General features: G+C 49.0%; 4 protein-coding genes across 4 annotated transcripts; 1 reads left to right on the forward strand and 3 right to left on the reverse strand.

Annotated features, from left to right (window-relative positions):
* Window positions 1–669: 669 nt before the first annotated feature.
* LOC136053683 (lethal(3)malignant brain tumor-like protein 4) lies at window positions 670–38661 on the reverse strand. The gene is made up of 20 exons (XM_065744559.1): window positions 38619–38661; window positions 27396–27504; window positions 27132–27303; window positions 25669–25726; window positions 24453–24538; window positions 23116–23220; window positions 22362–22497; window positions 21784–21875; window positions 20688–20839; window positions 19096–19172; window positions 17544–17629; window positions 14739–14849; window positions 13466–13580; window positions 13248–13347; window positions 12176–12355; window positions 11088–11219; window positions 10625–10683; window positions 8696–8862; window positions 4902–4964; window positions 670–1690 (listed from the first exon to the last, which is right to left on the reverse strand). Exons 2-20 carry the CDS (start codon window positions 27455–27457, stop codon window positions 1562–1564), a joined length of 2082 nt encoding a protein of 693 aa, XP_065600631.1. The 5' UTR covers window positions 27458–27504; window positions 38619–38661; the 3' UTR covers window positions 670–1561.
* A 2293-nt stretch (window positions 38662–40954) lies between these two features.
* Window positions 40955–51779, reverse strand: SRSF4 (serine and arginine rich splicing factor 4). The gene is made up of 6 exons (XM_065744518.1): window positions 51664–51779; window positions 46234–46376; window positions 45245–45357; window positions 43319–43533; window positions 42519–42602; window positions 40955–42362 (listed from the first exon to the last, which is right to left on the reverse strand). Exons 1-6 carry the CDS (start codon window positions 51768–51770, stop codon window positions 41597–41599), a joined length of 1428 nt encoding a protein of 475 aa, XP_065600590.1. The 5' UTR covers window positions 51771–51779; the 3' UTR covers window positions 40955–41596.
* Window positions 51780–53116: 1337 nt separating this feature from the next.
* On the reverse strand, window positions 53117–58963 carry MECR (mitochondrial trans-2-enoyl-CoA reductase). The gene is made up of 10 exons (XM_065744526.1): window positions 58813–58963; window positions 56589–56686; window positions 56386–56517; window positions 55474–55617; window positions 55299–55401; window positions 54533–54635; window positions 54191–54264; window positions 54006–54066; window positions 53487–53553; window positions 53117–53377 (listed from the first exon to the last, which is right to left on the reverse strand). Exons 1-10 carry the CDS (start codon window positions 58941–58943, stop codon window positions 53214–53216), a joined length of 1077 nt encoding a protein of 358 aa, XP_065600598.1. The 5' UTR covers window positions 58944–58963; the 3' UTR covers window positions 53117–53213.
* A 5854-nt stretch (window positions 58964–64817) lies between these two features.
* On the forward strand, window positions 64818–107894 carry PTPRU (protein tyrosine phosphatase receptor type U). Its single transcript, XM_065744472.1, has 30 exons — window positions 64818–64933; window positions 72611–72739; window positions 76782–77053; window positions 77226–77307; window positions 77722–77837; window positions 77933–78107; window positions 78545–78838; window positions 80849–81157; window positions 84172–84281; window positions 84525–84726; window positions 85110–85212; window positions 85307–85580; window positions 87065–87101; window positions 87967–88105; window positions 90861–91018; window positions 92619–92809; window positions 94007–94079; window positions 94310–94386; window positions 95782–95818; window positions 96013–96110; window positions 96197–96313; window positions 97059–97213; window positions 98310–98445; window positions 98753–98902; window positions 99016–99189; window positions 101144–101284; window positions 102978–103103; window positions 104462–104619; window positions 105459–105594; window positions 106791–107894. The coding sequence occupies exons 1-30, from the start codon at window positions 64861–64863 to the stop codon at window positions 106851–106853; spliced, it is 4305 nt and encodes a 1434-aa protein (XP_065600544.1). The 5' UTR covers window positions 64818–64860; the 3' UTR covers window positions 106854–107894.
* Window positions 107895–141357: the final 33463 nt, after the last annotated feature.

The raw sequence follows: 141357 nt of genomic DNA on the forward strand, positions 1-141357 counted from the left end.
CATCCCTGTTGCTGCATTAAAACACAAGACTCTCCTGCAGCTGCATGGCTGATACTCAACGTTTCAGCTACTAAATATCCCAGCACTCCTATGTCTTTGCTGTGGAAGGCTAAAAATCCTGTACGTTTTATACAAAAATAGAAGGTATGGAGAGAAGTTGCTCTCTATATGACTAATCCAGGACCGAATGCATTCAGCAGTGTGGATTCTGCTCTGTTTACAGTTTTAAGGGACTCAGTGCCTCGAGAAGGCCACAAGGACCTTCTCAGATGCTGGGAAGGACATGGAAAGATCAGGGACAGCTGCATGTTCATAGAAGCAGACTGAGAATTCCAGCACAGCAGAAAAACCAGTGCCTCCCTCTGCTTACGTAGCACAGACTGCCACCTGCACACACACACACAGAGCCACGAGCTTTGCTTCCTCCCTGACACAGATCAGCAATCTCCTTTGAAACAATTCTCAGCTTGCTTTGCTGCCTGGTCAGACTGATCCCCCTCCAGGCAAAGCTGCCCATGTGCTCTTCCTGCCTCAGCACCAGAGATGCTGAGGACCAGTGTCCACCTGGAGGCTGAATACACTACTGCAGTAAGTGTTGACAAGTTTCAGCTGTTTGAAAATAAATAGTTTCTAGGAACTTTTTGTGTGCACCTGTATGCATACGTTGTCAGCTGTGGGGTTTTCAGCCCCTACTCCTAGCATTTGGTTGGCTGTGAATGCAGCTTGGACAAACTCATCAAACTTCCAGGTGCTCCTGACTGTGCTATTTTGCCATAAGATGATCACAGTCCAGACAGAAGTTGCCCAAAAGCACTGGTGGGAGAAACACAGCTAGAATATTTGTGTCCTGTGGGAGATAACTACAGGAGAGATCTCTGCCTACCCAAAACCCATCCGAACGGGGCCTTACTCCAACTGCCTGGAAGCACGAATGAGAAAGGTTTGCTTGTCATCAGAAATGATGTAAGCCACCACTGATGGAAACCCTTTGCCCACAGTGTGCTTCAGTTGTGGTGGGAGCAGCCAGGGTTTAGAACTACCAATATCAGCAGGAGAAACTGGAACTTCAAAATCAACTTTGAAAATGTCAGCTCATGAACCACAGTGCTGAAGGATACAGATCAGTTGCTCTGAAGTGCACCCATTTTCTTAGCCTCTTCCACAGAGCTTTTACACATACATCTGTTAAACATGCTGGTGATAACTCAGTGTCTTTCAGGCACTCTCATGGGATGCAGCAGTCATTGTAACTGTCCTCTTGCTATTGCAGCTCCACCACTGTTACCCTGGATTCCCCTTATAACCGGAGGTTTCTTCTAGATCTCAAAGAGATTGATATATCAAAACCAAACTCAATTACAAAATATAATAACCTCTTCTTGGAAGTGAAGCTGCCCCATATTCCAGACTGTGGCAGGATTTTTATGTCCTAAAAATATTTTGTAATAAGTTCTACTTAAAATATATCCGAGTTGCAGCCTGCCTCTTGGGCACGTTGTAATGCTCTCAGAGAAGATCTGCTCCCTGTCAGTTCCTCCTGGGCTTGGCTGAAGAGCTCTTCTCACTCTTGCTCTGCAGACTTGAGCATGAGAATGGCATTGTAGACCTTCAGGGCAGGACCCAGCTTGATATTGAGTATTTTAACCAAGTCATTCTGGTTCAGGAGCAGGAAGGCCTCACCATCTATCTGCTAGAGATGTAAAACACAACAGGAGATAAAAATTACAACCAAGAAATAAGCAGGATTCTCACTCCTGGTTGCTCAGTTAAACAGTGTACTCAGGAATGAAAATACAGACACAGCCCTGAGGATGGAAGGCTTGTCCTTCTCTCTAGTTCTGGCACCCACACCAGCCCGCAGTTCCCAGGCACACTCCCCTTCCCAGGGGTCTTAGGCCTTCCCCAGAAGCCTGAGAAGTCAGAATGTGGGCAAAACTCACAGGGAGATGGTGATGATGAACCTTATCCATTAGACTTCCTATTCACTATAAGGATACTCACCCTAAAAAGCCAACAACTGCCAAAAATCCCACAGCCTAGTCACAATCTGTGGTCAAAAACTCGATCAGGAAATGCAAGCCTTCAGGAGGCAGCTATCCAAGAATTAATACATTACACTCATCTACAGCAATTAGAAGTATCCCATCGCCATTTCCTAGCGTGCTCATTCCACACTGTCATTGCACAGCTTCTCAGACCCCTGTTAAGCAATTCAAGGTGGAGGGCAAAGCTCTGCTGCTTCTTGGGTCAGCTTTGCAGATGGGAAGAAGTGGTCAGATGTGAACGTGTGGCTGCTCTCAGTTGGTCTCCATTAAAAGGAGCAGCAGCAGGCTGTTATGAAATAGTTTCTGACGGCTCTAAATGAGCCTGTTCACAAGGTAAAAAGAGATGGTGTGTTATATAAAACAGGGCACAATAAAGCCATGGAATCTGTCTGGATTTACACATATACTCTCCTAATCCATCAGCAAGGAGACATTCAATCAGATTCAAAGCTAGCAATCTCTAACTGTATTACCTTGTGAAACTAAGCGGAGCTCTGGATACCAGAGAGTAAAAATGTATTATTTTCAGAATAGGTCAAAAATGTATTTTTGTTCACAAGAGCATCCGCAGAGACAACGGAAATAATTAATATAAACCCCAAATGCTGCAGAGAAGGAGCCAAAGATTAATGGACACAGACAAACACTGCATGTCTCTCTAAGTTATTCCATTAAAGTGCATTTACAGAGACTGATGGCCTCTCCTCCTCTCACTTGATGCTCACCAGCACAGCGGACAATGCTAGACACTGCTGATCCAAAACAACTCTTCTGTCCCTGCACTCTTCCTAACTGGAATTCTTCTCAATGTCAACAACTGGTAGAAAAGGATGCACTTAATAAACTTGGACAAACATAGCACTAAAGGCACAGTGCTGGGAGCCAGGAGATTAGGGCTCCCCTCTCTAACCTCAAGGAGACTGCTAAGCAAGTTGATTAATTCCCAGTATGTACACTGGAAATGACAGCAAGGCTTCCAGTGCACAGTCAGCCTGATTTGCAAGCTGCCTACAGTCTATACTGCTGCATGGCCCACAGTAAAAATAGCCTGAAATAAATGGACTGCTGCTTAAATTAAATAAAAAGAGTTAAGAGAAGGAGAAAACTGCTGAAAAACAATCTTCTGTTTCAAAATGCTTCTGAATCCAATATTACCATTACATTTCTCTTTCATTGCATCTCCTCAAAGATGTTTATTTTCAACAGACCTTCCCTGAGCTGGTCCTCGAAATGAGCATGGTATCACTGCCTGTGGTTTGTTATTCATTTCTTTGCTCCGTCTTATTTGGATGGTTTTTAAAATTCTGGGCACAATTTGTTCTCTCCATTTGTAACGTAAGCAGGAACTTATCCTTCTCCCTCCCGCCAACAGGAGTCTGCAAGGGATTTATTTCTCCTGAACACAGAGCACTCAGAGGCCTGATTACAGCTAATGGACAACTCTGGTCAAGTCCAGCAGTGCTGTCGCTCACACCTGAATTTTGGCCAGAGCCAAACTGCTAGAAGAGTTTTCATTTTGTACTGACAGTTCAGCTCGAGCACAAACCTGAAAAACAATCCAAGCCTCTCTTGTTTGGCAGAGGGAACCACACTGTGAGACTGTGGAAGGTATTAAAATAGAACATGGCCATGCTGCTCTCTGAAGTAGAAAACAGCCACCGTGTTCAGGACCTGTTTCAGTTATTACTAGAAGAACCAAAACAAATGGAAAATGGTTGGATCCATTAGTGGGCTTACATCTCAATTACCAAGCCTTCACCTCTGAACTCACCTTCGCTAGAAATTGGGATGTATTTTTTATACCCAGCTATGCTGAAGGACTGGTTTGTTGGGAGAAATTTCCTCATTCCCACTGTATTCAATTAAATGGTATTCCACTCTTATTGCTAACGCTGCGCATCAATTCATTTTGCTTTTTATTTTGTGTGTATGTTTTAAAATAAGGGAAAGCAAAATACAGAGACATAAATCCCATAAAATGCACTCCAGCCTGATTCATCCTGAAAGGAAGCCAGCTCTGGGGAGCAGTCATCTATTACAAACCTGTCCTTTGCAGCCACTCCACTACGCAATGCTTCTCGGCACAGAGGGTGCACTAAGTGCCTTGCAGAATGCAGAGAAGGCCCAGCCCCTTCCCTCAAGCTCTTACAGTCAGAGCAGCAGAAGGGGAGGCATGCCTGTGTAAATTAATCACAGAACCTCCAAACTGTCCCTGCAACATAACTGGAAGCCAAAGTGCTCAAAAGAGCCTAAGTGTCATGGGATCAGTGAAAAGGAGCAGGGCGGCCACATCCTGCACTGCTGTGATTTCTGAGAAGCCACGGGGAACACACCACAAACAGGGAATAGAGCCCAGCACAGGGCACTGACAGGACACGTTGCAGGCAGGAGATGCTCTGACTCCCCAGCAATTGCTTGTACAAGAGAAGGTGCCCCACCTGCTCCCACCATGGTCCACAGCAGAAGCCAGGGATTCCTAAGAAGCCCTCTGACTGCCAGCCTGCCCAAGAGAAGCAGGCATATGTTCTTGTTAGAGGAAGCAGATGAGATCTGTGCTGCACCATTCCAACAGGACATCTTTATAGCGATGCCAAAAACACTAGACAATAGTCCAAGACAGGATGTTAAGCACTAGCTAAGTGATTGGATTGGGAGGGGAAATTTAAGGCAGCAGAATGCCATTAACCACGCTGGGATTCAGCTCAGTGCTGAAGCTGCTTCCTAAATGCCACAGGCTAGTGACAAAGCTGAGCATGTCTGTGCAGTCAGCACTAACTGCAGAGCAACTGGGGTACAAAACCACCCAGCTGCCACAGCCAGGCTCACAGCACAGGATTTGGGGCAGACCTGACTTACCTCTTCCCTGAACACAGCTGCTTGTTCTTTGCAACCAGGTAAACGCTGGACAAAGCTCACCACCTATAATTAGATTTACAAGAAGAGAAACAAGGATAATTAGAATGATGACCGTGTACAAAACATCTGCATGCAAGAATTTTTATAACTTTTATACCTAGAACTCTCCTGTTAATGAAGGTTGTATACAAGAAATATAACGGGTTGTTGTTACAAGCCTGCAAAGCTTATTCTGGTTACAAATAGTACTCTCCATATTGCTCCCTGACCACTTCTCTAAGAGCCCAGTTTATCCACTGCTTAAAATGGTTCTTATAAAACATCACTCTTATTAAAAACTGCATGAGGCCATACATTATTTTAAACCCATCCACAACTTTACTTCCTCTATGGTTTTGTCAGAAAATAAAATTAAAAAGAAGGATTTAGACAATTTCCCCACTATGACATCCCTTTCAGAGATGATATAAATCAACCAAGTGAGTACTCCTGGTTTGTTAACACACGGAAGGCAGAAAAGCAAGAAGAGAAAGAAGTTGTGGTTTTATTTAATCCGTGGCGGATGCAGAGGATCCACAGAACCAACATGATTAGACGAGTTGAAGTTAATTTTACATTTCATATTAGGGAAAACCTTTCTAAGCAGGAAATCTGTTAACATTTGGAATAATCTCCTCTGAGACATGCAAGCAAGCCTTGGATTACATTATATAACACTACATAGTGCAAGCAGCAATCCCGAATGCAGTGGAGGATGACTTAATATGTATTGTCTTCTCCATCTGCAGCTTCACTGGTTCACAGAAGATTTGTATATTGAGGCATAATCAGATCAAACATTTCATGCTAATTGGATGCTCCCTTGCAGGAATAGCTCTGTTTCATGAGGCATATTCACTTGAGTTATTACAGATGTGACATTTCTTCCATGAACACAAACAAGCAAACAGTTTGGGAGGAGGTCACTGTCAAAGATGAGCTTCCCTTTAAATCACAATTGTCAGGCTCCCTCTTAAATCACATCACTGTGTCTCCAGCTGATCTCAATCCTGTCCTGGCTTCTTCCAAGCACAGCAGGGAGCTGTCAGCCTGCCCCCAGCTGTGCTCTGCCCTGGTAGAGCTGCTTTTTGGTGAGCATCACTGACTCCTGTTGCTTCTGTTATGCAATCTGAGAGCAGAGCCTTTCTCTCCTCTCATGCTTCTCCATTACACTGTGCTATGAGGGAAAGCTCCATCTTAAAGAGAACCCCTAAAATTGAGAGCTCCATCACGCAGTGATTCCGAAGTAGAAGTGCAATCTCCTATTGCAAACAAATAAAATAATACTTTTCCTGTATGTCTTTATAATTAAAAGCTAAATGAAATACTTCTGCAAGGCTACTATCTTCCAGAACATAAATGGCAGTTGGACCCTTGAGGGCAAGGCAGTAAACGACCCTGAGGGCCTGTGGGCCGAGGTCTCAGGGGAAAGCTCTGAGCTTGCCTTACTCTTCCATCCTTCCCTGGACAACTGCTGCTGGCCACTGTCACAGATGGTGTGATGGCCTTTGATCTGCTCCAGAAGTCATTTGTATGTACACAGAAAGCACACTGCTCCACAGCAGTAGCCTTTTAAACAAACAGAGTCCTGGGGCTTGCCAGGAACTGAGAAGACAGAGGAAGGAGGAAGATGCAAGACAAGGATGCAGGAGAGATGGATCCTTGGGAAGGAGAGAGACTTGCATCCTGCAGAGCTGAGGGGGTCTGCCTGGCCCACGTTACTGCCCAAGAAATGATCCCAAAAAATGAAGAATTAAAGCAAGACTTTTTCCTTAATGTGGGTTTTATAAAATAAAAACAGTTATTCAGTCTGGAACCAACAGAGAATATACACTCCCCATTGCTCTTGCTTCAGATCAACGGAATGGGCTCCTTTGTGCAACAGAGTTTGAAGTACAACCCATAGGCAAATATTTGCCTTGTAAGAAGATATTAGAAGCCCTAATACCAACAGATCCTATCTAGTTTGGACCCACTAGAACACAGCAAGTCCTACTGCTTTCATCTTCCACAGCTCACAGCTACATTGCCCTGCACATAGTGACCCTGCAAGTGCTCAGAGAGAAGCCAAATTCATTCCCATGGGAATCTGCAAAGAACACCATTTGCAAAAACCAACCCACACTACAGAAATGCAAGGCAGAGTCCGTTGTGACTTTGGCCAGTCCACTGTGGTGCTGCAGCTGATCTTCTGAATGTGCCATTCACACTCCCTCTGGCAACCATCACTCCATTGGTTGTTTCAGGCAGCGTGCTGTATTCTGAGTTTTGAATCACCATATCCAGAGTGCCTCAATGCACTGTGGCTGCTACTTATATTCATCTGTTATCAAACTAATATCCCAGTTAAATTTACCCAGCTTTAAAGGTCAACTGTAAAGGACAAATTTTATTTGGCTTGTATCCTGACTCTGTTCTTCCATGAAATGACCTCCATGTTTTGACCAAAAGAAAGAAATTCTGATTGTTTTCATGTCAGAGGATTAGCTGCTTCTGTCTTTATTGATTTATTAAAAGACCTTTTGAAAAAGAAAACAATGGAAGCTTTTTCTAAAGAGGGATACAAATAGAAAATCTCTGATTTTTTTTCCTCCTCGATAAGCAATTTAATTTAAGCTCATTTTCATTAAAAAAAAAAAGGAATATTAGAAGGACCATTTTTCAAAACAGCCCTACTGTCTGCTCTATCCCCTTCCATTCACTTCCTCCTCCCAGAGAGGTGGTGGAGTCTCTTTCTCTGGAGACATTCAAGACCCACCTGGATGCCTGCCTGTGCAACCTGGACTAGGGGGCTGCTTTGGCAGGGGGTTGGACTCCATGATCTCTAGAGGTCCCCTCCAACCCCTACAGTTCTGTGACTCTGTGATTCCTGTTTGCTATGGCTCCTGCCCCCTGTGATCAGTCCCACCACACTCCAAGCAGTCCTCCAGCATGAAGAGCAAAGTCAAGATTGGTTTCTCTGATAAAGAGGCACTGAGGGAAGATACACTTTCTTTGAAGATCCTCTATGCATCATGAAGAACAGCACCTTTTTCCTGCTTTGCAGATTATCTCCTATCCTGCAAGCACAACATTACAGCACACTCTTCTTGAATTAAATGGCCTGTGATTAAGTGCCAGGATCCAAATTGTCATCACTTCCCAAGTGGAGATGCAAATATTATTTACGCCCAAGGCACCAAGTTTAAAAACAACTACTCAGCACACAGAAGACAGCAGTTTTTTCACATGCCACCTAATTACAGGAGACATCTCAAGAGCTGGGACTGCAGACTTATCCTCAGCCACACAGCTGCCTCTGCCAGAAATCAGGTCAGGCTGTGGGCAGTTTGTTCCAGGGAAACAGGCAGGGAGATGCAGGAGGAGTAGGCAAGCACAGTTCAGTTTGGGATTATCTGCAATATAAAAGTGAATCAGCAGCAAAGTCATGAGAGAAGGGGAGGGAGATCAGAGAGCAACAGAGTCTGATGTAAGAATGGTGCTTCAGGCCTGAGGGCTGAAAGATAAAGGGGTAAGTATACAAACACAGAGAACTGCATTCAGAGAAGTAAGGCATGGACACCAGAGGGTTAACAGAGATCCTTCCCCTTCCTTCATCAAGGGATTTGGGTACAGCTTTTAGCTGAGTCAGCTATGGCATATGCAAAGCAAACAAAAAAGTATTACCGAGGAAGAAAAAAAAAGATCTTTTCCAATTAGACTCCAGAAAAGGAGGGGGGGCTGGTACCCCTGCACCCAGGAAGCAGGGAACTCACCTCTTCCACTGTCCACTTGGTCACATGTTTGGCTGTGAGTCCTGAGACCTCCGGCAAGAGCCTGCAGTGCTGCTCCCAGCAGAGATGGAGGCGGTGGCTGGGGTTAGAGTCCAGGGCAGGCATGAAGATGGACTGATGGAGGGCCTGCTGGAGGTTGAAATTGAGGTCTGGAAAGAAAAGGAGACAAGTCAGAGCAAGCCTTCAAGAAGGAGAAATTACAGAGGAGAAGGAAGGGTCACAGTTTGGAGGGAAAAGCAAAGCAGGGCAAACAGCCAGCCAGCCACTGCTACTGCATGGCACAGTGTGCTCTCAGGGCATGCTCCCCCACCCTCCCAAGAGAGAGCAGCCAAAAAAAAGATAAGATTGCCAGGCTGGAGGTTTTAGTGTTAGCTTCTTCCCAGGAAAATGATGTCACGCTGCTAACACAGAAGATGCTTGCAGCGATTTATTGACAAGGTGGAGGAGTTCTGGTAACAGCATCTTCGGCTGGAAACTAATGGCACCACCCCAGCTGCTGGCAGCCTGTGAGGAGTGAGATGTGTGCAGCTGATGGTCTGGGCTCACTGCCTCCCCAGGAGACTCCCAGACCAGGAGTGCTGCACGTTACCTCCAGACATCAGTTCCCTCATGTGTCCAATGATGGAAGCTTTAAAAATCAAAGAGGGAAAAAAAAAGAAAAAGAGAGAAGAAATCACCCCTCCCTGATGAGATCACTTGAGTAGTGCAGAGTCATGGTCCTACAGGGATTTGCCCAGTTATACAACAGGAAGTGAAGCAGAGGATGGAAACAACATGGAAGGAACATGCACCTCTGGTTCACAACTGGCAACATCACACTAGAGGCAGAGGCAGGCCTGGCACATAGTTACTCCTCTGTCCCCAGCTGTGTCATTTTACCTTCACCTCCACCTCCCTACGTGACGTGGCATGTCACCAAACAGAGGTCTTTATTGCTAATAATGAGACCAACATGGGGGTTAAAAATGCACATACAAAGCCTGAGTAAGAGTGGCTCTTCAGATGGGATGGAAGCTCTGTGCAATCATCAAATTGCAGGTCAGTGGATTACTGCAGAATTTCCCCCTGCTGATTTCCATCACTCTGCTTAAGGTGAATGCGACAGGAAAGCAGACAGCGTTCCCTGCCAACTGCAACTGCAGCTCAGAGCTGGCAGACTTCTCCAGCTCCAACTGCAGAAGTCAGCACCAGGTAAAAATGAATTAAGAAAAAAAGCCAGGCACCTGTCCCAGTTTGTGCCTGCTTAGCTATTTTTGATTGGAGTCTATTACCATGTTAAATCCTCCTAAAAGCCTGGTCAGCTTGGTTCTCTGAAATGGCTTTTTATAGTAAATCTGAAAGTTAAGCATATGGTTTGCTAAAGTGATATCAGAAAGCTTCTCTTCAAACTTAACCTGTCAAGTACCAGAATGAAAAAGACATCATTTTTCCGTTTGGATTTTTATTTTCTTTTTCATTCTCAAGAGAACCTTCCAAAAGTCACCCCAGTGATTCTAATTATATTTCTGGATACCTACAGAAAGAAGTGGATGGAACTTAACAACTACCTGCTAGGTTTTGGTTGTGTCTCCCACGATAGCTATGTTGGCTCTGTCAGCAGAATGGTCATGGAGTGGGGAACAGCCTCCCCTGCCACTTCAGAAGATCAAGCAATGGTACAGGAGATGGTGAAAGCTCATCTTCTCAGTTAATAAATGCAAAACGTAGCAACATATGCAACCCTACACTTCTAAGCCATTTTACCCTTCTTCCTCATTTCAAAGGAAGAAAGACAGCCACCACCATCATCTCCAAGCATGCATTCTCTTGATCGTGGAACAAAAAACCTGTCAAGTTTTAAATGATCTTTGTGGGTCTGGTGTTTTGCACATACACACACACACACACACAAATAAACAAAAACTAACCAACCTTTCCCGTCGTTTTCCTGCTTCACCAGCAACTTTATGTAGGCATGTGAGCATCCAAGCCTGAAAGCATCAATTAAAAACATCTCAAATGATAACACAAACTGGTGCAACTGCTCCTCCATACAGACTGATTAATGGGGTATTTTAGGAACCAGAATATTCCACCTCTTAAAATTAGCAATAGAATTTCATTGTCTCTGGCTTCACTCCTCTTAACTAAGAACTGTGATATTAAATTCACACCTTTAACTCAGAATTAAGTTCACTGAGGGAAAGAAAGCCCCTAAAATTAGTGGGAGGAAAGGAGAAGACTTAACAAGTAATTCTAAAACCCTATGCTGTAAATCTCCAATCAAATCGGGTTGTTTTAAGCTCCTGGTTTACATCTGTATTTCAGATATCGCAGCAGCATCAAGAAACACAACTGTGAATCCACAAAAACACATCATAAAAATCATATTTACTTTTTGGGTTTGGCTTTGATGTTTCCAGAGGGTTTATCTTCTACCCAGTCTTTTGCTTCTTTGCTTTCAGACTGCTCCGACAGACTTTGAACACTGCTCTGACATGACTTTTCACTGTCTTGTGCAGATTTCCTGGAGGGACAGACAAATGACAGGAGCTAAGAGGACATTCTCAATTCGCTTTTCGCAGAAGAGAGCAAAACTGGCAGATTCTTTCAAATGAGAGTAACAACTACCACCTAGTGGTGAAAGCTTTCCTCTCCCCTACCACCGTTACTGGTGCAGCCTAGAGTGCTTTTTTACTCTTCAGCACAGACTGAGAGATGTTATGTGAAATCATCAGTCCCTGTGGACAGAGGCTCTGACCCCAGCAGCTACAAGAACCCCACTGAAACTGATTTAGGATTCATACACCCTGGATAACATTTAAGACAATGTACACGACTGAGTTTGTTGCCTTAATACACAAAAAAGGCCAAAAGCATCACTGGAGACTGCCCTGGTGAGACCTAATTCCTACAGCCTAAAAGTGACAATACTGAAAATATTTTGTGTCCAGATTTGTCCCACAACAGACTGACTGCATCCTGCAGTCCAGAAGCCAAAGCATAGTTTGCCTCAATGATACTCAGTTCCAAGATTTTTGTGTAAGAAAATAAAATATGTTTGCCAAGTGACACGGGTAGAGTCATTACACCTTCCAGTGTAACACAATTGGCACTGAAGCGGATTGCAGTTACAGTTTAATAATATGCAAAATAATCTTGCTTGACAGTTTTAGGACAGGAAATGAAGAAAAAGAACATATTTTAAACCGAAACAGCAAGAAAAAAAATTTATGGAGACAGAATGCAATTTCCTTAGTTGGAATGTGACCAGAGCAGCAGGATTAAGGAATCAAGAAACCTATTAAGGCACATGAGGGTATAAAAGTACATTGCTCTGTGTTAAGACTGTCTGGAGCATGGGTCAATATTACAGAAAGATGAACTCAATGCACTACTGATTCTGTGCCAATTCCTGTTTTTTTCAGCCTTGTAAAACATCATTGCCCCACAATACTTGTCCAGGAAATGGGCTCAGCTCACCTGGACTGTGGAGAGTCCTCCTGAGAAGATTTTCCTGCTCTGAGCAGAACCTGGGCAGGGGTCTCCAGCCTCCTGGCTTTCTGAAGGCTGCTGCCAGGGGAAGGCCTTTCCCCACCCAGGCGGTCCTGTAACACGTTTTCTTTGTTGAGGTTCACATCAGAATACGGGCAGCCAACTAACCTGTGTTAAGAAAAAAAAAAGAGAGAGAGGTTATGATGCATGTTTCTATGTTCCTAAGTCATAGTCTTAGCAGCCTCAGGCAGATGCACCCATTAACAAGGCCAGAAAAAGCAAAGCCAAAAACTCATCCAGATGGAGACATCATTACCCAGTTTTAGGTATGGGAAAGCAGAGGATCAGAGGATCTATCAAAGCAGAGGACCAAGAAACCAAATTCACGTTTCTACAGAGTCATCCTAGAGAATAAGAAGAGATCTTCCTGTGTCGCCTGCTTGTCTGAACAACATTTCATGAAGTGATAACAGCCTGCAACTATCATTCTGAACAGTCCAAAGCTCTTGATCACATCACATACCACTAGATCCTCAGACCTTCCATCTAAGGTTGTTTTCTTGCTCTGTGGTTTTATCAAGAAAATCTTTCCTTTTCCAAGAACATATGAAAATCAATGGTAAATCAGTCACCTGAAATCAAGGGACACAACCCTCTAACTCCAGTGTGGTGTTAGAAACCACAAAACACGAGCTCTCTCCTCACTCTTATGCTCTAATCATACACCAGCACTCTTTTCCTCTTTAGCTATTGCCTTGCAATATTCTTGGGCATATTATTTTACATAAGTAATTCCTTCAGCAATGCTGGAATGTAGAAATTGAAGTGAATTAATCTATGCTATGTTGTATTGCAGTTGGAACAAATATACTGCTATAAACTGAATTTATGGCAGAACAGCTCATTTAGACACAAGAGGGAGCTGCAATTACACTAATAGCTGCCTCCAGAACACTCTGTGATAATTTCAGTGCAGTGCAGGTGCTTGATGCTGCATTATTATTACAGACAGCATTCAGATGCTCCCAGACAGAACCCTCATAAGATCTCAGATACATACGTATAATGTGTTCCATATCGTGGCCCCCTGACATGACCAATACCATGACAGCCTGGAGTGGGACATGTCTGTCCCACTGCTCCCACAGGATCAACAGCACCTGGAGAATAATAAAAAGAATAAAAAAGGTAAACAGCTTTGTAAAAAGCTTCCTACCTCTGAAGAGCTGCACTTTGGGAAAATTATTCATGACAACAATATGCTATCATCTTCATTACCTAGAGGGACTTGCAAAGCGTGTCCAGTTTTTGCACACCAGCCTACAGGATGAACATCAGGGCTGTCTGCATCGACCCAAAAATCGTAATTACAGTCCCAGCCATCAAAATGTATCTAAAAGAAGCACAGTCTCAGTGAGAAGTACAGTTAAGGATGTGACTCAGCTTTTACTTCAACTTCCCTCTTTATTTCACCTTGCTCAGTCTGGAGCTGATTCACTCAATCTTCCAAGTCAAGCACAACCACCCTTTGTGCTCACTTTGTTCTCTGACCCCTCCATCTATCTTTTACAGAACCACCACATTCTGCTGACACAGTCAAACCACATGGTCTGCAAGAAAGCACAGACCATGGCGTGCTCCAGGGCGCTCCAAGTCTAAATATATACAAACATAACTGTTTCTTTTTAATTGTCTCGTTTTCTACAAATCCCCAAACACCACAAACTTGGCAAGTTTTGTAGTGAACAAACTAGAATTTTCTGCTGGCTGAAAGGACGAGGAATAGCTGGTTTGGATCCAGGTCAGGCAAACAGAGAATAAAGATCACTGCCATTTAAAGGCAATAAGGCTGTTAATAAGGCAAAGTTTCAAACAGAAGTGTGAACTATGTATCTTGCCTCCAGACACTGTCAAAACTTGAGTTTTGCTTACAACCACAGCCATGAGATTGAGGACCAAATGAGCAAGGGAAAGCAAACACCCCCCCTGCCCATGTAAGCATCCTGTAGGAAGGACATCTGTGGCCAAGAAGCCCACATCAGTGCAGCTTACACCTCAGCCAACTGACACCAAATTTCTCAGAAACAAAAGCATCACTGATTCTCCTGGCAGTATATTAATATGAAAACAACCAATTATAATGCACCTATGGAACAAATTTATATTGGTGAATGAAAGCACCTCCTACACGGGCCAGAATTTAACTTCCTTTTGGTGTTTCCTTAAGTGTGGTCAGGAAAAAAAAAATTTAGGTAGCTTCCCACCAGTAGAACATCACTGCTTCACTCATACAGATCACAGATGGAAAACCATTCTGTCAAATCTTGTTTCAAAACAGTTACAGTAAAACAGTAACTAACAATACCAGGCAATTCCATTAGATTTCAATAGGACAAACAACAGAAATCATTTCCAGCTAGGCACGCCTGTAGCCTAGACTGTCTGTAAAGCATTTGTTTGCTGCTCCTCACAACAAATGTGTTTTCTTTCTGTGCTGACAATCACTGTGTTCCTCAGCACAAGGGCTCTGTACTTCAAAGCAAGGTCATACCTTAATACGATGGTCATCTTTGTCAGTTATGGTTGCCACTCTTATCAAGATGGGATTTCTTTTGTCTACAGCCTCCAACTTCATGTTAACTTGGAATCCATGAGCAGGACGCTGTAAGACAAGATTGTAAGCAGAATGCTAAGAAGTCAAGGCAGCTGCAACTAGAAACCTTCTCTGAATAAAATGTACTTAGTTTTTCATCTACCATTCAAGCACTTTTGCAGCTTCTGACCCCATCTCATCTGGCAGACTATTCCAGAGGATTAAGTCAGAGTTTTCTAAGAAAATGTTGTCCCTTTGTCAGCAGCCCAAAACTACTCCAGGAGAAACAGGAGCATTCCAGCGCAGAGCAGCATCTCAGTCAGTGCAAGAGGACACAAACTCCACTGACAAACAGACTGAACAGTCTGACAGGAAAGCTGCTCAACACAGCAGAGATTCCCTCTCGTCTGCCAAGGACACCAGCCAGCCTGCTGCTGTCCAACACCTGAAGCACACTGCTGTGGGACATCTCCATTACGCAGCCTGACATCCTTACCACCACCACGTTTGGTGCATGTGCTAAGAAACACACTTGGTTTCACCTCACTGCAATGCAGATTTTTTTCCTGTGACACTGAGATTTTGTCCTGCTTGTAGTGCAGCATTTAGGGGCACTCCTTTTTCTTCCCTCTCCAAACCTCGAGGTTCAATTTGGTCTTCTGAACTGGATGCAAGCTTCTATCCACAGTCTTTCAGCCAGGTGGTAGAGCAGAAGGCAGACAGTCTACACTACTTTTAGTTTTAAGAGATTCTTACTGAGACAGCCAACGCTGTCTGAGTTTCTTGAGGACAGAGTTTGAGCTCTAGGGAACAAAATGCTGCCCAGAAGATGGGTGGGGCTATCTGAGCCTTGCTGAAGGGCTGTGACCTTTTTGCATTGGCTTCTGAACGTTAATAAACTGACAGATCAAGACAATGAGTTGAAATAGTGGTGCTGACAATGGTTGTCTCCTCCTGTGTTTTTGGATGGATGAGAAGGCAGAAACCCAGGCACAAATTTGCTGCTTGTGCTATATTAGCTCTTGAAAACTGTTAAAACCTAATTCAGTGAGAAATGCTAGTTCTGGCTCTCAACTCGTATTTTTATATACTGATTTCCTGTAATTGCTAGCTGGAAAAATAGTAATAATAATAATAATAAAATCAATAACTCTGCCATGTATTTGCACTTCAGATCAACCAAGCCAGAAAAATAACAAGATTCAATCTTGGAAGAGTTCTATTAACTGTTGCTACAAGTGTCATCTTTTATTCTTTTTCTGTTTCAATTTCAAAAAACAGACTTGGATGTTAATTTACACTCCTGAGTTTTCATGGGAGTCAGACTACCATTCTCTCACAGCCAGGCATCTGAAGCAATGGCTTCAGAAACAAGGGCTGCAGAAATTGATATAAAACATGAAGAGTCAGACAAGGCAGCTGCATTCCCCCCTTGGGAAGATGCTCCATTTCAGAAGAATCCAGAATAGGAAGTATCCACATGAAAAAGACCCCACATACTGTGCAAAAGCCTTATGATCTTCAGGTGACATTTCTCAACACTCTCTGCATTTTGGGAATCTGAAGAAACAGTGCTGGAATGACAGATTACTGAGGACTTAACACTGGCAGTTCTAAGGAGGTTGCACTTTTTCCATTGCCATAAAGAGTTTTCTTATCTTTCCAAAATATTTGTCTCTACAACACTAGTTGTATTGTTCCTGTTGAGTGCTGGCTGCTGCATTCCTTCTCTCGTATTCTGTAGGCTCCTGTTTTCCAGCACTGCTGTGACTTCACAAACACAACTCAGATAAAGAGTGAGCCTACACTGGGGATAACAGACTACTGACAAGCCTCACTCATCACGCTGCACGCTGCCTCCAAGGTGGTTCACATGCTGTGCTCCATGACTGAGATGCAGTCTGCCCAACTCTGGCAAACCTAAATCCAAGGGATGCTCTGGAGATCAACTACACTGCAGGCAACTCCAGCTGTGGCCCTACAGTTCTCTCAAGAGGCAAAAGAGCCTCTCCACATGACACCCACCTTGCAGCCTACAGTAGCTTCAAATGAATGCCCGCTCAAATGCAGCAATTACTAACTTTCTTTGGCCAGATTTTTACCTCCCTTATCTGGAGCCACCTTGATTGCTTTTTCTTCCTCAGTCTCAAAGAGCTTGCCAACACAATATAAGGGAGGGAAGGAGGTATTAAGCTCCAAGTCTGACTTTATCAAAAGGAATCAAGGGAAATGTCACAATGGCACAGAAACGTTCTTAAACACAGTGCAAGATTTAGTGAGGTGAATCAGCAGCACAGAAGATGCTGCTAAGGAGAAAAAAAAACCAGCACCACCAAAACTCTGGAGTTTACTTAAGAAGTTATTTTAAAACCTTTTGTTTTGCTTCTGCTCACTGTGAGCTTCCAGATAAACGCATTGTAAGAAAACGAAGCTCATATTCCTATGGTTGAGAGAACTATCTTCAGATTTAGCCTGCAGGATGGTCTCCTTCCACCTAGGAGTTTGGCAGAGATGCTCTGTCACCTGGTGGTATGCTTACTCCTGCAGAGGGCACAGATGGCTCCTTCCTAGGAGCACCAAGATTTTGTTTTGTTTTACCAGCACAGACAATTTTAACCTCAGACTCAAAGTAAAAAACACACTTTCATCGTCTTGGTACAGTCATGGTGAACTATCTCAAAAGAAAGCATCTAGAAAGAAAGGGAAGATAGTTTATGTTTCCCCTGCTCTCCTGACCTAGGAAAATCAAAGAGATTCACCAACCAGCTTGAATGCTCTTGCTGGGGCTGCCTGTGAGTTGGTTTCTACCAAATATTTCTCCCACGAGAAGGCTTTGGGGTCCTTGTATCCTGAAAAACATGGAGAATTAACATTTAATAAGAAAACCCCACAGTTATTGTTACAAACAACAGAAAAACCTCTATGTAACATATGGCTATAATGTTAATTGGGCACTTAAAAATGGATGGCAGTGGAAAGTGATCTGTTTATTCATACACGCTACTTAAAGCGCACACAACAGCACTGCAAGTTTCCTGAGCTCCTACACAAAATAACCCCAATCTGAAAAACCTGAAGAGTTTTTTTTTTTTTTCTTCTGTACAGCTCAATCCATTCTTATTCTGCTGAGAAAGCTGGCAATTAAGAGCTAGTCAAAGGATTCTGTGATCTGCAGTGGCATCACTAAATTAATATTCTATTTTATTAACTATTCTATGTGTGAGAGCCTGCCCATTTGTAGAAATCTCATGTCTCCTTCAACCTATTCATCCATACCTGAGTAGAATTAGCAGTCTGGACATAAAAGGCTCCATCACCATTACCAGCCTACCTGGGTACCTACAATGCTGTGCTTCTCCAACACAGCAGGGGTGTCACTCTTCACCAGAAACTCCTACACTACATTTAAGAAAGTGCTTTACTTTTTTTTTTTCTTCCCATTTCAGCATTTTTTTAGCCTCAATATTGTTCCCTTTAGGCAGGAGGGCACAATCACTAATTGCATAGGACAGTCTGCAAATTGCTGCACATAAATCTTTTAGCAAAGAAATGAGAATTGACTGCAGATTCTCTGAGGGGCACAGGCAATTGTGACATGAGTAGTGGAGCTGCATGCCACAGCCCTGTTGCACATTCCAGAAGCAGGAACAGATGTGGTGCTGCTGAAGAGTCTATAACCCCTTTAGCATCTGCAGTAAAAGGCACAAAGGCTAATTCTTCCACAGCAAAGCCAGCTTGAAGTGGTACATACTCCACTAGACTTGATATGCTGTAAGTAATTACAGAATTTCTTGCTCCAAAGCTGTCAATCTAGCTAACAGCAGACATGATTTTTTAATTACTATTATTTTTTTTTAAGACAAATGAGAACTTGCATAGCCCTGAAAACAACACTGATTTTCCTGCAGGTTCAGTCCTTTTTCATTTGCCCACATTCTCTTCATGTACTGAATTTAAACAAAGCAGAAAGAGATGTGGCTTCAGTTGCTCCTTCATTTTCAGAAGTTCCATCTCATCATCTATAAAATCATGATACTGATTCCTCTTTTTTTTTCCTAGCTCACTGTAGAGGAAATTCTGAAAATAGCTCTAATTTCTTTCCCTCTGAAATCAAATTCAATTGCAAATTACCAAACCTTGTTCCTTTGCTTGAAAGAGCTGTAAAACAAACGACAGTGGCAAAAAAGTATGAACAATAACATTGTTCAATCAGTAAAGAAAAGAGTCAATCTGTAACTGCAAACATATAATTATGTGGAAGGTAAAGCCTGCAGGTTTTTTGGCTGAGGGAGGAAATGTCTCACTTTCAACATACCAGGTGGTGTTGTCAGTGGGGTTCCAGTTTCTTGGCAGTAGCCAACAGGACGAATATATGGGCTGCTAGATTCACACCTGAATCAAGGAAGAAAAGTTGGCACAAGTTAATTCTGAAGCAAAAGCAAAAGCAGAATTTCAAACGCTCGTCGATACGCCTTTGCAAGGGTAGCAGATGCTTTCAGTGGGTGTGATCATGGTGTAGAAGACAAGCACTGCCTTGTTAGAATTTACACACCTAAGTTATCAAGCTATTCAAGCTGCTCCAGATGTCCACTGCTTTAAAATACAGCAAACACAATAAAAAAGCCCCAACCCCCACATGGACCATACAAACCACAGTTCAGCCTGGACATAAATCATCCAAGCTGAAATACAAAGGAAGTAAGCAGGAGAAAAATCAAACACTAGTCCCCAACTGAAACACAATTACTGTGCAAGAAGGTGCAGTGACTTCTAATGTCCTGACAAGAACTGCACTGAGCCATTATTTCCAACTGAGACCTACTGGTGGTTTGCCTGCTTCCTAATTTTATTGCAAATATACTCTGAGACCCTGAAGGAGGGGATGGGTCAATTTGAGACAGCCCCTTTAGTCACATAGTGTGTTTTCAGCTAAATGCTGCTTTGAAGCTTTGTTTGCTAGTGTTTCCTATTAAAATCATCAAATTCCAAACAAAACATGGCATGGAAACCAAGTTTCACAGACTGAAATGGTAAATGAACTAAGATCTAATGCTCTGCAAATGGAAACAGCAGTGTTATAATGTTCTGGATGATATCTTTTTGGCAAAGAAAGAAAAAACAACAATTTGGCACCTACTCTGAAGAAGAACAAAAGAAAAACAAATAAAAGGAGATGGGGAAGGAAATACAGAACACCGAGTCAGTGCTATGTAGATAAGCACGTCTTGTGTTGCTTTCACAGGCAAACTGAAATAAAGTTTCTCCATTCATGCAGGCTGGAAATCATAGGCCAAAGAGGGAATGTTTCCTAGATTAATATTTTACCTGGCCTCAGCATTCAGGCCAAGGATCAAGATTCTCACATGAGGAACAACTGTAGAAGAGGTCAGGACTTAAAAGCTTAAATGCTGGCAATCACTTTTATTTTCAAAGTGCCTTATCTAAAACTCTGCTGAAGCAACTGGAAAGGTTTCTACTGATTTCAGTACACCTTCCAAATGTAAGTTTGCAGAGAGAGTTTGTAAGTCTGCCAACATCCATTACTGGTTCTAGAGGATGTCACCAATCAGAAGTGTTCGTTACCAGTGGAGCAGTTTACTCTTTATTTCTCCAGGGGATAACATGAACCTGACTCCCAGTCAACAGCTGCATTACCTTAACACTGCACTGGCAGGTCAAGCTATTCCCACTAACTCTGCACTGAACCAACTAAAGAGCCATCAAACAGCAGGAGAAACTACTATGACATTTTGTAAAAGCCCCAAATGTCATTCAGATATTTGAAAACTGATTCAAGATCATGACTTTAGTGACTTGATTTAAAATATGAGATATCACCCTTAGTGAAAGACTGAAATAAAGTGCAGTAATACTTGCAGACAAATAACAGAAATACAATCTCTGTACCAGTAGTCATAAGTCTCATCCCAGTTATCAAAATGAATTAGCAGGCGGTTATCCACAATGTCACTAATGGTTGCAACACACATCAGTGATGGATGCTTCTTGTCCACTGCCTCTAGTTTCATTCCCAGACGAAAACCAGATGGTGTGACAGGCTAAGGAACAGGACAGCAGGAAAGAGAAATCAGTCATATTCTAGCTTAGGCCATCTGAACTGCTGTTTGTAAACTTGTTAGTTGCAGGTTATAACCCCAAACCCCACAGACCAAAACCCAGGCCACTAGCAAGAGGTCTACAGATAAGACTTCCACGTGCTTTGGCAGTAATTGTTATACTTGTAAAAACGAGTTGTGCAGCCTGAATAACACAATCTGCAGGTACACAACACAAATTCAAAGGCTAAGATGCACAATTTTGTGCTGCTAGGTACTGGCTCAGACTTAGCCCTTAGAGCACTGCATGTCTTCTCTTATTGGTCAAAAAGTTGGAGAGTCTTCACAAGCAGAGCTGTATGGTCAGGCCCAGATGCCACTGCAGTCAGTGCTCCGTCCACCAGGAGTGCTGAATGCACAGGATTGTGGCCGTTGTGTCATTTAAGTAAATGGGAAACCATGTCATACAGAAACTGAGGCTAACAACCAAAAAGAAAACAGCAGTGGATGAAGGATGAAAAATACTCGAGATCCAAAGCCTCATAATGAATCCCAGGGTGCACATGAGCGTGCTGCTGGAAACCAGAAATTATTTTGGAAATGATTAAATTAGACAAAAGTGACACAAATATCTTGACTGTAGGGACACTGCAAAACAGACTGTTGTAATATATTTAACAAATGATAGAGTAAATCTTTTTCACCAGTACTAAGGAAGAAGGGAAATACAAATTCTCTGTCTGGAAAGCCAGTGACTCAGGGAAGGAAGAAAAATTGTACTAGTTTCCCATCTTACAAATAAATCACAGCAGGAAACAGCTTGCATCTGACTGCTCCGCTGTCGTACCTCTGACATGAGCATATTAAAAACATGTAAATATTCTGGTCAAAATTTATTTTCAAACAGATCTGATGCTAAGCATCTTGTATTCAATATAAGCACTTACAGTGCTGAGGGTCTTAAAAAGGCTTTTTGGAGCTGCCTGGGCTTTGCAATTCTTCAAGTAGGAAGTCCAATTAAATTCTCCCTCCTTGAAACCTAGAAAGAAAGATAAAAAGATGGTTTTACACAGCCCCGTTACATTCAGATTGTTTTTTCAGAAATGGAAATTACCTATGAAGAATATGAACTCTGCACGATGACTACTTTTTTACAATCTTCAGGGGTTATGCATTTCAGCTAAAACATCCCTCTCTCTTTCAGTACAATGTCCAATCATTAATCTCAACCTTCAAATGATTCTAGGAAATTGAATGTAGGAAGAATATTCTGAACTCTAAAGAAACTTCTTGCTTTTCATGCTCATCTGAGAGTTTCTAATCTGAGTAACACCATCAATCTTTGGGAACACCAAAACGAAGTTGTTTTGTCCTTTTGTGATTCACTGTCTTAATTGCACTATTTCTGTTTATCTAGTTTGAGCTCCACAATGAAATCATACTAAAATTGAAACATACATAGCCAGGACAGCTAGCTCTCAGTAGAATTTATGCTTCCTTGTACACTGCTGCATTATGTTCATACCTTTTGGAGGGAGTAGTTTGTGACTTGTTTTTTCACACCAGCCAACAGGATGGATGTCTGAGGAATCAGCATTAACCCAGAAGTCATAGCACTCTGGATAGCCATCAAAATGTAATCGCATTCTATATCCCTGTACCTGTGAGCAGGGAGGTTCTGATTATCACACACGGTCACACAGAACTTGAATACTCATAAAATGTTCCTCCCGTATTTGGATTTTTATATAAGAGATCTAGTTTTATTTTTCCTCATCTACATCTCCCACTTTCCATGCTCCTCCTTCCTTGCTTCAAACTGCTGACAATAAAACTGGTCAGTGCAACTGCAGTGCCCTCATATTCCACATGCTGTATATTCCTGTGCTGCAACATCTAGAATTCAAATGCAGCAGGAAAACATTTGAATCCACACCAGTTCAATGCAAACTTCATGGAATTGAAGAAGCATAAAAGCATTTCAGCTTGTTTATGTTTACTAAGTCCTAGGGCCTAAATGCACTGGGTTTTTTTCCACACCGATTCATTTCATGGAATGAAGAGGTGTGTTATCATTGTGAGTTACAGCTGCATAATGGGATAGTAGGATTTTATATATAGATTCTTAATCACTTAACACTCTCCCTTCAGCGTCTCTGAAATCCTTCTAATCGTTAATGAACTAAAATACCATTCCTAACTTTCTGCTTTTTATTTAAAAATAAAATACCATAAACGTAAACAGGATTTTTGGAATCAAAGATAGGAATAGCAAATACCTCTGCCACTGTAAGGACACAAAATCGAGAGGGGTGCTCAGGATCCAGCCCTTCTAATTTCATTCCAACTTTAAATCCATTTCGGCCTTGTGGGAATGACTGACACTGTGAGAGGGAGGAAAAAAAAAGGAAACTTCTTTTTAATTCCTAAAGAGAAAAAGCTATTGCACAGCAGTCATCAGATATATCTCAGGTTGTGAATTATCAGCTCCGAGTGGCAAATTCTATCCCTAAATGATTGCTGCTTTAACAGAGGAGCACAGGTACAGAGATCAATAACGGCATGTTCACCGTGTTTCAGGTTCACTTGTTATTCTAATTAATCTCTGAAAAACACTGAACCATGAGTCTGCTGCAATTAACTGTGAACAAATCTTCCAGCAGATGCAGAAATGAGCTCTATTCAAACACAAAAGATCCCCCTTCATAGCCCAGTGTAGGAGGGCTGGCAGAAACAAATAGATAGGAAAGCTAAAATCATTCTGCCTGTGTCAGCACGAGGTCAGCAGGACAAATTTTCCCAAAAGGTAAAACTTCTCATCTTCAAACAGTAGAAGGGATAAAGCATGTTTAACCTGGAGCCAGTTTACACAGCCATTCCAGAAAACATTTGTGGTTTTCATATACTTGCAAGCTTAATCCAAATTAAACATTCGGTGTGTAGTACCGGCCTCGGAATTTTAACCAGAATTGCAAATAGCTTCCTGCATCCAACAGGGCACCAAACTCCTCACCTCACTCTGCAGGCTGACAGCCCTTCCCTTCAAAGGATTCACTCAGAGTTGAGCATCTAATTTGGGCTGATGCCCTAGAGTGCAGAAACAGCTTCACCACACCTAAATTAATACCTAAATTGACTCAATTTCAGTGGGTCTTCCACCCTCCCTTGTAACAATCCCACTGAGGTAATCTCTAACATTCACAACTTGACTTATTATTCTCTACACAGGAAGGCTGGGAAGGCTGCTGTACAACCACAGATGAAACACTGGACATATGGAAGATATTAAACTGTTCCTCTCCAGGATTACTTAAGAGATTGCCTAACAGCTGATTTATTCAGAGCTACCCAAAGCAGACTGAAACAGCCATTGTTTATTTGTGAGTGGGACTCGATCCCTATTTTTTAAAGTGCTGCTTTTGGATGAGGCTCTCTGGGTGGATGTTTGTTTCCACAGTGCCTCAGGGCTGGAAACAACTGGGTTTTACTGCCTGCTTGCACCAAAACAGCTAATAAACGTAACTGCTGGTTTGAGGGTAGTCTCCAATTCTGCTACTACGGTGACTCTGTGAGATTGCCTGAATAAAACACAGCAAGATCTCAAAAAGCTACCAACCTCTCTGAACAGTTTGAGGGGAGCAGCTGGCATCCGTTCCTCTTCTAAGTAAGAAATCCAGTTCCACACCTTCTTGGCAGGAAGAACTGAATAAGCAAAAACAGAAACAAATGTTTTTCTCAGATGCTTCCCGTTCTGCCCTCTCTTCTCTTTCTCCTCCCATTTCTGCAAGTAATTTTTCAGAGCACCCTGGAGCATCTCTGGACTGCTCCCTGCTCTGGTGCACAATTACTCTTACAGGAGGCAGCTCTGAGTTCAGCTCAGCCACATGCACATCAGTGCTGTGCCCTGAGGAGGCAGTGTGACCCAACTTTTTGAGGAAACAAATCCCAGCAGCAGGACAACCCTGCTCATTTTTCATGAACCAAAATTGATGGCATCACAGCTCAAATAAGTTGTGGCCTCCGGATCGCTGGCAAGCTGCCCGTGGAGAGCTGCCACAGTAATACTCTCATAAAATACAAGAGTGTAAAATTGTGGAAAATAAATTCCTTCTCCTGATATTTTACAGAGAAATAAGGGATTATGTAGGAACTAAAGGACAGCACAAATGGGAATGTGTAACTGCATCTAGTATAAACCTACACCAAACCAAATAAAAATGCAAGTGAATCTGTGTTCACAGGATTTTTCTAATATATAGGTACATGAATATATGTATTGATAACCTGCTAGTACCACAGCACATCTACAAGAGAGGCAGCTGTCAGTACACAGATGATGAAGACAACCTGGTGTGTGCTTGGACTCGTTCTAGCAGGACCATGGTCACACACACAACATTCAGCTTTGAGTGCATACTAAAAATCTACCCCCACTAGCTAGCTCCTTTAAGGTATGTAACAATTTAACCCAAGGTCTATCATCCATCCCACCTTGTTTACAACTCGTGTGCTGTTGGGCATTTGCTGTCTGTGGTTATGAAGCTCTCTAAAGTCAATGGAGAAAAGATTCTTGTTGGCTTCAGCGAGCTTTGCATCCATCTGTCTCCTTCCAGATCCCAGATCCACACAGGTAAACCTCCTATATTCTTGCTAATAAGTTTCAGATGGCTGACTGTGGTAAGGGGGTGACGTACCTCAAAGCCACTCTGAATGTGAAATGAGCTCTACTGTCCTGTTCTCTTCTGTTTACTACTATTCATTTTATAACAGCTAGTAAAAAAATAGTAATAATCTATAAACATTAAAGAAAAGAGACTATGAGCTTAGCTCACCTTGTTTTATTGGTTTAGTGTTTCTGCGGCTTTTCATATTATTTGATTTATTCTTCTCCTAGACACAGATATGTTAAAAAAAAGTTTAGCAATATTGTTGTTTCCTCCCTCTTTGATCATCTCACAATGCATGTACAATAAGGATGTAACATGGATCTAACAGGAGCATTAACTAGCATTATTTCCCTTTGAATAATCCTGCAAGAACATTAGTAGGGTATGTTACAGATTTAACTTTGATCCTGTGGTATCCCAAAATGATTTACAGATTATTTCATACGGTACTGAAGTTCATTTAAATACAGCCACTGAAGAGCAGCAGAGGCCCACAGTCTCCACTAGGAAATAAAGGATCTGCTTTCTGCCATGTAGGATTTACTGCTCACATAAGGAACCTTTCTGCAATGCTCCATTTCCCTTCTGCTTTCTGAGGTTCTTATGTCCATCTGTGCCAGGGAATGGATAGGGGTAAAAACAACAAAGCACTTATGAAGCCCTGAAATTCAGAAGCAGAAGCTTCAAGTGATTACCGTTACAGATGAACACCCCCAAATAGGTTTCCTTGTGACACACTTGGAGCCAAACTGCCATTCATAGCTTTATGAAGTTTTCAAACCTGTGTGAATTCACCCAAGGTTTGTCAATCCTCAGAGAGAACCCCAAAGGGCAAAATGTGAAATGCAAAGCTGCCTCCCAAAATGCACCCCAGACCAAACAGCAGGGCCATTTCAAATGATGAAGAGGAGAAAAGGAAGAGACAGAAGTCAAGTACTTCTGCAAACATATGTACTTAAAAACCTCTCAGGCACATCACAGAGAAAGCTGAGCAATAAGGTAAGTTAAACTGTTCATGAGATCAGAAATTGCAGTTTGCATTACCAACAAGCACCTGCTCCAGTGGCTCTGCATTAGAAAAACAAGTGCAAGACACAAGTACAGATACGATGTTCAAGCCTGAGATCACATGCATGGCAGCAGAGTGCAGACTTGCACAAAGAAAGGCCCCTAAAAGGAGTATGCTGTTTAATGAAAGTTAAGATCAAATCAGAACTGAAGTACTGTTCATATGCCAATAACATCATTTTCTAGTGGTATAGTGAATGCACACACAAACGAACGATAGAAAGAAATCAAATTCTGCTGTTGGACACTAGTCCTCAGCATCATATAGCATTCCTCGACTGTAATTAGGCATAATGTTTCTGGGGGGGCACATATTTTAATTACTGTGAAATATGCTCAGTGCACAGGGCCGTATGGACAGCTACATTCTGTTACTGCCCTGGACTTCACATGAGCTGTTCACCAATAGTGACTCCTCACACTTCAGAGTTCACCCAGCCCGTCCTTGTGGGTATAAAACAACTTCCCGTGGCTCAGCTGTCACCATGCAGTGAGACCTAAGCCACACAATTGTCCATCTCTTCACACTACTTAAAGAAAAGACATGCAGCCTTATTTACCTCATCCTCATACGCATTTTCCTCATCATCCTCAGACTCCAAAAGCAATCTTCTCTTCCTTCTGAGCCGTTTCACACGTCTGTCAGCCTCATTTACCTGACAGCCAATGCTGGCATTAAGATTTCTACCATTCCCCCTGTTTCTGCAACCATCTGGAATTTCTTTGGTATCACTAAACATTCAAAATTGAAAACAAAATCACATTAAAAACTCGGCAGTATCCCAATGCTTCAGTACCTCTTTGGCAGAACAAGGTCCCCTTACCTGTCCCTGTGCTGCTGAGAGCCTGGTTGAGTACAGAACTTCCCATTCTCAAAGCAATCCATTTGCTTGCAAGCAGGGAAATCAGAACAGGGCACGATGTCTTTGGGCACTGTGGGATAAAAGAAAAAGAAAAGTATTAAAGTAAAATGTTAAAACAGTGCCTTCAAAATGCGTCCATGTAAGGAGTTCTGTCAGAGTCCTTTGCAAACTTTCAGTAAGTGAACTTCAGTATGCACTGAGAGGGGAGTAATTATTATCTGGTATACAGATAGTGTACCATCTCATTAAAGAAGAGTTACTTTTAGCTGTAACAGTTTAATTTTGGAGAAGCTTTGCCCAAAACCCAAGGAGTAACTCCAACCAATCACTTCACTTTCTGCTAAGATTTGGCTTCTCCATAATTAATTTATGTGGAATATTTCAACAAAACCCCACCACCAGGCATCTGCACCACCTCGATGCATGCTTTGCTCAAGCAATCCAACGTGCAAACCATACATGGGTGCTCCCATATACATCTCATTACTACTCTGCACTTCACTTGTGGCACCATTTCATCAAACCACTTCTGAATGCATCACTTAATACATCAAAAAATAAAAAGAAAACCCAAACACAACCCAGCACGCAATCCAGTCCAATTTGGTCACAGGAAGCAAGGGATGGACATATGGGAGGCTGCCCAGCTTAAATGAGTGGTCTGAATGAAAAGGCTGAGAGCCTGGCACAAACTATTCTGTTTTGTGCTGCTGGGTTCTGGAAGAACAAAGAAGAGGTCTGCAAAGAAGCATCTCAGATAGCTGTTATTCATTACATTGATGCACGTGTCTAGTTAAAACTCCAATTCTTCTAATTTAGATTGAGGCAGCCTTGGAAATGTCGAAACCATTGCAGATAACACTCTATCCATAAGCAAGAGTCAGGTGAGACTCAAGAACTGAGAAGTTCCTGCAAAGCTAACTGACACAGCAGGGCCTGGTGGCATTCAGGGACACAAACCCCAGTCAGCACAGCACTATGCCACCCACTCATGCTCCACACACGGGTGGAGGGATCACACTGGAAGCTCCCGCTGTCCCCAGGAGCAGACAGTGGAGGCACATCTGTGCTAGTGGATCAAACAGTGGAGTTTAACACAAATGCAGACCTAATTAACTGCAGTCATGACAAAGACATCACCCACATTAAGGACAAACATCGAGGCCAGTGACCATCTGCTGCCCTGGAAAGAAGGGGCTCCACCTTCTCAGCATCACCCAAGGATTTAGGCTTAAACTCCGTGGCAGTGGGATGTTTGACCACACTGATAATTCCAGCCCAGACCATTTCTATAACCACACTTACCTTCCACGCAGGAGAGCACAATGCAGGAGCCAGGTACTGTTATGTCTGTGCAGCAATTACATTCACTTTAAATACTTCTAATATATTCCAAACAGACAGTGACTCACTTCACATGCTGTGTCAGGGAGCACTGCGCTGCTGCAACACATTTCAGTTCAGCTTCTAGAAGCTTTTTCAGAAACTATATATTCTATCTCACAGCCTAAAGCTCACCTTCCAAATCAGTGCTAGAGGCAGCGGGAGCGTTGATAGCAGCAGGAGCAAAGCTGGCTGGACTGGCATTTATTGCTGAGGCTGAAGGAGTTTTTAAGGCTTCTGCTTTTTTTGCTTCTACTCCAGTAATGATTTCTAGCATTCCAAACTCATTTAAAATGTACTGCAGGTAACAGAAGAAAGCAGCAAATGAGCAGTAGAAAATGGGTTCAGAAAGGGAACAGGAATAGGATTCTGTGAGAAGCAACGAGGTCTGAGGCAAAAAGAAATGGCTGTACATACACACAACAGCACTAAAAATAACTAACAATCAACATGAGAAACACCAAATAACTTCCTCAGGATGCCAGCAACAGGCTCCCAAAGATCCCAGCAGGGCCGAAGGAAAGTCACATTAGTTCTACCTGCTTTGGATGTGTTCCCCCCTTTTAAAAGCCAGACTCAGGACAAAAGCACCAGGATAAACACCTGCAGAAAACAAACTGAACGCAAACCTCTGTTCACAGTCAGCAGAGCACAATCACACCGAGAGCAAATTCCCACAGGCAGCTGGTAAAAGAAAAGCCCTCGGAGCAACACAATGCAGTGAGCTGCAGGGGCCCTTCCCAGCCACAGTGGGCACTCCTGGGTGACATGAGCTTCCCACAGGAGCAGAGGGACATGGAGATATGCAGAGGCTTTGCTGCTGGACAACAGCAGGCACAAAGAGACAACGAGCAGCTCTTCTCCCTGCATGCACCCCAGAGAACTGGGATGTGCCCAGTCTAGAACAGGCAAACAGAGATGCAAAGCAAGAAAGCCCTACCAGGCACACTGTAAAGTGCTGAAATCACAGGGTAGCTGTGGAAAAGGAATGGTACGTGGAGGACTTCAGAGATTCCATACCAGTTAAGCTTAAAAAAAAATCCTGGCCTATGAAGGAATACTTAATTGGTCTGGATAAATTTACTGTGTGTGCCAAATAGTGTAAACGTGCATCTTTTATTAGTCCCCCATCTGCAAAGGCAACCAAGCATCAGAAGAAAACATTAAAAAAACTAGAATACCTCCTTTCTGATGAGCAAACAGCTCTAAGGATTAGTCAGTCCTTGACCTTCACTGCCTGCAACACAGAGCTACTGGACTCCAGAATGAAAGAGGCAAGTCAAAGGTGAGCTGCATTTGCAAGCTCTGCTCCAAAGCTTTTTCTCTCAGCCCCTTATTAGTTTGAAATCTTTTCTCAGCCATTCGTTCTTCACTCAAAAGTGACAAAGTTGGTCTGAAAGCATTCTGTCACCTCTGAAGCACAGCTCCTCGTTGCGTTGAGGGGCACCACTCTGCCTCTACCACCGCACGCTTCTTGGTCCCCTGCATCCCGCCTCCAGCACCCTATCAAAGCCTCAACCCAGATGTCCTTCCTCCCCCTGCCTCCTTTCTATTTGAAGTCTCTATTTCTTAGGGCTTCAAAGATGCTGGACTCGCTCCTACGAAGTGCACTTCTTCCTCTGCATTCTCTGAGAGACCGAGCATCGTTTTTATTTCAGCAAGAAATAACTCGTACCAGAGAAATGATCATTCTAAGATAAGAACTCAACGCTTGCTGCAGACTGGTTGGTTTAAGAGAAGAAACCTATCACCTGTCCCCACTGGCAGCACAGCACTGCATCTCAGCAGTTTGCTGCCATCACTGATGAGGACAGCTCAGCACCAGGAGCAGAAGGTGGGCGGAAGGAGCATCTCCAGAGCTCTCTATGTCATTAAGCAGCAGAGCTCCCAACTGGAGGTGGGGAAGGTTGCCAACATCATTTTGTATTAGATCAGTCTCTGGGTAGATACTCCTGCATACAAACCAACAGCTCTGACTCAGCCCAAGCCAGGGAGAACAGGGGGTTGCTATCTCTTCCTTCTCCAGAAGCAAAAGACTGCTACCAAAAAAAAATAAAAATACTGCCATTCTTAAGAGTCCCTGATCTGCTGCTGAAGATGGGCTGTCCCATGGAGCAGACCTCCACTTTGATCCCCAGACTCTTCAAGGCAATACTGTTCAGCCTTCAGGTCTGGAAATGCACAACTGAGCTTCTATCAGGACTGCATCCTCCTGTGCACGTACCATACTAACCTCAGTTAGAAATTGACATGAACCCTCCAGAAATAATCTGTTCTTCCTGAGAACTTTTAGAAAGGGAATTCAGGGAAAAATACTTCATTCTGCATGCCAGAACTGGAATACAGAAGGAAAATAAAGTGTTTCACATTTTTGCAGGGAAAAAAAAAAGTGTTTGGCATCTTAAGAATGAAGTAGCTTCCTGTGCAGGCAGTTATCACACTCTAGCTGAACATTTCTACTGCATTCACTGGCCATGGTGCTCAGTGCTCTCACCCTCATCTAACAAAGTAATACTGGATTACTCGTTTTCTTTAATCCAAGTAAGCAGCACGGTGCTTTGCTGGTCCTCTACTGGCAGCCCATAGATGGACTTCTCTGCATGACTGGAAATGGGAAGGAAGGGAGATGTCAGCCTTATCAGGAGGTGGTGGGCCTGATTCTGAATGCCTGATGACCAACATGATTTTTTCAGAGCTCTCAGGTCACTTCAATTCCAATTTATCACTAGAAATTGACTTTCCCCCCCCACCTCTTCCCCACTCCCCAGATTCAGATCTTGATGCCTTAAGGACACTTTTATGCATTCACTTTCAGGCACCAGAAGTGCAATCAAACTGAAATAACAGCTAAAGGTAATTTGGGAAACAGCCATGCCACCCTCTTCCCCCCTCTGCGACAGTACATCATGTTTGTGACCATCAGATCTTGGTTGTGATTTATACGAGAGCTGCACTAGAGTCACCATCGTGAGTATATCAGATGGAGGCAGCTGTAAAAAGCTGTCAAAAATAACCACTGGTGTGAAAAGAAACTCAAGGCCCAGCCCCATAAATATTCACTCATAAAAAAAAAAAGTCTTTCTCATTTTGGGCTGAATTAATGGGATTTCTTCAAACGAGCTGTATGGACACGACTGAGAATAAGGAAGATCATGCCCAGAATTCCCACAAGCAGAAACAATTATTTAAAATACTTCCTACCTTTAGAAATTAATTGAGCAACAAATTAGAAAAGGAAAGGGAATATGCTCAGGCTTTCAGAAGCATCACTAAAATGCTACCGCTCACCTGTAGTGCTGACTCAGCTGTCTGAAACAGTTCGCTCTGCACAACTTTTATTTGTGAGCTAGAGAATATAAGGTAAATATTGTTGCAGAGCCTAAGGCATGGTGGCCACTCATTTACTGTATCTTTGAATTCTTATAGGTTCATAGGTTCATAAGGTTGGAAAGGACCTACAAGATCATCTAGTCCAACCATCCTCCTATCACTATCCCTACCCAACTACTACTAAATCTTACTTGTATGTTGCTACAGGGTAAGGTACCAACGCCATCTTTCCAGTTTAAGGCACTCAGTAAATCGCAGTCCACTGCTGGGATCGTGACGGTGCCCTTTAGGACATTCTGTTCCATCTTCCTGCTGAGTCTTTGGGCTCTTTATTTCATTTTAAGAAAGAAAACTAGGATTTGGAACAACAAAAAATAATAAGCAAGGAATAAATCCTGCATTCTCCGGATTTAAAATGGCAGAATCATAAATACACAGGAGCAGGCATAACCTCATACACCACATCCACTGCGACACGTCTGTATGCCTGCGAAGCAGCAGCACCTGTTGCCAGGTTTCCTTGTGCTGCAACAAAACTTCGGATCTATGCTGCAAGTTCTATAACTGCCCAGCAAACAGTCCCAGCAAACCAACTCATGGGCTCTACCAGAACTAAAAGGCACAGTGCTGCATGAGCCCTCAGACCCCCATTACTCAACCATTACTGCAGCAGGCACCCAGCGAGCACTGACCACGCATTAACACCACGTCACTGCCCCTTCAACATACCCCGGGTACTTTCAATCTGCAAACGTCTCACCTAAAAACAACAGGAAACGTTCACAGCTTTCCCCTGAGCTGGCAGTGCTACCAACTTCTGCAGTGAGCAAAGCCACTGATGTCAATACAAAGCTGAGGGCACGAGCTCCTGTGGAAATGGGTCAAAACGAAGCATGGATGGGGCTCTCTGCTCTGCCTTTTGGATTCCAACATGTGAGCTGGACAGGTCTGTCCTCAGCTCTTAGATGAGTAATAAGGTCAGGCATCATCCAGGAATGATTTGCTCCATCTGCCTTTGGCAAATTCCTTCTCTCCTTAAGCACTGGAGTGCAGTGACAAGGCTGGGGCACTGGTGAACTGCTGTGTGCTTGCACTGGGGCAGGTGAACTTCACTCTTGACATGATGTCTTCCACATGCTAAACCATCTATCTACAGGCTGAGTGTGAATTTACTGCAGCCAAAGGCAAAACCTCAGACCTGACATGGGTAACTGATGATGTCTGAGCATTCCTGCAGCTCTAATTCAAACACAACAGCTCAGCATGACGATCTTATTTAGGTTGGAATCAGTACACATTCACACAGATTGCACATCTAGGAATCTCTGGACAGCACAGATTATTCCCTGTGGTAGCACTGTGTAGCACCCACAGGTGCTGTCCTTGGCAATGCAAACAGAGCCCAAAGCTCAGGCTGGGTGCTACCCAACCACTGCAGCCAGAGGCTCCCCAGGCACTGATATCTGATGTGGCCTTGTCCATCTAGAAACACTTATGACTCAGGCTTTGATGCCCATTTCAGCAAGGACAAAACCATCACTTCGTGCTGTGGTTCGTGCTCAGGCTCTAAAAATAAAGGAGCTGCAACACTAAGGCTGTCTGCAGGGCTCCCTCTGGGAAAGGGGGTTTGGAAAGCACTTGGACAGAGCGTGGGCAAACGTAATTAAAGCGCAGAAGTAATTAAACTCCTGTCAAGAAGTATAACACACGAAACAATCTTGTGCTATCTGGAGAAGACCCAGTAAGATAATGGGACTTTTCCATCTCCTGTGCTTTGTAAATCTATTAAAAGCCCTAAACAAAATGCAATGAAGAAATGACTGTTCTTATAGGACTCCCTACCAGTACAATCTACAATAAAACCAAGATAGCCCAATAAAAGGAAGCAAACTGTGCAATTAGAAAGACAGCAGAAACTAACTTGAAACATTCTGAAGAGCCACAGACGAGCACGAATGCTTCCGATTTGTCCCTATTTGTGATTGCTTTTCATTTTAAACATGATAAGACTCTGAAATTATATTAGAAGATATGGCAAAGCTAAGATGAGTCATTCAGTTCCAAGCTGGAGGTTCAGATGTATGAGATGAGAAATGACCGGCACAGAAAACGGATCGTAATTAATACACTGCCACCCAGACCTCTGTGCTGCATCTTCAGATCTGAAATCTGCAGGAAGAGGAAGCTTGAAATACTCCACTTTTGATCTCGTTTCTGCCCCTGAACCTCAGCACAGCCTTGGGAAACTGCTTCATCATTACTGGAGAAAACCAGCTTTAGCTTATAACATCCATCTTGCCTTCATTGGGAGGGAAAAGAAAGAAAAGAATACATGAAAAAAAGGCACAAACTCATACAAACAAATAAAAGCATGGAGGCTGAATGAGTGGATTGGGGTCCATTATATTTCCCTATACACCATCAGATTGAATGGGAAGAGAAATATTTCAACAAAAATTCCATTTCACATGCTGCCCAGCTCGACTGCCGATGACACGAGGGTTTCAGTGCCTTTATACAGGGCAAAATGTGAGGAACACAACGATGTAATAAACCCAAAGGCTGTAAATCAAGTGAAAAACAATCTCAGGTTCACAGCTCTTCTGGCTAAGCCTCCGTGTAGCAGGAGGTGAAATTCCATTCAAGGAGCAGCTGGTATCAGGGAAAGTATTTAAAACTGTGCTGTTCTGGGAATAACCAACGTACAAATCACCCTTCCTCCCTGAAACAGAATGGGAAGCCCAGCAAAGCTGGGCATTTCATCCAGTGTAATATATATGCACTCAAGCAAGCCAGGATTCAGAGCCCCATGCATCCCTCATCTCCTGTACAACAGCACAGTTATGTAACAGGCAGTACATTCTGACTGTCACTCATTCTTATGATATTAGTGCAGAACTGAATCGTAATTTAAACGGGAAAAAAAAAAACCTTAATGAGTTCTCACAAGGCACAGCTAATCCCGTTTCTGGAACAGCTTTCAAAACTTCTTGTTTCAGATAAAAATTGGTTGCCTGTCCCGGGCTATGACGGTGACTGATGATCTTTTACTTACCCATCAAAAAATATTACTCACCTCAGGCAAGTAATACTTTGCAAGGCTGAACTAAAACAATTACCAGAAGCCCAGCTTCACCTCCAGGAACCTCATCAGCGCAGGCACAGATTGAAATGAACTTTCAGAGCTTGCCACAGAACTGCACCAACGCATTTCCAAAGAGTTTGCAGCCACCAGCAAGCATTAAATGGCGTGAGTAAGACACAGCTGCTTTCAGTACCTGCTGTGTCAATGAAGAATCAAACCCAGGCTCACAGCATAGGTCTCAAACAAGGAGACTTCGTCTCAGCTCTGCCACAGGACTGCTAAGATAAACCACTTTGGTTTTGGGGGTTTCGCAGCCTTCATTTGCACAATACACTTCTTGCAAGGTCACTGCAACACATATTAATGTATGGATTATATCTACCTGCTATTGTGCTGGAAGACTAATAAACAGGCAGCAGGGCTCCATGACTTTAATCCATTTATAAGATCAGACTCCAATATCATGAGCTCACTCTAAACCAGGCAGCTGATCCTGGTATTAAGTCCAAAGCAGCATTGTCATTCATAAGCTGTTCTCTCTTGGTTTCTTGACACAGTTGTGTCAAAACAAATCCCAACACATACACACATGTATTTATTTCAGCTGACAAAAGAAAGCTGCTGCATGGACTGTGTGCTCACGGTGTGATGCACTCTGCACAGACCTTGCCCTGCACAGAAACCCATCCTGCACTCTCTTTCCATCCACGTGCCACCTCTCAGGCAGCACAGGAGCCCTTCTGCTGTCTTTCTTCTTGCAGAAGGTGAACACAGCACTCTGCTGTGCTGGAGAACCTATTCCCATGGAAGGACAAGGACACAAGGAAGGCCCCAAACCTCCTCTGTACCCAGGGAGCGGAGCAGGATATAAAATGCTTTCACCCATGGGCTCTGTTGGGAGATGGTGCCATGCTGGTCCCAAACTCCACACTGAAGAGAACCCACTGGAATGTGTGAAACCCATAATGAACTTAAGTGCCATACAGAAAACACACCATGGAAAAACTGCCATGAAACAGTGGCACAGGATATTCCCCATAAAATGTCCCAGTTTTTCCCATTTCTAAACCTGTGCTCATCTCTACACAAACAGATGCAAGACACAAACACTTCCCATTGCTCTTGACCAGAGATGCTCTCACTCAGAACGTAATGACCTGCAACGAAGTTGTAAGATTTGTGACTCAAGAGAAAGTCAATTTTGTGGTAACATAAAAAGTATAGTGCTGGGGGAAGAAATAAAGTGGTTCTTCTAATGGAAAACTGAAAGTTCAGTCGACACTTAAATGCTTAAGTAAAACACAAAGAATTAATTTTGCAATAAAACATGCTCTTAAAGTGGATGTAGTTAAACAAAACAAGGGGAGCACGCCATTACATTTTGTTGTCTTCCAACATTTTGATATCCACAATGATTGCACAGACCTCCAAACAGAAATCTTAAAGGGATGTCAAAGTTCTGCACTACTTGTTTTATCTGCTTCTGTTCTGAAGCCCCCACTATGACGTTATGCCTTACTTAATATCCACCTTATCCTTTCTGGAGGAAAAATTAAGGTTGATTATCTATAACTGGTGTTAATGCAACTAATATCAACCTCCAGTTACCTGTATCTCCTCCAAAGCAGTTTTTGATGTGTCATACTGACACAGGCAGCAGGGAAAGAATCAGGAGAACAATTCAGCATCACATGCCTTCTCTGCACTGAACAAATGGAGAACTTTGATACTGCGCTGCCTCTGCAGGAGGAAAGGCTGAGACAGAACAGAATCTTCTCAGGAAATCACCTGAATCTGAACACAAATACGTTTAGAGAACGAAATAATGAAACAAGAACCTAGAATTACTGCGTCAGAAAAAAGAAAAGCCACAGCTTGCAATCAGACATAGGTCATTTTGCACCCTCCCTTTTCCATGAGCAGCTTCAACAAGGATTCTGTTGACACTGGAACACACCAGTGTGCCCATCACGTTCCCAGTAAGTCGCTGTACCAAGAGAAGCATGCCTGCAGACCACACTAAACAGCTTCTGCATGGTGTCCCCACAGCAGTGGTTTCTCCTGGGCTGGAGATGACCTCCCACGGGCAGGCTTTTGCACTTCTCACCTCCAAAAACAACACAGTTCCTATGAATCATAGAGTCATTCAGGTTGAAAAAGACCTCTAGGATCACCACAGGGCAGAAAAGGGTAAAACCTAAGCTCTGGGGCTCATGGAGCCTCTGTAGTCTTCCATGGGGCCTCCATGGAGCCATCACTTTGTCATCACTGTATGGAAAAGGACAAGGGGCTCACACTGAGGCTGTGCCCCCAAATCCACAATCCCACAATGCAATGTATATATAAAGAAATGTAGAATTAGAAGCTCTGCAGGATGGCAGAAGAGAAATAAGGGCAAGCCAGACCTTCTCCTATAGATGAGAGGACAGAAATCCAAGTCAACCACTACAAAATGAAATTTGCAGGTGTTTTTTAGAACAAATCCTAGATGTTACTTCGAATACCACCAGCCTGAAGACTGATGCTTACTGCTGCCTTAAAATTCATACAAATAAAGGCGCAGAAGGCATGCCTGAGGCAAAAAAACACCCTCAGGCCTTCATGGCAAGAAAAGGTGCAGTCAACTTGAGACACCGCAGCGCTTCCCTCTGTTCAATGCCTCTTCTGATGCAGTACGGTGTGTACCAGAGGCAGCTCGTGCAATCCTGCATCAGAATCAGCATCAGAGCCCTTTATCCCTTAATCCCAATGGCAGACAAATGCAAGGTGGTGGGTTGTTTTTGGTTGTTGGTGTGTTTTTTACGCTTCTAAGCAGAATTTGATTGCATTACAGTAAACATGTTCTTATTAAAACCTAATCCAATCCCCTGCGGCGTTGAGCATCAATAAAACCCTTCTAATCTCAATCATCTGAGCACCAAACTTCACTCAGGTCGCGCCGTGCCAATCTTCACGCCTGGTTTCCAAAGTCCTGAGTTTATTGAGTTTATTTATCTATTTATCCAGCAGCAGCCTTCCCTCATCCCAATAATCCTCAGCATCACCGCTTCCCTTCGGGAGAACCCCGTTCCACAAAGCTCGGCGGCGTTACCTCGTCGCGCACAACCTCCGCCTCCATCCGCGCTCGCTGAAATCCCAAATCAGAGCGGGCTCGGAGCTGCGCACGCGCGCTCCCAGAGCTCCATGTGGCGCCGAGCAGCGGGCGTCGAGCAGCCGAGGGCCGCGCGTTGCGCTCCGCCGGGACCGCGGCGCCCACGGCCGCGGGAGGCGCCATGTTCCCGCACCCCCCGCCGCCCCGCACCGCCCGCGGCCCTCAGCACCACCACCACCACCACGGCCCGGCCCCCGCCGCAAGATGGCGGCCCCGCGGCCCAGCCGCCACTCACCGCCGCGCGGCCCGGCCCGAGCCGCCCTCCCCGCGCTTTTCTTTGCTCCGCAACTCGGGCCGCGATTAGCGAACCGGCGGCGGGTAGCGCGCATGCGTGGCGGCTCCGGGGCCCGCTCCGCTGGGGGCAGGGCGGCGGCGGAGCGGGCGGGGACGGGGCGGCTCCGGACGTCCGAAACGGGGATCTGTGGAGAGCCGCGGTGAGCGGTGCTGCCCGTGGGGGTTCGCGTCGCTCTGGTAAAGTCGTGTCTTGAATCCAGAAGTGGAGCGGTGTCCCCACGCGTCCCGTTGTACACGCGGGGCTCTGCGGCTCGCTGCGTGCTGCGGGAGTCGGTTATTTAACCAGATCGCGGTGGTGCGCGCCAAGAACTGCATGGGATTTCTCACTACGAAAAGGTGACACTTGGAAAGGTTAGGACACGAGTTAAATCGGCTGTTCGTAGGGGAAAGAAAGCACGAGAGCGTTTAATACGCGAGGAAGCAGAGAGCCATGGCATGCCTTCATCTGTGGGTTAAAACTGAGGAAATCATCCCTGGCTGAGCCTTCCCTGCTTCTCCTTACACCACAGCATTCCTGGGCTGCCCGACTCTCAAACAATTAATCAAAACCTGCTTCCTCTGCCTCTTAACTCACCTTCGACAATAAACACCTGCTTCAGAAACGTCAGGAACAAAAGCAGGGGATTCACAGCGATGATTACAACCAAAACCTGCACTAATACCCCACTGCAAGTACAGACATTCCCATGCAGAGCAGTCTTTACCTCCTGCATGGCCCAAACTACTCGCATACGCATCCTCAAACTAATTTCTGCCCTTTGTGGTTTGTAGGACGTCCTCTACTGGGCACAGTGTGGGTTAGAAGCGTTTCCACGCATTTCTACCCTCAAAACACCCACTCTCAGGTATCTGGGGAAGAAAGTGCTAAGCAGCCTTACTAAAAGCACCCAGCAGCATTGGCTGTCAGACAGCGAAAGCCAGAGTAACTTTCTACAACAATTGCCTCCGCTTAATAATTAGATTTTGTTAAGATTTCAGCTAATTATCCCCTATTATCATCACAGAATGGTTTGGGTGGGAAGGGACCTCAAGGACCATCATCATCGTGTTCATTTGCCAGCACTTGTTTTGTTCATATATATATATATATTTATAAGCAGCAGAAGAACTGCAAACATTACAAGTGCCTAAGATGTTCAAGCACTAACTGTAGGACTGAACATCTCCTACTTCAAAGGAAATTAAATATCACTTTCCGCAGAGCTTCCTCATGCTCCTGCTGTAATGTGACATTTGATATATCCTGAGCTGCTCACCGAGCCCTGAGCCCTCTCTCACATGCTACAGAAATATTGTCTTGAAAGCTGTTCTTGTGATCTATCACCCTTTCATCTTCTTAATGTGGTAGAGCACGTTTCAAATGATCAAATTATACCAAAAAAAAATCACTTGTTCCTATGAAGTTAACATTTAGTTGCAAGAACTGCCATCAGAAGCACGGTTAGCGGATTGAGATTAGTGACAGAGAAGTTTTTAATAAAGCTGTAACTAACCTTCCTTACAAGACTAAGGAAGGATTAATAAATTTTGCCTGTTCTTTTCCAGTGGCATTGCTTGCTGGCTCCAAAAGGCAGAGCAGAGTGCCAGGGATATCTGTTCTTAATTCAAAGCCAATGTAGGAGCTTGTAGGAAGTTCAGTTTTAATAATTTGCTAATGGTACGACTGTAAAATTGGAGCATTATTCAGGACCAGTTAGAGTGCTCTTGCTGGAAGCTGCAATCCTTCCTTCCCAAGTCCAGAGGGATGCTGAGGACACACCAGGGGAACAGCCCAACTATCAGTCCTCTCTCATCCTCTAGAGCTCCTCAACTATGTGGAAGAGGAAACAATTGAACTGATGATCCACAAAATAAAGCAAAAAGCAGAAAAGCACTTTTTCCACATCAACCATACTTATCTTCGGTGTTAGCTGTATAAAGAGCAAAATGTTTTGGTACAAACAATGATTTTGGTTGACTTGAGTCTAGCAAGTTAAGTGGCTGAAAAAATATCTTCTTTGTGTTGTGGAAGCTGAAGCACACTACATTTCATTTGTACAGACAATGGAAAACGGGCTTGTCATCTTCATTATTTTTTCTGGTTCATTTTCTTGTATTCTTCTTCTTACTGCAACATTACAGCTCTAAACAACACCATAAGTGCTTCTAGAGAAACAAGTTAAAATAACCTGATTGTATTCAAGTGCCATGACTACATATGAAGTGACTTTCCACGCTGGCACCAATTGATTTAAAACAGTGACAATCACAACACAACTTCAGGTAATCACCATCAAATGTCATCAAGCAAAAATAGTCTTTATTCAAATCTCATGGAAACAGGGATCACTGTACTTTGCAAGACGGGGAAAAAATAAATAAAAAAATTAATATAAAACAAGGATATTGTCACAATACCAGAATATGGAACTCTATTTTCCCACAGATTACTGCAAGTACCTCTTTATCCCCTGTTGACTGTGCTATTCACAACTTTGTAAGTCCAAAAATATGAAACAAAAGTAGTATGAAACTTAAGACTTAGCACTTCCACTAAATGGCATACATCAAAGGGCATCAATTCAAGGGCAAAGATGGTTGAAGCCATCATACCTACCTATCAGTCATCACTGCAATCTCATAAACCCACTAAGGAGCAGTGCTCACTCTCTGCAAGGCCCTTCCTGGAAAGCAGGGCCACTGACCTAGGAAGAACTGTATTCTAAGAGAACCTTTCCACAGAACAGTGAAGGAACTGAACAGCCTCGCACCAGAGAGCATTACAGGGAGTGAGTACTGCCATTAACAACGACAGACACACCATCAGGGCATTTAAAAATATACAGCATTGACATGTTTTCTACTTTAATCACTTGTGCTACAACTACCAAACACGTACAAAAGACTTCTCTGACCGTTCTGGGTATGGTTGCAGCAAGGTTAGGATCTGGAGCGAGACCTTGACCGCGATCGGGAGTGTGACCTAGAGGCAGACCTGGACCTAGACTTGGAGCGGGACCCAGGTTTTGAAACAGACTTTGACCTGGAACGGGAATCTGATTTGATGTTTGGTTTTGACTTGGAAATTGACCTAGACCTAGAGCGAGATGCCGCATGGGCAGCTGCATCCTCACCCTCACCTTTCGCCTCCTTTTTGTCAGACTCTGATTTTTGATGTTCTTTCTCTTTGGAGACTGACCTGGACTGCTCACGGCTGTCCTTCCTTTTCTTCTTGCTACTGGGCTTGCTGTCTCGCTTGCTACGCCTCTTGCTTTTCTCACTCTTGCTGCAGCTCCTGCTTCTACTTCTGCTGTCATCCCTGCTTCTCTTCCTACTTTTCCTTTTCTCCTTACTGTGGCTCCTGCTCCTACTCTCATTCCTGCTCTTGCTCCTACTTCTAGCTTTGCTAATGCTCTTTTCCCTGTCTTTGCTTCTACTCCTCAAGCTCTCCCTCGTCTCTCCCCTGTCCTTGCTTCCACTCCTGCTCCTGCTCTTTTCCTTGCTGCAGCTCCTGCTCTTTTCTTTCTCATCACTGTTATGGAGAGTGCCCTCGGATTTATCTTTACTTTTGTTCCGGGATTTCTCTGCACTCCTGCTGCGGCTCCTACTTTTATCCTCTTTACTTGGAGTCCTGCTTTTCTCTTTTTGGCCTCTGCTACGGCTCTTGCTTCGACTACGGCTCTTGCTTCTGGAACGGGACACAGACCTGAAAATGCAAAGGCAACAGACAATTCCACTTCAGTGCAGCTTGGATTCAGCCAGTGCTTAAATACCGGGCATAAGTTAGGAAGAACACTTTTCCCCACTTAAATGAGAAGCATTTAAGTGGGTGACCCCCATTTCTTCCACCACAAAGACATACCTGGATCTTGATCTGCTCTTGGAGCGACTGCTGCTGGCACTGCGGCTCCGGCTCTTATGAGAATGCCTGCTTCGAGAGCGAGACCTAGAACGAAATCAATCAGCTCAACATTAGCACGTGCCCATGGAGAGCTTCTGGACTCCTGCAGGTAAAAGCCCACAGCATTAAAGCACCTTTCAAGGTCCCCTGAACTTCTGAGAAACCTTGGAATCCTTATGCAGGAAGCACAACACACCAGTGTGTACTCAGCTAAAGGCTGCAACAGGTCCACTTCATTTTGCAGCTTATTGCCTGAATTTTATTACAGAATTTCCTATCCAGAAATGGAACGTGGCAATGTGTGCTGAAGCATTTCTTGTGATCATACAAAGCAGGCAGTACATCTCTACAAACAGGGAATGGGTGGGGGTTGCCAAATTGAGGGAGAACTGTTAGCCCTGGTGCCTACAGGAGAACACAGTGTTCAGAACTGACGTGTTAGAAGTACCTTCTGCTTCATTCTCTATGCCCAGCTCCACCTGCCACACAGCATTCCTCTGCAAGAAAGCAAGGACTACAGACTTCATGGAGTTGGGAAGAACAGAAGCATACTGCTGTGTGTATAGATAACTGATACACACATTCACTAAAGAAAATACTTCTGATATGAGATTTCCCTTGGTGAATTCCTGGTAACTAATACATTCTCAAAAACTTGATTTATTGCCAAATTGAAACACTTGCAAGGTGTTTTAGAACCTGCTGCATGTTCATATAATTGCAGTTAGATTCAGTCTAAGTGATGTCACCAGGAGACATACCTCGAATGGCTTCGGCTCCTGGAGTAAGAGCGGCGCCGTCTTGATCCAGGTCTGTCTTCCACTAATCTAATCTTTCTGCCATTTACTTCTGTCCCGTCCAGCTTTTCAAGGGCTCTTTTCATGTCAGAATAGGATTTGAACTCAATCACACCTTCATTTTTCCTTCCTTTGTGTGCATCTGCATATGTCACTTCCCCTGCCTGACGCATATAATCCTAGAGGAAGAGGACAGAATAACCATTGCCTCAAATCCAGAGTCGGGCTTCCAGGCTCTGCTCATCTCTCAGTGATGTTTGCACAGCCTCTTCTAGTCACACTGACATCAGCGAGGGTTTTAAACAAAGAGCATTTGCAGTACTAAAGCCAAAAGTTCCTGAGCAAGCCAAGAAGTAACACGCTACAGTCTCACAGAGTTTGTGTGATTAGAACTAAGGCAGCGTTGATAATTTGAGCCAAATAATTTAAGGTCTCCCATCTAGAGTCTAATGTCACTATGGTTGGGACTATGATAAATCACAGAAGTGTTTCAAGAAATAGATGCTTGTTCTCTAAATCCTGTTTTCAATGGGCAAAGGAATACCCTTAAAGGCTGAGTATGAGAAGGCCTCACACAGGCAAGAAGGCTATAAAGCAAGCAGACTTCCCTTTGTCCTCCACCTAGGTAGTACATCTCATTCTGCTGGAAGAAACCCCCACACAAATAAGAGCTCAAATCATTTTCCCACTTCATGCTACCTGGCTTCTCTGTTTCAATTCCTAAGATGGTCAGCCCTGCTCAGAGCAAGCTGTCACAGGGCCATCTCAGCCACTAGCTACTTCAGCTGCAATGGAAACAGCACACAGAAATTTGGTTCAGTCTGTTTTTGACCCAGCTACTCCCACCTTAATTACACTGAAATGAAAGCTATTCAGAGAAGCAATGCATCCAGTAGAGAATTAATCATGCCATGCTCTACTTACAAGTTTTAATACCAGAAGCAAAGACAAGCTATTGATGGTGTGAAGCATTAACAAAAGACATTTGAAGAATCTCAGTACGTACCTGAACTAGTGTTACACATTCAATTACAGACCAGTCTGTACTACGTCAAAGTTTGTTTAGAACAAATTTTACACATCCTTAAAAGAGAACCATAAAGAAAGCGTTCCTGTAAGAACAAGTGTTTTCAACCATTGCTGCTAAGTTCAATAAGGAAACACTGCCTTTCTGCACCTACTATTGGAATGCTGCTCCCTGTCCTGCCCCTCTAGTCCACTGTGCAGATAATCACCACACTCCACCTCCAGGGGACTCAGATGTTCTGCTGTCTACGAAGCGTTACCCAACATTTCCACTGCTGAGAATCACTTTCCATTCCTTCAGACTTTAAGAGAATGTTCACTTTTGGCAGAGATGACTTCTCACTCGGGAGCATCCACTCCCTGAAATGGCCTTTAAAACAGTTTTTCATGCTGTGGAAATTTTTAATAGGGATTGTGCAAGAACGATGGTATCTTTTCCAAGCAGCTCTCAGAAGCTGATGGTTAAAATCCAAACGGACAAGGGCAAACTCCTTTCTCTCTAGCAGCTCCTACCATGGGCCTGACTGAAGTGCTTCCACATGGCTTAATGATAAAAGTCATCTGTAAGTGATGGTTGTTCAGGGAAATGTTTTTCTCCCACCATCCGAGGACACAAAGCCTGCAAGTGCAACTCCCTATGTTGCATGCAACACTAATGACTTCGTATACACAAATACACATCAAGACTGACTTAATGTGTGTATTACTTCCATAATCTACTTGTATGCATATGAGCACACAGACTTATTAACAAGTAGGAGTTAAAAAAGACAGGTGTATGCGTTCTCTTCGATGAAACAGAAGCTAACTGTTTTACCCTTTGTGCTCTTTAATAGAGAAAGGGTAAAGAAAGGGTCCCCATACCTTAAGATCTTGCCAACTGCAGCGGCTTGACAAATTTTCCACAATCAATCTGTATTCTGTACGGGTAGGAGGACCGTACTTATCTCTTCCGCTTCTTCTATAACCATATCCACCTTTAGGAGGTGACAAGCAGACAGCAGTACTTCAACCAGGGAAATGGAGCACTCAGTCTACACCCCCCCAACAAAAACGCTCTGCCCCATCTGTTTTCAAATGCATTAAAAACTCACACACCCACAAGTCTAAAAATAATAAAACAAAAACCAATCCCCCTCGTATAAAACGTTACAAAGATAGAAAGCATTAAAAATTATTACAAGCACATAATTAAAGCTGTGCACAGAATTATAATTAAGTTAAAATTAACATGCAATTAAGTTATCTTTAAAACAGATTGAAAGAAGAAACCAAATTAAACCAGTTTACTAATGTTACTTACATTGCTTACAAGTTTTCTGAGTATTTGATATGAATAAAGATTTTCAGGCACCTATTTCAGATTAATCTCATCTGTCTCTAACCCTTGGGATCCTCACCACCCAGGTCTAATGGGAAAAGGTTGCAGTTGTCACATGGCTTCCTTTTTTGGTCAGCCAAGGGCCACAAGTTCAAAGAGCCACTCATGGAAAGGTAACCCAAGGTCAGCAAATGGAACAGGCAGTCATCTTAGCCTCAAAGGACTCTTAATTAAAACATTGAGGTCTTTGTTAAAGCTATGTCAAACATCACATTACAAATAAACCATTAAAATAGTTAAACAAAATGATAATAAAAAATAGTACAAGAAAGCATGTTTATTAATTTATCAATTAAAATAGTTTAATACAACAAGTTAAATATTCAGATCAACAGTTACATTTGCAGTTACAAAACACTATTCACAACTTCATATCATTTTCTTTTAAAGTTACTTAAAAAAAATAAAAAAAAACAAGCAAAAATATTTTATTTTAAATAAGTCACTGATACAAATGCATTGTAGTGCTTACTGCGTCCAGAACCATAACTGCTGTCACGACGTGGGCCTCTGGCATGCTCAACGATCACTCTTTCCCCACAAAGATCTTTACCATTTAGCTCATAAACAGCATCATCTGCATCTCGCAGGTCATCAAACTCAACAAAGCCATACCTAGAGAGACAAGGGGAGAAAATAAAGAGGAAAGAATCACTTAGAAATGAGCCCGAGGTCTCTGTACTTGAAATGGCTGAGTCCCAGAGCTGGTCTCTGCAAACCACACGAGGTACCTCTGCGTGCTGTCCTCCAGGTGAACACTGGCTGCATTTCTGCTGAGAAACCATGTTAATCTCCACACCTCACGTGGAAACCTATGCAAATGCACGTGGCCTGTACACTGTGCTTAAAAGGCCAAACAAAAAAGAAAACATGCAGTCAAGAAAGGAAAAGGGATTTTCTTTTGCTCTTAAATAGATTCATTTTACTCTTGGCTGTGGGCAGCAGTGGCCCATAAGGTGCTTTATGTCCACCAGATTTCTAACAGCCCAACACTTCAGAGAGCACCGTGAGACCAAACCTTGCTATGAGACTTGAGAAAATCCAGCAACAGAGAACAGAAATGAGCTCCTGGGGCAAACAGAGGCTGCCTGCAGCCAAGACAGTGCAAAGAGCAATAATAACAATAATTATTGTTATAATAATTATAGTGCAAAGCACTCAGGTGCAGGACCAAAGAATCACAGAATGAAGGTTGGAAAACATCTCTGAAATCATCTGTCCAACCATCCACCTACCACCAACACTGTCCCTATGTGCCACATCTACACAGTTCTTCAGCACCTCCACAGACAGCCACACCAGGCAGCTTGCTCCAGTGTCTGATCATTCAGAGACCACTCCTCTTGCCCTATCATCCTTGAGAATGGCACGACACATGTAGTTGTGTGGAGTAATTAAGTGAGTTGCATTAACCAGAATAGTGGAAGAGTAAAGCTCTCAGGCCCATGTAGCAGGCTGCAGGTCCCCAGCTCACCCTGCCAGCAGCGGGAGGTGGCAGGGCCCTCCCCAGGGATGTGGCCCTGCAGGAGGGTGACACTTGTTCACCTACAGCAGAAAGCTTCCAACAAAGCCTTCGTGTATGAAAGCATCCGTCGTGCTGGCCGTGCTTCTGGATCGGACCAAGTGTGCTTAGTTTCAACATGAACATTTTGGAATCAGTTTCCCACTACTGAAAAAATGCAGAGATGAGCTCACAAATCGCTGCTTGCCTGGAAAATTAAGGACAACATTTTCAGTTTAATCTTCAAAGGCACTGCAGACATGAGTGTGAACGTCAGGCTGCTGCAAGCACCCGATCCCCGCTGGTCAGGATCCCAGAGGACTGGTTTTAAAATCATTCCTTACAGCTGCTGCTCAGGGCACACTAAGGATTTGCTTCTGGTGGTAGAGCTAATTCATGGAAGCACTGAAAAAACTCAAGCCTGACAGTTCCTAAACACATGTTTAGGGAAAATAACATCGTGTAAAGTGCCCATTATACAAATGGGTCTGAGGACAGAAAGCATCACAGTGCTGCTGTCCAGAGATCAGAGCCTAGCTCTCCTTCACTGACTTCAGACCCAAACTCAGGCTGTTTCAAGAACCAGTAATAAAACCACTCAGGTAGGACCTTTCTTTTCCCTTCATCACCAAAAACAGAGCAATGAAGCTGATGTATTTAAGCACGGTGTCACCTGAGAAGCAATTACCCACAAGGTGAAGCACCTGCTCTGCACCAGCCACACACTTCCTAGACAATAAACTTGCAGACACAGATGAAGTTGGCAGACTGGAGGAACATCTGAGCTTGATGGGAGCACAGCACTGAGCTTGCTCCTGCTCACCTGCAGCACACCCAGGGCAGAACCTGGTACCATCACCATGCATTTGTGGTTTTTTTGTTGTCCATCCACCAAAACACCTCCAAGAAGGTCCCACAGAGAGGACTGGGACTGGCCAGACCTTGACTGGAAGCACTGCACTTCCTTCTCCTCACTTGCTCCAAAAGGAAAGACTTTGTACTCACCCTATGCTGTTCATCCTATCGCCAAGGAGTGCATAACACACAAGTAGTCCCTGAGTAAGATGGGTCAACAAAAAAGTAATAAAGTGACACTCCATACCACTCATAAATGAAAGTAATGCTGATCTACCCTTTAAATATGTATAATATTGCACTGTATGATCCAAACCCATGAATCAAACCTCTTCAGAAGCGTAGTTTTACACCACAGAAAGCCACGACTGCTGACACAGCCCTAACTACAGCAATCTGAACCTGCTGTTACACGACAGCAGTGAGAGTAAATCTTCTTTTATATGTCTACTATTACTTCATATGTGGCATAAAACTACTTATTAAAAATGCAATTTACTCCAGATAACGTGAAGCTACACTATTTTCTGCTCTACGATCTTAAAAATAGGAAAAAAAAAAGTGTCTTGAGAGGGAATTTAACAGCTTACAGTCAGTTCATGTGAAGTCCATGAGTCCTCCTGCTCAGGTGAAGCTACAGCCAGGAAAGGGAATATCAGGGTATTAGCAAAGAGAAACATCTTCAGTCTGCTTGAAACATAACACACATTTAAATGTGTTACTGAAATTAGAGTCTCAGAAAACATTTAAATTTCAATCTTTAACTATTTAAGCATCCCTTAAGATTTGGTCGTCGTTCTTTCAAATTGCTTCAGTAATGATGAACATCACCACCAACGGTCTCCTAACAAAACTGAAGATCTTTAAGCAACAGAAAATTAAAGTCTCATCTTATTCACCTCTATTAATATTAAGGAAGAGAAAAGAACAGTTCAGTGGCACTGTCACTCCTGTCACCCTGCTGTGCTGGGTACCACCACTTTGTGGCACCAACTTGATTCTCTAATACTGGCTGCTCTCACTGCAGCCAAATATTTTGCAGGGAATCCAAACCACTTATCTTTAGGCAACGAATGCTGTTTTTGAACTTGCAAGATGAAAGAATTGAAGCTTGAAGCTTTCAGCTTTGATCTCTGCTCCTCCATGTGTTGCAATTTACGTCCCTCCTCTCGCAGGGATTTCTCCAAGGCGAAGCCATGAACACCAGAAAGCTGCTCAGGGTGACACAGGGCAGGTAAGTACACAGACAGAATTATTTGTTAAAGCTAGCAAGATTGCAAATTGGTTTCACCACCAGCAAAAGCTTCCAGCTCTCAAGTTATTACTGCTAGCTTTTCTCATGTTTTCAGAAGATAAAAAAGCAGGCTGAAAAGTCCAATTTTCTGGTCACTTAATACACACATTACTGCCGTGCACAGCTCCAGAACAGCCCATGCAGTTCTGAGTAGGAAAAAATGTGACAACTATGAGCACACGACCAGAAACTTCAAACTGAAATGGAAGGACTGACGAGGAATAGATGTTTAATCTGTGGTCCTGCCCTCAGGTAAACACTGCTCAAAGACTTTGAATTGCAAGCTTATGTTACAGCCAGCAGCAACCGAGACCCAGCGAAGCCTTGAGGACTCTGCTGCATCACATTCCAGTCTCATCTTATTGCTGAAGCACTTCAGCTTAGCTGCTAAAATACTGACAAGCTGATCTCCTGCAGGCTGAGCACTGCCAACAGCCCACCAGTTTCCAGAAGAAACTGAAAGACTCTACAATAAAGTGAAACGCTGCGCAGTCATCTTTAATCATTTGCTAAGCACTACTAAAAATAAGTTGAAGAAAGGATCACTGGGCAAACAAAGCAAATGACAGAGTGCTCCAGCATGCTGAGCACGAGGCAAACCCAAGCAGAATGGCATCAAATCTGATAGCCTGAGTCAACAGTTGTCCAACTGGAATTCAAATGCAAGCCACCAGTAACCTGCAGAGAGCTTTAGGATAACGCCCTAAAAAAAGTTCATCCTAGAAACATATGCAGAGCTCAATCTAACTCACAGCTGAAGCAACCTACCACTGAATCAGCAGGCAGCATGGCTGGTGATCACTCAGTCACAGGATGCTTCCTGTATCCGTCCAGTTATCTGCAACTTCTGAACTCTGTCTCCCCCAAGTGAACTTTGGTGTCACGTTCAGGATCCTCACACTGCAGGTACAGGCTGTGCCTTCCCTGTCCCTCTGCAACCTGCTGCATGTGACACTCAGCTTGTCCCAAGCGATGCTTCCAGCTTTGGCCACCTGAGCTCAATGTAGCTCCCCACCGGAGCACTTCTGGATGCTCAGCTGGCACTGTAGAGCCACTCCTTGGAAGATAATTCTCAGTAAAGCAAGAGGACAGGCCCATTAGCTGCATCAGGCACATAATTTGTTAGATCTGTTAGTGAAGGATTTTTTTCTCCCCCACTGACATCTGCCTATAAAGTAGAAACATTTCCTTCAGAGGTTTCACAGAAGGACACGAAAACAAAATACCCCACGAGCTTCAACAATGCACAGCTGAACATCTGAGCAGACTTCAACACTACCTGGCTAAAACACCAACATGTGCACACCTGCTGGTTTTAATAATGGCTTTTATTTGTCTGTTTTATGTCTACCTCCCAGTCAAGCCAGTATAAAAACTTAGCAATCCTTTTGTGATGCTCTGGAACTAACTGCTACAAGAGATCCTTCTGCTCCATTTACAAATGGAAGTGACAATTGGCTCTCTTGGCTAATAGCAACAAATTCAATATTCCACTCAGTATTCCTGAACAAGACTTCAAGTTGGGCTCCTTGTAAAGATGCCAGCACTCGTGAGGCCGGCAGCGTCAAGAGAAAGGAAAAGTAGAGAGCAGCAATCCGTTTTCTCTTGGGAATCCACACTTGAACGTCTCAGATGGAGCAGGATCCACCCCTCCAGATGCAGCAAGGCATCGTTACTAGAGCAGCACACGCAAGGCACGTGACTGCAGAGGAGGTCGCCCACGGGCATCCCACCCGCGGGTGCCGGGGGGGGGTGGGGGTGCGGGCGCTCACCGCAGCCCTCAGCACCCACAAATGGAGAGCTGCCGCCGCCCCAGCTCAGCCCAGGGGAGCAGTTATACTCACCCCTCCTATAACGGGACTTCCCAGATCAGACTCGGCCGCTCAACCCTCCCTCCCCCTTAACCCACGGACAGCCGGGCATCCTCTCCCCCACGCACCCCCACCCTAACGCCCCACGGCCATACAGACCCTGACGCCAACCGCCCCATCCCCCCCCCCCCCCCCCCCCCGCCCTCAACGCATCCCAACGGCACCGGCCGTCCTGCCCCCATCCCGTTACCATGGAAACCCACGCACCTCAAACCCCCCACGGTGCCCCAGTCCCCCTAACTCCCCCCCAACCCCCACAGCAGCCGTCCGCCGTCACAGCGGGGCCCGGCCCCTCCTCTCAGGGCCGCCGCTCGCACAGAGGCCGGGCCGCGCTTCACCGACGGCCCGTACCGGGCCGGGCCTGGCCGAGCCTGAGCTCACCCGTTCTTGAGGTCCACCTCGAGGATCTTGCCGTAGCCCTTAAAGAAGCGCTCCACATCCCGCTCCCGCGCCTGATAGCTCAGGCGCCCGATGTACACCCGCGGCATCGCGCCCGGGGGAGGGGGGGCGGTGCTGCGTCGGTGTTGCGTCGGGGGCGGAGCCAAACGGCGGCACTACAACGTCACTACGCCGCGCGGCGATACGTTGCGTAGGCCACGCCCACCTCGGGGCTCTTAAAGGGGTCACGGCGCTGGTGGGCCCACTTGCCTTAAATCACGGGGTGGGGATGATAACCCCAATATCGGGGTCCCCCCTCCTCACTGCGGGGTTACACGTGCACCGCGGCGCAGCGTTCTAGCATTAATTAAATGTCACCGACCTCATTGCCGCATTTCTCTCTCTCCCTGCCAGAAGACCCCAAAAGCTGGATTTTTGCCCCCCAAAAATGTGAGTGGGACTGCAACTGTTATATGAGCTGTTGCTCAAAACGAAAAACCGGCTGCAAGGGCGGAGCTGCCCCCCCAGCACTCCCCATGAGCCCTCGCCCCAGGCTCCTGCTGAGCAGCCCCCCACCCTGAGCGCTCCATGCAGCTCATTTCAGGACCTTACAATGACATGGAAACGGCTCATGCCATGTCTGTGGGCTTGTCTCCTCCACTCCCATGGGCTCCCACCCACCCCTGGCTGTACCAGTGCTCCCACAGGGATTCTCTGCTGTCTTGTTGGGGTTGAACCCCACTGGAGCATGAGTTTCTGCCCCTTGGTCTGCTCTCGCTTTTCATGACATCTTATGTATGGCATAGGTGTGGGATTTGGGCTCTTGTGACTTCCCATTGCAACCATAGTGCATTCCTCTGTATCCTCAGTATCCCATAGGCGTGGAGCCTATCCCTGTCTCCCCTCTAGGAGCTGTGGGACTTCCCAGCTCTGAGCTGGAACTTTCCTTCCTGTAGGGAGGGTTTACAGGGGCTGCTGGAGCAACAGAATGCTTTGAGCACATAAACTTTTATTGGCAGCATCTTACAAAAATATATATATTAGACATTGATTTCCAAGAGATTTCCCTGCACGTTCCACAGTCAGAAGTTGTGGTGGTTCAGTAACAGCAGCAAAACTGAATTCAAGTCCAGGCATTGGAAAAATGACAGTGGTGGTGGTGAGCTGCTCAGGTGAGCTGAGAGGGCAGAACATGAGTGCTATACCCACGTTGTCCCTTGTGACTCCAGCCTGCGCGGGTGCCCCCCAATGACATCAGCACTGCATGTGCTAGATAGGGAAAAATTAACAACAACAACAAAAAAAGGAAAAAGTTATAATAATACTAATATTTTAAAAAGTGGTTTTGCAATTCAATCTGCTCCCTTCCCTTGAGATGGACAAGGGAAGAGCCCAGGCTTTCTGCTGCAACAAAGCTGAAAAGAGGCTGAGGTCTCCCTCCAGAAGCAAGCCCAGGCTCTGTTCAGTGCAGCCTCTGCAATCTTCCAGAGGCTTTTAATACCTGAAATTAAAAAAAAAGGAAAAAAAAAAAAGAAAAAAAAATTTGCAAGAAGTCAGAGCAGGAGGATCTGCTTGGAGGAGGTGAAGGGCTGCATAGAGGCTGCCAGGGCCTTCCTGAAGTCCTCCAGTGGGACTTCAGTGCAGGCAGGAGCACTGAGCTGTCCCCTCCGCACCATGCGGCACAGGGTGTCCACCATGTTGGCCATGCTCTGCTTGTCTGTGAGGGAAGAAAGCAGCCACTGTCACCAGACCTTCCTGCCACCCTGAACACTAACCTGACCTTAACCCAACTCTAATCCAACCTTAGCCCCAAGCCTGCAGCTCACCATGGTCCTTCTTCCACTGGGTCATCCAGAAGCCACGCAGCCTCACATCCCTGAAGATGAAGGCACTCTGCAGAAAGAGATTAGATCTGTGCCCTTCAACCCATTCCCAATTTCTTGCTAGTGTGAGGAGCTCTAATTTGGGACAAATCTGCTTTGACAGGTTCACTTTAATGAAACACCTTATGCTGCAGCACCGAGCTGCATCTCACTGCAATAAAACCCAGTTTTACCTCAAGGAGACACACACAGCCCCAACATGCAAGAACAGCTTGCACCAGGACAAGTTGGACACACAGCATTGGCGGGGTTGTTTTGACACAGGGATTTCAGTGCAGCCCAAATCCTTCATGAGCGCAACCGAGAGACCCACAGCAGAATGCAAAGCAGCTCATCCCATAACAAACCCAATCAGTTAAAAATAAAGAAATTTGGAGGCTCTGAATGTGACACCCAGACAGCAGAGTAGCAAAGGATGAGCCAGACTCCTGCAGATGTACTCAAGAGCATCCCTATACTCACCACTGGCACTGTCACAGGCTGCTTTGCCATTCCTCCATAGGTCACCATGGTCCCTTTGGGTCTGCAGGATGAACGGGGCCTTGGGTTGCTGATGGTCCCCAAGGGGCAGATCTCCCCTGTCACACCCCGACCCGCATGTCCTGAGCCTGGAACAGGCTCCCAGCCCACCCCTCAGCCCAGCTCACTGCAGGTGCCGCAGCATCTCCGTCGTGCTCCTCCCTCCGACACAGTTCAGGGCAAGCCGGGGCTTCGGGATGCTCTGCAGGAACAAGGAAGGGAGCCCTTCATCAGTCCTGTGCAGAGAGCTCCATTAAACCCATTGGTATTAATGCCTGGGTAAACATAGGAGGTGATTAGCGAGTGGCTTAGAGAACTGTATCTGCTCCTAAGGACTTACAGCCCGGATGTCATGCTGCCTGCCCAGTCTCACAATTGCTTATTGCCCATTTTCCTTTCTGCGACCCCTGCAGCTCCCCTCGAGGTACTGAGCTGTGGAGCAGACTCTGGATGGCTCCACACTGAGGTACCTTAAATATCTCCTTCATCTCCGGCTTCCTCAGTGCATCCTCTGTCACGACGTGATCAGCTCCTAAAGCCAGCAGCCGTTCCACCAGCTGCGGGAGGTCGGGTCTGGAGGGAGAGAGTCCTGGTGATGCAGAGAGCAGGGCATGCCCCTCTCCTCCTGCTGGGTAGGGACTGAGGGACAAGGCCAAGACCCACAGGGATCACCGATGCCAACCAGCACCATCCCAAACCCAAGCCCTGTGTCTCAGAGCCGTGTCCAAACACTCTGTGAGCTCTGGCAGCTCAGGGCTGTGCCCACTGCCCTTGGCAGTCTGTTCCATGCCCACCACCCTCTGGGGCAGAACTTTTCTCTGTTCCCTACCTGTCCCTCCACTGACAGAGCTCTGTGCTGTTCCGTGGGTCAACAAGGTGTATGACCTTGCCATAGAAAAAGATCAAGTTCAAGAAAAAAACCTTCCCCTTGTGAACCCATCCTGGCTGCGAACGATGCTGCACTACCTTCCAGATGTTTCTCAATAACTCTCAGAATAATCTCCATAATTTTGCCAGGCACCAAAGTGAGACTGACAGGCCTGTAATTACCTACAACAGCCCCAGTGATGCACAGACTACGCAAACGAACCACAAAAGACCGAAATAAAACAGAATCAGAAGCCCTAAAATTGAGCCTTCCCCATCTTCTCTGGGCTGAACATGCTCAGAGGAAACCTCCTGTCCCCACGCCGTGCCCAGTGCCTCCTTCCCCTTCTCCCACCCCCCAGCACTCACCTGCTCCTCACCACATTGATGGTCCTGATGCCCATGGCCTTGGCAATCTGGATGACAGCCTGCCCCACGCCGCTGTTGGCTGCATTCTGGATGACAGAGTCCCCTGGGGGAAAGCACAAGTTTGGCACAGCCACGGGGGCTGACCCCCCTTCCCTCCCCCTGACCACAGTCATACCTGGAGCCAGGCTCTCGAAGTCGGTCAGCATGCGCAGTGCTGTGCAGGGATTGATGCTGAGCGTGGCAGCACACAGCAGTGGGACATCACTGGGCACCCGCAGCAAGCTGTCCTCAGGGAGCACCACGTGTGTCCTCCACGTCCCTGGGCAGCAGGGAAAGGACAGTGCTGGGAGACCTTGCACTGCACCCTAACTCACGTTGCTGCAGCATCGCCTTGCAGCACGTGGGGTAGACATGGTACTGCAATAGTTTAATCCTTTTCCTGAATGGGTAGAGCCAGGATGTTTATGTAGGTAAAGAAAGAGAAAGCCAGTGGTGCCTGAAACAATCTGCAGGCTGGATGTATTTATATCTCATTTAACCTCTATCATCCATTTACATTTTTTTTTTCCTTTATGTTTAAAGAGATCACATTTGGATCTTAACTAGATGGCTTTCGGTCTCCCATTAAGTGAAAAAGCCTTTTAAGAAGAAATAGAGAAGGAACAAGCTGTTACACTAAACAGGAACTGACAGTTTTTCTGGCCATTGGCGTGTTGGAGTAGCACAAGAGGCATTTGTTGGAAAATAAATTCCCAAGCTTTCCCATCAGAGCACTATTAGGGAGGAAACTGTAATGAGACAGAACTGCCCTTGCACAGGTTAAACACTTTATCCTGTATCTTTACAGAGGCCATCACAGCTGTGACAAAACATGCTTGTTTCCTGAGAACAGATTGCTGCGATGCTCTGTAATAGTGCAGAAGGCCCATAAAGGGTTTGCACTACAGAAAAGTAAATTGTTTCTGAATTAAAGCTGAGCTCACGCTCACGGGCGAGCGCTCACAGCACTCAGCAGTGGGTGCTGGGTGTATGGGGGCTCTCCATCCCCAACCCGCCCAGACAGAGCACACCCAGGGTCCACACTCACCAAGCCCAGCATCAGCAGGGATGATGCAGTCACCAGGACTCAGTGCCACCACCCCAGGGCCGACCTCCAGCACGCGCCCAACACCTTCATTGCCTGCCACAGCTGGCAGTGGGGCCAGGAGAGCGTAGGTGCCTGCAGGGAGCAGGGTGAGAGCCATGCACAGAGCCAGGGTGGGCAATGAAGTACAGGCAGAAAGAAATTACCTTGGATCATGTTGATGTCAGCTGGGTTGATGGGCGCTGCCAGCATCTTAATGAGGACATCTGAGTGTCCCAGTGCAGGCAGCTCCAGCTCCTTCAGCCTGATGGGGACACAGTAATTGAGGAGAAATTCATTCCTGTCTTACCTCTGCAGCACATCAATTGTAAGCAAAGCAGCACTATTTGCCCATCTACATTGCTGTAGCCTGGTCACTTCCAGCAAGAAAAAAATCTCAATATCTAATAGGGCACCTGCACTGCTCCTCCAGCCTGCCCTCACCCCTGCTCACAGCATTGCCTCACATCACAGAAACACAGAATCATTAACACTGGAAAAGACCTCTAAGACCACCTAGCCCATCCCAATCATGCCCACTAACCAGGTTCCTCAGTGCCACACCTCCAAGTCTCTTTGACCACTTCCAGGGTCAGTGACTGTCACTTTCCTAAACAGCCCATTCCTATGTGTTCTCTCTCTTTCTGAGAAGAATTTTTCTTCATCAGCCACATGGACCCAAAAGCACATCCTGCCCAGAGGAGGCCTCTCAGCCACTTTGCCACCAAACTGCTTTTTAAATCCACCGAAAATTCCCTTACACCATGGCTGGGTGAGGCAGCATCCAAAATCATCCAAACAGAGCAAGACCATCTGGACCATCAAGTCAACCCAACCCACTGGGTGCCACCACCAAGCCATGCCCCTGCTTGCTAACATCCTCCCATCACCAAACCACTCAGCCCACTCCTGAGGAACTGCCATTCACTTTTTGGCTGCTTTGGGCCACGCACCTTCCATCAAAGAGGACACAGAGAGTGCAGGGCCGTGTCCCACTGCCTGCAGATGCACCAAGCAGTGGTCACACCACAACACACAGCATGGGGACAAGGGAGTGGCTTCCTGACCCACTGCAGGCCAGGGCAAAGCCATCTTGAGGGACCCACTTGCAAGATGAGGGCAATTTGAGCCACATTTAAGAAGTGAAGGAGGTGGCTGGACCCAGTGCTGCCAATTTTCAGAGCGGTTATTTGCCGCAATTATATGCTACTAAGAGTGTGTCATTAGGAACAAGGCAGAGAGTTTCCCCCTTCTCCCCTTTGAAACAGCCTGAGTGATGTGGAGACAACTCAAAAATCTGCCCCTGTCAAGGCTTTTACCACGCAGGGATCTACATTTTGCTTTGCAATTTTTGGCCAAGGCTACCAAAATCTGAGCACTCAAAGTTGTGCAAGAAGGCATTGTGCAAGGACGCTGCTGTGTCATTTGGGATGGGTTTGAGGGCTCATCCCACCCTGCCTGAGCTTTAGGGGAAGTTGGATCCATTTCCAAAGACCTGCAACAAGACACAGAGAGCTTCACCCATCACGAGGTGCTTGAGCAGCAGAGTGAGGTTGGCTGCTCCTGCCCCGTGTCCCCACTCTGTCCCAGCAAATCTCACTGCTGATAAGCAGTGTGGCACAATTAAATGGTCCAAAGAGAAATAATCATCTACCTTCCTGCCCCAAAGAAGGGTTTGGGATCTGAATGCACCCAGATCATGCTTTAGCACCTCCCATCTTTCTGTGCAACTTGAAACAGCTCAGTTGCATCTGCACATCCCCCCAGCATTTCCTCCTTTGAAAAAGAAAGCAGAAAAACTTCCCTATTAGGAGGCTTTTTGGCCATAATTTTAAGATAAATAAACCCGTATCGCTGTAGTGCTTTGGATGGATGCTGGAGGACACAATACTGCAGGAACCCCTAGCTGCAACCCCAGGAAAAATTCTCACTCCTGACCCTGCACACCCCTCAATCAAGGACAAAGTTGGGCACAGCAATGCAGGCTCCCCAGGAAACACTGAGCATCTGTGGAGCTGCTGCCCAGGGGGGTGAGCTACCCTGGGACCCCCACACTGTGCATCCCCAAAAAGCTCCACTACACCCCCCCCCACGCTTACCCCCACCCTATACCCATGGTCCTATACCCTATATCGATGCAGTGCCCCACCTTGTCCCTACACCTGCCCCTCCAATGCAATGCATCCCTTACACCTGCAGCCCCACAGAGCTGCATCCTCTTCAATGCATCCCCTGCCATACATCCCAGAACATCTGATACCCACTGCAGTGTACCCCCTATACCTGCACCCCTTGCAACACACCCCCTTGCAACGCACCTTCCCATTCCTGCACCCCCTTAATGCACCCCCTATATCTGCACCCCAAGCAGAGCCCCCTCGCTCTCCTTACTGCAGGACATCCGCCGGCTCCCCGTGTCGCTCATAGAGCAGCCCACGCGGGGGGGGCCCGGCCGCTGCAGAGAGCGCCCGCACGTGGGGACCCCGCGCCCCGCACAGCACCCGCGCTACCGCTCGGTGCATCCCGGCTCGGCTCGGCTCGGCTCGGCTCGGCTCGGCCCGGCTCAGCGCGGCCAACAGCAGCGTCACGAGAGCAGTCCCACCCCCACCGGATCGTCCCCGCCCTCGCGTGTCCTTAAGGCGGCCCCGCGCTGAGCCGTGCCGTGCCGTGCCGTGCCGTGCCGTGCCGTGCCAGGCCATGCCATGCCATGCCAGGCCATTCCCGACCCTGGCGACGTTCCAGGTCAGGCTGGACCAGGCACCGTGGTGGAGTTCACTGAAGGGAATTGGACCAGATTGCTTCAAACTGAAACGCTTCTATCACACTGATTCTATGCCATACCATGCTATGCCATGCCATGCTAGAACATCCCATGCCATGCCATGTCATACCATACTAGAACAAACCATACCATGCCATACTATGCCATACCATTCCATATCATAGCATAGCATACCATACCATACTGGAACATACCTTACCACACCGTGCCATACTATGCTATACCATGCCATGCCGTGCCATGCCATGCCATGCCATGCCATGCCAAGCCATTCCTTGACATGCTAAGTCACACCTTACAATGCCATGCCATACCATGGTGGAACATACCATACCTTACCATACCATGCCATACCGTTCCATATCAAAGCATACAATGCCATGCCATACCACACTGGAACATACCAGACCATGCCATGCCATGCCATGCCATAGCACCCTTTGACCCAAGCTGTCCACACACTAATGCATTTTGGCCCCATCAGCCCTTCCCCTTTTGCCTGCCCCTTCCCTGGCCCAGAACATGGTGCTCCTCCCATGCACGAGGAGCAGCAGAACACTCATTGCATGGTTACTTAAACAACAGACAACGCCTGAACCAGTGCTAAGAAATAAAAAAATCCTAATAGTAATTTAATCCAATGTTCGGTATAATTGTCTTGAAGGAGAGGTCTCATTTATTTTTCCAATTAAAGCTGATTACATTGCGGGGAAAAAAAAAAGGGAAGTGAAGATGCTTGTCACTGCAGAACTAACAGTGGCTTTTAAAAATAAATCCTTCTTGTAAAAATAATTTCCTCTTATAAAAAAAAAAAAAGAGACAAAAATCAAGGGCAGCTCAGCAGGAAAGCTGAAGTGAAAGGCCAGTGTCAACTGGCATCATGTTTCAAGGTTGTTTTAATAATGATAAAAAAGAAAAACAACATTTTGGTGTGTGAATTCCACAATAGGAGGAGGGTTTGAGAGGATGGGAAAGCCCTGGTGTTGAAAAAGAGCCACTCTGAAGCAGCTGACGGGGACATTTCTGCCTTGCTGCTACTCTGCGTGAGGTTTGGAGGGGAGAAGAGGGGTTCAGCTCTGCTGACTGCTGCTCAAGCACTGCAAAGCACTGACAGCACTTATGACACTGGTGCTTGTCATGGTGGCTGCAGAGACACGGAGTGGCCTGAGAGGGGCAAGGTGGCATCCAGGAGCCAAACCACAGCTACTGCATCCCATGGCCTCTCCATCATGGGAGCATGGGGTTGATGGGTCTTGTCCACCTGTGCATTTCCCACATCTGGTGGGACCCCGAGAACAGCTGTGCCCCAGAATTATGGATACAGTTAGGTTTAGGATGTGGGTGGGCCTGCACACCACAAGGCTTGGGTGCCCACGCTACATGGCAAAGGGTTAATAACTAATTACTGGAGCAAAATGAGACGCCTTTCCATAAGGTTCAAAACATATGCGTTTGCAAATCAGGGCTGGCAGACTATTTATGATTATTTTGTTAATGTTTCTCCTGTAACAAGCACCATTTCCTGGTGATTAATGGCTGCTTCATCTCCTGGAATTGCATTTTTATTTTTTTTCAGGGGAGGTGCTCAGAAATTTGCACGAGAAGGGTTTGGGAGTGGTGGAATGAGGATGGAGCTGAGGTGGTGGCACAGACAGAGCTCTGCCAGCAGCTGGAGTGATGCTCCCAGCTCCCCTTCACCTTTTCCTGCTTAAAACCAATGACCAAGGGTTTGTCTCATCCATCCATCAGGTGATCTGGGTCGGTCGCAGGTGTTCGTGGCTGGAAAGCAAAATGCAGGCTGGGTTTGGCTGTGCACACCTGGGGAGCACCTGGCCCGCAGCCCTGGGGCTGCTCATGAGAGCTCAGTGGCACCCGGGTGACATTTGCTGTGATTTTATGCCTGAAACATAAAGGGACACAGCCCCAGGGAACCATCTGCTAAGTAATTCCAGGCAGAGGAAGGCAAATGAGTTGATTGCCTTTTGATTAGACATACCTGAACCTGAAAACACAAAATACATTGAGCTTAAAGGCCCACTTTTATAACCCCTAGCTCAGCCCCGAATCCCTCATTTAACACCTCTGGCAGTGCTGGACCATCCCATAACCCCTGCTGAAATGCCCAATGCTCCACACAGCAGCAGCATCTGCCAGCACATGTCTGCCTAGGATTAATTTCTGTCCTCGTGCCAGTGGCTGAGTCTTGTGCCTCCAAAACAGCCCGCATTATTTTATTTTTTTTTCTATTCCCTTTGAATTGTTCCATTGTGAGACAATAATAATAAGAAAACAATAAGTAAAGGAACACAGAGCTCAGCAGCTGACTGAGGATTGATGGGTTCTGATCCTCTGCCAATGAGATGAAAAAGGAGGCTTCGTTGGAGCCATCAATATGGGAAGGAGCAGATGAAGGATCCGGCTGTGCTGTGGGCACTGTGGACCCAGAAAGTCACATGCAAACACTTTGCACGCACTCGTGCATGGGCGTGCACAGGTATCCCACGTTTCCACTCTGCCCCAAACCACAGCAGAGCCGGCACTTTCCCGATGCTGCATCAGTGTGAGCACGAGCAGTGATGTCTGGGGCGGGGATCGGTTGTTCCCGGGGCTCTGCCGGTGCCTCAGCTCAGCCCAGCTCAGCCCAAACGCTGCTGATGAGCTCTTTGTGTTGCAAACTGCCGAGCGCATCATCCTTTCTCTGTCCGACTTTGGAAGAGCACCAAAGCAGAGCAGCGAGGAGGACCAACACCGGGGGTGAAGCTGGAGCTCCCTGAAATCAAATCTAACGAGAGGAAACAAAGTGGAAAAGCAGTATCTTCCCCAAAGGAAGAGGAAATAAGGAATGCTGGACCCAGTGCTGCTCCCTCCTCTCCTCAGACCAGGCCTGGCAGCGCCCAGAGGTGGCAATGGGAAAGCTGAGCATGCAGAATCGCTCTTGTCACTCTGGATGCCATCAAGGTCCCAGAGCACACAGGCTGGTTCACTTTCCACCTTACTTTTTTTTAAGGAAAAAAGTCAGTGTTGGAGGAGACAGCGCTGAGTTTTGGGGCAGATCTGCTGGGTTATAGTGCCTTGATTCTTTCCTTATAAGATCCATTTTACTTCTGAAATTAGGGAGGGGCAAATCCATGCGCTTGGGATTGCAGCTGTGGCCCTATGTTAAGCCCCACCACCTGATGGGTGATGCTCTGCAATATTTTTTGAGCTCTTCCCAGTTCCCCACTGGGAAACCCCAGGGCAGAGGAGCTGAGCCTGAAGCAGCATGGAATAACTTGGTCTAACAGCACGTCACGCCGTGTAACAGCACGTAACATCCTGCAGCATCTTCACAGCTCTCTCCTCCAGGAGTTCTCACTCCTTCTTCGCCCCGCACAGGACCACGAGTGGCTCTGCTGGTGGCTCTGCTGGTTTATTTGGGCGAAGGCACGGAGTTATTTCATCCTTTCAGGCGATGATAACTCATCTAATAGCCCCATTACATCCGGCCCTGACCGCTGGGCGCGATGAGATCAGCTGTTTTGTCTGCTGAGAAAAGAGAAGGATTTGGGGCATTAGGAAGAGGCGGTGATTTGAGAAAATAGCGGGGACTTATTAGAGGTAAAGGGCTGGATGGTGGTGTAATAGGTAGAGATATAGAGAAAGAGAGAGGGAAGCAAAGGAGAGGGGGGTGAGGGAGAGTGGCGAGGAGGCGATAGATGGAAAAAAGCAGAAGGTAAAAATGTGGGGTGTGGGATGGCTGAGATCCCTCTGGGGCAGTGCAGTGCTGGGTCGTGTCCTCGCAGAAAAAAGGGGTAATGATTCTACAGCAAGAAGGGGCATTCTGAAATCAGCCAAAAAGGAGAGATTTGGGCATGGGAACACCACTCAGTGCAAGGCAGCTCCTGTAGACCACCCGGACCATGAGTGCTGGGGGGTGCCAACTCCCAGGAGGCTCAAAGGCCCCAAACCCCATCTTTTTGTCCCCAATCTGGAGGAACCCAGAGCTGCAGAGAGGACAGAGGCTGCTGTCGCTGAACACCCTGGAGCTGCAAACATTTATCCTTGGAATGGGAATGAGGGTTTCGGCAGAGACCATTTGCAATCACAGAGAGGCCTGCGTTTTTTCTGCAAATGACTGCACTTGAAGAGTGATTACTTCATTTTAGCTCGATTGCTCCTGCAGGCGCTGGGGGTTGATGGCAGTGGGAAATGGGGTGGGGATGGAAAGGGGCTGCGGTCCCAGGGACCAACCCCATGGCTTTGGGTGCAGCACACACTGCCATGCCTCCCTGGCCATGTGCTGCTCCGTGGCAGGAAAGCTCACCCACTACAGACAGCACCCAGTTTCTGCTCCTTCTCTTCCTCCACCCCACAGGGATGGAGGCCCCCGAATAGACCTGGATGAAGCTCGGTGATGAAGATTGGTGCATCCTGCTGTGGGCACAATCCTGCAGCTGGCACCAGGCTGGTGCCATGGTGAACCCACGGATGCACAGAGCCACGTGCCAGCTGCAGAGCTCAGCGGTGCAGGATGGGGTGAATGACAATAAAGCCGTGCTGGGGAGGGTGCAGTGCTCCCACCTGGATGGATTTCGCCCCCTAGGGATAAAACAAAGGGGCTCTTGGTGTAGCAGCAGCGCAGAGCATGCAGCAGGAGGGGCTGAGCTGGATAGCAAAACCAACCCCCTCTCGGCCTTTGAGAAAACATTTTCCTGCTGCGGAGGGTGCGAGCGAACAAGAGCCCTTTCATCCCCTGGTATTGCCATGTCCCTGTCGGCCTTGTGCAGATTTTTCCTCCTTTTGTGCCCTTCGGATGTTTTTTTTTCCCTTCCCTTGCTGCACCTCTCCATCCATCACTCATCCAGGGGGTGCCCTGTCTGACCCCAGGGATTGTCCCCCTCTGCTGTGCTCTTGTGAGCCCCCAGTCCAAGAAAGACAGGGAGCTGTTGGAGAGGGTCCAGAGGAGCAGCACGGAGATGCTCAGAGGGCTGGAGCATCTCCCCTATGAAGACAGGCTGAGGGAGCTGGGCTTGTGCAGCCTGGCTGTGGGGTGACCTCACTGCAGACTTCCAGGACCTAAAGGAGCCCATAAACGAGGGGAATCAGCTCTTGGAAAGGGCAGAGCACAGCAGGACGAGGGGAAATGGTTTGAAGTTGAGGGAGGGAAGATTCAGGTTGGATGTCAGGGGGAAATTCTTTACTATGACAGCAGTGAGGTGCTGAAACGGGCTGTGGGTGCCCCATCCCTGGAAGTGTTCACGGCCAAATCGGGGCCGTGGGAGACCTGATCTGGTATGCGATGGGGAAGGGGTTAGAGACTCATGATCCCCGAGGTCCCTTCCAACCCGCGCCGCTTTGTGCTCTCCCCTCGCTACACCCCCCCCCCCCAAACCCCGGCGCCCCAAACCGGAGGCGGGCCCGGCTTGCCTTCTCCCGCTACGGCCGCCAGGGGGCGCCCTTCCCCCGCCCTCTCCCCGCCCTCTCGCGGTGCCCGCGGCGGTGGAGGCGGCGGGGCCGGCGGCGGTGACGTCACGGCGGTGCGGGGCCGCCGCTATTTGAGGCGCGGGGCGGGCACGCGGGCCCCGCTGCGCCGGATCTGTGGGGCCCGCAGGAGGCGGCGGTGGCGGTGGTGTCGGTGGCCGCCTCCGGCCCCTCCGCCCCGCCGCCGCCTTCGCACCATGCGCAGCGCCCGGGCGCTGCTGCTCGCCCTCGCCCTGCGGGTGTACGCGTTGGACACCGAGACGTCCTCCGGTGAGCGGTGTGGGGGGGTCCGGTGCGTGGTTGCTCCTCGTCGGAGTTTGGGGTGCCGGGGAGGGCGGGGACGATGGGTTTGGGGTGGGGTATGGGGAAACTGAGGCATGGGGCGGTGGGGTGTGCGGGGTGGGGGGGGGGGTTCTCTCTCCGTTCCGGTGTTGTTTCGCTGCGGTGCGGGGCTGAGCCGCTCTGCGGGGAAACTGAGGCACGGGGCCGTGCACCCGGGATGGGGGCGGTTGCGGGAGCGGTGCCGGGGCTGTGCCCGCAGCTCCGGTGGGGTCCGTGCCCCCGCGGCATCGGGAGATGGGGGGGGGGACCCGCGTGGGAAGCGCTACGCTTCGGGTGAATTGGGGGGAGTTGTGTTATCCCCCCCATGCGGGGCCGGAGGTGCCGCCCCAACCAACTGCGGGGTCAGCCCCCGCTGCCCCTCCCGCCGGACCAGGGATGCCGCGGTCCCGCAACGCGCGGGGCTCTGTATACCTCCCACCCTCCGGGGCCGTTACTCCATCCATCCCAGCGTCTGCTCGGCTCTGGTTCACCCACCCGATGCCCGTGGGATGCTCCGCGATCCTCTCCGGAGCGCACGAACTTCGGGCGGATCGTTGGGACCTCACCGTGGCTGTGCTGTGGGGGGCTCCGGTTGGGGCATCGCCTCGGGGCGCTACCTGCTGCTCGGCTCCGTGGGATGTGGGGCTGCAGAGGGTGCCGAGCTGCTCCTCCCCGTCGCATCGCTGCATCCCCGAAGCTTTGGTGTGGAGGTGCTCCCCGGTGTGCACTGCTCGTGCCCCCCAGCCCTATTTGGGGGGGCTGTTCTGGTAGCACCCTGCGCATCCAGCAGCAGTAAAATATTTAGCTTTGAAGCATTCCTTTAGTAGAGGTTTCCACGCTCCCGGGGCTTCATGCTGGCCCCAGGACGGCGGCACTGGGGGGGGGGGAGGGAGGTTGGCCTCTCCACCGACCCCGCATTGTCTGTGCCGAGTGAATGGGAGCGGCCGCGTTCCCTTTGTCGGGTATTGGGGTCGGGGAGCGGAACAAATGCGACAGCGTCGCTCTGTAACGGCCGCATCCTCATCACGGGATGCTGGAGGAGCCCCGCGGGGCGATGGAGCTTTGCATCCCTGCTCTGGGTCGGGACCCCGGGGGCTGGCCTGGATTTGGGGCTGTGCTGCTGGCATCCCTGTCACTGGTGCTGAGCATGGGATGGGTTTATTTGTTGCCCCCCCCTCTGCGTTTTCTGCTGCGCTGAGAGGCATCTTTTCCTTGCTTGCTGTTCCATCTGCGTTTCTTTGCTTTTTGTGCCACCCTCTGTGCTGCTGAGCACCAGGATCGGCACCGGGGTGCTGGATCCTACAGCACCAGGACCCCTCTTAGGGTCCCTGCGTCCCAGGATGCTCCAGAAGCTTGTGTCCCAGTCCCTGGGATGCAGTACCCTCTTTTCATGCCCCGTTTTCGTCTCTCAGTTATTCCCCTCTCCCCAGCAGCACCGGGTCATGGAGGGCTTTGCTGCCCGTGGGGGTGAAGCAGAGCTGGGGGATGTCAGAGCTCCCGGCTGGATGCAGAGCTGTGCTCTGTGTCTGGTGGAGGCTGCGGTGCTGTTTTTCTCCCCCTCAATGCGTGTGCTTTGCTTTTGCTCCCTGTTCCGACGGCGGTGCTGCTCTCCCCACTTGTTTTCCTGGGCTGCGGGTTGTGCTGGACCTGCCCCGCCGTCCTGGTGAGTCACCTCCTGGCCCGTGCTGAGCATTTTTTCCCTTATCCAAACTAAGGCAAACCTTCCAGATCTCAGCTTCCTGGGGAGCATTGCCTACTCGCAGCCGGCAGGATCCAAGCCCTGGAAATCAGAGGCTCTGTCCCCTGCCTGGGCAGCAGCAGACCCTTCACTGTCAGCCAGTGAGGACAGCTTTTTTCCTCCGAATTGGGTGTTTTCCCCTGCTCAGCTCCAGGAGGGAGCTTGCTTTGCTCACAACCATTTTTCAGCACAGCTTGCGGAGCCCTGAGAACCACTCCCCCTGGGCTCTGCTCCCCCCGTCCTGCTGATGGCACCCCTTCAAGGTCCCCCCATCGTGTCTATTGGCAGTGAAGCTGCAAACACCAAGGGGTTAAGTGGCAGGAGCAGGTAAATCCCTTCCGCGTGCTTGGAGCAGGGCTGGGGAGCGCCTTATCGACACAGCCCTGCCATCTGCCTGCTTAAACCTCCATAAATAAGCTTTTTAATAATCTATTATTAACATGCACTATAATTGTCTTATTAGACGTGTCTGGGAACCTTTCGGTGCTGGCTGATTAAATGTCACATTCCCAACCCTCCTCCTCTCCTGAAGGCAGCCGGGGGCTTTGCTCTGCAGCTGTCCCTGAGCTCTGCTCCTGTCCCCATGGCATCGTCCCCTGGAGCATTTGCCCCACGCCGTGGCACTCGCCCGGTCCCAAAGCCGTAACACTGGGGAACCCGAGGCTTTTCCCTGCAGGATGAGAAGGATTCCCATCGCTTCCCCCACCCCGGGCTGATTGCCTCCTCCTTGGCAGCCTTCAAATAAACCCGTCCTGGAGACAGAGCGCTCTCTTTCCGCTGCAGATGGCCTCTTGGAGCTCTTCTCTGCTGCCGCCTGGCAGAGCTGCTGTCGGTTTCAGCTCTGGGATGCATCCGGGTGGGGGCCAGCGAGGTGCTGGGCCCTGGCACAGCTGCAGGGCGTGCTGGGGACAGGGCAGGAGGAGGAGGAGGAGGAGGGTGGGGGCTGGCAAGCACCGCAGGCCGTTCCCCACTGCTGCTCCCAGGGCAGCGGTGTTTGTGGAGCAGTTTCCTGGTGCACCCTCTGCGTGGATTCAAAGTCCGACGCTGCTGCGAAGCTCGGGGTTGGCCCCGTTCCCACGCACCGGGCTGAGGCTGGAGGCACTGCGCGTGGCTGCGTGTCCCTGAGCCGTGTCCCTGAGCCGTCCCCACCATCTGCCCGACCCCAAACCCGGGGAGCAGACGTCCCCTGCGCTTCGGGAGCTGTGCCATACGCGGCCACCGCCGCCAGAGGGAGCGGGGACACAGCGGCCGCCGCTGCAGCGATGTCCCCGTGCGTGGGGACCCGGAGCCCCGTGGGATGCGCGGTGCTGTGGATGGAGAGTGGAAATATTGCGGCCGGAGCCGCCGTTTTTTTTGTGATGTAGCTGAAAAGTGGCAGGGAATCGCCTGTCACTGCGTGGCTGCGGCAGTGTGCACATCACCCTTCAGTTTGGGAGACCCCCGTGTGTGCCAGCGAGCTCATCTGGTTGCCTGGACCCCTCCGAGTGCGTGAGCTCTGGTGTGCCATCATTATCTTAATGAGGGCTGTGGCTTGAGCTGCTGTTTGAACCCCTCGACAGCACGAGGGGACAGCAGTGACCTGATCGTGGTAACGAGGCTGCTGTCCCCACGGTGCTGCCTGTTTGACCGAGGCAGTGGCACAGAGCCCCTGGGCTGTCTGAGCCTCGTGTGCATCCCTGTGCCAGAGCCATTCACTGCAGTGATCCCAATTAGTACAGATGGGAGCACGCACTGCTCCAGCCCAGTACTCGGCCTGTCTGCATCCCATCGTTGCAGCTTGGGCGCTGTGGGGGTGATGGCAGCACAGAGATGAAGTGCCGTGACTCAGCTGCTTCCTGGTGAGGGGCCTTTGGGGGCTGCCTGGGGTCTTCCCATCGTGGCTGGATCCTGATGTGCTGAAGGAGATAGATCATGGCATGGTGGATGGATGGATTGCAGACAAACAGCATTTCCTTGTTTGGATGAACCTGGAAGTGCCCATGGGGCTGCACGGTTGGGGATGCTCTGTGGGGTACAGCTGCCAGTCTGGGGCTGGTGCCTCTGCTTGGACATAGGGTATCCCATATTCCTCACGGCCCTTTATGTGGCACTGGCAGAGCCTGGGGGAGTTTCTAGCCTGCTGGGAACCTCCAAAGACTTAGCTTGTCACAACGTGGGAAGCCTGAGTGCTGGTGCCTGGGGGACTCAGCACCAAATAGGAAACGTTGGCCACGTGCTGGGCTGATCAGCATCACTCACTGGGTGCGTCCCCATGACCCAGCCTTGATGAGCTCCCTTCGTGGCCCATCCTCTGCGTGGGAGAAGCTGCTGAGATGCAACAGATGGAGGAGAAAGGAGAAGAGTGAAGCCGTGCGATGGCCGGCATGCACCCGGCGCTGCTGTGGCTCATTTCTCCCTCTCATCTGCCTGTTTGCAGCAGGATTCTGTGTTCACACAGCAAAGGGTTTGGAGCAGAGCTGGGGCTCGGTGCGAGGCCTGCTTTCAGCAGAGGTGTTGTGATGTCCCTGCTGTGTCTGAGCAACTGGCTGCTGTGTATGTGGGAGCAGGGCAGTGCTGTGCACGCTGCCTGGCACAGCCCTCCCCTGCTCTGCGTGGCTCTCCCTGCACAGAGCAGGGAGCCATCCCCGTGGGCCCCCACTGGTGACAAGGGGCAGGAAAGGCTGCACCACCTTTTATTTTTTTTTGCCATTTTTGCCCCTAAAGAGCAGAAGGAGCCTGACTGTCAGCCCTGAGGCTTAATTGCACTGTGAGCAATCGATAACTGCACGACAGAGGGGGGTTTCCAAAAGCCCGCCTTTGTTTTTCTACCTGTGGTGCAGAAGAGGCAGCCCTGACTTTGTTAATTAAGTGATAGTTAATTATGCAAGTGCTCCTATCGCAGCTCAGCGGCCCACGACCTTCCACGTTATGTTTTCACTGCATTGCATTTCCCCTCCATCCCAATTTCCCACGGGACCTGGGTGTGCTGCAGCATCTCAGCTCCCCGGGGATGCTTTGGGTCCCAGCAGTGGGGGCTTTGCAGGTAGGAGCCACCAGGAGGGTTGATAGCAGCCCAGATGGATGACGTCTGCAGTTGCTGGTGGATGGATGTTGTTCTCCCAGCCCTGTGCCAGGCGCTGGGGTTATCAGGCGTAAGTGACTTATTATGCAAATCCTCTGTCTTAATATCTGGCTATTCTCTCCCTGGAATTGCATTGGCTAAACCCCATGCGTTATTGGAGCTGCTAATGTTTACGCATTAGCTTCTTTGGCTGATCTACAAGGCTTCGAGTTGCAAATTGACGTTCCTTACAGCTGAGCAAATTATTTTTCTATTAAACGCAATATTTCAAATGATTTGGGGAAGCAAAACAAACTACTGGCAGGAATCTTAATGTCGCTGCTTCCCATATCCTTCTGATCAGCTTTTATCAGGTCCAGGAGATGGGTACATTCTTTTTCTTTTTTTTTTTTAACATACCTTTCCGTTTTGCCAAAGTGGTTGATGAGGAGAAGCAGGGGTTGGGGTTATGGCAAGGTGTGATGTGTGTGGGGACCCCGTTGCCAGCGCTCCCATGGGGGGGAGGGTGGTTCCAGACCCACTTGCCTTGCAGTTAAGGGCAGAACTGAGAGCATCTCACCCACATGTATGTGGGAGAGGGGTCGGCTGATGTGTTGATCACAGCTTGGGGCAGCCTGCCTTTGGGGCATGGCCCTGTTTTTAAAGCCTGTCTTTGATTGGGGTGGATTCAGCGTTGCTGTGGGACACCGTGTCGGGTCCCTGTCCTGCGTGTCTGTGCTGCACATCCCTGGGATGCTCCATAACAACGAGGAGAAGCTCTCGGATCATGTCCCATGGTATTAAACAGCAGAAGGCATAATTAACTTCAAGGTGAGAGGAGCACCGCCTCGGTGCATGGAAGAGGTGGGCTGGCATGCCCGCTGCTCTGTGTTCTCTTTTTCTCCCTCCTCTGCGTGCATCCGTCGTCTCTTCCCTCTCCATCCCCTGGGTTTCGGGGGCTGCTGGCTAATTTAGGCTGCTCCAGCATCATCTGGGATGCTCGGAGCTGTTGGCACCAGGCAGTCGTGCCCACGCTGATATTTTAATCTGCTCTTGCTGCTTGCTTCTCACCTCCTCCTTCCCTGGCACTGAACCAAGGCAGGGTCTGATGTGGGGGCTCTGCGTTTCCGCTTTTAGGGAGCATCTGGACCTGGAGCAGCTCCTGCTGCTGCCAACGTCCTTTGGGTGGATAAAACCAACCCGGTGATGACAGGTGGGGATTTCAGGTTGCGGGGAAGCCTTATCAGCATATCAATACCCCCTGGTATTGGGGGCTGGCTCTGTAGCTTGCTGGTCCCTCCCATCTTGAGGTGCTCTGTGGTTCTCTTACAGCTGCTGGAGGATGTGGGGCTCTGGGGGCTCAAGTGCTGCTGAGCAATGTGGAGAAGGGGCTGCACGAGGACGGCAGTGAGGATGCTCTGTGGGAGCAGGGATGGGGGATCCTTCATTGGGACACAGGGCCCTGCTGGCCCCACATGCCTCACAGGGCCGTGCTGCTCTCTGGGTTGGGATATATCATCCCCACAAACGGATTTCTCCCTCTTCCAATACCCACTCAACACATTTCAGAAGTGAAAACACATGCACTTCTTTTTGTTTTTCTTTCCCCCGGATCACTGTGCACTTAAAAATTTCCAACACTTTTGTGTTTGGGTTTGTTTTTTTTTTTCCCTTTCCTTTTGGGGGAAAAAAGATTTTCACGTTTTTGCTTCTCCTTCCTGCTGGGAAGCTGAGCCAGGTGGTGGGCACTGTCAGATCCGGAGATGCTGTGATGGGAAGGAGCTGGGAGCACATCCATGTGTGGTGTGGCCGTGCAGGGTTGGCACAGCTGAGCAACACAAATGCTCCTTTTAGACAGGGGCTCTGAGAAAGCAAGCAGGCTCTGCTCCTTGGTTCTGTGAGTGGGGGAAGATTTGCTTTTAGTCCTTTTAAGTTTCCCCATTCTTGTGGTTCTAGGGAGGAAACGGAGCTCTGTGCTGGAGCTGGAGTGCTCCCTGGTGCTTTAAACACTGAGTGTAAAGGGAGAGAAAAGCTCACTTCTGTTCTCGTGTATGTTAAGTGTTGGGAAGAACAGTTCTGTGTGCATCTTGCAGTGGTGGGCTTGGTAACCTGGCTGTTTTGGGGGCTCTGCAGCAGAAGGGGAGCTGTGAGGTCCCTGCCCTCCCAGCCCATGTACCCTGGCAGTGGGGAGGTTTAACAGTGTAATTTGGGGATAAAATACAAAAAAAAACACAAGTATCACCCTGACTTGGTCTCTGCTTTCCCCCTGTCCCATTCAGGAGATGTTTGCCTTTTTCTTCCTGTTTGCTCAGGGCTTTCCTAATGTGCTTGCCCTCACCAGCCCGGGGGCTTAATTATCCCTGGAGCCCCATGCTTGTAATCAGTGATTTTAGCAAAACAATAGGGCAGTGTTAATGAGGCAGCCTGCAGTGGCTCTCCGGAGCTCATTTTCCTGCGGGGCAGATGGATGCAGAAGACATGGAGGAGATGGATGTGGAGCCCTACAGACCACGAATGTGCATCCCTTGGCTTTGGTGCTCCAACTTCATTTAAGTTGAAAAGACCTCTGAGGTCATCGAGTCCAAAGTGAGCTGTGAGCTCCCTGGGGCCGAGGCCTGGCAGCTCCTCTCACTGCGTGGAAGGGGAGTAGAGGCAGCTGATGCTGTCCATTGGCAGTGGCTGTAGATGCACAGGGCATCTTTGCTCATGTTTGCAGGAGTGGGAGTGTGGTAGGATGCCCTGTTGCACCCCAGTATTTTGTAGGGTGCAACAGCATCCATCCCAGCTAGGCTTCTGAGGAGAGAGCAGCTGCTTTCTGGGGTTGATGTGTGTGTCTGTGTGTCCACAGCGGGCTGCACCTTCGAGGAGGACGACGACCTGAACCAGTGTGAGTACAGCCAGGGTGAGGATGATGACTTTGGATGGGAGCTGGTCCGCAGCTACATGATGCCACACCTGACAGCTGACCTGCCCCACGGTGAGTCCCGACCCCAAACCCAGTGCCAGACGTATGCCTGGGATTGGAGTTCCCTCTGGGTTGACTTGGACTTGATTTATCCTTCATCCTGTGGTTGGGATGCTGCTGTGCCCCGTGGCAAGGTGTGATGAGCTGTGTTGGTCCTTAACGTGGCCCTGGGGGTGTCAAAGCCTGGGGACACAGGACTCTAGGTCCTGCTGCTGGAAGCTGTCCCCAGTGATAGGATAGCACCCAAAGTCCCTCCTTAAAGGCACTGCTAGCTGCTCACTGCTGGGCAACCACCCCTTGCTCTTTCCTTTCTGCTCCATTTGGTGGCTTGTGAGAAATTCCCATATCTGGGAGTGATGGAAAAAGGAGAAGTGTGCTTCTGGCTCTTGTGATACAGGCAGAGGCTGTGGCTGTGAGCTGCAGGCAGCCCTGACATCCTGGGAGCTGTGAGGGGAAAAATGCAGATGGAGATTTTTCTCTTCTCTTTTAAAGTCCCATCACTTTGAAGCCACTTGATGTTACTTTGTGGGTCTGGCTCCTTGCTCTGATGGCTGGGATGGGGGGGACTGCTGTGAGCCCCCTCCCTGGGCAGTGCCCTGTGTGACCCTTGGGGGTTAGGGGGGTTCCCACATCCTGAGTACCCAGAGCTGCCCTCTGCTGCAGGAATAATTACAGATAATGGAAATAATTGCTTTAAACTGAGCTAACCTAATTTGTCCTTTGATGGGGCTTTCACCTGGGGGCAGCAAGATGGGAAGCGGAGCTGGGGAGGGGATGCTGGGGGTGGATGTCAGACTCTCAAACCTGTAATTGGGGTTTCTGCTCAGTTTTCAGCTGCAATTTAAAAGCAGCAACGAAGTGTACTAGTTTAAAGCCAGGGGACTTGCAGGTGGCTGAAGGGAGGGAGTGGGGAATGTGCTTGGTCCCAAAGCTGGGGCTGCTTGCTTTGCTTGAGGACGTAACTGCCAGACAGTGAAAAGCACTGCATGCAGGGAGTTCATTTACTTATCCAGCTGAACCTCAGCATTGGAGGGGATGGGGATGCAGCAGGATGCTGGGGCTGGAGCCTGCATGGCATGGTGCAGCCCATGGGTATGCAGGGAGGGATGTGGGGTCAGCAAGTGATGGGTGGCACTTGTGGGGTGCTTGGCCCCTTCCAGGGCTCCCTGTGATGGCCCCCAGCAGAAACACAGTTTCACAGCAGCAGGATCTCTCCAGGGAACACTTCACAAGGGAGTCTCGTGGTCTTGGATTAAAATGAGTTTTTCTTGGAGATCATCCAGCTTCAAGGAGTGCAGGATTTATTTGAGCGGATGCTGGCTGCTGGCCACCCACCTCTACCTTTTCTTCCCTCTTTCTTGTTGTTTTCTCGTTGTGTTTGCTTTTCCCTCTTTTTCCATCTCGTCTCCCCCTTTCTCATAAAGAAGACGGATGGGTCTCTCCCACGTTGCAGTTTTGCTTTTTCAGCTTGATTCTGGGCTGCAGCCCTGTGGCTGCGGTGCTGCTGTGCCCACGCTCGGGATGAGGGCGGTCTGGGATTGCTGGAGTAATGTTGGGATAAAGAGAGTGGATGGAGCAGGTGCAGGATGGAGCAGGGCTTTTTGAACAGTTTCTTTTGCTAGGTTTGCATCTGGTTGCAATCTGAGAGAGGGGCTGATGTCCTCAAATGGGGAAGTGAGCCTGGGGACCTTGCACAGGGATGCTGCAGGTCCAGGGCTTGCCATGCACAGACTCTGGAGGCAGAGGGGGTTTTTGCAGCTTGGACCTCAGATGCTCCTTGCTGACAACTTTAACCTAACAATGTGCTGTTTTTCCCTTTGGGAACGCAGACAGAAACTTGTTTCTCTTTTCATTTGAAACGTTATTTTGCTCTTCTGAGACTCTTCTGTGTCTCTGAAGAGCAGTTGGACTTTTCCCTGGAAGCCCACCTGAAAACTAAATTAAATCCAATAGCCAGTGTCATCCCAGGCAGAGAGGCAGCCTGTCCAGGGGGGGCTGGCTCATTATTCCTGGTGATGAGGTGAGGTGACAGCCTGCAGGGCTGGCATGTCAATTAAAGCCAACCTTAGATTGGATTGAACAGCAGAGAAAGGATTTAACGAACAAAGCACGGCATCGATCAGACCACCTGCACTGATGGACTCGATGCTCCTGGGGAGGGAGATGTGGAGGGAAGGCTTCCTGGGGTGCTGCAGCCACTCTGGTGGGTCGTGTCTCCTTCCCATGGCTGCTGAAGATGCCCATTTCACATGGAGCTTGGAAATAATTCCCCTGTCGTGCTTTTTGGAGTGGGTTTCTGCTGTATTGTCAGCGTATGGACAGGGCTCAAAAAACGCAGCTGTGATACAGCACTGTGCTCTGGCTGCCCAGCCCTGTGGCTCTGGGATGCTGCAGGGCAGGGATGCAGCCTCTCTGCCTCCTGGGCTCTGGCTCTGCTGAAGCAATTAGGATAATTATTAATTGCAGGCCCTGTGGGGCTGCACGGTGTGCTGGGACCGGGTGCTGCTGTCCCCACGCGCTGGCACTGCCCCACTGCTGCTCCTGGGGGCACTCAGCTGGGGCTGTGCTGCCTTAGGAATTGGGCTGCATTGAAAAACAACCAGAAACACGCTGAAATTTGGGGGAAATAGCTGCAAAAAAGCCCAGGGGCTGCTGAGGGATGTTGCACTCATACAGCCTGTTGCCAGAGCAAGGAGGGGCTGCCAGCCAAGGCTCTGCATTTGGTGGTGATGCTTCAGCAGCAATCCCATCTTGAAAATAACTCCTCTGGGGTCTAATTTTAGTCTCAGCCTCTTTATTCATCACATCCTCTGGTTTTATTTGTGGGCAGGAGGGAGGGCAGCGTGTCCTGATGGGAGCCTGGAAGGTCAGGTGGGCTGAGGTTGCTTTTGGAGTTGTCCTGCGGGCTGGCATTGGCTTTTGGTGCAGCAATAATTTTGCTGGGGAAAGAAAGGATTAAAAAAAACCCAAAAAACAGCCATGACAACTACAGAAGGAATAGCCACATGCTGGCTTCTTCTCTGTCTGTGAAATGCAGCTGTGTTATCTGGGGAAAATAAGTTTATTTCACCCTGAACATCTGCCTAGAAGGGCACGGATGCTGAGTGGCAATGCAGATCTATGGCTACGGCTCAAATTTTGGGTTGTTATTTTTTGTTTCGGCGATTCCTTTCTCCTTTTCCCACTGGTCCCCCATCTCCAAGGATGTGATGGAGGAGGTGTTGTGCTGCAGCACTGTCTTTCCCAGGTGCAGATGGGGCCACCCATGGGTGCAGCTTCCAAGCACGTGGGTGTCCCCACGCCTTTGCTGGGCTCACTGGGTGCCCATGGAGCTGCTTGATGGGATGACAGTGCGTGGATTCATGTAAATTAAACAGCGGTGAGAGCTATTAATTATTAAGGGGCTGCTGTCAGGAGAACAATGGTTGACGCAGATAAATGGCCTGGCTTTGTTAGTTACAGCGTGTGCCGTTATTAAAATGGATGGAATATTAATGATCTTGTCTTTGCTGGGGTGGGGGGTGAAGGTCAGGACTGGCCATGGGACCCTGGTGGCTTTAGGCCTCCTTTTCCCCCCCCGTGGCAGGGTTTTGCAGTGCTGCCTGCGGGGTGGGTGCTGCATTTCGGGTCCCATTTGGGTCTTTGCTCCTTAAGGCTGAGCATCGGTACCACTGCGTCACAGCAGTGCCTGAGTTTGGGGGACCAAAGGCTCTGGGGATGGGGTCAGCAGGGTGCAGGCATCATGGTGGCCTCATTAATGCTGATGAGCACTTTCATCCCTATGAACTCCTGTCGAGCAGTTTAAAATCAGCAGCAACTGCGTGCTCAATGATACGAGGGAAATGGGAATTAAATGGGTCGGGGTGGGGGCTCACTGCCAGAGCTGTGGGCATTAATGTGGAGCTGCAGAGTCTGCGGTGGCATCGAAGCCATTAAGGGCTTGGTGGCACGTGCAGTGGGGGGACCGTCTCCCTCAACCTTTCCTCATCCTTAGGGTCCCCCAGGCTGAGGTCAGGCGTGGTTTCATGCTCTCCCTCCTGTCCCCTTCCCTCAGGCTCCTACCTGATGGTGAACGCCTCGCAGCACGCCGCGGGCCAGCGTGCCCACCTGCTCTTCCAGGCTCTGAGCGAGAACGACACCCACTGCCTGCAGTTCAGCTACTTCATGTACAGCCGTGATGGCCACAGCCCCGGCACCCTCAGTGCCTACGTGCGGGTGATGGGGGGCCCGGTGGGCAGCGCGGTCTGGAACACCTCCGGGTCCCACGGCCGCCAGTGGCACCAAGCTGAGCTGGCTGTCAGCTTGTTCTGGCCCAGTGAGTACCAGGTGAGTCCCCCATGGACCCCCCCCCTTCCCCCAGTCCCTTTCAGACCCCATGTCTCTTGCTATAAACGTGCCTGAAAATCCCTTTGCTTAGGAGATGGGGCCAGCTCCAAAGGCTCGGTCCCTGGTTAGGGGACCGCTCCGCCGCGCCTGACCCCTCTGTTCGGTGCCACAGGTCCTCTTTGAGGCGGTGATCTCCAGCGAGCGCCGGGGCTACCTTGGCTTGGATGACATCTTGCTCTTGAATTATCCATGCTGTGAGTGCAAGTGGAAGCTGGGGGTGCTGCTGGGCTGGGATGCTCCTGGGGATGGTGGGTACTGAGGTGCTGCCTGGTGGCACCTGAGTGTCCTGTTGTCGTGAAGGTGGTGGAGGTCCCATCTCCTTGGGCAGCCCTACCTCCATCACTGTCAGCTCCTGCATTGCTTCAGTTGTCCCAGGGCTTGGGGAAGTTCAGGCTCCTGCAGGGATGGAGGTCCTACCCTAGGAGCATCTCTGTGAACTTCTTGGGAGGGACCCAGGGCTGGGCTGCGTAGGTGGGACTCGAACCCTTCCTTCACTTGCAGGAAGCTACCAGCTGTGAGCTTGACTCCAACAGGGCTATTTTGGGGGCAGCAGTGGAGATTGGGGGCAGACAGGAGCCTCCTTAATTCTTTTTTTTGTTCCACGGCAGCGAAAGCCCCCCACTTCTCCCGCCTGGGTGACGTGGAGGTGAACGCAGGGCAGAATGCCACCTTCCAGTGTGTGGCTGCTGGCAAGGCCGCCGAGGCAGAGCGCTTCCTCATGCAGGTGAGATCTGTGCACGGCGAGGACTCTGTCCTCGTTTGGTGGCTCTTGAGTGCCACGCTGAGCCTTCCTCACACCTCCCTCTCCCCTCTGGGCAGAGGCAGAGCGGCGAAGTGGTCCCCGCTGCCTCTGTGAAGCACATCAGCCACCGGCGCTTCCTGGCCACCTTCCAGCTGGACGAGGTGTCCAAGGGCGAGCAGGATCTGTACCGCTGTGTCACCCAGTCCGGCCGCGGCTCGGGGGTCTCCAACTTTGCTGAGCTCATTGTGAAAGGTGGGTGCCCACTGTCATCCCTGTGCACCTTCTTGCTCCTAATTCCAAGGGCTGTCAGGGCACTGAGGTTGCATTAACTCTCTGCAAACAAGTCAGTAAACAATGGTCCAACATAAAACCTTTCCCGCTGGCCTTAGTTCATTGATTCTTGATTGCAGTTGGAGGGAAATGATTCATTCCTATGAAACTTTGTGACACCGTAGTGGATGCTGGGCAGTGCATCTTCTAAAAGTAATACGATTTGGTCATGTGAATCCCCAATGCTTGCAGGGCTGTTAGAGACATGCAGGGCATGTGGCACAGGCTGAAATTTAAAGACTGGCTTGTGTTCTCCAATACGTTGTTGTCAGTCCTCTATTGTAGTTTTGCTTGTCCTCTGGCCACGCATGCTTTGGGATGCGGAGAGATGCTCCAGCTGCTTCTCCTCTCTCTTCCAGAGCCCCCAACGCCCATTGCACCCCCCCAGCTGCTGCGGGCTGGCTCCACCTACCTCATCATCCAGCTCAACACCAACTCCATCATCGGCGACGGCCCCATCGTGCGCAAGGAGATAGAGTACCGCATGACGTCGGGGCCCTGGTCAGAGGTGCACGCTGTCAACATGCAGACCTACAAGCTCTGGCACCTGGATCCTGACACAGAGTACGAGATCAGTGTCCTGCTGACACGCCCTGGTGAGGGGGGCACAGGGAAGCCGGGACCCCCACTCATCAGCCGCACCAAGTGTGCAGGTGAGTTGGCTTTCATGCAGCATCCACAGACAGGAGGAGCCGGCGTGGTGCTGGTGCTGCAGTGAAGCTTTGTAGCATTGCTCCTCTAGATGTGTGAGCACGGTGATGAGTGAAGGGGGCCAGGGATAGCTGCTGCCTCACTGGGGCTGTATGCAGCTCAGGAAGGCAGAGCTGGCCATGGTTAGCTCCATTCTGGGAGCTTTTTATTGTTTTTAACCAGCCAAGCCTTACTGCTGTTGGTGGAGGGGATGTGGTTGCTGTCCTTGTGGGCACTCCTTTGAGAGCACTGTGCCAGCAGCATCCTTCCTTCTGAGCCTGAAAGCAGCCACCAGGCCAGAGGGATGGATTTGTCTCTGCACTGTCATCGTGCTGGTGATGTGGTAGTGAGCTGGGAACTGCCACCCCTGTGCACATTGTCCCTGTGCTGTCACATCAGTGCATGGCAGGAGTGGGGCAGGACATGGCCACAGGGCTGGGACATCCTGGGGCTGGAGCACTGTGGCTCTGGCCATGTCTATGACCCTGAGGGGCTGGCTTCTGCCATCTGAAGAGGAGCAGATTGGGGCAGGAGCATTTTTCCCAGTTAATCCTACAAGTGCAGCAAGTAAGCCTGGGTTTCATGATTACCTCCAAGCTGATGACAGATGCTCTGTGGTCACTTTCCAATGGTCTCCTCTTCCAGTCCAGGCTCCCAGTGCTCTTCCTGTGTGATACAAGCATGGATTTCACTCCCAACCTAGCAGATGGTGGGATTAGGCAGCTGCTGTTCTACCTGAGAAGCAGCTGTGTTTCAGTCACCAGCCCTGCATCCTCCAGGATGTGCCAGCCTGCATTCTGCAGCATCTCTGGACCAGCCCATGGTGTCAGTGGGCTTTGCAGAATCTGATCTGAAAGGACCCTGGAAGAATCCACTTAAAGGATAAATGCATCCTGCCCTGGGGCAACAGGAGGTGTCGTGTTTGACACTGTGCCTGTGTCTGTGCAGCTGTGTTAGAAACTGTGAGCACCGGTGGCTTGGTGCTGGCACTAATTGCATGGATGTATTCAGTGGTGTTGGTGCCTGCAGACATCCTCGTTAGCTCAGCTCTTGCTGAATTGCTATTCATATCTGTGTGTGTTGGCCCGAGGATGCTGGGCTGTCTGTTCCCTACTGATCATTTAAATGCACTGGAATAAGGAGATGGGTTCTTGATGGGTGAAGATGATGATGGGTTGGTTTCTGACAGAGATGGGGGTGAAAATTTTCATTCTGCTAACAGAGGTACTGGAGCTGAGTCCCTGAACCAGGAATAGAGGAAGCTTGGGCTGGGAGTGCAGGTCAATCCTGCGAGGAGGACATCTGGAGCATCCTGTGAGGTTGCACAAACCTTCTGCAGCCCTCTGCTGCCCAAAGTCCTCCTTGGCACAAATCCCATGGGAGTTTGCAGAGTGGATACTCCCTGAGGATCTGCCCTAGGATGGGCTGGGACCTCAAAGGTTAACTCTCATCATCCTTTCCTCACCCTTTAGGTACTGGGCTAGCACAGACACCTGCATTCGTACTCTTGGCAAGGGAGCTTGGCTCCTCCTGTTTATGCAAGTTGTAATTAATTTTTTTTTACTCACTCTGTCCTATTGAGAACTTGGCACCAGCTCAGTGGACAGCTGAGTGCTGCCACCTCAGCCGTGCTGCTGGGAGCCACGCTGAACACCGCTGCACATTGCTGATGCTCACATTGATGGGTGAGGAGGAGTGGATGCACTACTGTTGCCCCTGAGGAAAACAGGATGGTGTGGTGGGAAGGGTCCATCTGTTTCACCTTGCTCCGGCAGGGCTGCCCAGGACCACATCCAGCTCCACAATCTGGGCAATCTGAGGCAGGCTGCGGGGCAGCAAACCCCTTTTGAGCTCAGGATTTCTGGCTGTGCACTCCTGCTGTCCTTCCCCTGTGTGCGATTGAAGCGAGGTGAGCGTGGCTTTAGCTGCGACGTTTTGAGCGCTGCGTTCTGATTCCGCTCTCTCCCCGGCAGAGCCCATGCGAGCCCCCAAGGGCCTGGCTTTCTCCGAGATCCAGTCCAGGCAGCTGACCCTGCAGTGGGAGCCTCTGGGCTACAACCTGACCCGCTGCCACACCTACAGCGTCTCGCTGTGCTACCGCTACCTGGTGGGCAGCGGCCTCAACCAGACCTTCCGCGAGTGCGCCAAGATGGAGCGCAACGCCAACCGCTACACCATCAAAAACCTGCTGCCCTACAGGAACATCCACGTCAAGCTCATCCTCTCCAACCCCGAGGGCCGCAAGGAGGGCAAGGAGGTGACGTTCCAGACGGATGAGGATGGTAGGGTCACGCGGTGGGTTCGGGGTTAGTGCTGTGGGTTGTGATGGGGCAGCACTGAGCCCTGTGACATGTCCCATGTCCACCCAGAGATGTCTGTCCTGTAGCTGTGCCCTCTTCAACGATGCCCAGCTCAGCTCGTGCCCAGCTGAGCAGCCCTCATCCATCCCATACTGTGGAATGAAAGCCTAGCAGCGATAGCAACAATGATTAAAGCAATTAATGCTTTGCACTTAGGTAACTCCTTTCATCTGCAGAGCTCGGGCTGATTAATTTGGCTTTGCTGGGTTTCTTGGTGAGCACTGTGAAGCGGAGGTCAGCGCGTTCCCAGCGCGGCTTTGCTCAGCTTCCCCACGCTGTTCTCTGATTAACTTTGCATTTGAGGGATGTGAGTTGCACGTGTGCAGCACAACTGTTTGTCGTCTTCTGCCTTCTGGGGCCCAGCCTGGGTCTTTGGACCCACTTCAGTCTCTAAACACTGAAATCAAAGTGACTTCTCCGTGTGTCCCGTCAGCATGCTGTGTCCTTAGACCTGAGCCTGCTCAGCCATGGGCACCCAGCTCTGTGCTCCTGATGCTTTTTCCATCTCTAATTGCTTCAGCTGTTTTCACTGTGCTGTGACTGCAGCAGCTGCTTTCTTATTGTATATTAATACAGTAACTCCAGATGTTTTTTTGCTATACTGTAATCACTCCAGATGCTTCTCACTATACATTGATTACCCAGGGTTGGCTGCCTCCAATTGCACTGAACTTGGTGCAGTGATCCCTTTCTGTCCCAAGAGGAATCAACAACACATCTTTGGGTGCACAGATAGATTGCAAATGTTGCATGTGGGTTTGGCCCAGCTAACCCTATTCAATTTATCTATATTAGATACTCAGTTTATCTAAATTAGCTAATGACAGGGTGTGAAGCTCAGCTGCTGCAGCTTCTGCATTTCCATGGCCAGAGCAGCAGTGTCTTTGAGAGCTTGCAGAGGAGCAACAGTGGGTGCCATGGCTGAGCTGAGGGCTCTGCAGCCACCCCACTGTGTGATGGGAACATTCCCACCTCATGCTCCCCATCTCCATGAGGCCTGGGGTGTTCCTGCTGCTGTTTAAGCAAGCAGACCCAATAGGAATGGGCTGAATCTTTTCCCCATCTGTGCTCTGTGGCTTGGTGATGATGATCTGAGTTGCCAGGAGTGGGTGATGAGCAGCCCCAAGTGCAATTAAGAGAAGATAGTGAGGGCTCAATAATAGAACCTTTGATTGTGTTTTATTTGAATCTTTTGTGCTTTGTTTGCATAGTCTGTTTGTGAATCGCTGGGGCTTCTTTTGGTAATTACAGACCTGTCATGCTCACTTCAGTGCCTGGCAAAATTATGGAGAAGATTATTGGGAGATTTTCTAGAGAAACACCTGGAAGGCAGTTCAGCATCGGTCACAGCCAGCACAGGTTGAGGTCCTGGTTAATGAACTTAATCTCCTTTTATGACAAGGTCATGCACCTTGTTGTCCAAGGAAGCAAATTGATGTAATCCTTTTGGATTTTAGCAAAGCTTTCAATGCTGTTTCTCACAGTATCCTTCCAGCATAGACCTAGGCAAAAATGTGTTGGGGTGGCTGAGCAATCAGCTGGCAGGTTGAGCATGAAGTGTTCAAGTAAATGGGGTTCTGTCAGGCTGGCAGCAGGCCCTGGTAGGGTGTTCTGCAGGACTCCATTTTAGGGCTGGTGCTTTCCTTCCTTCCCTCACCTCTGCACCAGCAAAGCAATGTGGTGGTGCTGCAGGGAGCCAGCTCTGTCCCCTGCTGGCTTCAAGCCAGAATAAATACAGCTGTATGTGCGTGGCAGAGAGGTTTGCACGCTGCTGGGAGCTGTTGTGACCAACACCGGTGCGTGCACCAGCATGTGGTTCCTGTTGGCATGCCCACATCCCCGGGCAGTTGGAGCATTTCCCAAATCAGCAGAGAATGGTGGTGCAATTAGTGCTTACAATCACTGCAGAGCATGCTGCCCTGTGCTGGAGACCAGAAGCAGGCACGTTGCTTCATTCCCAATGAGATCCAGGGCACTATTGGGAGGGATGCTCACAGCCCCTGGCAGTGTGACCACAGAGGGGCTTGTCCCACAGCCCTGGGCCACGTGGGGTGGTGGCTGTGCATCCCCCGGTGAGGACTCTGCCTTTGTTTTGCAGGAGCAATATGTATTTATAAGGTACACACATTCCTGCCTGAAAGATTTCCAGGGATTTAATAAGTGCCTGGTGTACACGTGTAGGACATGGTGCTTCTGATGAAATTAACTTGTGAATCAAGTGGAAATTGTGTATTCGCACGGTGGGAAGTGAGCGCAAGGTGATCCCTCTCCCTTGGCCGTATAATTAGATCTGAACAAAAGCTGCAAAGAAAAAAAAAGATAATAATAAAGGGAAGATGGGAAGAGCTGGCATTGGGGTGGAACAGGCACGTGTGAGGTTGCCTGGCTCCACCTGTCTGGACCTGAATAGCAGAGCTCAGCAAAGCTGTGCTGAATGTTATGCTATAGGTGATATCTTGCCTGGATTGTGTCCCACCCAGGGCTGTTCTCAAGGTAACAGCTGCTAATGATGGTCCCCACTTGTGCCTTCAGCATCCTGGTCCCACATGAACTATGGTGGTTCTCTGGTTTAAGTGGGTTTAATTGCTCCTGAAACGAGGGGTGTGATTTTTTTTCTGGGCACTAAAGCTTGCAGCAGATGCTGCTGCTTGGGAATAATAACTTCAGCTGAGCAATTGCCTATCTTGCCCTCCTTAACAACCCCCTTGGGTCTGGGGGTGCAGGGGGAAGAATGATAAAAGAAAGCCATGTTAGATAAGCGAATATCAATCCTGATGCCTTCAAGTGCTGTTATTATTTGTAGTTACTGGTGGTGGTGTTAGTAAGTGGGGAAAGCTGGGGCATGGTGAGGGGGGAGGAAGGCTACATGGTGGGAGTGGTACCAGCACCCAGAGTGAAGCCCAGTGGGACTTATCCTTACTCTTTTCCTTTCCCAGTGCCTGGTGGCATCGCCTCTGAGTCGCTCACCTTCACCCCGCTGGAGGACATGATCTTTCTGAAGTGGGAGGAACCGGTGGAGCCCAATGGCCTCATCACTCAGTACGAGGTACGTGCCGAGCCCTGGCACCTCTGGTACCTGCAGAGTGCTGCAGGGAGGAAGGGAGCATGGATCCAGCATACTGAAATCCTCCTGAGCATGGAGTTTCTCTGCTGGGTTGCCCTGTGTTCAGCAGCAGCTTTTCTAAACACACTTCACTTTACCCCAAAACACAAGCACGGGTGTGGATAACCTTCCAACCTGGGACCCTGTACTGCTGCTCGCTCATGATGCTCTACCCCATCCCTCCAGATCAGCTACCAGAGCATTGAGTCCTCTGACCCAGCAGTCAACGTGCCCGGCCCGCGACGCACCGTCTCCAAACTGCGCAATGAGACCTACCACGTCTTCTCCAACCTGCACCCTGGCACCACGTACCTCTTCTCAGTGCGTGCCCGCACTGGCAAGGGCTTTGGGCAGACAGCACTCACTGAGATCACCACCAACATATCCGGTAGGTGCTGTGGAATGTGGCTCTGAGTGCTGGGGTGTTGAGATCGCTCCTCTGTGTGGGTGTCAGAGGTTCCCCTCTTTGCTTTGGGGGTGGTTCTGTCCTCAGGGTGATGTTTGTGCCATGCCAGGGGGTGGGTGAGGTGCTATTTCCAGGCACATAGAGCTCATCCCAAGGCTGGAGTGTTTGGGTCCTGCTGAGGTTGCATCCTGTGCTTTCTGCTGGGCCTGTAGCATTAACACCCTCACTGTGCAAGCCCTAGGTCCTCTCCAGAACTCAGTGCTTGCTCAAGTTCTGGGGGATTTTTATATGTGCCTCAGTTTCCCCCATGCAGGCAGCCCTCTGTGCACAGCACTGCTGCTCAGTTCCACCTGCTCTCTTTGCAGCTCCCACCTTTGACTATGGGGACATGCCATCACCACTGGGCGAGTCGGAGAGCACAATCACAGTGCTGCTGCGGCCAGCGCAGGGCAGGGGGGCTCCTATCAGGTAAATGGGGGCTGCAAGGGGTCGAGGGCATGGAGGGAAGGGCAAGGCCATCCTTGCAAAGCTAACCTGTGTCCTGCGCCCTCCACCCACTCAGTACCTACCAGGTCATCGTGGAGGAAGACCGGCCCAAGAGGATCAGGCGGGAGCTGGGTGGGCAGGAGTGCTTCCCGGTGCCACTGACGTTTGATGATGCCATGTCTCGTGGCTCTGTGCACTACTTTGGGGCTGAGCTGCCTGCCAGCAGCCTCACCGAAGCCAAGCCCTTCACTGTAGGGGACAACCAGACCTACAGTGGCTACTGGAACCCACCACTGGAGCCCAAGAAAGCTTATCTCATCTACTTCCAGGCCATGAGCAACCTCAAGGGGGTGAGTAGCTGTGCAGCTTTCCGGGTCTCCTTGGTGATGCTGGTATGTCTAGTTTTCCACCAGCTGCATGGGATCCCAGGGGTGCTGGGAAGCAGGATTTGCTTTGGGTCCTTCTGCTGGCTGCTGCTCACTCTTGGAACCTGCAGTGTCCTGCCTGGGGGCTGTCACCCAGCACCATGGTGGCACGTTGGGAGCACAGCTGGGTGCTCTCCATCCTTCCCATGGGCTGGGTACCCCCTGTGGGACATTCTCCCCTACCTGGGCCAGGCTGCTGATGCTGAGGCTGGAGGGGTCCAACCTCAGCTCCCACTGCTGTGGAACGGACCCACTTTCCCCGAGGCTAATCCTGGGTACAGAAGGACAAATTGGGAATGAAGAGCTGTCCACACATTAATGGGCCACCAGTTCCTTGGCTTTCCGACACCATCACCTGGATCCATCTGTCCTGAGCTCCACCCTCTGTCCAGACTGATTTCTTCCAAGGATCTACAGGAGATCCTTACCAGCTGGGTCAGGAGCTGCCGAACACGAAGCAGTGGGACTGTGACAGCATCCCCATCTCAGCTCCTGCATGGCTCCACGCACTGGCTGGCAGCTCGCTTTTTCAGGGAGGGAGATGAATTTTGAATCCTTCTCCACCGGGATCTTTCACACCTCGCTGGGTTGTAATTAGAGCTGAGACAGCCTGCTGCATCTTGGTTCTGGCTCGCCTGGGCACTGCTGGATGATAACTGGTGCTTTACAGCCTTCCTGCTGGGAGCCAATGGGTTTGCCCTGGCTGTTATCAGACAATGAGAGAAAGCTGCAGCCCAGCTTGGGTTTGCCATGGCTCTCGGGCCAGCTGGACCACAAAGCAGGAGAAGCTGGATCTGGAGCTCTCTGGGATTGCAGTGCTGTGCCAGCTGCCCCAGGCACTTTGCATGGGCAGATTTTGGTGTTGAGCTGTGCGTATGGAGCAGGTTTGCCAGTGCTGGTGTCCTGAGGTGCTGGAGGAAGCTCAGAGAGGAGATCTGCAAAAACAGTGGATTTTTTTTTCCAACAGAAATCGGACGCATCAAAAGATGGAATATTTTAGCTGAATTCACAGTGCAAATGCTAAGATTATTGGACAGCTGAGCTTGAAGCCATCATGGCAGTATTAGCAGCACATGCAGAGCACTGAGAATGGAGTGTGAAGACTTTGCTCAATGACCTGGGATGCTTTGGCTATGATCTTTAGCTTACTGGTGACCTGCAGATCCTCCAGGAGCTCTCTGGGGACCTTCTCTTTGCACGCTGCTGAGCTTTGTTGCCCCACTGTGCTGAGAGCGATGGCCTTCATTAATCTAAAGGACATTGGTATGGGAGATGCTGGGGACAGATAATTCAGCAGCGGGTGCTTCTACACAAATCAATTGGAAACTCCTTCAATTTGAGGGCAAAAGCATCAGCAAGTCAGGCTTGCATCCTGCCAGCTTCTGACTTCCCATCTCTTTCCTCTGCAGGAAACCCGGCTCAACTGTATCCGAATTGCCCGCAAAGGTAAGCTCCCTGCTCCTGGTAAGCTCCCTGCCCTCAGCAGCTATCCCAGCCAGATTTCTTCTGCTGAGGCTGTGGATACAGAGTGCTGCCCTGAGATTAGGGACTGGACAATGGCTTATTGCAGCTCAGGCCCATCCTGCTGGGAGGGAGTGTGGTTGGTGCTTGCTTTCTTATCTATTTAGTTTTTCTCTTGCTAGAACTTTGCTGTGGTGCTGTTACTGTAGTGGCTGTTGTAGGGTGGGACTGGTTGTGCTAGATGCTGAATGTGGGGAGCTTTTAAATGAGGTAACATAAGGTGGTCCAAAGGGACCACATCATCCCCCAGGGATTGAGAGGAGAGGGATGTGCTCGAGGCACTGCACATCTCCAGGCTGTGTACCTCATGCAGAATAAAATCCCTTAGTGTCTCAGCTGGGATAAAACACGCCGAGAGCTGAGAGCATCTCATGGGGGAAAATTACAGGCAAGAGACCTGGGTAATGTTGGGCTCTACTGTTACAGCATCCATTGCATCCTCTGCATGTGACGGAAACATGGCACAGCACATTGCATAGAATTCACATAACTGGATGCAGTGATGCTTGTGGGTCCTTTCCAGCTCAGGACATTCTGTGTTTCATAATTACATGTGCAGGTTACAGCAAGGCATGTCTGCCCACGGTCTGAACATTGGCACAGAACACACACATCCATCCTGGTGCCCAAAGGAGCACTTCTTTCTTTTCCCTGCCTGTGTTCTCCCACCTGACATTGCCACTTGGTCTTACATCCATTGCCATCTGGGAGGCAGAGGAAGGTGTCCAGCCCTGGCTGGGGGTTACAGGAGGGAGCTGAGCACTGAGCCCCTCGTGCTTTTCCCTGACAGCTGCCTGCAAAGAGAGCAAGCGGCCACTGGAGGTGTCACAGCACTCGGAGGAGATGGGGCTGATCCTGGGAATCTGTGCTGGCGGGCTGGTCGTCCTCATTATCCTGCTGGGAGCCATCATTGTTGTCATTCGGAAAGGGTAAGGAGACCTGAGCTTCCATCTGCCCATCCTCCCTGCTCTATGTAGTGGGTTGCAGTGCTAACTGGAGCTGACTGGGAGCCCCACTGCTGTGCTGGGTGGGCTCCAGATCCTCTTTCCAGCCAAAGTGATATCAGTAGTTGGGATTTGTGAGATTTCCTCGCTGTCTTCCCCTGCCACATCCAACCAATACCTGTCAGGTAGTGTGGGGAGGGGCTGGTGTTCAGCCTGGCTGGGTAGCAGGGAGATGCTGAGCACCTGGGGCATTGCACAGCTTGAAGGCATGGAATAAACCCATGCAGCTGCAGTGTCCTGTGGGCACTGCAGGAGGTGACCCTGGGGACCAAGCAGCAAAGTCCTGGGACACTCCTTCACCCTCAAGACTCTACCACTTTGGTCCACTATCACTCTCTCCATGTTTTCTTGTCTTCTACTGCTTTGTGCAGCTCTGCTAGCTCTGTGCAGACTGAAATGCTGCTGTATGACAGTGCTGGGGCAGCATTGAGCCTCACTGTCCCCATCCTCTGCTTGATAACAGGAGCTGCAGGGCTCTCCATCCCCTGGGCAGGGAGACGCAGTTGCCTGCATGAAGTGTGGATGCTCAACCATTCCCATTCTGCCTGGGCTTGTTTTAATGCAGAAATACTCATTTTTAGTAAAACATGAGCGGTTACATGCTGAGACCATCTGACTTTTCTGGCTCTAAATTCATTTGTGTGCTGGAGGGGAGCTTTCCCAACACTCACCCTTTGGAGACCCCAAACTTCTCTCCCCTCTCACAGGGGTCCCTGTGATCTGGGACAGGGCTGTGGCTGTGCAGCTGTTGCTGGGGAAGCTCAGTGGGATGGGAGGGAGGAGGATGAGGGCTTTCTGGGACACTCATCCCCAGGAGCACTGGGAACGTGGCCACTGCTTTTTGCTGAAGTGCAGCACCCTGGAAAGTGGCTTTTTTACTGCAGGGGGCCCAAGGCAGCACTGAGCCGTGGGGGGCATTAAGAGCAGGGCTGGCATGGCAGGGAAAAAAGGGAAGCAATTAAATGCTGTCCTCGTGCAGGGCTTGGGTGCAATGGGAGGAAAGTATGCTGATGGCCAGGGGGAGTGAAACAACCACAGCCCGTGCAAATCTGCAGATCTCTTTATGACTTTGTTTGCCTTGAAGGATTCTCACTGGTTTGTGCCAGCTTGAAAGCAAGGCTGTGGTGTCCCATCACCACTGCAGCGTTGCAAAGTGTGCAGGATTGGCTCGTGGATCCTCAGCTCCCTGTGCACGTAGTACTGGGCGTATTCTGGATGGAGTAAATGGTGTTCTGGTGGTGCTGATGCCTTTGAAACCCTTTGGTTCTCATGAGTGGTGCTGTTGGGCCAGCTGAGAGGGAGTATTTGTGTTTCCATTGCACTTTGCTTCAGCATCCCAGTGTGAACTGGTAGAAGGGGCCACAAATTGGACCCAGCATTGAGGACATGAATGTGGAGCTGCTGGAAGCTCATCGATCTTCTCCCAAGCATTTTGCTGTTGGAAAATGCTGATGTGGTGGAATGGAAATGTGCCCCCAGAATCCACTTGTCTGTAATGAATGGTGACAGCTATCGTAGGCGACACCAACCCCAAATCCACTGATGGGGAGGGAGGCAGGACCAGCTCCCTGGGGACAGCCCAAATTCTCAGCATGTTTGCTGTTCAGTGTTCTGAAACATGAAATACCCCCTGGGCACCTCTTTGACCATGGAGCCACAAGAGTTGGTGCTTGGACTCTGCTGCCAGGATGCCCAGGCTGCTGTAGATGCAGAAGGGCAGTCAGAATTCTGCCTCATGTGCTTGATTTTTCTGAGCACGGAGTTGGGATGAAATCCCTGGAGCTTTGTACGACAGCTCAGGGCTCCCTAGCAATAACTCATTGGTGTTAGGGCACGTGTGGCCCATTACCTGCTCTCCAGGGCTCGCTGCCAGAGGCAGGGAGGAGCTGCCTTCAGCTTTCATCCCACAGTTTGATGCTGTGCAGAAGGAGGTTGACCCCGGGGGGGAAAGGAGGGCTGAGAGGAAGGGGATCCTTCTGAGATGCTCGTGGTGTGTGGGTGCCTGCCTATTCTGTGCTCTCCTTCTTTGCATGCTGCCCTAGAGGCCCACTTACCCCGTTAGAGAAAAGCTGCTTGTGCAATTTGTGCCATTTTCTTTGTTTGCACGCTTGCCAGGAGGAGCTACTATTCTTACTCCTATTACCCGTAAGTAATTGTCATTCTCTCTCTCTCCTCCTTCCCTCCTGCCCCCCTTGCTCTGCTGCTCTCCACTCCAACAAGTCCTTTTCTCTGTCAAGTGCATCTTAAGGGCCTCTTTGGCTTGGGAAAATAATGCTTCTGAGCTCATTAGGACAGAAGGCAGCATAAGCAGAAAGGGTCAGATACTCAGCACAGCTGCACTGCTGCCGAGGTGGCAGATCACTGCTTGAGTTCAGGGTTTTGGCAGCATCCTGCAGTGTCCTTTCCCTACCAGTGTGATGTTCCTCAGCTGGTGTGGGCTCGAGTCTCCTGCTGGTCCTACCCCAGTGACAGAAGGAGACACTGAGGATACACAGCTGGGACTGCTGCAGTCTGCAGGAGATGCTCCATGCAGAGCTGCAGCTGGACTGGGGCACCAGAACACCAAGGCACTGGGGGAAATAAGCTGCCCTGCAGCCCCAGATAAGCTGGGTAATAGGTTTGAGGTCTGGCAGTGATGCTGGTTCAGCCCCACTCTTTTCCCCTTTGCATTTCCCTGCAGGAAACCTGTCAGCATGACCAAAGCAACGATTAATTACCGCCATGAGAAGACACACATGATGAGTGCCATCGACCGGAGCTTCACGGACCAGAGCACGCTGCAGGAGGATGAGAGGCTGGGGCTCTCCTTCATGGACACCCACAACTACAGCAACCGTGGTAAGGATGGGGTGCTGCAGCTTTCCTATTGCTGTAAACATCAGAGCAGCAGTGCTCCCAGCTCAACTCTTCAGCTCTGACAGGACTGCTGTGCATAGCTATGGGGTTGGAGGGTTAAAGAGCCACAGCCTTTCTGTCAGAGGGAGAGAGATAACTGAACACCCACTGGAGTGCACGACTCAGCACTGATTTAGTTGTAAAATAACTCGTTCAGTGCCTCAGTTTCAAACATATGCTAATAACATCTGTTACAGTAACTCCAAGATGCTGCTTACATGCAGCACTTCTCCACCGTTGCTGGATTAATATGATTCCTGGCATTGTCTAGCAGACAGTAGAAGCCCAGAGGGCAAACTTTTCCTCCTTTTAATACATCTGTATAAGTGTATTATTTTTCAGTTACTGTCCTACTGGGGCTCCTCTGAACAGTCATAGCCAGACTGGTTTGTACTGAGATTTTTCTCCATTTTGGAGCCAGAATAGCCAGCCATGCAGTGTTTCTTTTGGGTGTGGGGCTGTAGAGCTGGATCCTGCTCCCACCTGGGCTGGGGCTGCTGTCCTGCTCTGCTTTGTGCTGCTCCCTGTCCTTCTGCTGATCCTTGCCTCAGTTTTCTTGCATTTAAGCCAAGCCAGGAATACCTTAACTTAAAAGGTCCTCAGCGTGTGACCATGCAGATCCCATCCTGCACTGAGCTGCTGGCACACTGCAACACCTGCAGTTCTTTTCCTATTAAAACTGATGGAGAATTACACTGTGTAGGCTGCACGAGGAGCTGAAGGTGCCAGCACAAGTGAGGCATTTGAGCAGACTCCCTCCCCTTCCCCCCTCCCCCCCCCCAAAAAAAAAAAAAAAAGCCTGGCAGCTCTGAGTGAGCCAGCATGGGTCGTTTTTAGTAGTGTTGTTAGGGAAACCACATCCAGGGCTCCACTGTCACAGCAGAGCTGCTCGCTGGCACTGTGAGATCTGCAGTGGCCACCTCTCTTGGCAGCAGTGAGGAGCATCAGCTCTTGTGCAAACCCAAATTTCAGGATTGTGTGTGCTGGCTGGGCAGCAGCCCTGTGGGGTGAATCCATGTGAGCTGTGCCAGTAATTATATGACACTGGCATAAACTGGGTAAAACAGTGCATAAGCTCATGCATTAACCCACAGCAAAGTCCATAAGAAGTAAGGGAATGTTATCCAGCAGTGAGGAAAATGAACCATTAGCCTGGGCTGGGGACTTTGGCAATGCAATTCAAGTCAGGACTTCAAGTGAATATTTATGCATGTAGCTTGTACTGGTCTGGATGGGAGGTAAGTGCTCGAATCAATGAGAAGTAAGCAGTGAGCCCTCTTAAGATCTTGCCCACTGGTTTCTAAGAGGTGTGCTGTGGTCCTAAGAGGCTTTAATGGCCCTTGCCAGCTTTGGGCTGCAGGAAGAGCTGCAAGAGAGTGTGATGGGGTCTGGACCGCCTGTGTCACCTGAGAGAGTGCAGTGGTGGGGCAGCATCTTGCACTGAATTTCATTGTCCTTGCTCTGTGGCTGTGAGGAGCTGACAGGAGCACTGTCCTAGGCACTGCTTTCCCTGATAATCCCCTTTCTCTCTCCTTGTTTGCAGGTGACCAGCGCAGCAGTGTGGTCAATGAGTCCAGCAGCCTGCTGGGGGGCTCCCCCCGCCGCCAGTGCGGCCGCAAAGGGTCCCCATATCACACTGGGCAGCTGCACCCTGCCGTGCGTGTGGCTGACCTCCTCCAGCACATCAACCAGATGAAGACAGCAGAAGGCTATGGCTTTAAGCAGGAGTATGAGGTGAGAGCATCGAGTGCTGTGTTTTGGAGGAGGGTGGGTGGCAGGATGGATGAGCACGCCAGGATGTGGCAGGGTGGTGTGCAGGACCCTCGTGCAGGAGGATGCTCCAGACCTGCAGCTTCAGTGCTCTGGAGAGAAAAAGCTGGAGATGGCAGCTCTCTGAGCTCCCCAAGTCCTTAGGTATCGATGTAGGAGGTGTTCCTGCTTTTTTCTGGCTGAGTCTTGATTAGGTTTCCAGCCACTCTCTATTTAACCAGCAGTTTAAAAGCAAGATGAGCTGAAGCAGCTCTTCCAGCCCTGCAGCAGGTCACCCAGCATCTTCTGCTGTGGGTGGAGGTGCTTCTCCTTGCTCAGATCCTCCTGGGCAAATGCTCAGCAGTGTCACATCTCTACCTCTTCCTCACTCTCCAATGCACTCTCCCTATGGCAAGAATGGACACAGCCTGAGAAGGAGCAATTTCTGTGCAAGCTTGGCAGCTCCCAAAGCCTTGGAGAGGCTGTAGGGAGGGGCCATCCCTGCTCTTCCAGGGGAGGGACATCACCCTGAGGGGTCACTGCTTGCATTGTGCCCATTCCATCCCGTTGGGCTGCAGCCCATGTAATGGAATGCCGAATTCTGCACAGCTCTGCATCGACCCGGCCGTGTTGATTTCCTGGCTTCTTGGTGTCCCACAGTTCTAGTGATTGAAATTTCCCAGTGAAATTACTGTTTAATGTTCAGTTGTTTCAAGTGCAGGAGCTTTTTTCCCCCCTTTTTCATGTATTGGACAAACCAGGGCTGGCTATAATCATCAGTGCTCCTTTAAAAGCTGCTGTATGTTCTTGGAACCTAGTCATTTGAAAGCACTCAGATATTATGGGAGGGGAGAAAACATGTAATTTCCTTCCACTTTCCTCCTCTTACACCAATCTATGAATGTTACTGTTATTACATGCAAACCTGTTCTGTGCTCGGGAGAGAAGGGTCTGGGGAGATTTAAAAAAAAAAAAAAGGAAAATAAAAGAAAAAACAAACTAGAAAAAACAAGCAGTATGTAATTTGGTGGAAAATAGGGCATTTTGTGGATGCAACACAAGCGTAGAGCTGGCAGAGCTGCTATGAAATCAAGACCTCTGCCCTGATCCCTGGGAGGGTTTTGGGGCAGGGGTGTCCCCAGAGCCCAGTCCTCAGGCTGTGACAGCTGTCTTTCCTTGCAGAGTTTCTTTGAAGGTTGGGATGCTTCAAAGAAGAAAGACAAGACCAAAGGGAGACAGGATCACGTGTCGACATGTAAGTGCACGTAGCAAAGGGTTTGGACACCCTGAGCAGTGTGAAAAGCTTTTTAAGGGGCTGGGTTTTGCTTTGTTTTATTGTGTTTGTTCCATGGCAAGCGATAAACTGATGAGGTTTGGTTGGTCCGGGGCAGAAGAAAGCTCCTTGCTCTGCAGGGGTTGGTGTCTGGGAGCTCCCACTGAGCTACAGCACTGGAGGAAACAGCAGCTTCTCTTCTTGCTTTCCAGATGACCGCCACCGTGTGAAGCTCCATCCGCTGCTGGGCGATCCCAACTCAGATTACATCAACGCCAACTACATTGATGTAAGCAGGGGCAGTGCTGTGGGGCTGAGCTTCTTGAGGGCCATCAGGGTCTGTTCCCTGCGGGGAGCTCAGGCAGACCACACCACGTGTGCCTGAAGAGCCCTCCTGCTTTATGTCTGTCAGCAATCTGTGCTCGTTTCTGTTGCTGTCCCCTGCAGTTGTGTCTGTCTTTCATCCTCAGCTCCTGTCTGTCTCTGCTTTCTCGTTCCCTTTTCCACGCTTTCTGCATGGCTCCAGGATTGCTGTCTGTAATCAGAGGATGCTGAGGTGGAGGAGGAACGTGGGGATGAACTGGGGGTTTGTGCTGTGCTGAGGGGGCAGCCCTGGTCCCAGCAGTGCATGAATCTGAGCAGAGCTTGGCTCTTGGAGTGGTGTCTCCTGTCACCTTCAGTGATGCCAAGCCCAGGGGAGGCTTGAGACTCTGGGCTCTGGCAGAGGTGAAATGAGAGAGAGGACAGGGGCTCTGCAGGCTCTTTGGAAGTGGCAGTTGCTGCTTCCAGATCTGGGCCAGAATGGTGACCCTTCTGCTCAGAGGACACTGTCCAACAAGAGGGATCTGATGCCACTGTGATGGGCTCCCTGTGCCCGAGCAGTGTCCCTGTGCCTGTCCCTGTGTGTCCTTCCTGCCCTGTGGCTCTGTCCTGCCTCTCGAGCTCTGCCTCACTAATGTCTCTGTCTCTGATCTTTCTCTCTCAAACCTGTGTCCGAATGGGATCGTTCAGATTCGGATTAATCGAGAAGTAAGTAGATGGTTCCCTGCTCCTCTGCTCCTGGGCATGGGGCCATTGCTCCACGTAAAGGTGTAAAATTGCACCTATGAGAGGCAGGCTTGGTAAATCACATGGAAAGATTGGGGACAGGGAGAGAGGTGAGGTCTCCAGCTTCTGCCACGTTCACTTCCATGTGTGTGATGTACGGGAACACTGGCCAAGGCTGCTGGCAGGAATGGGACAACTGGTGCCCATGGGTCCCTGTGGCACAGGCCTCACTGGGAGATGCTCTGCTGCTTGGGCTGACGTGTCTGTGTTGGGAGCCAGTGATGCACGCAGTGCAGTGGGATGCAGGAGGGAGTGGGGCCATCACCCCGTGCCACGTGGCTTCTGCAAGCTGGGATGTGTATGATTCATTGGCTCTTGTGGCAGTGTGGTCACAACTCCTGGGCGTTTTGGAGGTGCTGGTCCACAAAGTGGGTGCAGGCTTGGGGAGGGGGTGGTCACTCTGTTTGCTGAGACATGGGATGTGATCCAGGCTAGGAAGGAGTGCTGCAGCAGCATTGTGCTGGTGGCATGGCCAACCTGGGCACCTGCTGCTGGTGACCAGAAAGGGTTTTGTCGGGCAGTGCTTTAGTGTCCCACATCCTCTCCGTTGGGTCTTATGCCTCTGCTTCTCTTGCAGGGTTACCACAGGTCCAACCACTTCATTGCCACCCAAGGTGAGTTGTCCCCTCTCTGCAAGCAGTGATTGAGCAACCAGATTTTGTCCCTGGGGTATTTGGTTTTGTCTGTACAAGAAAGGGAGGAAACAGTCCAATTTTGGGACAAATGGGGCAATAACAGAGCAGACTTGGTCAGCAGTCCCAGTGCAGGCACCATAAGCCTGAGGACCACCTTTTCCCTGTGTCCCCAGGTCCCAAGCAGGAGATGGTATATGACTTCTGGCGTATGGTGTGGCAGGAGCACTGTTCCAGCATTGTGATGATAACCAAGCTGGTGGAAGTGGGCCGGGTAAGGGTCTCCTTTGCTCTTTTTGTCTCCAGGCTCTGCAGTGCGCTCTGCAAAAGCCAAAACCCCACCCCGTCCCCTTCTTGCAGGTGAAATGCTCCAAATATTGGCCAGATGACTCTGAGATGTATGGGGACATCAAGATCACCCTGGTGAAGTCAGAGATGCTGGCAGAGTACGCTGTGCGGACTTTTGCTCTCGAGAGGGTATGTTCTCTGCCCAGCCAAAGAGCAATGAACATCTTTAGCCATTCCTTGTTGGCATTTTACTGCTACCCTGCTTATTTACCCCAGTGTGGGGCTTTCTCCATCCTTTGGAGGTGCCACCCTCAAGTACCTCCTCCCTTTGCACTTTCTGTTGCAAGCCTGGTCCTGGCTCTGCCCTCAGCCCAAGCATGTGGCTCAGGGTGAGCATTGTGTAATTGCAAAGGAGGATAAGTGTGCTTTTCCCCCTTCAGGCTGCAATGAGGGTAATGTGGCAGTTAGTTTCCAGCCTGGTACTTGGGGATGGAGCCAATGCAATTCACCTCTTAATCTACAGGAATGTGAAATCACTGTCTGGTTAGGAGGCAGGTAGCAAAGATGATTGTGGAACAGATCCAGGGTGCCCTGGGGCTGCTGCCTTCTCTGCTTGTTTTTAACCCTCTTGCAGCTGAGGAGGAGAGAGCAGTAGGGCTCCCAGAGTGACTGACCACAGTGAGGCTGGGAAAAATAATTGACTCCTGAGGAAATATGATGTTTAGGTACCAGGGGCAGGATTTTGCCTTCCCTACTGTAAAGACCCTTCTGTTTTTGGTAGCATCCCTTCTGCAGGGAGGCTTTCACAAGGCAGCTGAGCAGCTCAGGGGCTCTTCATGATGCAGCCTCCCCATTGCATTGCCTCAGCTACATGCACATCCACCTGTGTGTCCATCTGCCCCATGCTCACACGCTGTGTTGCCCTCTCTTGCAGCGAGGTTACTCAGCCCGGCACGAGGTGAAGCAGTTCCACTTCACGTCCTGGCCTGAGCACGGTGTCCCCTACCATGCCACGGGGCTGCTGGCCTTCATCCGCCGTGTGAAGGCATCCACACCACCCGATGCTGGCCCCATTGTCATCCACTGCAGGTGGGTATGGGGACCGTCCCCATCCCAGGTGGGTTTTGGGATTGCTGGGCTGTGCATGCAACAGCAGAGTGTGTTACAGGTGGGTGCTCAGCCTTTGAAAAGCTTGGAGTTCCCCTGAAATATTTAGCAGGGATAAATGGAAATGGGTCATGGAGAGGAAGAGCTGAGGCAGGGAAGGAGCTGGGGTTTGTGTTTGGTGTTGATCTGTGAAGCAGTGAGCTGTAAGAAGTCATCCCCAGGGCTGTGGGTTGGTGGTGGCACGTGAGGTTGGCTGGCTTGGCCACTGGTGATGGCTGTATGGAAACTGTGTTTGCCCAAAGGGGGAGGAGCAGGGCTGGATGTTGGGCAGCACTGTTTCCCATCCCTGCAGGGTGTCCCTGGTTCAGCTGAGGGAAAGCAGAGCAGAGCTGTGATTTTTCCATCCTTGCACAGGCATCCCTGTGTGACAGGTTAATGGCTCTTCCTCTGCTGGGCAAACAAGGAAGATCTGATGAATGGGAAGGATTTTTTTATTTGATTTCTCTCTGTCAATTGCCTCATCAGTATTCATTCACTGGCAACAGCGAGTGTGATTAGCTCCTGTAGTCTGTAATCACTGATAATCACGACGAATGATTCATCAGCCCCAGAAATTAGGATTTCACTGCAGAAGACTTCTTGTGAAAGGAGCAGGGGGGCAGCAGCTCTGTGGTGGGGGGCTTGAAGGGCTCAACCTCCATTGCATTTTGACTGTGTGTGTGAAAGTAACAAGATTTGGGCTGCTACCTTGGTCTGGCTGCAGATATCGTGTTCTGCTCAGCTGAGCATCCTGCAGCATCCTTTGGGAGGGGACTGTTGGCACTTCAGGTGTTTCTTGCAAAAAGCATCGATTGCAGCTGTGCTCAAGCACTCATTACCCTTAGCTGTGAGCTCCTCCCTTCCCTTGCAGCGGCACCTGGATGCAGATGGATGGGGTGGATGCAGGGAAAGCCAGGCTGAGGGCTGTGCTGTGGAGGAGTGTGCCATTCCCCAGCCTTGTGCAGACCTTGTTGGTGCCTGGGGCTTTGTCTGGTGCCATATGGCCTGGGTATATTGGCTTTGTTTTCCCCTTCTGCAGCGCTGGCACGGGGAGAACCGGCTGCTACATCGTTCTGGATGTCATGCTGGACATGGCTGAGTGTGAGGGTGTTGTGGACATCTACAACTGTGTGAAGACACTGTGCTCACGGAGGATTAACATGATACAGACAGAGGTGAGCAGGGTTGCTGCGTCATACTGCTGATGGCAGCACCAAGGAGGGCTGTAAATTACTTCCAGCCCAGCGCGTGATTGTGTCTCATAGAAAGCCAGCACCCATCCTGTTGCTTTTCAGCCTTTGGAGGATGAATTGCTTAGGGCTGGCAGAGCTGCAGCAGTAGAACCTGAGGGTGTTTTGCTCCCTGCAAGCAGAAGCTGCCCTGGCCTTGCACAAATTCATCTTGCAGAGAAGGGGCTGGGTGATAGGAGAAGAGGTGCTTCCTGTGCCTGATGCCCAGCTCAGCCTCTTCCTTTCCCCACAGGAGCAGTATGTCTTCATCCACGATGCCATCCTGGAAGCCTGCCTGTGTGGTGAAACCAGCATCCCTGCCAGTGAGTTCAAGCCCACCTACAAGGAGATGGTGAGGATAGAGCCACAGAGCAATTCATCACAGCTGCGGGAGGAGTTCCAGGTGAGTGACCCTGGAACCAACGCATCCCCTCCTGAACCCCCAGCTGAGCCAAGAGGGGATTTGGGGAACAGCCCCAGAGAGGAGGGGGCTAAGAGGAGAGTGTGTGCCCACAGACCTTGAACTCAGTGACTCCCCACCTGGATGTGGAAGAGTGCAGCATTGCCCTCCTGCCCCGCAACCGGGAGAGGAACCGCAGCATGGATGTCCTGCCGCCCGACCGATGCCTTCCCTTCCTCATCTCCGTGGATGGAGACAGCAACAACTACATCAACGCGGCCTTAACTGATGTACGTGTGCTCTGCAGAGAAGGAAGGGGATGGCTTGAGTTTAGGGGCCCTGCTGTGGACCTCCTTGGGTGGTGTGTGGGCTTGGAGGTGGGATGGGGTGAGCTTTAGTGACCTTCTAGGTGGAAATACTGCATTGCTTGGTCTGCTGGCTCTTGGGTACGAGGGATCTGGGCTTGCAGAGGGGATGTAAGGGGGCCTGGTGCAGTTTTGGTGCTTGCTGCTTATCCTGTAGAGCAGCCTGCCAAACACAGCCTGAGTCCCATTTCAGTGCAGGAGTGGGGACACTGTGGGTGGTGGGGTGTTTGTAAGCTGTGGGGTGGCTTTTCATGCCAAACGTTGCTCAGTGTGAATTCACAGCCTCGTTTTGTACAAAAGCACAAAGATGTGGGTGCATGTTGGCCTCAGCCTGCAGAGGAAGGGCAGGGACCTTCATACTGGGGTCCCTCACTCCGTCTTTGTGCAGTGACATCTTGCTCAACTCAGAAGAACTTTTCACCTCCCCCGAAGGAAGGGCAGGGCATCATCTTCATTTATTTTGTAGTGAAGCTGAGCCATAGAAGAGGGAGGGAGTTGTGAGCGCTGCCAGCATCCCATGGTGCATGCTTCCTGTCTGTTCTTTTGTGATCTTGAAGGCCTTTCAGGTGGTCCCAAAGCCACTGTGCATCCCCTTGTGCAATCAGAGAGGCCGCCCATCATGGAAAAGCAATTTGCTGCCTGCTGATGACTGCAAAGCAGAGCAGAGAGGCTTAGTGTGAGTGACGGGTCATTTGTCACCAAAACCACTTTCCTTCAGGCGAGCTGGGTGCTTTGGCTGAGCCCTACAGCACCGTGTCCCCAGGCAGCCTGTCCCCTTTTCCCTGCCTTCTCCCAGCACCTGAGCACCAGCACCTTCTGGTTTTGCCCTGCGTTATTCCCCGATGGGTGATATATCTCCCTGAGTCTTTGCACAGACCTTATACCTGCATTTACTAGCAGCAGAAGCAGTTTCTACACTGGAGGTGGCTGCTGATGGCTCGGGAGCAGCAGATGGATGCTGTGACTATAGCACAGTGGCAGCTTTGTTTTCATATTGCTTGGGGTCTGCATATCCATTTTGAGTTTATACATCACTGAGCCTCCTTTCCTTAATCTCTGCCATGGGGACAGCCGGGGTCAGAGAATAGACGTTTCTATACAGACACAGAAAGCCCTTGGGATGAAATTCTCGCTGAAGGGATAAAACCCATTTGCCTCTTTTTCTTTAAGTCTCATTTTCTTTAAGTGCCAAAGTGGTTTGCTCAGTAAGTCTGTCCGTGTGTCAGATCACATTGGTCCACGCTGGCAGAGCCATGGCACTGTCATTGACGCTGGCACAGAAGTGCTGCGGGTGCTGGAGATGTGTGTGGTGAGGATGAAATCCACTCACTCTGGAGCTCGAAGGGCAGAGAGAGAGAGACTGGATGTGATGCACAGTGAAGGCATTTCCATGAGCTGAGTTAGAAAGCTTTGCAGCAGCTGGAGGACTCGCTGTTAGCTGAGCTGCACTAATTCACCAGCACAGGGTGTGCGTGGCTCTGTTTGTGCTTCCGAGGAGGCTTGAGCTGCAGTGTGCTGATAGGAAAGTGATTGATGCCCAACCATGGGCTCACAGTCCTTTGGTGAGCTGGTGTTGGGATGGCTGAGGGGACAAAGCTCAGCTTTGCTGCTTCTGTTTTGCAGGGGGAGCTTCTCTGGGTCGCTGGTGGGTATGAAGGAGAGGCAGGGACCACAGCTTCCTTCCTGGACACCTCTGCTTTCTCTTTTCTCCTCTTTCCCTACCTCCCTCCTTAATTAGAGGGGGTTATGTTTTAGGCAGGGAACTGAAGCAGTCTCATTCTTTAGAGGGCTTTCATTCTGATGTCTTTTTCTCCCCACAGAAGGAAGCTACCTACCTTTCCTGCTGTGTCCCTAACCACGCTGCTCTTCCTTCTTGCAGAGCTACACTAAGAGTGCTGCCTTCATCGTCACCCTCCACCCACTGCAGAACACCACCACTGACTTCTGGCGGTTGGTGTACGACTATGGCTGCACTTCCATTGTCATGCTCAACCAGCTGAACCAGTCCAACTCTGCCTGGGTGAGTGCTGCCAGCAGCCCTGCATGGTGCTCTGCACTGCCTTGTTGTTGGGTTGGCACTGCGTCAGAGCAAATGCCCCAGGGAGATGTAAAGTTAACAGGACAAAGGGAAGAGTGGGAGATAAAAAGCTGATTTTATTTTCCTTTTACAAAGGGGAAACTGAGGCACGGTGGATTTTGCTGCTTCACACAGAGTTTTTGGTTAAGCTTGGCACAAAATGGGTCTCCCCTGTCACCAGGAACACATTTTGCGGGTGGAGTGCATCCTTCCCTCCCTTACTTGCTGTGAGCAAGCTTATGGAGTTGCTGTGCACAGTCAACCCCTCCAGTGTTGTGCCCTTGCAGAGGCAATGTTTCAGTGCCAAGCTGTCAAGTGCTTGCCATCCCAAAGACTGGTGGCTTATGGATGCTGCTTTATTAATCAGCCTGCTCCAGAGTGGGTGTCCTGCGGGTTTGTGGTGTGATGGGGTGTGCAGATCTGAGCTGGAGGAGAGATGTCCGCTGTCACCTGGTCCCTGTAGAGAAGGGACAGAAGCCCTCTCCCAGGGTGGCTGGGGAGCTGGAGCTGTGCCACAGCTAGAGCAGATGTATAAGTCCACTCCAGGTCTGTAATGTTAATTCAGTGAGGAAACTTAGTGGATTTTTACATAACATTAGCATTAGAAACACATAATGGATGTCGGAGAAGACTTCATTAGCTGGCTAATTTTACACGGTGAGACCAGATACACGGTGTAAATGACCCAAAATGGCAGTTAGACCATTTGTCACAAGGATGCCATGAATGCAGCACCAGTCCTGTGTTGTGTGAATCCAAGTGCTGGACACACACAGCTCTGTGTGCTCACATAACCGTCTCTGCACCATGACCATGCAACAGAATCATCAGCTGTCAGCTGAACCCAGCTGTAAGGGACCACAGCAGCAGTGGGAAAAAATATCCAACGTTTCTTTAACTTTCTCCCCACCTGTTCTTTCATTTCCAGTTCAGAAGTGCCCAGCAGGAGCTGTCTGTCCCTGTCCCCTGCAGCATGGCAGGACAGCAGCTATACTGCAGCACCATCCTAGCTGGGGCTGTGCCATATTTCTTCATTATTCAGCCCTGTCTCTCTCTCTAGATGTCTATTCTTCAGGGATGTCTCTGTGTTACAATATTTAGCTGGATCTTAAATGTTTACCAGTTTAGGACCAACAGCTAATAAATCAGCCTTTACAGCAGGCAGCTTTGAAAGGTGACTTAGAGGGTATATCCCTCACTTGAACTGTGTCTTGCCGAAGGAAGTTTTAATATCCAAATTATAGCTCTGAGTCTAGAAGGCTTAGAGATCTTGGAGATTTATAGCCCCTATTAATAACCAATTATTTCTCAAACACATTTGCCATGCAGTTAGGCCCAAGCCGTTAGATGGCCTGAAATGCTAAATGTTCTGTTAAAGTGCAGTGACAAACATCATATATTTTGTATCGCTGCTGGTTTCCCAGCTGTCATGGTGTGAAAACAATTGCATCCGTGACCCTTGGCCAGAGCCATCCATCAGTGCCCTGTGGGATGTGGGGGGGGGAGCAGGAAGCTGCTTTCCAGCCCTTCCTTGTTGCCAGCTGACGTTGTTGGTGTGACTTTGGGATGGTCCTGGCTGTGGGCTGAGGGGCACCTTTGTGCCATTTGATGACTGTGCTGCCTCTTCTCCCTGCAGCCTTGCCTTCAATACTGGCCTGAGCCTGGGCTCCAGCACTATGGCCCCATGGAGGTGGAGTACGTGTCGGGAGCAGCGGATGAGGACGTTGTGTCCCGTCTCTTCCGAGTGCAGAACATAACACGGGTGAGACTTTCTCTGGTTTTGGGGCTCAGTGCGTGTTAATGTGTGCCCACATTCCCCCAGTGCACAAATTCAGGCTGCAGGAGCAGGTGGGCACAAGCCCTTCTGGGGAAGGGCTGAAGTATTTCTAAGGTCTTCTTTACGTGAATGAAAACCTTCGGAGAGCAGAAGGATGCACCTAGTGAGGCCATGCAGTCCTGGGGCAGGCTGGGTAATTCTCCATACAAATGAACTGAATAGAAGGTGCTGTTGTGCTCCTCAACCCATCAGCCTCAGCTGCCCTTCTGGCCCAGCCCATTGGATCTGTTGGCTCCATCCAACCATCCTTCAGTTCCCAGCTCCTTGAAAGATTTTAGACAACTCAGCAGATTTGAAGTCCATCTGTTCCCTGCTCTGTGTGTATCTCAGGGTGGAATTGCCCCCTGTGGGTGCTGTGTCCTATCTAGAGCTGGCAGAGCAATTCTGTGGGGTGAGAAGAACTGAAAAGCATTTTGTGGCCTTGCTACAGCACGCCTGGCTTTCACACACAGCCTGTTTGACTTGCTTTGAAATGAAATTGGAAAGGGACTCCTTGTGCTCCTTGCAAACTTAGAATGCAGCGTGGCTGAGGGGTTTGGATCCAAGAAGAGGTTTCACCAGGGAGCAGAGCACTGGAGGAGTGCTGGTGAATGTGAGGAGCTGCTTCTCACTGAGCTGTGCTCAGTGGCCTTGGCTGGAGGACAGCCAGCCCCACCTGAGCTTCAAAATGTATCCTGTAGCTCTTCCCCCTGGATGCTGGAGGAGTTTTCTCTTGTTCTACCTCCTGATGCCTTTCATATTTCAGAGTAAGAACCCCCCCACATCTGCCGGGCTGGAGCCTGGCCCCGTTCAGCTCCGTGGATGTAATCCTCTTGCAGCCTGATAACCAGATTTGGGTTTCCCCACTAACCAGCTTACTGGAGTATTAAGGCACGATGCCAGTGCTCCCTGTCTCCGTGGACAGCAGCTCCTTGTGAGCCTCCTGGCTTCCAGCAAACACAACAAACACACCCCTGGGGTGTGTATACAGGTGAAGGATGTGGTGGAGGAACACTGGGGAAGCTGAGGGCTCTGCTGCCAGGTTTTGTGAGATGCGGGCAGCTCGAGGTGCTGCTGGTTAGGATAAAGCACACTGATGGAGCTGCCTGGGTTGGTGTGTCTGTTGGGTTGGTGTGAGCTGTCTGGGAGAGGGCTCAGCCATCCATCTCATTGCATCAGGAAAAGTTTTTCCCCTTTTGCTCTACAGTTAATGCATGCCAAACACATCTTACCCTCCAGGAAACCTCCAGCAGAGGCAAAAAAGGGTTCCTACAACTTAATGCTGATGATGTTTGCTTTTTTAGCTGCAGGAGGGGCACCTGATGGTCCGGCACTTCCAGTACCTGCGGTGGTCGGCTTACCGAGACACCCCAGACTCCAAGAAGTCCTTCCTGCACCTCCTGGCCCAAGTGGAGAGGTGGCAGAAGGAGAGTGGTGATGGCAGGACCGTGGTGCACTGCTTGTGAGTGTCAGCTGGAGGGCTGTGGGCTCTGGTGTTGGGGGAGATGCCACCAGCAAATTTATCCACAGCAATTCTTCTGAAAATCCCATTCCACGTTGTTTTTGTGCCCAGATAGTGCTGCCTTTTCTAAAACATGAATTTGGGGTGAAACACCTTGTTCTTACCATGTCACAGCTCCTCCGTGAGGTGTATTCCACCACCAACAGCATCCCTGTTGCTCATTCTGTTCCCAGCCATGTCCTGTGATGTCACGGGGTGCAGAGGGGTGCATCAGGAGCTGTGCATCTCCCACTGCTTGGCTGCACATCAGGCACGTGCACTCTTCATCCCCTCCTCACACGCACGTGCTCCCCTCAGATGGGACCCAGCACGTTCACAGATTGGTAGAGACAGCAGGAGAGCCTTTAATCAGAAATTAATTATGGCTTTGCCCATCTTCATTAGCTGGAGGATAATTTGAGAACATGCTTTATAAAACACCGGTGTCTTGTTCGCTCATCCTCTTCCCCAGTCCCCATCACTGTCAGGGATCAGACGTGGCTGTGACGGATGGTTTAACTCCAGGATGAATGGTTTTGCTGCTTTGCTGAGCAAAATGGGGCCAGCACCTCCAGCCAGTGCTACCCACAGTGCTCAGCCTGTGGTCACACAGGGACTCAGTGGCCTCTCCAGGGTCACTCAGGAAATGAGTCCATGCTGATCTCCCCCAATTTATTGAGGTTCTGGGACATCTACTGGGAAGGAGGAGATGGAGGGAGATGGGGGGGGGGAAACTGAATGGTGCTGGAAGATGCTTGAGAGCCATCTTCAGCCCCCACCCTGTGTGCTTCTCCCACCAGGAACGGGGGTGGTCGGAGTGGCACCTACTGTGCCTCCACCATGATCCTGGAGATGATCAAGTGTCACAACATGGCAGATATCTTCTATGCTGCAAAGACCCTCCGCAACTACAAGCCAAATATGGTGGAGACCTTGGTAAGCATCAGGCACTACCAGCATCCACATCAACTGCTTCTCCCTGTGCATCCTCCAGCAGGGAAGGGATGCTGGGGGATGTGTGCACCCCACAGCACTATGTTCTTCAGGGGCAGCTGGAAAAAAAACATCTTGGGCCCTATTCTGGGTCCTTGATGGCAGGGTTGGGGCAGGAGCAGCGTGTGTCTGTCCCCACGTCTCGAGTGCTGGGCTGGTGCCTGGCAGTGGTTCAGAAGTAAGCCAGCTGGAGATATTTACCCCGCTTGGATTATGAAATCTCTAAGTTGACAAACGCAAATCACATCCCCCTCAAAACCATTTCATTAGGAATTAAATTGGAGGAGAAGGTGAGGGAGGGTACCGGGGAGCGGAGGGAGGGCTGCAGATAATGGAAAGATGATGTGACAAGCATGAAGCCACCAGGCCCATTGGGCTAAATTACCAAGGTATTAAAAAGGCAACATTTCACATCAGGACACCAGCATTCTCCAGGCTCAAATGAACCTGAAACAGCTATTCTGGGAATCCCAATCTCCTGGAGCTACTGGAGGCCTGATCCTCCCCCGGTGTATGAGTGCAGGCCTGCAGAGAGCAGCCAGAGCAGAACGTTTCCCTCCGGATCCAGCTTGTACATCTTCCCCCTCTGTGTGCCCATGGGGTTTATTTTTATATTATAATAAATGGAAACAATCTCTTAATCCTAAAGCATTATGTGCTTTTAATCTAAGCTGCCCCAGCCTCCCAACTTTGAAGCCCCTCTTCCCACTCCCACCTGGGGATAATGGGATTTTTGTGCTGGTGCTCAATCTGCCATCTCTGTGCTGCTGCTGTGGATTTTGGGAGGTGAGCTCCCCCCCTTTCCTCCAGGCTCTGTCCTCCCTTGCACCCAGGATGCTCCCACCCAAGAGCATCTGATGAAACCTGGCTTGTGGTGGTTCTCCCCCTAATGACTGTTTTGCTCATTGGATGCTTGAAAGAGCAGCATCTCACAGGGAGGGGCACTTCTGATGTCTGTGCTCCCCCATAGTTTTGTGTGCTATAAATTGTACAAGAAAGGGAAGGCACAAGAACAGGTCAGGTAAATGAGAACAAGGATGGACAAAACAGCCTTCCAAGCTCAAACACAGTCATCTTTTTGCTATAAATATAGAGCTGGCCATGCTGGGATCTTAACTCTCTCCTCTTTCCCCAAACAGGAGCAGTATCACTTCTGCTACGACATAGCACTGGAATACTTGGAGTCCCTGGAGACCAGATAGCACCTCGCCTGGAGGGCGAAGGCAGAGGTTTGCTTAGGGTTTGTGCCAAACCTGCATTTTTGCACTTGGACGTTGTGTTAGTGCTGAAGGTGAGAAGGGGGAAACAGCAAAGGACCGTACGTGGACACAAAGCAAGAGCAACAAAAGGACCCGGGGAGGTGTTGTTGCCTGTTCTCCATCCTCTGCTCTCCGCCTTCCCTCCCCTTGCTCCAAGTGCATGGCCGGGGGTCGATGCTGCATCTCACCTCGTCCCATCCTTGATGTGGTGTGGAGTTGGTGAGCACAGGAGGTGGCCCTGCAGCACTGCCTGGGCCTGCTCAGACACAGCTGGAACAGCTGGAGAAGACCCCAAGGATGGGGGGGAGAGGACAGAAGGATGTGAGCCTGTTTTGGCTGGATGAATATTTGGAGAAAAGACTTTTTTTTTTTGTAAGTCATACATGGAGTTGAAGCTGCTCTTCAAGAAGCCCTGATGATTCTGGTATGTTCTGTGGGGACACCGTTTGCCCTGGAGCAAAGCTCCTCAAGAAAGCTCATGGATTTGTTTGCTTGACACAAGCTTGGTTTTCACTGTTATGTTTCTATGAATTGTGTCCTTTGTGCATTCAGCCCTGGACAAAGTGGGACCGTGGGATGGGAGGCAGGGGCTGTGTGTTGTCCCTCAAGGGGACCAGCACAGAGCCCTCTCTGTGTCCTTGCAGAGCTGTAGAAGTGATGTATCTCCTATGGCTTGTCTGTCTCCATGCAGTCATCTCCATCCATAGCAACTATTCATTCCTGGGGGGGGTCTCGAAGAGCTGGTCACTTTCCTGGTGCCACCCAGCAGCCTAAAGGCTAAATCAGGGGGTTGGTGATTGAAGGCATCTGATGTGTTCTGGCTTCAGCTTGCTGCAGGCAGAGGTCAGGTGTCACTTCTGTTGTCTGATGTTGTAGTAATTGCAGTGTTTGCTGTTTTAGCTGGAAAAGCCAGGTTGTCATCCAGCCACAGGAACAGGCTGGTGTCAGGGCTTTCTCTCTGCAAGCAGCTCCATGGAGGCACAGAGAAGGGATGCAGGTCTGGGGTTTGTCTTGTGGAAGAGGGGGGATGCTGCTTATCTTGGGGGCTGGGCACAACCCTTTGTCAGTCATTTTTGGGGAAGTGGAGAAAACCAGAGGAGAAACCAGCATCCAGGTGCTGGAAATTGCACGTGGGCATCCACATCCTTCATCCCCATCTCCCCCAGGCAGCAGAACCTTTCCAGCCCTGCTCAATTCACACCTGGATCCTGATCCAAAGCCCAGCAGATGCTGTTTGCTGCACCAGCCTTCAGGATGAAGGTCATGGAGCCAAGGTGGCTTCTCCCAGAATGAGCAAAACCCTGAGAAACTTCCACCTGTTCTCTGAGGGTGGAAGGCCACGAGATAAATCTCTCCCCCTTGGAGGACTTGCCTGGATACTTGGCTCACCCACGTCTTTGCTGAGTAATTTGCACAGCTTGACAACACTTTATCCAAGGGCTATGCAACACATTCCCCTCTGTTTCCATCCCTGCTGTGTGCCAGTGTTGCCTTGTGACCAAAACAGTCTCATTGCTCTGTTTGGGGTTGGTAACACAAGTGCTTCAGGTGATGTTGGTGCTTGCATTGCAGCTGTTGTGTGGGGTTGGTCCTTGCATCATCCCCTTCTCTCCAGGACATCTGTGCTGCCCAAGGACTGCAGGTCCTGCATGGGATTGCTGCTTGGAGATGAAGTGTGGCCAGAAAAAAAAAATAGGGAAAAAAGAGAAAGAAAAGAGCTTAAAATCCCATTTAGTTCAAAGGAGATAGCAGAGAGTGGAGGAATTGCATATATGTTTTAAAAGTGAGGGTTTTTTCTTTTCTTTTCATTTTTTGATATCTCCTTGCTGGATGTCTCTGGGTTTTTAGGGCTGACTTTGGAATCAAAGTGCTGTAAAAACCAACGCATCTCCAGCTCCTACTGAGATGCTCGTGTGACAAGAGGTGAGGGCAGCCTGTACATAGGAATATATATAGAGAAATATATATATGAAAATATAAATACTGTTCTTAAGATGGATAATGTTTATTGGTATTGCAGGTTTGAGTGGTGCTTTTTTTTTCCCCCTTTATACTGTCCCCATGGAGGGGACATGAGGGACCTGGGGTGGGGGCACAGGAGGGACACATCTGATGTGGGTTGTACCACACACATCCAGCTCTTGTTGATTGTTTCTTTGTTTTTGTTTTTTTTTTTTAATTATTATATTTTGCTTTCTTTCCTTTTAAGAAAATGAGTTGCATAAATAAATGTTTCAAATTTGTGATGGCTTCTGGCTTTCTTGGGCTGGGAGCAACCTGGTCTAGGGGGTGGTATCCCTGCCCTACAGCTGGGGGGGGGCTTGGTTGGAACTAGAGATCTTAAAGGTCCCTTTCAACCCAAACCATCATATGACTCAGGAAGGAGGTGGGATTAAAAAAGAGGAAAAAAAAAGAGGTGTGGACATATCTTGCTTTGTTCAAGTATGTTTTTGGGAACACATTTGTGAGGACATATGCTGGGACTGTAGAGCCCCAGGTGGAATGGAGTCAGCACTGGGAAAGGGGCACAAATGCAAGGAGGGACTTCCAGGGCCTTTCCCAGTTGGAAAAATGAACACCTGTTGTAAGGAAACCTGCTCCTGCATTGTCTCCAGTGATTTATTTATTACAGAGCAGCCTTTGGTTTAATGTGTTGTGATATTAAACACTTCCAGTAATGCTCGAGTCTTAATTTAATGGAGACCAAGGGGGAAAAAAAAATCTAATTGACTTGTCAGGACTGTTTTTCATCTTTAATTAAGGTTCATGAGGGATGTGGTAATTACATTTGATCAATAAATAATAAAAAGGGGGCTGAGGCAAAGTGAAACCTGGAAGGGCTGAGGGTGTACGTCCCCCCCACCAGCCCCAGGGTCCATCAGCAGCCAGGAACAGTGCTCTGTGTCCCATATTGCAGCTCCATGGGCAGCAGCTGTAAGAGACAGAGCCTGGAAGAGGAGGAGGAAGATGCTTTGCTCACCTGGGGCAGCTTGAGCTTCAAGCAGTGCAGGAGCACTTTGCCATCACGTTTGCTTGCTGCTGCAGCATGAGCAGCTTATGGTAAAGGTTCAGTGAGTTCTGTTGAAGTTCCCCCAAGTTCCCTCTTCAGAGAAAATAAACCAATACCATCTGCAAACAGAGCTAGCTCCATTAAAAATCCTCACGTCCCATAGGGGAGAGGATGGAAGTTAGCAGCGAAGCTGATGTTCCCTTTTTCAGAAAGAAGCTGCAGAGGAATGGGGTCCAGCATCTCCCCAGTACGAGTTGATTCAAGTTGGGTACTGGAATCTATATACCAATGGTGTCACCTCTAAGTGTGCCATCAGAAGGCTCAATGGGAAGAATTTGTATTTTGAAATAAGTATTTCCTTGCAGTGTGCAAAATATCTAATCATGTATTTATCCTTAAGTAGTTCCAAAAGTCAACATAATTATTCTAGTCCCATTAAGTTTAATTTGCAGTAAATTATGCATTTAGCTTTAAGTTGAGGTTGCTGGTTAGAGTCAAGATAAAGCTCTTGCTATTTATAAAGCAGTAATTCAGCACAGCTATCAAATACAAACGGCCAGGCACAAAAATCCTGCTTGGGAAGTTTGCCTCCATGTGAAACTCTCTCCAAACACACTGCACTGCAGAGGAAGGGCTCAGGGTGTGCTCTGCAGCCTGCCTCGGGATGGCATCCCTGCTGTCCTGCCTTCCACTGCTCTGCACAGTGCTTAGCAAAGCAGGGCTTGCTCAGTGCACCCAGGTGCTGCTGCTGCCCATCAGGAAGGGCTCAGCTGTCTGGGGATGCTGCCAGGTTTGCAAGAGGTGCACTCAGCCATGTCAGAACTCCAGGCCTCCTAAGGGACACCCAGAGGTGAATGCACCTTAAATTAGCAGGGACTTAGGAAGACGAGGGTCTGAAGCAGCCCCACAGCAGAGCACGGTGCTGGAGTGAGGTCAGCAGCACAGGACGATCATCCTGGCAATTTAGGTTGCTGTACTCTACTGCAAGTCTGCTGCTACAAAACAAATCTGTTCCTCCTGTTCCAATCCCCTCCAATCCCATTTTTGGCCTTTGTGAGTCCGTACAGCAGCTGCATTAGGTGGGGTATAAAGGGACACCAGTATCCCAGTATACCCAAAAATTCCTGCAGCTGCCTTGGCACAGCAGGGACTGGGAACACCTGGACTTTGTCTATTAATGCACTGGGTTGTACTTTGGTCTTTCCTGACCAAACTACACCTAGGAATCTCACCAACCAGCCTGGTCCTTGCAGTTCTTGTGGGTTTACAGCCTACCCTTTCTCCTGTAAAGGAGCAGTTAATGAGTCTGCTACTCTTCCTAATGCTGCCTGTGAGTCAGTTTGTCACACAAGTAACTGAGCAATTGCCAGTTCTTTCTCCTCACGTGGCTCAGGTCACTTGAGGAGGATTTTCCCTTTTTTTGCTAGCTAGTAAATCTTCCAGGTACTATGTTCCCATTGGTATTTTTTCCAATAGCTCCCACCTCTGCTTTTTTGGGTTGATTTTAAAACTCTTGCTTGTCCTCCAACTGTCTCCATAGCTGGAGGAGGACATGATTGGACTGGCAATCTACTTTAGCAAATTGAACCCCAGCCTGGATTAAGTCATTAAACACCTGCTTTTTGAAATACCCATATGGGGCCTGATTGAGGAGTTTGTGATATCAGTTAATAGTTTATTGCAGTGGCCATTCCACAGCAGACACTGCTACGCTACTCTTTCCTCAGTAGTCAAAAAATTTGCATGCTAATTTATTCAAGAAGTTGACCGTTTTTGAAGGTAATTTAATAATGGGATCACTGTCCTTTATAAATTGCCATTCTTCAGTAATCCAAGCAGCACGTAGCCACGAGGAATGCAGGAATCCCAGGGTTTCCCTGCCACCTCCTCCTTCAGTGTATTTGAGGCCCCAGTGATCATCCAATGCATATAAATATATTTTTTAAGATAATTCATCATAAATAATTATCTGGCTAGCTCACCAAGTGCAATACTATAAAAGGATAGAAAGTACCACAATAGCAGCAGGGCAGCACAACCCCAGACTGCCACAAACAAAAACTCAAATACAGCAGTTGCAAATGCAGAAACAAAGGAAGAAACCTGCTTACCTTTGAAAGATCTCCAGTAGGCAGAGATCTCCAGCAGGATCCTCTCACCTCCACTGCCAACCCTTAAATGAGGTAGCTTCACCCCTTTGGTCACTCAGGTGCATTGCTTGCACCTGATCTCCCCTGGGTTGGCCCTGCCTTCCTACCAGGTGTTCAGTCACTGGTTCAGGCCATGACTTAGCATTTCTGCTACACCTGAATAGCACTTCTATTTATTTATTCATTTCTCTATCTACCTACCTATTTATTTATTTATCCGTTCATCCACCCATCCACACCACCACTGGGTACTTTGCCATTCACTGTTTTGGAGCTCCATGGGCGATCTCAGCGCTCTGTATCTGTTGTGGTTTTCTTCCACTCAGATCTCAGAAAAGCTTATTAATGCCTGGGCCACCAAAGCCAATGGGGAAGTGCTGCTTTTGGGGGCAACCACGTGCTTGAGAGCAGCAGTACAGGTCCCTGCAGCCCTGTTTGCATCCTCAGCCCCATGAGCCTGCGAGTCAGGGCGGGCAGAGGAAGGCTGGGCTGAAGCAGGAGTGGGTTGCTGCATCCAAGGTCATATGGCTGCTGAATGCAAAAGCCAACAGCCACACACCCAGCCCATGGTGACCTTCAGGCCGGGCCATGACAACGTCATACACACCTACTATCAAATCACGTTCCTCTTTTTTTGCTTTTTCGTTCCCAAGAGTTTTTGGAGACCGTCAAGGAAAACAAGAATTGTTTTGCAAGGTTAAGACAGTCAGTGTCTAAGTGTACTGTAAAGGTTTGCAGTAATTTACAGCTGTAGGCAGCGAGCACTCTTTGTGGGGGGAAGGGAAATGCAATTTAAGAGAACAGAAATAAATAAGGAGCCTCAGCAGCTAACACTCTCTGATTTAATCCCCAGCCCATGAGAAAGATTTATTCTGTTATCTGACAGTTTGATCACTCCATGAATCCCATAGGTCAGCCCATATCTGCTGCTGTTATCTCTGGGCTGCTCCCAGTGAGGTACATGGGGAAGATTTGTTAAAGAAATGAGCCAAAGAGTGCTCTGATAAGTGTTACAGATGGGACACCTTGGAGACCTTTGGAAAGAGGAAACCTATGGGATGCAACCACAAAACCATCTACTTAAGGGAGGAAGGTCCCAGGTCTTTCAGGAGGAAGGAATCTGCTCCCTTCTATAGGGCTGGGAGTGCTGGTGCCTCCTATGGCTTCGGTCTGGGGGAGCAGGAAATAGTGGGCTGTGGGTTGCACACTCATATGCAAAGAGTCCAGGAAAGGGAAAGAGGGTTGAGTGTTGAGTGCAGGTTTGCTGCCTGTATTGCAGTGCTAATATCTGTTCCTACAACAAATCCTCTCTCCTGAACACAGACACATGCCCTTGCATGCCTCAGCATTACAGAAAGGCAGGCAGTGTTGGCATGGTTCAGATCTGAGAGGTTGTTGCCTTCCACTCATTTAACTGGCCTTAAGCTACTGGAGAGATCCCAGTTTCTGGGATGTTCTGTGGCCACCCCCTTGCCTCTCATCCCTTGCTGGCACAACTCTTCCAAGCTGTTAGCAGGGTCAAAAAGGATCCCCGTTTATTTTTTTCCCTCAAAACCAGCTTGTACAGGTGCTGGGCTGGGGAACTGGTAGGAGGCATTGGGTGTAATGGAGAGCCGGGCACAAACAACTTTCTTACACCCTGCTTCTGAGTTCCTGAGTGAGGAAAGTGTTGCTTCAGCACATCTTGGCTTCGAGGCCAGAAAACCGGGTGGGAAACACCCCGTCATTAAAGCCCAAAGCAATGAGATTGAAAAGCAACCATTTCCCTCCTCTTTCCATTGCTGTTTAATAACTTCCCGGTGCAATGCGTGCATTTTGCTGTCAGAGCTGTCTGGGAATGGCACCAAAAAACCACAGGAGCTTTCCTATGCGATCAGGCACGTCGCCACAGAGACATATGCAGAGGGAAAGGCAGCCTGCACCAACAGAGTGCAGGCACACAAACAGACACAAATCAACAGGCTCACACCTCCCAGCCTGCCTGAAGTGCAGGCACACATAGAGGTGTTAGCAGAGGGTGCAGAAGCACGCACATGCATGCATGCATGGGTTCTCCCTTTCCATGCACAGAAGTGGGGCACAGATGCCTTAAACACGCACAGTCCTGTAGATGCATTGCTTGGCATCACCTTGGGTTGGGTTTCTCCAGCCAGAATTCAAACTATACTGTCTAGATGCAAAGCTGCAGTTGGTAACGAGTCAGTCCTTGCCCACTTTTGTGCCTTTCATGGACTTTTTTGTTCTGTGCAATGCCAACTAGTGACAGAGCAAAGGGGGTGGGAGAAAGCTGCCAGCCAAGGAAAAGCTTCAAGGCAGGTTTGGGGATCCCTAACACTGCTGCAGGAGGAGGAGTTTCACAGGGAAACGTGCTGAGGTCTTCTCCTGGGGTGCAGTCCTGGAGCAGAGTGGGTCTGGGCTCAAATCTGTCCCTGTCACCTGCGCTCAAATCCGAGACCTGAAGTGTGGCTTTGTTTCATAAGGGAAGGAGCACAAAAATGCTGAAGGTTGCCAGGAGGGAAAAAGAAAAGAGAAGGCAGCTTCTTGTTGTTTACCTTTTTCATTATGTACTTTTAAATGTTTCCCTTCGAGGTATTTGCAGCACTTGGTGTTGACATTGGCTTTTCAGGCAGGAGCAAGCTTTGCGTCAGACCACAAAATATTTTTCAATAAAAAAATAGAATGTAACATCAAAAGGAAAAGTACATAACACTGCAGGAGCATCGAAACCTGATATTTTCCAACGCTTTTCCTTGGCCTTTCTCCACCCCCCCCCAAAAAAAATATACCCTTAAAAGCTCCACCTCCATCTGGCTGAGCTCGAGGTGCATTTCCAGGTTTTGCAATCTGTGCTGATCCCACACGGCCACGTTTCACCACCAACGTGTCCTCAGCTGCTCAGTTTCGCCCTGACTTGTGCTGCCTCGGATCCTGCTGTACTGCTGGGAGGAGGGCAGGTGCAGCATGCTGTGCATGGGCTGTGTGCATTGAGGGGCAGTGAGCAGTGGGAAGAAGGCAGGAGCAGCCCAACAAAGCTGCAGCTCTTCTTTGCAGCTCTTCTTGCTGTTTTGACTGCCCACTAACTCCAAGTGATGGAGTGACCCAATGCAGAGCTTGAACCATGTCCAGACACAGGGCACAGTGATCTCCTCCAGGAGGAGGACTGTTTTTCTGCATGCATTACAGGATGTTGGCTGGCCAGCTTGGGCTCAGACCTGGGTTGTCAGCACATGGGGAGCTTCAGGAGAAGCCCCTGATCTGGGAGGCAGCAGTGCCTGAGCACGGTGGCATCTCTCAGCCCCGTGTGGGACCACGAGCTGCCAGGGCTGACAGAAGGGTTTAATGAGGGTTTGAAAGAAACATCTTGTAAACTTTGGAGCGAGGAAGCTCCAGTTTGATTTGAACATATTTGCTTGGCAGGGGCTGCCTGGGCCCCTGCTGCTGCTGCTTTTCCTGGCACTAATTAGGCAGCTCTCCATCCTGCCAGGCGCGGGCGCTGCTCCCAGCGGCTCAGGGACAGCTGGGGATGCTGCAGTGCTGGGCTGTACCAACATCCTGGGTGGGGACAGGGCACACAGAGCTGGGTCCCAGCTGGGTGCGTGCCCTGAAGTGAAGCACTGGTGATGTGTGGTCAGGTGGGGACACTTGGTGACCCCCAGGACCCTGGGACACTCGGCTTTGCACAGAGCACCATGGGGATTCAGCAGTGTGGAAACCTGAAATCCTTTGCTGGTTCAGGGCTAATCCCACTCCTGCCCCATGTGCACTCTCCCTTCCATTGCAGCCATCTGCTTCTTTTGAAGCTTGATAAATATTTCCTTTCCCCTGCTGTTTCTCCCTTTTGCTCCTCCTGGCTAACATCTTGCAACAAGCAGAACATCTGTAATAACTGAAGCACCACCACCACCATCACCACCCCCACACCAAAAGTCCTTTTCTTGACACAGCTCTGCTTCCCTGGCAACTGTCTGAGGGTGAGGACAAAGCAGTGGCTGCTGCTTTCCCATTGCTTCCGTGCCCATCCGAGTGCTGGAGATGGGTTTGGAGCTGTCGAGGGAATCCATCTCCTTTGTTTAATGTTTGCTGCGAGACAGGTCCCTCTTAATCTCTTACGATGTCATTAAAAGGGAAAACGTTTGCTCTGTGAGGCCTCAAATGGCCTTTTAAACTACAGTAAAAATGTAATTACTGGCTCACTTAGGAACTCAGCAGTGTCTCGGTGCTAACATGCCCAGGTTTGTTTCCATGTGGGGCTGCAGGGATGGCCTGATGCAGCAGCTGGGTAGGAAGAGCCTGCCTGCTGGGAAGGTCCTGTCATGCCCCTGTGCTGGAGATATGTTATTGTGCAGTGGGACAGGTGTTAGTGTTTTACAGAACGCTTTGAGGTGAAAACCTTGGTGTTGAAGGCATCTTGCCCAAAGCTTGGAGATGTGGCCTTCCCCATTGAGATGCCTGGGCTTCATCCAGGCTGCAAAGAACAAAGTGGCTCAGCCTCTGCGGGCAAAGGGGTTTGGGACAGATTCAGCCCCAGCAGCTCTCACACCCCATGGGTGCCATCAGCACGCCATATGGGGCTCTGGGAGCTGTATGGCTGCATGGAGATGGGCCCAAGGATGCGTCTGTCCTGCACAGCCCTGCATCCTTAGGGCACTGCCATCGTTGCTGCAGTGCAGGCAGCAGCAGGGCTGGCACACGGGGGGCTTGGTTCCCACAGGCACATCAAATATGTTGCAGGAAAGGAGGTAGCATAAGGACACTGTCCCAGCCGTTCTGTCATGCTCCTGAAGGCAGATTGCTGTGCTGTGGTTGCCTGCCTTGTGTTCGGGGTGGCACGATGAGGTGTGCGTGTTTGTGTGCATCCCTTGGGTGCTGCAAAGGGCTCCTGCCATGGGAAGGACGGCCCCAGCTCTGCCACACCGAGGGCTGAGCTCACCGTGCTGGAAAGGGGAGAAACTCCTTCACTGGCTAAAAGCCAATTATGTTTATTAGGGAAAAGAAAGAAGACACCTTTATTCATTCTGTGTGTCTGCGTGCACGTGCTTTAAATTGTAGCAGTCGCATTGTGGAGTGGAACTTCATTATCTTCCTGGGAAGCTGGGATTACTGAGTGCATCTCACAAGGAGAAGTGCTTCCCCCGTGCACTGCACAGCCCCGGCTGTGCCCACAGCATCCCTGGAGCAGCCGGGTCCCTGGAAACACAGTTTTGCATGTGCAACTTAGAAAAAAACACAAAACTGCTATGCAAATAAGAGCTCGTTGTAGTTCTGTCGGCTTTGCTGCCTTTTTTTTTAACTGCACCGGAGTCATTTCACGGCAGCAGTTCAGGCTGCTCCATGGGTGAGAGTCTATTTTGCAAACAAAGCAATGACCACAGGGAGTGAATCCTGCAGGGCTGGTGGGTGCTCACTGCAGAGCCCAGGCTGCATTTCCCCCATCCTGGGCTCAGTTGTATCCTTCCCTCAGGCAGGCAGCTCTGCTGCAGCATCCCCTGAGTATCTCCTCCCTGTTGAGAGCTCTTAATTACCTCTAATTACTCTTGACTTGTCCTTAATTGTTCCCCAATAACACCCTGATTAGGGGAAGAGGAGTGTATAGCTGCACGTGCTGAACTTTTCCCCCTCGAGTTCATAACAGATTCATATGTCACATGAAATGTTTGTCTTTCCTATCCAGCTGTTAATGGCCCAGTCTGCCAGACTACAGAATAATCTTCTTGGAGAGAAGCAGCGGGAGCTGCACTGCTCCAGCCACTTATATCTAGGCTGGACAGAAGCCCTAGGTAAAAAGATACTGGGGGGAAAGTGCTGCAAATAGGTGGGTACCTGATGGAAGACAAGGGTCTTTGGCACTGCTCTGATGTGGGGCTGTTGGCCTTGACCCCGTGGGAAAGTCACTTCTAGCAAGGGGCTCCTCTGCAATGAGATCTTGTCTCCTAGATGCTCAGGTACTGCAGTGTTTAAAGGAACCAAACTGATTAGGTCTGTCAGCTTTCCTGTGAGTTAACTAGGCTTGGTAGGATTCAGCCTTTATGTTTATGGAAAATCAGCAGTTAGAAATGGAAGGCTGTTTTTAGTGGCTGATGTTTATTGCTGCTCTAATGTGTAGTCACTCTCAGCTTCTGTTGTTCTCAAGCCATGCAAGCACGGTTCTTGCATTGCACTGCAGAGCCCATCCTTGGGATGGCAGAGAGGGGCTGGGGGAGCCTGACCTGATATGATGGGCATCCAGACTCCTCTGGTGTTTCTCCCCAACGTGCTTTTCCCTGGATGTCATCTCTGCCCGTGGTGCTACCAGTGAGACCAGCTCAGCTCCTCTTCCCATCCAGGCTGGGCATGCTTCAGCAAACACAGCTGCAGAGCAGAGCAACAGATTTTGCTGCTGTTAAATCTCCTACCACACTGCTAATCCTATCAGTTTCTCAGAGTTAGTGTTCTTCATTTGGGTGTTTATCGGGATTTAATGGCAATTGAGTCTTTAATATTTAAACGCCAGCACGTGCTTCCGTTCCAGCAGCCTGCTCTCTGGAGCAGAAATGCTTTGGGAAACCACTGGGACTCATTTCAGTGTGAGCACCCAGACCTGTGCAGAGCTGCTGGGTTGGATCCCAGCTCTGACCCCGGGGCTGTGGGGCTCATTGTGTGCCTATGAGCACATAGGCTGTCCTCTGCCCAGGCCGTGGCACCTGGGAGAAGCTCTGCTTCCATCTCCAAGTTTCCTATTGCTCTCCCTCTGTCCTCCAAACTCATCTCCCTTTTGCTTTAGAGAGAAGGACTTCAGGCGTCAGTGCCTGCCATGCTGGGATGCTCTGGGGTCAACGACGCAGAAAGAAGTCCCTTCTGGCAAGATTTCCCACCCAAGAAAGCATAGAGGAAATTAAAAGAATGTTTATCTCAGGTGTTGGTCTCATTCTCCTCTCCTACATCTCCTGCTTCTCAGATGCCTATGGTGACACTCACACCAGCCCATGCTCAGCCCCACTGCATCACTCAGAGCAAAACCCAACTTCTGCAGCACACACACAGTGCAGGGAGAGCCCCTGTGCCAGCCCAGCGGATGCTGGGATTCAGCAGCAGCAGTGTGAAACCCAGTTCCAGGAAAAGTAAGGAGTGTTAATAGCACCTGAAATCGATAGAAGCACCACCAGATCCATTTTTAACCAGCTGCCTGCAGAAGGTAAATGCAGCACTCGGAGATTAATAGAGCAGGTAAGTGTGTTATTCAGAGAAGTGGCGGTGGTAGCTGCATTAACAAGAAAGCTGATACAAGGCCAATTTGGGTAGGAGAAAGAGTGCTTTGAGCTGAAAAAAGGTGGTGAAACAGAGCTTGGGGAACTTTCCAGAGATGCCTAGGCTTAGGATTGGAAAAATCCCATCAGTATTCTTAGGGGAAATCTTGTGAGCGCTTGAGAGCAATGAAGAGTGGACATTTTAAAGTGCAATCAAGCTCCTGCTCTTCGTGACCAACACAAGACTGAAGAACCTCAGTGTTCAGGAAGGAGATGATGGAAGTGAGAGCAGAACGCAGAGGTGAAAGCCAGGAGGCACCAAACTCTCTGAAGAAATAGTGGCCACTTGCTGTGCTCTCAAGGCAGCAGGGAAATTCTGCCCTCATCTCTGCACCCTCAGGAGCCCTCTGTTATCTCCACAATCCTCCTGTCCCAGTGTCATCAGGCTTGGAGGAGAGCCAGCTGATTTGATTAAGAGGCAGCTCATCTCGTTGCCTCCTCTTGTAAGGCTCTGAACAAATTAGGAGATCGAATCAAGTTTATCTGGCAGCAAGGACACAGAAAATGTTCTCCATCACCATACAGATTTGCTTTGCTCTTTCAGCCTTTCCTCTTCTTTTTCCAATTCCTTTTGCTTTCTTGGTACTGAGTCTCTTGCTTTCCACGGGACCAATGTTTCATGCCATCCCAACCTAGGGAGAGCTGATTTTCCTACCAACTCCATTAAAAAAGCTCGTAATGCTAACTGAGAGGTCCGGACCATAGGGCTAGTTAGCAGCACTTAATTAATTAGATGTAGGAAGATGAGTCTAGGGGCTTTCTTAGTGCAGTTTAGTTTTATGGATTGCTATTGCAGGGCTTTTCTCATTGATCAGGAGAGATGCTCTGCTCCATGCACTCCGGAGGGACTTGCACACCAGGCACTGCAATGCCAGGATGCTCTGCAATGAGTTTCCTGGCTTCTGGATCTCTGAATGCATGACGTCTTCTGTTGTGTCTGAAGATAAGTGATAAAAGTGGAATTTCTGGTGACAGAAACCAAAATAATCTACTTGTGGGTGTGAGAGAACCAGGCTTGGGAGAAAGCAAGAAGCGGAAGAAAGGAGGTGACAAATCCTAATGTCTTAAATGATCCTTAAACCCATGACTAAGATGATAATTTGTCCTGGAAAGCTACCAGAAATGAGTTAAGCAAAAGAACAGCCGTAAAGACACGGGAGCTTAGTGGGAGCTTTGCCAGATCCTTCCCAAGCTGAGAGTGGGATCCAGTGGACCTGACAGTGCTACAACCATGGACGTGGGGCATTGGGAGAACCTGGCCCACGGACACAGGCTGCATAGGCTGGGGGCTCTGATGGCTGCTTGAGCAAACAGCCAAGCTGCTGCATTGCCTATCACCACAAATCTGTGGATAAGAAGGGTCGAATTGCTTCTTGCTCCTCCAGCAGCTCCCCTGCTCCGAGGCAGCCCATTCCCCCACGACCCCCAGCTCATCCCTGAGCCTGCTCCACAGACCTGCTGCAGGGAACGAGGCAGAGCAGCGTGTCCCAGGTCGGCACAAACTGGGGCACCTTCCTTCTGCGCGGAGACAAAACCTTTTGTTCTGCACCGTTGTCACGGGAGATCACAGCAAAGCTCTTGTGCTGATTCCTGCTCTCAGAATAACTCCGGTGCTGGCTGCTCAAGGCTCAGGGCTCCTCCCATCCTCCTCTGCAAGCACAGTTTGCCAGAAGGGCTCCTCGTTTTACTGTAATTATTACCGTGTGCATGCACAGAGAGGCCCCATCTCCAGCACACTGAACCCTTCCCTGTGTTCTGTTGACTGAAGGCGGTCGCAGGTTGGGCTCAGGCTGCTTTAGGAGCTTTAGGCTTGCTCTGCTGGGGATTGTGTTGCACTGCACCATCCTGCTTGGGAGGCCTTTCTCTGCAGCAAAGGGAGGACAAACTCTGCCTCCAGCCTTTCCAGTGGCCCCTTTTTGAGTTCAGAGCTCTTGTCATCCCCGTGCCTGGCTGGTGCTCTATTACAGAAGTCTCAAGCTTTCTCGTTCAGCAGCTTTCACCAAATTTGCTCAGAAAATTAGAAAATCGCTACGTATATTATCCAACCCACTTCTCTTGTCACTTCTGATTCAGTGCCAGAGATCAGAGGGATGCTACGAGCATCTGGTGATTACCCTCAAACATACCTGGGTCCCGAAGGCAGCCTTGAGAGGAATGGGCACTGTGAGCAGGGGTTGGCATGGACGCTGCTGCGTGGAGCTCAGAGCACAAAGGCACAGCAGAGGGGATCCAGCATCACCTCACTGTGAGCTGTGACCAGAGGCAGTGCTGCACACCATAAGCTCCCTGCCCCTTTCCCCCAGGTAGCTGCAAAATGTTTGGGGACGACACTTTTTGGGGGGGGGGGTTGACACAGTCCTGGGCCCCAAAACTGTGTAGCCTCATTAGGCCCCAGCCTTCCCAGCCTGAGATGGCTGCACTGTGGCTGGGTTTGGGGGCTGGCTCTTCTCAGCCAGCTGCCATCAAGGCAATTGCTGCTCTTGGGAAGAAGAGTCTTGAGGAAATCATTTGAAATATCCTTGTGCCACATGTGCTTTATTTTGAGAAGCAGACAATAACCCTGCATCCCCGGATGAAATATTGAATTTTAAGGGAGATGCAAACAAGTACAAATGAGTAATGTCTCTGATCATAAAGAAAGCATTTGCTAAAATTAAAATGGAATGCATTACTGTCTGGGCTGTAAACGGAAATGTCAGTATCTCTATGAAAGGGGAGGCTGACTGCTTGGTGACCAGATACATTCATTGTTTTCTTTCCATTAATGCCAGTGGCAGTATTAGAGAAAGAAGCTCCAATTGCCTGATAACACTTCAGAAGTGAATTAAGTCCAGTCCTTGCAGAGGTCTCCTCAGCTTCTGTTCAGAATGGAGACTTGAATGGCCTCGCATCCAGAGTGACTGGGGTGGGGAAAAGGGAATTAATCTTTCTGAGCAGAAATAATATAGATAATGTCACAATAATCATTAAAAGGACAAGTGAAATCGGTCTGGTGCTTGAAGCAATCAATATGGCCCATTATCCAGTTGAATTGGCATTTGATGGGAATGGCTTATTATTGTACTGGAAGTGCCCGTGTTTCACATCATCACCTAATTCAGAGCCAGAGGTGTATTTGTATGAAGCCACGTGCATTTGGAAGGACTTTGTGTCAGGTTTGTGTTTGGGAAAGCAGCTTTGTGGCCAACCTGGAGGCACACACGCTTGAGCATCCTGCAAGATTCATTTGAGTACCTCTGTTTGCACCAGTGGAGACTGACCAAACCACCATCCACAGCCTGTTGAAGTTAATGAAAAGCATCTGATGACTCCAGTGGGCTTTGGGCTAGGGTCAACGTGTGGACAAACACACTGCTCGGTGATATGAGCACCATCTGTAGGCACGTAACTGCTTGCTGGCTGGGGCAGATGCTCTTGTGAAAGTTCAGGCCCAGCCAGATGGCAGAAAACTTGTTCTAGGGGATCTGCGTGCCTCGTTCTGTATCTGCAAGGGGCTTGGATAGTGGGGGAAGGGTGTGACGTCAGCTCTGAAAGTAGGGTATTTCCTGCACGGATCATTAGAGCTCTGGTTTCTGATAGGGGCACTGGGAGGCTGGCAACAAGACATCCAAAGGAGCTTGTTTTTGTAAAAGCACCATGGCAGATTACAACCATCTGAAGTTGGGTCTGTTAGCCCTGAAACACCCACAGGTCTGGATTCCAAGTGTTACCTTCGGGCTTTGGGAGCACACTTGGCCATGCCCTGTCCTTTCTGCTTCTCGGGTGTCCTGGCAGGAAGGCTGGTGGTTTTGTTTGAGCTGGTAATGAATCAGGTGGAGGAGTGCTCATGCAATTGGTTGTAGCAGCAAAGCTGGCAACAAGGCACTGCTTGGAAGGGCAGGAACCAGCAGTCCTTCCAGCCTCTCCAACTGGGTGTGCAACAGAGCCCTGACCGCTGCCGCAGCGTGGCAGTCCTTTGTTGGCTACAAGACAGTTAATTCTCGTCTCTCACCAAGCAGAGGTAAAAATAAATAAATTATCCACAAATTCAGTCAATTAAACTGAAGCCTACTGGGCCTGCCGCTTTTAGATTTTTGTTATTTATTTATTTTACATTTTTGTAAATGAGTCTTCTAGGGTCTTCGAGCACTTAGGTGGGGAGTGACAATCACAATCCGCTGCCTCGCCTCTCCCCATGCTGCCTCTCCACGGGAGCTCAAGAAATCTTAACATCCCATCAAAAGCTAATTACATTCTGACACACCAATTGGAGACATTGAGAGGTGGGGAGGGGAGAGCAGCTTACATAATGGCTTTAAAATTACATGGCGCATGCTGAACGCTTGGTGCTCTGAAGCTCCGATAGTTTGGAGCAGCAGATGGAGAAGGATAATGGAAAGAGTTATGTTGCAGTTTGTACCTGAATCCCACTCCAAGTTGCAGATGTAAGACCTCTTCCTGATGCTTGTCTTTGCTTTCAACCACTGCAGCCTATTTGGAAGTGGAGGGGTTACCCCAGACCTCCCCTTCTTAGGTCTCTTTCTACCCACGGGATCAAGGCCTTGTTTGAACAAAGGGGGTGATTGCCCAGGAGCTCTTTCCTTGTTCTCTGGTTGCTCCTCTGGGTCCTGGTAAGCAGAGATCAACCCAGGAGAGAGCAGGGAATTGTAGGCAAGGTGAGATGCCCGTGAGCAACTGGGCAAAAAGATCCCATCGAGGGATCCTGGTAGCAAAGCTGCTAACAGATACGGGCTGCAAGAACCTTTTGGGAACATGCCCCTATGTAGTCAGTGTGGAGGGCCATGGGGCTGCAGCATCCATCCCCCTTGTCCTGGAGAAGGTGCTGTTTTCTGAATCAAGTAGTCAGGATGTGGTTTTCGACCAGCTGCCCTAGTAGCAAGGTAATTCTTTCTTAATGTTATTGGCTGGGCTCAGGAGCATGGCAGGAGGGCTGTGGCTGACCAGGCAGCAAATTAACTGGAATTTCATTATCTGATAATTTATATGATGCCTGTGTTTTTGGTGAGGCACTTCATTAATAGAAGATGCCCTCTGTCTGCTGACTACATACACTACTGGCTTTTCAGGGACCCCATGTAGAGCTTCCTTTTTTAAGTGACCTTCATAAAAGAGAACAAATGTTCCTTGTTTCCCTTGATTTTGATAATGAATTTTGTTCCCTTCTGCTTTACAAGGATTTGTTCTTCAGAAAACACCACAGGCTCACATTTCAATCTATACTGCTGTGAATCAGGATTCGCATCCCCGATGTGACTCGCGTTACAAAAGCTGCTGGGTGGCCTAAGACAGATGTTTGTGGGGATGGGTCCAGCATTTGAGTCTGGGAATGGGAGAACATGAGGAGCTACAGCAAGCCCCTCAGCTTCTCGTGTGGAAGCCCCCAGAGATGCTGTGGGGTCCTTTGAGTGTGGACACAGTGCCACCGCTGCGGTGTCCCCTCTCTTTGGTTCTGTATGTGGTCTCACCAGGGCACCGTGAAGCATTGCAGGATGTCACCTGCCACGTCCCATGAGGAGGGTGGTACGTGGAAAGGCATAGTGTGGGCAGACATCCTCACATCCCTGCGATGCGTTGTCCCTCGGATGCCTGGCGCTCAGTTTTTGATGTTGGCCAGCCTGCTCTGGAGCACTGTGCAGATATCTGTCCTCCTGCAGGGACTGCGGCAGCTGCAGAGAGCCCCGCTGGCTCCTCAGGGTGCTCGAGCATAAGCCTCTTTGAGGTTTTTCTTAGCTGAAGAAAACACAGGCTCATTAAATCCATTTCCAAGCTCCAGTGACGTGGAGAAGTGACATCAGCAACGTGACTCAGAGCACAGCAGCAGGAGAGCAACCCCCAGGAGGGCAGCTGGTAGCTTGTGCTGCGGGAGGAGGCACCTTGCAGCCTGGCTTGCCCAGGGGACAGGTGGTCAGTTCCCCCTTTCCCTGAGACTCTCACCTGAGCAGCCTGGGGAAAGCTTTCCTGTGGGTACAGGAGCTGCCACAGGGCTGGGGGGGGGGGAAAGGGGAAGGTCCCTAATGCCACTGTGCTATCATTGCACTGTGTGAGCATCTCCAGATGCCCAAACTTCCCAGACCTGTTGCACTGTGGGGATGGCACTACTGGCTTCCTGGCAAAGTCTGCTGTTTTCGGCCCTTACAGCATCACTTATACTGAGGTCCCAGTGGACAGTGTTGTCCAAGCACTCCTGTGCTGCCTACTCCTGTGCTCCCCCCACTTCAGGGCACTCGTAGGTGGGGGGCTTCACTTTGTGAAGGTTTCCCCTCTCTGTTAGAAGGGTGCTCTGCCTTGGCTGGGAATTAATCTGCTGTCAGCAGTGAAGGGCAGAGCCTCCGTGGAGCGACAGCCAGGGACACGCTGTTCCCCTTCCCATCCTCCCCCTGTGATTGATGCACAGAGCAGTTGAGTATCTCCACTTCCTAGTGCTCAAGGGCTGTGGTGAAAGCCTCTCCTTGAGAGATAAGGGTGCTCCAGAGCACGACAGAATCAGCAGTGCCAACTGGCGTGTGCAACATGGGAAAGAGGGCTGGAGTGTGAGCAGTGGTACTTTGCCACGCTGTGGATGCTGTGCCACACTGCTGATGCTCCTCTGGGACTTCCTGTAGTCTTCAGAGGACTGCATCCACTGGGGAAGGTGCTGCACAGTGCTTCAGCTGCAGGATGCAGCATGCAGCATGTGTTTTATTTCCTTTTAATTCAAGGAGTGAGGGTGTAAGTGGAGGAGGAGGAAGAGGCAAAGCTCAGTTTGTGGTCCTGCTTTCAGAGGATGGGGGAGTGGGGGGAGTTGAGGTTTTGAGGATCACGATCCTGCCTGATCCCCTTTGCTGTTTTGGCCTCTTTAAATGACACATTACTCTGAATTCAAAGCTGCTGTGTTGCATTATCTGCATACCAACCGTGGCACATCCCTACATCAGTGGGGCTGGGGAGATGTGTGGACAGACTGAGCCCTTCTGCCCTGAGTCATGGGGGTGCCCAGCACAGGGCTTGAGCTGGGAAATTCAGTGTCAAATTTTTGACAACACAGAAGCCTACATTTCTCCTCTGAACATCTGGAGGAACTGGTATGAACCTGACCAGGGCCCCTTTGGTGCCTTCGGGAAGATCAAGGGGTGTCCAGCTGCCCCAGCTCCTACCCTAGTTCCCCTCCATCAAAGCCTTTTCTGCCCTCACAGCTCCATGTGTGCAGTGGGAGTTGGTGGATGATTCAGGGCACAGAATGAGTTGGTTCTGGCAGCTCCAGAAGCTCTGCTGCAGCACCGTGCTGCTGGTGGCTGCCATCTCTGTGCAGAGGCACAGCAGGAGTCCTGCTGTTTCAAAAGGGCTTTACCCATTCTTTGTATCAGTAGGGGTTAGTTATAATGAAATCTGGACTTCATCCCTCTGTTCCTGAGGTCTTCTGGCTGTAAAATAGTTGTTTGGGATCCTGTGCTCTGAGCTCTTGGAAGGAGACAGTGGTATGAGGCCAGAGCATAGCAGGAGCTCCTCGCACTTGTTGGGTGCTCAGCCCATGGGGAAATGGAGGCATCAGGGCAGAGCCATTGTTCTCATGGTTAAAAATTCCCAAATGAATGAATCACCTTCACTTTTCCAGGCAGAAACTGGCTCCCAGATTATGTCCCAGCTCTGTGTGAATGCACGCAGCAGGCTGTGCTGGCTGGGACTACCATTTACTGATGGCAAATAGCACAGCTGGAGGACATCACTGGATTTAGGATTTTCCAGGACACAGTGAAGTGCAGTAACAGCCTCAAGCTCTGCAATAAGAAAAATTTCTTCTCCAAAAGAGTGGTGATGCATTGGCACAGGCTGCCCTGGGAATGGGGGGACACTGTCCACGGGGGTGGTCAGAAGCCACAGAGGTGTGGCACAGAGGGACATGGTTAGTGGGCATGGTGGGATGGGGTTAGACCTGGTGACCTGAGGGGTCTTTTCCAGCCTTTATGATTCTATGAAAGCTGCACCATCCCAGAGGTGGTGTTATCCTGCAGATCAGGGATGCATCTCTTAAGAAGAACGAGTTTGTAACCACAGACCCACGGATATGTCCTGATCCTTTGCTGTGCAGGCTGTGGGGTCTGAACACACCGTATCTCTCTGCTTCCTTTTGCTAAGGAAGCAGATGAGGAACCTTACATGCAAGGGGAAGATGCTGCAGGCTGCCAGCAGTGCTGCAAGGTGAGTGGGTGTGAGCAGGGCACCACAGGAGCAATGTAAGGGGGGAAACATCTGAAGATTTCTCTGCACAGGAGCTCTTTATAGAAATGAAGCTTGTCTGCGTGCAATTGTTTCCTCGGTGTGAAATTTGCATCTGTGCACATTTAAATAGAGGACTTGGCACCATTCTGATTTTTGCAGAAACCAGGTCGTGTTTGTGAAGCATCGTCACTTGTGGCAAATTAGTTTGTCAGCTCTGTTAACGTGCACGTCTGGGATGGGGACAGGAATTAATCTACATCCAAACATGGGGATGTGATGCAGGGAAAGCAGATGCTGAATCAGAGAAACGACCTACGTTAATAACATCCTGACCACACAGGACTGGAACTACACTGTCACTTTGCCACTGGCCTAAAACTTCTCAATAAATGGAGAGGCAGAGCACTTGCTTCGTGGATTTTACAGCCTGGTTGGCCTGCACAGCACACACTGATTTCCCTGAGAAGGCGAAGGGGAGAAGCAGTTCTCTCTGTCTGAGTTACAAGTGGCAAATTACCGACAATCAGCGCAGAAAGTTTTCCAGCACAACGGATGATGTTGTTGGCTTTGGGGCTGGGAGGGTCCGGGTGATTTGGAGAGAGCTGGAAATTGCTCATGACCTCATGGTGTCAGGTGTCTCATCTACAATAAAATATCCAGAAAATACACCTCAGACGATTCCTGTCGGGTAGCGGGAGTCATCAGCTGGCGAGCTTCCTCCAAATTCACTATTTTGGGTCAGCCAGGTTTAAGGTGTTGGAAACCACAGGCAGATAAATATCAAGGACTTTGAGTCAGAGCGGTGTGTGCTGAAGACATTCAGTTGCTCATAAGGGGTTTGGATCAATCTGTAAATGAGTAAATGAAGTGCAGAACGGTGCTGAAACCTCCTCCAAAATTTCCCATGAAATTAAAAAGCAAACCATCGGGTGTTTCCTTTTGCCTCCCATGAATATCAAAGGCAGCACACGGTGCCGGGAGCCCAGCAGTGGGTTCTGAGCTCTGCAAAGGGCAGGGCTCGTTTGCAGCAGATGAAATGGAAACGGAGGGACTGCACTTTGTGCCGCTCATCCTGCGGGACCCGAGATGGAGTGTGTTGGCAGAAGTGCCATCCAGTGCTGCATCTCAGCAATTTCAGCTCCTGCTAATTTGTAAACATGAGTATTTGCGGTGGAAACCTGATTTGCAGAACTCTGATCGTGTAATGGGGGAGAAAACTGAGCTGTGCAGCTCAGTGCTCTGCCCCAGCTGGGCAGACCCTGGTGCTGGAAGGCTCATTGGCTTTGCAGGCACCGCTGCCCCCAGCAGGGGCACTGCTTCCTAGAACGATGCCAAGCAATTGTTTAGTGAATAATTCTGGATAATGAAAACGCAGAGGGGAGGAACTGGAAAGTTGTTCGTGGCCAATTCGCTAAAGGAAAGGAACGAAGGAATTTATCATGTCAATGGCTTGCCTATGAATTATTCACTCGCTTCGCAAAAAGAAAAATAAATAAATAATAATAATAATAATCTCCTCCCCAACCCCTGCCCAGTCCGAGATGAGGTTGGCTGCCTTTGCTGCAGAGTATTTCTGCCGTGCTGGTTGCTGGAGGTGCCCCCTGCCATGTGCTGAGCTGCACATCACACGCGTGCCACGTGAGCCCGCGGCTGGGGGGGCTCTGCCCACAGTGTGAGGGGAGGAAAGCAGCGATGCTCCATCCAGGAATGGTGCCAGCTAAGGCTATAAACAAGAGGGAAGGCTATTAATGGTGTATAACCTGATGCTGCTATACCAATAATGGGAGGAGTCTGTGCATCAGCAAGGGACATTAGTGCAATGTTTTACTGTCTCCGTGCTCCTAAGCATCCATTTGGCAGCAGGAAGGGAAATAGGGTTGAAGGAAGGAGGTAGAAAGAAATATGTTGCTGGGACAGAAAGGAAGGTGGATGAGAAAGGACAAAGAGTTGTTTCTTTGCTGATGTAGGGAAGGGCTGAGCCTGGGGAGCGGCCCTTTGGGGATGGAGAAGGGGCAACTCCAACCAGGGATGTGCGGCAGGTTGAACATCCGTGTGCTTTCACTCCTGGAGATGGGTGAGCTGAGAGCCCAGAGAGTACTACTCCAACCTGAGGCTGCAGAAGTCACCAGGGGAGAGGATAAACAGCGGGGAGTGAATCTGTCTCTTTCCTGTACTACTTTAATTCACACTGATTTAGCTGACGATGGTGTTTAATACCCCTGCTAGGTTATCACAGTGAGAACTGTCCACACAAGGGCTTTCAACGTATTTGCTAAATTGTTCTCAAACCTTGACTAGAAAGTGGTATAATTCACTGGAAGAGGCAAAATCTGACTCTCATTTTCATAAAATAACAGTGATAAAATCAAGCCAATTTCTTAAGAAGCTAAGCTTATAAAGCTAAGCTGAGCTCTTGCTAAAGACACATTTTAGTCGAAGAAATGAGAGTAGAAAAAAACAAACAACAAAAGTGGATTGTCACCTATCCCCTGCAATTTGTTTACACCTGCATGCCTTTCTTTAAGACCTTCCCCAAGCTGCTCTTTGTACTAGCATGGGGTGAGCTCTGTGCTTCTCCCCAGGCCCAGGTTGTGAAGGAGATGCATGGAGCACAGGGCTGGCTCGGTTGCTGGTTTTCCTCCTGCTGGATGAAGAAACACAATCACACCCATCATTAATTCAGAGCAGAGGAGGGCCATGTGTTGTTGTTATGAGTACAGTAGACTCTCCTAAGTGGTGACAAATGAGGGGAGTGGTATTGGATTACTCCTCCATGGCTGGGGCTGGCTGGATCAGACAGTTCATAGTAGGAGAAGATGTTCCCAGGGAAGTGCTGCTAGTAAGCAGCTATTGATCTGCAGAAAACATGTGTCTGAGGTATCACAGTCATTTCTGCTTTCTCTTTCTTACGTTGTTTTGAATGCCCTGTGGTTCAGCAGAAGGATTTTATGCGCACAGAGAAAGTGGGAAATAAGGCAATGCTGAGATTCTCATTCTTGCGGAGGCAATTGAGGAGGCTCAACTTGTCAGCCCTCAGGGTGGAAAAGTTCATCCTTTCTAGTTAAGACCTCAGGTGAATGGATTTATGCGAGGTGAGCGTGTGGGAGCAGGGCCAGGGTGAGAGGCAGGTCCGTGGAGGCAACCTGCAGTCACAGCCTGAGGTTTACGTGGGCTCAAATCAGCTTTGCAGGCTCTGCCCAGGGGAGAGCAGAGGCTGTGTGTTGATGCCCTCATCTTCTCTGTCCACTTTAGCAGTGCTCAGGTGTGAATATTTAGGATTACCTATGTGAGAACAAAGCCACACGATGCTTGGTATCCAGAAATATTTTGCTGTATTTACCCCAAGGAGTTGGCCGTGGGCTTGGGCAAGTTGATGGCTGGACTTAGTGATCTTGAAGGTCTTTTCCAAATCCAAATGATTGTAAGATGTTGGCTCAAGCCTGGGAGGGCTTTCCTGTCAGTTGAGGCCGTGGGCAAGAAAGGCAGAAATGTGTTCCCATCCACGAAGCAAGCAAATGGGTCCTGAAGGTGAAGGCTGCCCCTGGGGACAAAGCACAGCATGAGAGCTGAGCTGCTGCTCCAGATGGTGGTGGATGATGGTAAATCTGGGTTTGTATGGGAGGAAGGCTATAGCTCTCTCTGCCTGGAGACTGTGTGCTTCAATTTCCTGCACTGGAGGACCCTGGGCTTTGTGCTGGCAGAGGTGTCAGAAGGAAAATGAATTCTGTAGCATAAAGACTGAAATAATCAATGGTGTGGAGGGCTGGTGCGTATGCACACATGTACACGCATGGGGAGATCTTGTGAGGTGAGAAGTAACACCATATGTTTTTAATTTGGGATTAAGTTGGGCATCCGGGGTGAATGTGTGTGACGGATTAGAGTGTTCGGTTCATGCAGGGAGAGTGCTGGGTGCAGGGCTATGTGCACAGCCAGGGGTGGATGCCTGAAGGATGAGCTGGCTTTCCTGGGAGCCCCATTTGCCCCCAGTGTTTGGCCATGGCAGCCTTTTATCAGACCTGCTACAGCCAGCTGTCTGTGAAGTGGCTGTTTCTAGAAGGGCACAACAGTAACTCCTTCCCCAAACTGTGTGTGCATAAAGCAGCCCCATCCAGATAGGTGAGCCTGAGCATTTCATGCCACTTTATCACAGATCTGGAAACCCTCACAGAGATGACGGCGGGGATGGAGACTAAATTTTGCCTCCATGTAGATTCAAGGATAAAACGACAGATGTCTTTCATTAAACATCTCCGGAACGAGCTGTTCAGGAGGTAATATGTATTCAGACGCTATCAATATTTCATAAAGCTGTAAGAGATGTTATCATAGATCCTCCATCCAATATTTATTGCACCATAATCACTGATACATTGCACAGAGCTCCATCCGTCCCTCTCCTGCCTGTCCCCCACAGGGCATGCACCCAGGTACATAGCATCTAAATGAAGCACAAACCCGGTGCCAGGATAAATTTGAAGGAGTTTGAAGTTGTTTTTTACTTCAGGCACTTTCGGGCCCAACGATAATGAAACAAATCTGTTTGCAGAAGGCATTTTTATGGAAGGGTTTCAAAGTGAGTTGGCTTAGTGTAAATCTCTGGGTTGGGGCCATTAGAAAACATGTAAGCTGCAGCGAGGCAGCAGGCTGTGCCTCCAAGTCCGTGGGTGCTCGAAAGCAAAGCCCTAAAATTAGCAGCGTGGAAACTAAGAATGCTTTTGAGAGTTTGCTGCACCAGTAGGAGAGATCTGAATGCAGCCTGAGCCAGCCCATGCCCACCAGCATCCTATTACTGAGCATCCTGAGCAACTTCACTTCTTCCAGGGGAGCCGTGGAGGGAAAGGATTGGACCAGAAAGATTTATCATTGGGATTTTCAGAGGAGTCAAATGGATGACATTTTATAGCCCGTGTCACTCAGGAGGTCGGACTCCTGGTGGCAATAATCCCTCCTGCCCTCAGAGCCCATCTGTCTCCCGGAGGCCAGCTGTCACTGGCCTTACACTCACTCCTAAATTGGTCAAACTTGGCTTTGCATCACAGGCTGTTGTGATGGATAAAGAGGAGCCATCCAAAATCAACGTGGTGTGCATTAGATGGCTGGGGTTTTTAATCAGCTTTCTAAAGTGAGTCCTAAAAGGAGGATTCATATCAAACAGCTTTGTTTCTTGAGGACATCCTAAATGGCTGGTCCTGACCCTGTCCCATTTAATGTCTCCAGCAATGATTCAGGGAAGAAAAGGAGAAGAATCCATTAAATCTTCATTGAAAATTCTTCCAAGGGACACAAAGAAAGGGGAAGAAAAGCAACTGTTGCAGAGCTCCATTTAATGATGTGGAGCCTCAGGCTTGCTTGGCAGCCCTGGGTCAAGTAAACATGGTATTTTTATATGGTTCAATGTCAGCCCATTCATCACATTTAACACAGGCCAACCAAAAGTTGGGTGAGGGATCCCCATCTAGACCTAAGAAAGCTGAAGAATGTGTAAGTGATGATTCAGGAGAGCTCTGTGGGGATGGAGATCGTCAAGCAAAGCCTGTGGCCAGTGTTGCATAGGAAGGTTGCGATGCCGCGGTGCTTCAAAAGGGACGTGGAAATACTGGGGGTGAGTGGTTCAAGGAAGAGCCAGAAAAGGACTAATAAATGGGAAATCAAGGAGTGTGATCTGAATTTGGTTAAGAGTTGGTAATAGCTGGCTGATGCCTGCTATTCTATGATTCTCATGCCTTCAGGGAAGGGACATGGTCCTACCAAGCACTTTATGGCATGGCAGGAGCAGTGTGAGCAGCAGTGCCTGGATCCTGAGCCACGACAGCTCAGCCCAGAGCAGGGTGTTGTATTTAAACAGCAAAGAAAATGAGTTGGATTTCTCATCACTTGGATGTTTTGGAAGCAATCAACTCCAAACCATCCTTATTCAGAGTTATGTGAAGCATCCTACTGAGTTTCCTCATAGGGGTTTAAGTAGGGTCATGAACTGTCAGAGAATGCCTCAAACACCTACTTTACAGAAATTTTATAATCTCTTCAGGCCTGTGGGGCCCTGAGGGGAAGCAGACCATACGGAATGTGTGCACGTGTGTGCCAGGGGATGGACCATGTTTTAGGATGTGTGAAGAATATGAGCCTAAGGCTCATAGTGGCCTTGAAATTTGAAGCACGGGTGAGATAAGAACCTCCTTCCCTTCAAAATAAGGTGCTGAATGGGACCTGCAGAGGATGGAGGTACTGGAGGAGAGGGCAGAGCTGCTGCTGCCAGGGGCCGGGCTGGGCCTTGTCTTTAGGTTTTGATCCATCACTTTTTTTTTTTTTTTGAAACAACACCTCGAATCCAAACATCACATCTGCAAACAAGTGGGGCTTTAGCTTTGATTCTCCATAAATCACTGGAGCAGTTTTCATGCTGGAGAACAGTGGGAGGGCTGGAGTTTAACAAGCTGGTTCATGGGGCAGGCAGGGAACGTTTTCCTTCGATTCTTTTGGGGTCTGGAGCCCCTAGGTTTGACTTTGAGTTTGTGTGGAACAGAGAAACATTTGCTGATGTAAGGGAGCCTGAAATAACTAAGCTTGGGGGCTGCTGACACTTGAATAAATCCAAATGTCCTGGTGTTCGGTTAAACTTGAATCTGAATGTTTGTGTATGTTTTTTTACAACATTTACTCGCCTCGGGGAGCAATTTGTGGAGCTGGAATAATCCAAGAGCTTTTCTTATTTTTTTTTCTTCTTTTTTTCTTTCTTTCCCTGCCTGGTATTTCCACCCTTCAGGAAGTGCAAAGCCTTGAGAAGACGGGATCATGCATTATTTTTACCCTTGCAAATGGTTCCCAGGCACACGGAGATCAAGCTGTGAAAAATACAGAGTGAAACACTGGCTCCTGAGGCACTGACCTTGGGGTTCAGACTGACAAAACCTCTGTGGGGTCTCAGCTGAGACCACATCACCTCGTGGGACCTTGGCAGCAATGCAAGCCTGTTGTGCCCGAAGCTTGGGTGGGAAGAGATGCACACACCTTGGTTCCTCCAAGATGAATTTCAGATTTCTGAGGCAACCTGGCTTGCTGACAACTTGGCTTCGTCTGCTTATTACATGTAACACATAACCTCCTTAATTTTACACATGGCATGTTTAACTGCTTAATTTACTTTGGGAAATATTGCCAAGTGCAGCTATTCTGTTGACATATCATTTGCATGACAAACTTGTATACTTTAAGCCACGAATAGGATGCATCTGTGAGCTATCCATCCACAGTTTTACAAGCTCCCAGCAGCACAGGATCTTCACACCTACACTTGGAGCCCCACATCATGCCTGGGGAGGGAAGGATCCCTTCTCTGGGAAAGCAGACTCGTGCCTTGTCTGCATCAAGGAATCAGATGGGGTAGTTCTGAAATATCTTCCTATGCAGACGTTCTCTTTGGACTGGAAATGGCTTATATTTTTAATCACTCGGAACAGCTATTTTTGTTTGGATACGACTGGAAATGACATTTCTTGCTTAGACAAAGAGCTATTCCTGTGTGTCCCCTGCTGCCTGCTCACTGTGAGGAGCCTGCACAAGTGCATCGATGGGTGGGAGCAGCCCAAACCATCCCACCATGGACCCCACATCCACCCTGGATCACACATCCACCCCTTGGCCCCTCTCCAGGTTCCTTTTCCTGGCATCATGCATGCCTATCTGCACCTTTTTGACATAGTAGACATTGCTCCAGTGCCTACCAGCACTAACAAGCACTGATCCCTCCGTGCCCTGCTCTATGGGGCAGTGTCACCTCCTTGCTCTCCTTCGTATTAGGCTTGCAGTCATGCAGTGCCCTGTAAAGCTTCAAGGCCTTTGAAAACCAAGGGCTGACATCTTGAAGTCTAATTTGACACGTTTCCAACAGGGGAAGCATTTATTATATTAGACAAGTTGATGCAGCTCTCAGGTTGGGAATTGCACTTATTTGCCATAATAATGGTGTAAAGTCCTCTTCCTTTTATTGTGTTATCTCTTTTTAATCATGCAGAGACTCTCCCCAGTAATTTTAATCAAAGGCTCAAGCATCACTTATCTGAAAACTAATGACTCAACTCAACGAGGGGAGAAACTTTGAAGAGCTTGCAATTGAGCTGGGAGGAGTGAAAAAGGAGACTTTATTCGAAACTTTGTTCTCTCGTTAAGGTGTGTCATTATTCCACTTGATTTTAGCTGGGAGCCTTTGTGTGTGCTGGGAGTGGGACAGAGCTGTGGCTTGCTGCTTTTCCTGAGCATGCCACATTTAGCAACACAGCTGATGAAAGGAGATGTACTTTCACAAGAAAGACATTTCCATTGGAAAAAGATGGTTTGGTCAAAACTGTTCTTTCCTTGAGAGAAAAATGACACATTTTCTGGTTCTTTTTCCTTCTTTGATGAGAATATTTGAAAGATATTTGTCTTGGAATTAACACTTTCATCTTGAAATAGCATTCCTAACAAGAAAAGGAAGGATCTTTTGTTTGTCTTTGACTCAAAACAGAAATCCCTGTGGAAGCCTCAAAAATTTGCCATCAAAAACCGAAAAGGATTTGGCCATGTGAGGTTTGTAAACAGAAACCTTCTATTCAGCACTCATTCCTGCTATTTTCACTGAGGAAGCTCACTGTCTGTGTCGGGCTTAAATTGTTCTGCTTTAGATTTCTTCATGGGCAAATCCCATAGAGCTCCTGATGCAGAGACAAACTCGTTTGGTGCCACACAAAAGGGATCTGCTTGGGATTTGTTGTGGTGTTGCTCTTTATGGGTCAAGATTATAAGAAATGGTGCTCAGCTCGTGCTGAAGCATGCCTGCAGCTGCCAGGGGCTGGCACCTTTCCCAGCAATAAGGCTTTTTTAGGTTTAGATTTAGGAATCTTCTCTGCAAGTCCCTCCTCAATTTCCTGCAGCTCTGCACAACTGTGGCATGAGCAGAAGTGTGAATGAGAACCTCCTTCAGCACTGTGAGGTGGGAGGAAGAGATGCAGGAGTGAGCATTCATCTTCTGACGCACCACTCCCCAAAGAGCCGTGTATTTCAGACTTGCTGTAGTAGGAGATCCAAGAAAGGCCTTAGATGAAATCCTGCTCGTGACATGGCACTGGAGACCAGAAGTCTGTAGTCATAATGTTGCTGCTGCAGTTTGAGCATCATCCAGCACTTTTTTCCTGTGGGACAAAGAAAGATTTTCCTTTGATGGGAGACCACGGACTAAGAGCTCTCTCTTTTGTGTTCAGCATCTTGTTTTGGTTCTAGGGATGAAGGGAAACACTCAACAAGATCCAGAGTCTGGGTGGTTTAGCTGCTTCCAGCAGGCACCACATAGGGAGCCACACTGCTGCCAATTCAGCACTTCTCCATTTTGAGTACATTTGCAAAGGTGCAGAGTCTACAGCCAACACTTTACCCCTCTCCTCCTGCCCTCTTTGCAGAGACCTCAGTCAAAAGATGTGTGCTGCACAGTGGAGGTGATGTCTGCCTCACAGGGTGTTTTCAAGGCATTAAATACAGCCTTGGTGATAGCATCCAGTGGGATGCTGTTTGCTTTGCAAGGATCTCATTAGCACGCAGACCCAGGGAAAGAGGGATCCCTCCCCAGGCAAACACCATGAAAATGCTCCTGTTAAAAGTGACCGAAACTAAAATGATAGCTGCTCTGAAGGAGCTGCACTTTTGCAGTGATGTCTCTCTTCTCTTTCAGTGTGGTTTGGCAGACTCCCCTCCATGGGCCTCTTTGCACTCTGAAGTGAAGGAGCTGCCTTGCTTTCTATTTTGGTGCTCCCAGCTGTTGCCTGCGGGTTCCCATCCTCCTCTCCAGGAGCTGTTTAGAGGTGATTTATGGCTGCTTGGCAAGCCAGAACCAGTGAGAGCTCCTGGGATGGAGATGGCTGCCTGCTTTGCCATGCTGATCAGTGTGAGCCACATGCAGGCAGCGTTGCCAGATGGCAGTGCCATTATCCATCACAGTGCATCTCCAAGCAGACGGATGCTGCATACACACGTCGCGACTGTGGTGGTATTATTGTTGCAATTACTATTAATGCTGTTTATAAGCATCATATTAACATAAACACAGCGCTGTGATCATGAGCACAAGCTGTATGTAGCGTGATTGCTGATGTAATAATTAATGACCTCTATCAGTAATGGTATCTGCTCTTATAACTGATGATGCAGCAGTAGATTGCCTTCATTAGTAAAGGAAGTAGGGTTTGGGGAAAGGTCAGTGTGAGTCAGAGCCCAAAGAAAGCAGTGGGACTTGGAGATCACGCCAAGCTTCGGAGAAAATTGTCATGGGAGAGTGAAAACTGAGGACACCAAAGAGTTGGATCCAGGGAGAAGCAGGCAGCAGTTTGGGCTTGTAGCTCCTCTCGGGTGTGATGGCTCTGTACCAGCTATTTCTGAGACAGGGCTCGCAGCTTTCTGGGCTTGGATTTCAAGGTGGCCAGAACAGCTGAACAAGTGATTAGAGGTGTATGGTTGGTATCTTAGTGCCAAAGCAAAAACATTAATTTGAGGATCTTAGGCCTGCTACTCGCCCGCGCTCTCATTTCGATTCTGCTTCTGACCTGCTGAGTGACTTTCCATAAATCTGTGCCTCCATCTGTCTTTTCTTTTTTTAAGGCAGCCTTTTTTGGGCCAGGACTTTGCTGTGTGTCTGTATGCAGCTCCTAGCACAGCGGGACATGGAGCCTGATAGGGCCTCTAGATCCCATAACGATGCTGGTACTGGGAGATGGCTGGAGGAGATGGCTGGAGCTCTGGGCCTGACAGCAGCCCAGGAGCAGGACTGGTCTAGCAACCTTGAAACACTGAGATGCGATTGAGCCTGAGTGGGTTATCATGCTCCAGTCCTCACTGGAGGGCTGACTGCAGCATGAGGTTATTTGTGTTTGGATTTTTTCCCCCTATCAGTATTATGAGTGGTATCATATATACATGGTAAGTACAGTAAGTAGTGCTATTAAGACAGTGGAAGGTGTCTGACTTGAAGTGCATAGCTTTCTTGTGCCACAGCCAGAGCAAATGAAACTCATTCTAGCTTTGAGAGAAGGATCTATTTTCCACTTGAGGTGTAAAGCTCATGCATTATGTTTAGAAGTGACTAATTTTGCTGACAGACAGAGAAAGCAACAAGCAGGTCTCAAGCATCCTCCTGCACAGCCTGTCATGCAGGAGCATGTCCTGTGGTGTGCTGAGCCCCAGGAAATGGAAAGGGTCAAGCATAAGCTCTTGGTGGGGGAATGGGCATCTTCTAGGTTCCTCTGAGAGAAGATGAGACCTCCTGAGGTCCCTTTAACCGCAAATGATGCTGTGTCATTTGTAAAAATCCCTTCTGATATGCATTTAAGGCATTTAGATACCTTGGAAAAATCAGGGCTAGTTGGAACCTTTCTTCTCAAATAAGCTGCTTTGGGAAACCCAGAGTAAGATATAAATGGCTCTGGAAAATATTTCCCATTTATATATATCAAATGTAATAAGGGAGCTGGAGGTTCCTGCCCTATAAAACAACATGAGAAAGATTCATGGCATGGGTTTTATCCTCCCTCCCCCAAGAACCTCTTGGTTTCCCACTGTTTTGTTAATGTGCATTGATTATGTTGTGAGGAGTTTACTGCACCCTTAGAAAGTCATTTAGAGTTTTATTGGGCTGGCTTTAAATACTGAAAGTAAGTCATTACCCTGACCCACTGGGGATGAGCCTGAGCCTCATGTTCAGAAGGGGGAGACGACAGCTCGGTGGTGGGGGCTGGTGGTGAATACCCTCCCAGGAAGCTTTATTGTGAAGAAAACAAATGGGTTAAGCAGGGCTCATTAAAGCAGATCGCTGTGAGTACCCAGGACTCGCCTAATTTCCTCTTCACCCCACTTAATCAGAGATAATAATAGGATAGCAATAGGAATTCAGACCCAGTGATGATGCGTGTCTTCAAACAAAACCGGCTCTGTAGGCAAAGCCCCTCTCTTCGTGCTGTGACAGGGGATGAGTGATTTTTCACTGACGGATTTTCACTGAAGATCAATGGGACTTGGCTGTCTGCCTCCCGTCATAAAATAGAACATCTCCCCCTCGATTCAGATAAGTACTGATGAGACATGCCGGCAGTTCCCTATCAGACAGAAGTGGGAATGCCTTTTCTTAGAGTGTAGGATTTGGCTGAACCCAAATCTTGGGATGGGCCATTAGCCAAGTAAGCAGAAAACCCTTTCTGGAAGGACCATTCATGGTTTTGTTACTTCTCAACGCGTTGCTGCATTCACAGTAATGATGATAATGATAACGATCTTTATGTTAGTAAGACACAGAGCTCCACAGCTCCACTTCAGTCCCTCCCAGCACACATTCTGAGCAATGAAGTTGGGTTCCCCATCCAATGTCTCCCAGACATTCATGGATCAGAACTCCAAGCCTTGTTCTGTTGGGTCTGTATAGAGATGGAGACTTCTAGAAAACATCTCCCCTCACCCTATAAGTACCTATTTTGTTGCCGAGTGTGCATTTATTTTCTTCAGGAAAGCATGAATGAAACGCTTCTCTTCAGGCTGATGTTAAACATTTTTTTTTATTTTCTGAGCAGAGCTTTCTGAGTATGAATTGTCACCTGGAACACTTCTGACAGAAGAGTCAGAATGGATTTAGTCAAAGTATTTTGCAAATTCATGTTGAATTGTGACAGCGAACAAAGAAAACTCTGTGCAACACCTGGCATTCTGCCTCTCAACGTTTCCTAAATGAAATAAGCTTTAATTCTGAAGGACTCCTCTTTTTTTTTTTTGATGCTTAATTCCTTTTCACTAAGACACACACACATGCGTATATAAAATGTATAAACACAAATGAATCCGTTCAGTCCGAAGAATAGACTTTATTCTTATCAAAATGGTTTTCTCCTCAGTATTTGTACTGCAGCCAGGTATTCACATCCACTCAGATGCTCGTGACCTTCTTTCTGGCTGCGGGACCCCTGTGATCTGTGATGGGCTGGTGATTGGACTCGATGATTCAAATGGACTAGTCCAGCTGTAACGATTCTGTAGTGAGGAGCATGGTTTGGTGGGCATGGGTTGATTGCTGGACTTTGATGATCTTAGGGCTCTTTGCCAACTTTGCTCTCTGTGGCTCAGGGGTGCCAGCCAAGCCTTGGTGTCCATCTCACAGCTTGAGCACTGTAGGCATTGGTTGATGTCTTTCTGTACCAAAATAAGCTGTTTTGTTATTTTTGAGTGCTAATTCTTCGGGATTCTAGGTCTATTTCCCTCCATGCACTTTGAGTTTTCTGTTCTTATTCTGGACAAGTAAATGTCAAAACATCACTTCTGCCTTTTAATCATTTCCCGTCTCCCCATCGTGCTAGCTCAATGAGAATGAGCATGGCCATCATCAAGGCTCAGCAGAACGGACACCTGGCACTGCAGCAAGGCAGGACTCATGCTCCAGGCTGCCAGTGGCTCCTCCAAGAGCCTTTTTCCACACCAGCCTCCAATTACCTGCTCTACTATGTTTTTGAAGGCAGGAACTATGCAGTTTCATTCAGTTATGCTGAATCTACCCCTGGCAGGATGGATGTGAAAGCCCCCAGCTCCCCACCGATGGCAGCCAATTCATTTCATCCAAAGAACCTCTGCCTCTATCCCCTTTGAGGAGGACTGAAAAGCCCTACAGAATCCCCAGATTCATTTATGTTCAGACTGGTTGGAGGTGGCTGTGGGCAGTGAACGACCTGACCTGGATTTCCTCTCCCCTGGCTGAGGAGCTGAGCTTGGCTGCTGCCTAATTACATCCAGGCATGTGCTCTGTGCAG

This window comes from Cyrtonyx montezumae, unplaced genomic scaffold (genome assembly GCF_038088225.1).
Source record: "Cyrtonyx montezumae isolate F1298 unplaced genomic scaffold, pur_monq_1.0 scaffold_31, whole genome shotgun sequence".
NCBI lineage: Eukaryota > Metazoa > Chordata > Aves > Galliformes > Odontophoridae > Cyrtonyx > Cyrtonyx montezumae.

Bases quoted from the DNA above. Each gene is read 5' to 3' on its own strand.
- PTPRU (XM_065744472.1), top strand. From the start codon at position 64,861: ATGCGCAGCGCCCGGGCGCTGCTGCTCGCCCTCGCCCTGCGGGTGTAC. The intron at 95,819-96,012 runs GTGAGTTGTCCC...CTGTGTCCCCAG, and splicing joins CCACTTCATTGCCACCCAAG to GTCCCAAGCAGGAGATGGTA. The intron at 98,903-99,015 runs GTGAGTGACCCT...GTGTGCCCACAG, and splicing joins AGCTGCGGGAGGAGTTCCAG to ACCTTGAACTCAGTGACTCC.
- LOC136053683 (XM_065744559.1), bottom strand. From the start codon at position 27,457: ATGGATTGCTTTGAGAATGGGAAGTTCTGTACTCAACCAGGCTCTCAG. The intron at 19,173-20,687 runs GTACAGAGATTG...TCCTTGATTCAG, and splicing joins GATGAGACTTATGACTACTG to GTGTGAATCTAGCAGCCCAT. The intron at 4,965-8,695 runs GTGAGTTCCCTG...ATCTAATTATAG, and splicing joins CCAAGTGGACAGTGGAAGAG to GTGGTGAGCTTTGTCCAGCG.
- MECR (XM_065744526.1), bottom strand. From the start codon at position 58,943: ATGCACCGAGCGGTAGCGCGGGTGCTGTGCGGGGCGCGGGGTCCCCAC. The intron at 55,402-55,473 runs GTATGACTGTGG...GCTTTCCCCCAG, and splicing joins CTTCGAGAGCCTGGCTCCAG to GGGACTCTGTCATCCAGAAT. The intron at 54,636-55,298 runs GTGAGTGCTGGG...CTCTCCCTCCAG, and splicing joins ATCAATGTGGTGAGGAGCAG to ACCCGACCTCCCGCAGCTGG.
- SRSF4 (XM_065744518.1), bottom strand. From the start codon at position 51,770: ATGCCGCGGGTGTACATCGGGCGCCTGAGCTATCAGGCGCGGGAGCGG. The intron at 42,603-43,318 runs GTATGTCTCCTG...ATTTCGTTCTAG, and splicing joins AGGAGCCGAAGCCATTCGAG to GTCTCGCTCTCGAAGCAGGC. The intron at 42,363-42,518 runs GTATGTCTTTGT...TTGCATTTTCAG, and splicing joins AAGAGCAGATCAAGATCCAG to GTCTGTGTCCCGTTCCAGAA.